The 130291-nt window shown below is 47.2% G+C and overlaps 2 protein-coding genes across 3 annotated transcripts; one reads left to right on the top strand and one right to left on the bottom strand.

Annotated features, from left to right (window-relative positions):
• Positions 1-27726: 27726 nt before the first annotated feature.
• Positions 27727-106092, top strand: USP49 (ubiquitin specific peptidase 49). 2 transcript variants are annotated; one of them, XM_068133391.2, is made up of 12 exons: positions 27727-27970; positions 31069-31131; positions 38038-38205; positions 40281-40332; positions 40434-40961; positions 41159-41587; positions 69675-69998; positions 70179-70361; positions 91137-91335; positions 93424-93532; positions 101073-101278; positions 101437-106092. In XM_068133391.2, exons 5-12 carry the CDS (start codon positions 40563-40565, stop codon positions 102315-102317), a joined length of 2730 nt encoding a protein of 909 aa, XP_067989492.2. In that variant the 5' UTR covers positions 27727-27970; positions 31069-31131; positions 38038-38205; positions 40281-40332; positions 40434-40562; the 3' UTR covers positions 102318-106092. The 2 variants fall into 2 exon arrangements, with proteins under 2 accessions (XP_067989492.2, XP_067989494.2); XM_068133393.2 differs by lacking the exon at positions 70179-70361 and having other exon boundaries at positions 27748-27970.
• On the bottom strand, positions 106076-121083 carry TOMM6 (translocase of outer mitochondrial membrane 6). Its single transcript, XM_078766405.1, has 3 exons — positions 120977-121083; positions 115213-115323; positions 106076-106298 (listed from the first exon to the last, which is right to left on the bottom strand). The coding sequence occupies exons 1-2, from the start codon at positions 121081-121083 to the stop codon at positions 115227-115229; spliced, it is 204 nt and encodes a 67-aa protein (XP_078622531.1). The 3' UTR covers positions 106076-106298; positions 115213-115226.
• Positions 121084-130291: the final 9208 nt, after the last annotated feature.

Genomic DNA, 130291 nt, shown 5'->3' with positions numbered 1-130291 from the left:
CCGGATTATAATCCATCATGCGTATACAGCCGTAATCTTACCATTATAACCACCGGATTATAATCCATCATGCGTATACAGCCGTAATCTTACCATTATAACCACCGGATTATAATCCATCATGCATATACAGCCGTATTCTTACCATTATAACCACCGAATTATAATCCATCATGAGTATACAACCGTAATCTTACCATTATAACCACCGGATTATAATCCATCATGTGTATACAGCCGTAATCTTACCATTATAACCACCGGATTATAATCCATCATGCGTATACAGCCGTAATCTTACCATTATAACCACCAGATTATAATACATCATGAGTATACAGCAGTAATCTTACCATTATAACCACCGGATTATAATCCATCATGCGTATACAGCCGTAATCTTACCATTATAACCACCGGATTATAATCCATCATGCATATACAGCCGTAATCTTACCATTATAACCACCGGATTATAATCCATCATGCATATACAGCCGTAATCTTACCATTATAACCACCGGATTATAATCCATCACGCATATACAGCCGTATTCTTACCATTATAACCACCGAATTATAATCCATCATGAGTATACAACCGTAATCTTACCATTATAACCACCGGATTATAATCCATCATGTGTATACAGCCGTAATCTTACCATTATAACCACTGGATTATAATCCATCATGCGTATACAGCCGTAATCTAACCATTATAACCACCAGATTATAATACATCATGAGTATACAGCCGTAATCTTACCATTATAACCACCAGATTATAATACATCATGAGTATACAGCCGTAATCTTACCATTATAACCACCGGATTATAATCCATCATGCGTATACAGCCGTAATCTTACCATTATAACCACCGGATTATAATCCATCATGCGTATACAGCCGTAATCTTACCATTATAACCACCGGATTATAATCCATCATGCATATACAGCCGTAATCTTACCATTATAACCACCGGATTATAATCCATCATGCATATACAGCCGTAATCTTACCATTATAACCACCGGATTATAATCCATCACACATATACAGCCGTATTCTTACCATTATAACCACCGAATTATAATCCATCATGAGTATACAACCGTAATCTTACCATTATAACCACCGGATTATAATCCATCATGTGTATACAGCCGTAATCTTACCATTATAACCACTGGATTATAATCCATCATGCGTATACAGCCATAATCTAACCATTATAACCACCAGATTATAATACATCATGAGTATACAGCCGTAATCTTACCATTATAACCACCAGATTATAATACATCATGAGTATACAGCCGTAATCTTACCATTATAACCACCGGATTATAATCCATCATGCGTATACAGCCGTAATCTTACCATTATAACCACCAGATTACAATACATCATGAGTATACAACCATTATGTATATCATGAGTATACAAGTATACATTATGTATATCATGAGTATACATGAGTAGCATGAGTATACAAGTATTGGTCAGAAGAAGAGTGGGCATATGTTGTGTGCAAGAGACGAGGTGGAAGGGAACTGGTGTGAGAATGGTGAAGGGTAGGCAGGGACAGAAATACAAGTTTGTGTGGCAAGGGTGCCTGGAGGGCGTGAATGGTGTTGGTGTCCTGTTTTCTGAGGAGTTTGTAGACAGTGTGTGAGTGTGACTAGTATAGAGTGAGTGATAGGTTGATGATGGTGAAAATGATGATTGGAAATCTCTTGGTGAACGTCATCTCGGGATATGCTCCGCAGGTTGGTCGGAGCGATGAAGAAAAGGACAAGTTCTGGTGTGCGATAGAGAAGCTGATGGAAAACGTGAAAGATGAGGAAGTTGTTGTGGTAGGAGTAGACCTGAATGGACATGTGGGAAGGAGTATGGACGGTTTTGAGGGAGTTCATGGGGGTTACGGATATGGTGTGAGAAATGGAGAAGGTGAAAGAATTTTGGAGTTTGCTGATGGAGCTGTTTGTTGATTTGTAATACTCAGTTCCAGAAAGGGGATAATAAGCTTGTTACATACACGTCAGGTGGGTCGACGACAACCGTTGACTACCTGATGGTGCGGAGGCGAGATAGGGGGCACCTCCAGGACACAAAGGTGATCCCGGGGGAGGAGGCTGTTTCACAGCACCGGTTGTATGCGACATAAGGGTGAAAGGTGCGAGGAGAGCTCGGCGGGTGAAGTACCAACCGAGAATGAAGGTGTGGAGGTTGAAAGAGGTGACAGTAAGGCCCCGGTCACACATAGGCAGATATTTTGGCGACTACTAGCGACTGCCGGCGATCAAGATTTTTCGGCGACTACTGGCGATTTCGGGCGGTCAAATATGGTCAGGCGGCGGTATGGCGACTGCAGGCGGCCACATTGCGACGACGCCCTGAGTGGGATGGCGACTGTTGACGATCGACGACGACTGCATTGCGGATGCACGGCGGCAGCGTGGCGACAGTCTGGCGGCTAGATTACGACCGATGGCGGATCGCGGCGACTGCATTGGGGCCGGGTGGCGGTTTACTCCGACGTCCGCAAGACTGCAATCAGACCGCCGGCGATTGGAGACGATTCACACAACTTTTAAAATATTTATTTCTCTATTTTACATTTCACTTTATTCATTTCAATGATGTATGACATGAAGCATAAAGATGTTTGATGTACAATAAGAAAGTTAATAAAGATGTATCATTGTAATGTAATAATCAAACTTTTCTGCAGGGAGAGAGAATGGAAATAAAGTCCAACAAATTATTTCCACTGGTCCCAAGTCCCATAAATAAAGTTTCCAAAGGACCAAAGTCCCAAAAATAAAGTTCCCAAAAGTCCCAAGTCCAAACAATAAAGCCATATCCTTGTCGGCACCACAGGACCTCACTCCACGGAGACCCTCACACCATCCTGTCTTGCCATGGAATCGTGGTATGTCGTAATGCAGTCGCCAGGCAGTCGTATCTCTGTCGCCAATGGCCGTAACTCGGCCGCCACTAGTCCTACTGCTGTCGTCGTCAGTCTCCCATAGCCGCAGGGGAGACGTGGCAGTTCTTCTGTAGTCGATATGCAGCCGCAACAGTGTCGGCCCGTATTCGGGAAGATGCCGCAGGAAGGCCGTATGGCATTCGCATCTCTGCCGTGCTAGCTGGTGGGGCGATTGCGGAAGACTATGAGCGAATGGGTTGCGGCCGCTTTGCGGTCTTATTACGGATACCGACGACAGCATGGCGGTTCCATCACGACAGCATGGCGGATCTTTTTTGAGGACGACTGAGCACGCCGTTTTTAAACATAAAAAAAAATATTTGGCCCCTTTGCGGCTCTTGCCGACTGCAGCCGACCTGGGGAGGATAACCACGACTACAAAAGACCGTCCATTACGGTTTCATTACGATTGTCGGCGGGTGGTGGCGATTTTTCCAGTCGCCAGTAGTCGCCGACAAATCCGCCTATGTGTGACTTAGGCTTAAGGGAGGCATTAAAAGAGGCTGAGTAGGGTAGAGGATGATGTGGTTGAGCTTGAACGTGGTTGGATGTCAATGAAAGATAGTCTATTGGGAGCCGTTGGTGAGGAATGTGGATGGACAAAAGGACCACCGAGGCACTCGGAAACATGGTGGTGGGATGATGAAGTTGGAAAGAGGATTGAAGAGAAGAGGAAGAAGTTCAAGGAGTGGCAGAAGGCGAAGGGTACGGGAGCAGAAACAGCAGAGCATGAAAGTTATAAGGCAGCCAAGAAGGCTGCAAAGAAAGAGGTAGCAAAGGCGCAGGAGGCATGGAGGAGAATGTTTGGAGAACGATTGGATTCGGAAGAGGGTCAGAGAGCGGTATTCAGGATTGCAAAGCAAATAGCGAAAGAGAGGTGTGATGTGATGGGGGTGAGTTGCTTGAAGGATGAAGTGGGACAAATCGTTGTGGACCTAGATGGAATTAAAGGAAGATGGAAAAGATATATGGAAATGCTGTTGAATGCAGAGAATGAATGGGATGGCAACATAGAGAGTAACCCAGTTTTAGGACCGGCAGAGAAGATAACTGAGAAAGAAGTTGAGGAAGCAAAAAAAGCAATGAAGTGTAGAAAAGCGGGAGGGCCGACGGGAGTTGTGGGAGATATGTTGAAGGCAGCAGGAAGTTGGGGTGTGAAGAGAATGACAGAGATCTGTAATCTGGTGGTGAAAGAAGGCCGCATTCCAGTGGCTTGGGAACTGAGTACCCTCGTCCCTCTATACAAGGGGAAAGGTGATCCTCTGGAGTGTGGCTCGTATCGAGCGATAAAGTTATTGGAGCATGGAATGAAGGTATTGGAAAGGGTGTTGGAGAGGAGGATAAGGAAGAAGGTGGAGATAGACGAAATGCAGTTTGGATTTATGCCAGGAAGAGGAACGACAGACGTGCTTTTTATTGTGAGGCAATTGCAGGAGAAGTATATGGAGAAGAGGAAGAAGTTGTTTCTTGGGTTTGTTGATCTGGAGAAAGCATTCGATAGGGTTCCACGTGAAGTAGTCACATGGGCATTGAGGAAGTTAGGAGTGGAGGAATGGTTGATCAGAGTAGTGATGGCAATGTACAAAAGAGAGCGCACAGCTGTAAGGATGAAGGACGAGTACAGTGGTGAGTTTGAGGTGAAGGTGGGAGTGCATCAGGGGTCGGTACTAAGTCCACTACTATTTGTAGCTGTGATGGAGGTGCTGGCTCAGAACGTAAAGGAGGGTTTACCGTGGGAGTTGTTGTATGCAGATGATCTGGTGTTGATTGTGGAAAGTATGGATGGACTGAAGGAAAAGATGAACAAGTGGAAGGAATGTATGGAGACAAAACGTCTGAAGGTGAATATAGGAAAGACGAAGGTGATGGCAAGTGGTAAAGCATGTGGTGAGGTGGAAAGAACTGGGAAGTGGCCGTGTGCTGTGTGCAGGAAGGGTGTCGGAGTGAACTCCATTCAATGTACAATGTGCGCTGAGTGGGTTCATCAAAAATGTAGTGGTCTGAGAGGGTCATTAACCAGTGTGGCAGCTACATTCAAATGTAAGGTGTGCACAGAGGGAGCTGCAGATAGAGGAAATGTTGAGTTGGATCTTGGAGATGGCGTGAAGCTGGAAGGTGTGAAAACATTTTGCTACCTCGGAGACATGCTGAATGGAGAAGGTGGATCAGACTCGGCAACGGTTGCTGGAGTGAGATGTGCATGGAAGAAGTTTCGGGAACTGAGTGGCGTGCTGATGAGGAGGGGAGTGTCGTTGAAGCCGAAGGGAAAGGTGTATGCTGCATGTGTGAGAAGTGTTATGATTTATGGGAGCGAGACATGGGTCATGAATGTAGAGCAGCAACGAAGGCTGGAAAGGGTGGAAATGCGAATGGTTCGGTGGATGTGCGGAGTGTCGTTGAGAGAGAGGAAGACAAATGATGAATTGCGAAAGATGATGGGAATAGAGCCTGTGATTGATGCTGTGAAGAGGAACAGGTTGACATGGCTTGGTCATGTGTTGAGGAAGGATGAAAGTGACTGGTTGAGAAGAATGATGGAAATGAATGTATAGTAAGGGAAACATATGAAAATCTGTTAACTAAATTGTTACCAAAAAATTTCTTCACCAATATGTTTGTAAAGGTGTGTAATAACATGTGTTAAAATGTTGAAGGTCAACTCCTGTGGGAAACCCAGAAAAAAAGCTGTTGAATTGGGGTACCGAAAAATTATTTTCGAGAATTTTTATTTTTTTTAATCGGCCCTTAAGTAACTTATGAGGGGTAAAATAAGGGTTTTTCATGATTCTGAGTTGATTGTTAACATTTATATTTCACCACAGACACTCCTTTGTGGAAAAATAATTTCTAAATATATCTCATTTTCTACTTTGCAGGACATGGAGTCTAGCAATATGGATGAAGACGTTACTCCACCTGTGCTCAATTGCTTCATCTGTGCACGCTCGGATACACCAGCTGAAAGGCTCATACAGGCAACTCCAAAGGGATACTCAACTTTATTGAAACAAGCAGAAACTGTCGAAAATGTTACTGTTGTGGAACGTATGAAGGAGGCTCAAAAGGAAGGAAAACTGAGGTACCACCAGAAGTGTAAAAATGATCTGTACAACAACTTTGTTGCAACCACCAATAAGTCAGCTCAAGCATCAAAGGCAGAGAAAGAGTCATCAAAGTTGAAGAGAAGACGCACTACTTGTGAGTTCAGTTCATCAACTGGCTGCAGTTCTAGAAGATCACAGTCAGTTGACCTCCTGTATAAGGATGTATGCATTCTTTGCAACCAACCAGCCTAGCTCTACAAAAATAATCCAGCACAAGCTAGAAAGAAATACAGAGTGCCAGATAATTTGACTGCAGATACACTGAAGGCAAGCTTGCTGAAGACAGCACGGAGTCGCGGGGATGACTGGGGCACTGAAGTCACTGGACGCCTGGAAGGGATCAACGACTTGGTAGCAGAAGAAACACTGTACCATTTGCGATGCAAACTTATGTTTGCGAGAGGTGACAGTTTGTCCAAGACTGATGAGGAAGGAAAAAGGAAGAGAGGACAGAGGAGTATTGATGAGGAGCGAGAGGCAGTTTTTATTGAATTCTGCGAATGGTTAGACTCAGAATTAGAGCATGGGGTAATGAACATGGACCAAGTCCATGAAAAGCTGCAGGAGTTTGATCAGTTACTAGAGAAGAGCCTTTCTTATTCAAAGCATTGGCTAAAGATAAAACTTCTAGAGAAATACAAAGACACCTTGTATTTCACAACACAGGAAAGAAGGGCAGATGTACTCTGTCTCAAAGATGGCACCGACAATATTCTGCGAGAGCATCATGCTAATCTTGACCATGGAGATGAGAAGACTCAGATCATAAAGACGGCACTCAAGTTCATATCCAATGATATTGCCTTGATTGATTTAGGTCCAAAGTCATACCCCACCACACACAGTATGACTGACATCGATAGTCAGCTGACACTTGTTCCTGCAAGCCTTCAGATGTTCTTGAGACCGATTGTCAAGACAGACGAAAGAGTTGCCATTTGGGGGCAGAATTTTATTAAGGCCTGTCGACCTCGGTCTGGAGTATTGCCACACCAAATGGGGCTTGCCATACAACTTGATCATAGATTTGGGTCAAAATGGATGCTCAACAAGTTCCACCGCCTGGGATACACTGAGTCTTACACGGAGACACAAAACTACAAATACTGCTTCCTTAATAGTAGGAGTGGAGATGATGTTCCAGATACTTCTGGCACTCTTGACACCATTGTGGAGGAAACCGATGAACAGATCAATGATGAGGTTGCGGTTGATGCTGCGCTTGAGGATCAATCAGTGATGACAGCCAAAGTGCCAGCCAGTGAAAGTGAATTGTCAAGTAATGATCAGGTGGTCTTTATGGAGGTTGGGGAAACAAACAATGCAGTCACTCAGTTTGTTGGAGACAATATAGATTTAAACATTGTCTCTATTCACGGAAACACTCCCTTTCACTCAATGGGTTGGATCGAAGTCACCTCTCCGGCACCACCTTTGCCAGATCCACAGACAACAGCAGCTTTCCCCCGGGTGAAGTTGAAGGCACTCGACAAAGCTAAGATCCTGAGAGGAACTGAAGTAAAGATTATTCCATTTACGAACAGGAAACAGATAGGAACGAACGCGATCATGTTTCTCCCCCTCGCTGAGCTTTCCTCCTCCCTGGCTCATGATCAGCCACTCCTCACTCCAGGTGACACACTCTGGGCAGCGGCAGGAGTGATCAAACCAGAGACTCTACCTCCAACAGAGGGTGCAGCTGCACAACATTCACTCCGTGCCTACCTGCAGACCCGGGACTGGATCCTTCTACAGAGCATGTCTCTGAACCCCAGTGACTATGGATGGACAATAGGTGTGCATGGGTATGAGCCAGTTCCAACACTGGACCCCACGGCTCCTGAGGAGCTATTGCAGTTCACGAGCTGTAATTGTCATGGAGATTGCAGCAACCGGCGATGCAGCTGCAAGAAGAATGGGGTCACGTGCATCTCGGCCTGTGGAGTCTGTAATGGCATTACATGCAGAAACTGCAGTCATGATGTTGTTGAGTCTGAAGAAGACATAGACAATGACTGTTGAAACTTCTGACATTGTGAATGAAAAATAACTCTTGAGTATTATATATGTATGTGAAATGGTTAAACTGATGGTTAAACTGCCGAAATCTCGGCTCTCTGCTCACCTTCACTCTTTCATTCCTCTTTTCTCCCGCCTCTGGAACAAACTCCCTCACTCCGTTCAATCCCACTCCTCCCTCCAGGTCTTTAAAACAGCTGTTCACCACCATCTTTTATCTTCCCCCATCCAAAACCTTGATCTTTTCTACCCCCGCTAATTCACCCCAGATCCACCTTGTTTGAAATTCCAACTTCTTTCCTGGAAGTCCTGGCAGTGTCCATATGTTTTATACCTCTCCCACCGCCCCCTTCCCACGCCCCCCCCCCCCAAAGCCCTCGCCCTCTCTCAGATCTCTCGATGTCTCCATGTCTCTCGGCCCCTGCTCTCAAATGTTGTGTTTGTGTCCTTCCCCCTCTCTCCCCATCTTGTCTACCGCTCCCTATGTTATATGTTTTATGTGTCGGTTTGTCTTTCTGTGTGATTAATGTTCGCTCTTTCACGAGCCTCGATCTTGTATCCAAAAAAAAAAAAAAAAAAAGAAAGCTACTTTGTGTGTAAATGTAAAAGTGAAAATATAAATGTTAACAATCAACTCAGAATCATGAAAAACCCTTATTTGACCCCTCATAAGTTACTTAAGGGCCGATTTTAAAAAAAAAAATTCTCGAAAATAATTTTTCGGTACCCTAATTCAACAGCTTTTTTCTGGGTTTCCCACTGGAGTTGAACTTCAACATTTTAACACATGTTATTACACACCTTTACAAACATATTGGTGAAGAAATTTTATGGTAACAATTTCGTTAACAGATTTGTGAAATATCTCATAAAATGCCCTTACTAGTAGAAGGAAGTAGGGGACGGGGAAGACCGAGAAAGACTTGGCTAAAGATGGTGGAAGAAGAAATGCGGGCAAGGGGGTTAACAAGGAGAGATGCAGAAAATAGGGCAAAATGGAGAAGATTGTCATGGGGACCGCAAGGCTAACCCCCGCTATTGCAGGGAAAATGGCCTTAAAATGCATGTTGTTGTTGTTGTTGTTGTTGTTGTTGTATGAGTATACAACCGTAATCTTACCATTATAACCACCAGATTATAATACATCATGAGTATACAACCGTAATCTTACCATTATAACCACCAAATTATAATACATCACGAGTATACAACCGTAATCTTACCATTATAACCACCAGATTATAATTCATCATGAGTATACAACCGTAATCTTACCATTATAACCACCAGATTATAATTAATCATGAGTATTGTTACGGATCGCGGATTAGATGTTATGATGGGCCGAGCGGATGGTCCACCGCGACCTAACAGTTCCCCCGATTCTTCCCCAACTCACCCGATTCCACTCGAACGTTGGCCAAATCGCGCTACGCTAAATCAATGATGGAAAGGACACAACGACTGGGATAAATGAAACGACGCAAGGGGTACAGTTCTCAAGACCTCCGGAGGAGGATATAATTAGTGGTGGAGAAAAGGGGTAGATTACAAGGTAGAGTGAGGTAAAAGACACAGAAGAGATGGGCACTTAGTTACAGTCTTATCTTATCCCTGACAGACCACAGACAAACGGAACAAGACTGACTTACACAGGGATTGATGGCAGGGAAGGACAGGTAGTTCGATAGCACAAGGTGCACCTTGGCTCGGGGGCAGGATCAAGCACGGTCCAAAAGATGCAGGGAGGCCTCACAGCGCTCGGAGGTGGCGTCCTTCTTTTCCAAGCTAAGCGCGCATCTGCCGTCACCTCCCTCTTCCTGCGCATGCTCAGCGGGGAGTCACACGCCCTCGGCTGGTTGGCTCCGCCCCAGATGGGACCGGTCCGCCGCTCCCATTGGGTGCAGGGGTTACCGGGCTCCGCCCTTGACGAGGAGCTGACAGCGAGCCCCTACGTGGTAACCCCGTCGAGCACATGTTCGATGGCGGCTTGTTGGAAAGGCCTGGTGCCCTCCCAACACCCCCTACCAACCAAGCCGGAGTGAGGACGTGCACTCCCCGCGCCGCCGCCGTTGTTGTTGTTGTTGTTGTTGTTGCTGAACCGTGAGGAAGAGCTGCGGGGAGGTATTGGGAGGTCCTAAACTTCCTAACGGTGCCATACAATCACATTCTGGTGCAACGAAGAGTCAGAATTAATGGAAACGAGTCCTTAACTGACATAGACTAAGAATAACTAGCAAGATGTCCTATAGTTGTCTTACATGAGATGCGGTGAACCTGGGCACGACATTTAATGGGGGAAATAGGGGGAGGTCGGGTCTACAGAGTGTTGTTTACAGAAAATGGGACTAGGGAATGGGGGATTGGGGATAGTTGGGAAGTATTGAGGAAATAGGGGAATATTTACAAGCGGATATGGATGGATGCAAATCCCATATCCGCAACATTGCACCCTTCTCTACCTCGGGGCGGCCCGACCCGATAAATTTTTACCTACGTTAGTGTGGCACTCAGATGTAGTTCCCTCTACTATTAACTCAACCCTGAGTGCGACAGTTTTACAGATGTTCACAAATGAGTAAATATGTCCCCCTGCGACGTTGCACCCTTCTCCTAACAGAAACACACCCACAGGATAACCGAATCGCGGAAAGCATCCTCAAACTAAACATACAGCCGGTAGGGAGCATCATTTATACAAGACTACACTGATATTTACACTACGATCCAGGACCTGTTCTTTGAGGAAAACATGCAGATGTTATGCATAGAGAGAGCACGCATGCCAGCATCGATACACCAACCCACGAGTGCCCTGTGGCCCTACGGCCTTTAATAATGTGCAGAGCACCCCTTCCAAGCACCAAAAGCACCACCCCATTATGTACAGTCAGCACCATCCGGTGCACCAATAAAGTGTTCAATAAAAAAAAAACACAATCAAGTGTCCATGGTCACCGGTGGTGTCGCAGCCGGCCGATGTTCTGCCGCTGGTCTTGCCTTCTTGGAGTGCACTTGGCCTTCTGGCTTCTTTAGAAATAAAGAAAGGCGCCAACCGCGTCCATTTCTAAATTGTGGCCGTCAGGGGGGCCAACTAAAAGTGGTTCACCTGTATGGCATAGGTGCCACGTTGACCCAGAGGTCCATCCACGGGTGGTGCTTGCCCGCAAAAGAACTGCGGTCCATTGTGGGCGGCCACAAAAATTGCGGTCCATATGGTGTATCGATCCAGGCAGCAAGCAGCGGAAGTACAGGCCCACAACTGCGGAGCCAGCACCTCTCTCTCCTCTCTCTCTGCCCCAAAGCCAGATCCTCGGAGGTGGGAGACAAAAGAAGACAAGTGAGTAAGGTGGTAAGGGCGCAAAAGTGCACGCAATATAAGGTAATGCACACTGGGGGCACATGGGAACCAGGTGAGACAGGTACGTTCCTACCGTATGCCCCCCCCCCCCACCAGGTAACCTACATTGCCCCTCCCTTACCCCTTACTGTATCCACAAAACAGAACACTACCCATAAACATCTACTTTACACATCAACAAACGTCCCTACTGTCTTCCCCGTTCCTCCCATAAACCAAATTCATCTTCTCTCCCTCCTAACCAATCAAATTTGCCATTTCCAACTCTCATCAAAATTTGCCATCACCAATTCATCATCAGTCCCTCCTAAGGAGGGAGAGATGGAATCACCCCAATGTCTCATCCACGTCGTGATGCGTCTCACAAATCCAACAGCAATTCTCATTTCCTGCAACACAGAACAAAGGAACACAGGTGTGGAGTCATCATCACCACCTCAGGTAAGTGGCTGCGTATGGTGCGACAGGTTCATCAATCCTAACTATTTCCCAAATGACTTTAACAACTTTACATTACTCGGGGTCTTTCCCTGCCAATCCATTGGCCAACTTACACTATGGGTTCTAAAAACCAATTCCCATTGACCAAACTGTGGTGCTTCTCAAGTTGGGGTATCACTCCCCCGATTCAACACTCGGTGCCCCCGCACAATTTCGGTGGCTGGGTCGTGTGACGCTCCCAGCTGGTCCGCCCACCTGCACACCTCCACCACTGTTGTTGCCTACCGAGCTCACCTGCTCCTCACCCTAACCTAACTAACTGGGGAAGGCCCTCTCGCACTCTCACCCCCTCAGTGCCCTCTCTGGCACGGGCTGCCCGATCCACACCCGGGATCCTCAGGCACCCACTGACACTAACGGCTCCCAGAGCCCACCTGCGGCCTCACCTGGCCGACATCTAACAGTGGCGGAGTGCCCAACCATTCACACTCATACTAACAGGCCACACGACCAGCCAATTTCACCACACCAATGCACCCATCCACCATACCATTCTGCATCCGCACCACAAATGCCAATATCCAACCACAATTTACCTATACCTTCTAACTATTCTTTAAACTACCCTCCCCGGGTACTCGTGAAAAGGGGTCCACTCTTCCCCCATCCACACCTTCGCACCATGCACACCACTCCGTAGTTTCCATCCTACTCACTCCACGACCATCCATTCCAATACTCCAGATATTCCACACTACCATTTATTCCATACACCTGTTCCCCATTCACCTGTCGTTGCACACCTGTGCAATCATACCTGGTGCCACCTGCACCCTTCTCTCCCCCAAGCGCATTCGCGCTGATCCACAACACTCACTACTCACCATGACACTCATCCGCAATGCTCTCTCATTCATCACTTGTACACTCACACACACCTCGGAGCATTGCCTCACCGATGCCTCATTTGAAGCTGCTCACCAGCACTTCCATTCACACTGCATCATCTACTCTGTCTACTCCCTTCTAAAACTCGCGCTCCTCCGTCTTCCCTTACACTCAGCGCTCCCACGTCATTATCAAACACTAAGCTACTACGTCCCCACTACAGGTATCAGTCACTATCTAAACCTTAACGTTGCCTAATGTCATCTTCTAGGGCCCTACACACAATATCCTAACCCACCCGGGCTAGTTTTCACTGCCATAAACCCCATAAACTATAGCGCATTTGCCCCCATTTGTGAGGGATGACAGAGTTGCCATCCCACCACATCGGGCATCTCCCACTACCAATTTTGCACATCAAATTTCAACAAATCAAAAATTTGCCAATCACTACCCATCATCTGCCAATCATTACTGCCAATCCTTTGCCAATCATCAAATTTTGTTTTTTTTCCCTAATTTCGGGGCCAAAACACTATCCTCGTCATTACAGTCTACTTACTAATGCCTCTCGGTGCGCCAATTAACTTCTAAAGCTCGGCTTCGTACAGCCGAGCAATGAACGCGGGTTCTTTGGTGCCGGCGGCTGGATACGTCCCGCATTCGGGGCAGGGACGGGGGCTTACCCGGGCCGAGATCCCACGCACCACCTCGGCGTGGAGCCATCCAATGTCCCGATCTCGACCTGCCGGCACGTCTCAACAAAAAGTGGTCGCCATGACGACCCTTCCTATCGGGCTGCCCGTTCCGCCTAGCGGAGCACGGACGCGGCCGTTCGAAACGCAGCCCAGCGTGGATCACGTACGGCGGTCCTTTCGAACCCGCCGTGGCTCGGATCCCCGCTGGTTCTCGCGGCACGCGAAGCCCGGCACGCACCGAGGGCCCGATTCGGCTATAAGTCGCTCTAACCGCTAACCCGGTTACCGTCGATGCCTCACCTGCATGCTTACACGCATACGCTACCCCTTTCTTGCTCATACCTCCAGCTGTTCCCATGCTCCTCGTACCTTTCCTTACACACCTCGGTACTCTCTTTCCGCTCACAGACTTGGTCACACACCTGACCACCGAACACCTTGGCACACATTCGTCGCTCGCACACCTCACCAACACACCTCTTCGCGCCCCTTCCTCGGTCACCTCCTCTGTGACAATTACAGGTGTGCTCTCACTCGCACACCCAACCACGTGCCTCACGACCAACTCAAGTGTGCATTCCCACACACGCTCTACCATTCCAGGTGTGCATCCTTCCATTCCAGGTGTACATCCTCGCTCACCTGTCACATCTAACTCACGCTCCGTGCCACTCTCACTACTCTCACCTCCACTCTCGGTCGCGCACTCACCCTTACTCTCGACAGCGCACTCTTTCCTCATGCACCCGTCCGTTACACTTCTCGCACACACTCTCCCGTTACACCCTCTGTAACACTCACCACAGGTGTACACTCTTCCTTACTTTTGACAGCGCACTCTTTCCCCATGCACCCCAGAGTCGGACTTTCTCACACACCTCCTTTTTCGCACACCAGACCTGTCGCACACTTCACCAACAGCCTCTCACGAACACCCGGGTCCATCTCGACCCCCAAGCTTAATAAATCACCTGGCGCATCATACGCACGACCATATTGGTCACCACTTACACCGGGTCCTCTTTCTCTTCGCTTCTCCATCACCTGCGAATCCCTCATCCGGTTAATGAGCACATCATCACGATCCGAACACAGACTTTGGACCAATTCTTTTACTTCCTCTTTGATCTCTTTCTTATCCCCTCTCCGTCGCTTCTTAATTTCGCTTACCCCTTCTTCCACTTCTTCTAATTTCTGCTTCACCTCTTTTATTTCCCGGTGCGTCTCCTCAAGCTCGTCCTCTAAGGCCACCTTGACCGTTTCTATGTGCGTCCTCACCTGCCGGTCCTTCGTCTCCATTACCTCTGTCACCTCGTCCAACCTCGTTGTCAGTCCCTCACGTACCATCTGACATTGCCTCTGTGTCGCTATCAAGTCATTTTTTAGGTCGTTTTGTGTCGCTTTTAACCCTCCTAATACCGCAGTGTTCCTTTGAACCTGCTCCGTTAGTTCTTTTTGTCCCTCCGTCAGCTGTTCCACTCCCAGCGTCAACTCCTCTATACCACCTTGCAATTTTACAGTCCCCTTTCTCACCTCCTTCTCCATGCGCTCCTTACAGTGCCTCACCTCCTCGCGCACTCCTCCGACCTCCTCACTCACACCTCTTCTGATCTCTTCTCCCATCACTTGCATCTCCTGCCCAGATGCCACCCTCATCTGCTCCATTTCCTCCCTGTGAGCATCCAATTTAGTTTCTACCCCCATTCTGACCCCCTCTATCTGCTGCCCCATTTGTTTAACTTCCCTTTCTGCTTGGTCCCTCATGTCCCTCAATTTGCCTTCCATACTGTTTTCTAACCCCTCTAACCCCTTTTTCATCCCTTCCATTTGATTCTCTTGAGCGGCCATTCTGTTTTCTACCCCCGTTAAACCCTCCTGTATTTCCCCTAATCTATTGTCTAATCCCTCAAATTTGTTGTCTAGTCCCTCAAATTTGTTTCCTAATCCCTCTATTCTACTCCCTAACCCTCCGATCTGGGCCCCCATGTCCTCCCTCAATTTCTCGCTATTGGACCCCATTACCCCCATTTGCTCACTCTGAGCCTCTATACTGTTTTTCAAACCTCCAATTTGGTCTCCCATTTGTCCCATAAGGGCCCTCATTTGCAGGAAAAAAAGGTTCGAATCCACCAACGGCGCTGCTACGGTCGCGGGCGCGGTCGCCGTAGCCATGTGCGAGGCGCCATTTTGCGCGCCCGTAACCTCGTGCGCGAGGATGCCATTTTGCGAACCTGCCGCCCTCACTGCTTCGCTCTCCTCATGTCCCTCAATTTGGTCCTGGATCGACCCTGCCTCACTCTCCTCTACCGGAACCCAGCCGTCTTGATCTGCCATAGCGCGACTTTCAAAATTCGGGTTTTTTTTTTTTGTAAAACAAAACAATTTCCAACTGCTTGTAATTTTGAGCGCGTTAAGCGCGCTTCGGGCCTCGTATCTCACTCCTCGACACCAATTGTTACGGATCGCGGATTAGATGTTATGATGGGCCGAGCGGATGGTCCACCGCGACCTAACAGTTCCCCCGATTCTTCCCCAACTCACCCGATTCCACTCGAACGTTGGCCAAATCGCGCTACGCTAAATCAATGATGGAAAGGACACAACGACTGGGATAAATGAAACGACGCAAGGGGTACAGTTCTCAAGACCTCCGGAGGAGGATATAATTAGTGGTGGAGAAAAGGGGTAGATTACAAGGTAGAGTGAGGTAAAAGACACAGAAGAGATGGGCACTTAGTTACAGTCTTATCTTATCCCCGACAGACCACAGACAAACGGAACAAGACTGACTTACACAGGGATTGATGGCAGGGAAGGACAGGTAGTTCGGTAGCACAAGGTGCACCTTGGCTCGGGGGCAGGATCAAGCACGGTCCAAAAGATGCAGGGAGGCCTCACAGCGCTCGGAGGTGGCGTTCTTCTTTTCCAAGCTCAGTGCGCATCTGCCGTCACCTCCCTCTTCCTGCGCATGCTCAGCGGGGAGTCACACGCCCTCGGCTGGTTGGCTCCGCCCCAGATGGGACCGGTCCGCCGCTCCCATTGGGTGCGGGGGTTACCGGGCTCCGCCCTTGACGAGGAGCTGACAGCGAGCCCCTACGTGGTAACCCCGTCGAGCACATGTTCGATGGCGGCTCGTTGGAAAGGCCTGGTGCCCTCCCAACACCCCCTACCAACCAAGCCGGAGTGAGGACGCGCACTCCCCACGCCGCCGCCGTTGTTGTTGTTGTTGTTGTTGCTGAACCGTGAGGAAGAGCTGCGGGGAGGTATTGGAAGGTCCTAAACTTCCTAACGGTGCCATACAATCACATTCTGGTGCAACGAAGAGTCAGAATTAATGGAAACGAGTCCTTAACTGACATAGACTAAGAATAACTAGCAAGATGTCCTATAGTTGTCTTACATGAGATGCGGTGAACCTGGGCACGACATTTACTGGGGGAAATAGGGGGAGGTCGGGTCTACAGAGTGTTGTTTACAGAAAATGGGACTAGGGAATGGGGGATTGGGGATAGTTGGGAAGTATTGAGGAAATAGGGGAATATTTACAAGCGGATATGGATGGATGCAAATCCCATATCCGCAACAGTATATAACCGTAATCTTACCATTATAACCACCAGATTATAATCCATCATGGTTATACAACCGTAATCTTACCATTATAACCACCAGATTATAATCCATTATGAGTATACAACCGTAATCTTACCATTATGACCACCAGATTATAATCCATCATGAGTATACAACCGTAATCTCACCATTATAACCACCAGATTATAACACATCATGAGTACACAAGTGCAATCTTACCATTATAACCACTAGATTATAATCCATCATGAGTACACAAGTATAATGTTACCTTAATAACCACGCGATTATAACCAATCATGAGTACACAAGTGTAGTTTTACCATTACAATTACTTGATTGTGATCCATCATGAGTCGAGAGGTGTAAACCAGCCACTCCAGTCTCTTCTACATCATCACCTATTGTGAGGTTATTTTTTAATCACTCCAGTCTCTATCACATCATCACCTATTGTGAGGTTATTTTTAATCACTCCAGTCTCTCCCACATCATCCCCTATTGTGAGGTTATTTTTTAATCACTCCAGTCTCTCCCACATCATCCCCTATTGTGAGGTTATTTTTAATCACTCCAGTCTCTCCCACATCATCCCCTATTGTGAGGTTATTTTTTAATCACTCCAGTCTCTCCCACATCATCACCTATTGTGAGGTTATTTTTAAATCACTCCAGTCTCGATCACATCATCACCTATTGTGAGGTTATTTTTAAATCACTCCAGTCTCGATCACATCATCACCTATTGTGAGGTTATTTTTAAATCACTCCAGTCTCGATCACATCATCACCTATTGTGAGGTTATTTTTAATCACTCCAGTCTCGATCACATCATCACCTATTGTGAGGTTGTTTTTAATCACTCCAGTCTCGATCACATCATCACCTATTGTGAGGTTATTTTTTCATCTCTCCAGTCTCGATCACATCATCACCTATTGTAAGGTTATTTTTTCATCTCTCCAGTCTCTTCTACATCATCACCTATTGTGAGGTTATTTTTTAATCACTACAGTCTCTCCCACATCATCCCCTATTGTGAGGTTATTTTTTAATCACTCCAGTCTCTCCCACATCATCCCCTATTGTGAGATTATTTTTTAATCACTCCAGTCTCGATCACATCATCACCTATTGTGAGGTTATTTTTAAATCACTCCAGTCTCGATCACATCATCACCTTTTGTGAGGTTGTTTTTAATCACTCCAGTCTCGATCACATCATCACTTATTGTGAGGTTGTTTTTAAATCACTCCAGTCTCGATCACATCATCACCTTTTGTGATGTTGTTTTTAATCACTCCAGTCTCGATCACATCATCACCTATTGTGAGGTTGTTTTTAATCACTCCAGTCTCGATCACATCATCACCTATTGTGAGGTTGTTTTTAATCACTCCAGTCTCGATCACATCATCACCTATTGTGAGGTTGTTTTTAATCACTCCAGTCTCGATCACATCATCACCTATTGTGAGGTTGTTTTTAATCACTCCAGTCTCTATCACATCATCACCTATTGTGAGGTTGTTTTTAATCACTCCAGTCTCTATCACATCATCACCGATTGTGAGGTTGTTTTTAATCACTCCAGTCTCTATCACATCATCATCTAGTGTGAGGTTGTTTTTAATCACTCCAGTCTCTATCACATCATCATCTAGTGTGAGGTTATTTTTTAATCACTCCAGTCTCGATCACATCATCACCTATTGTGAGGTTGTTTTTAATCACTCCAGTCTCTATCACATCATCACCTATTGTGAGGTTATTTTTTAATCACTCCGGTCTCACATCATCACCGATTGTGATGTTGTTTTTAATCACTCCAGTCTCGATCACATCATCACCTATTGTGAGGTTATTTTTAATCACTCCAGTCTCGATCACATCATCACCTATTGTGAGGTTATTTTTTAATCACTCCGGTCTCACATCATCACCGATTGTGATGTTGTTTTTAATCACTCCAGTCTCGATCACATCATCACCTATTGTGAGGTTGTTTTTAATCACTCCAGTCTCTATCACATCATCACCTATTGTGAGGTTATTTTTTAATCACTCCAGTCTCGATCACATCATCACCTATTGTGATGTTGTTTTTAATCACTCCAGTCTCTATTACATCATCACCTATTGTGAGGTTACTTTTTAATCACTCCAGTCTCTATCACATCATCACCTATTGTGAGGTTATTTTTTAATCACTCCAGTCTCGATCACATCATCACCTTTTGTGAGGTTGTTTTTAATCACTCCAGTCTCGATCACATCATCACCTATTGTGAGGTTGTTTTTAATCACTCCAGTCTCTATCACATCATCACCTATTGTGAGGTTGTTTTTAATCACTCCAGTCTCGATCACATCATCACCTATTGTGAGGTTGTTTTTAATCACTCCAGTCTCTATCACATCATCACCTATTGTGAGGTTATTTTTAATCACTCCAGTCTCGATCACATCATCACCTATTGTGAGGTTGTTTTTAATCACTCCAGTCTCTATCACAACATCACCTATTGTGAGGTTACTTTTAATCACTCCAGTCTCGATCACATCATCACCTATTGTGATGTTGTTTTTAATCACTCCAGTCTCGATCACATCATCACCTTTTGTGAGGTTGTTTTTAATCACTCCAGTCTCGATCACATCATCACCTATTGTGAGGTTGTTTTTAATCACTCCAGTCTCTATCACATCATCACCTATTGTGAGGTTCTTTTTAATCACTCCAGTCTCGATCACATCATCACCTATTGTTAGGTTGTTTTTAATCACTCCAGTCTCTATCACATCATCACCTATTGTGAGGTTATTTTTAATCACTCCAGTCTCGATCACATCATCACCTATTGTGAGGTTGTTTTTAATCACTCCAGTCTCTATCACATCATCACCTATTGTGAGGTTATTTTTTAATCACTCCAGTCTCGATCACATCATCACCTATTGTGAGGTTACTTTTAATCACTCCAGTCTCGATCACATCATCACCTATTGTGATGTTGTTTCTAATCACTCCAGTCTCGATCACATCATCACCTATTGTGAGGTTATTTTTTAATCACTCCAGTCTCGATCACATCATCATCTAGTGTGAGGTTATTTTTTAATCACTCCAGTCTCGATCACATCATCACCTATTGTGATGTTGTTTTTAATCACTCCAGTCTCGATCACATCATCACCTATTGTGAGGTTATTTTTTAATCACTCCAGTCTCGATCACATCATCACCTATTGTGAGGTTACTTTTTAATCACTCCGGTCTCACATCATCACCGATTGTGATGTTGTTTTTAATCACTCCAGTCTCGATCACATCATCACCTATTGTGAGGTTATTTTTAATCACTCCAGTCTCGATCACATCATCACCTATTGTGAGGTTACTTTTTAATCACTCCAGTCTCTATCACATCATCATCTAGTGTGAGGTTATTTTTTAATCATTCCAGTCTCGATCACATCATCACCTTTTGTGAGGTTGTTTTTAATCACTCCAGTCTCGATCACATCATCACCTATTGTGATGTTGTTTTTAATCACTCCAGTCTCGATCACATCATCACCTTTTGTGAGGTTGTTTTTAATCACTCCAGTCTCGATCACATCATCACCTATTGTGAGGTTGTTTTTAATCACTCCAGTCTCTATCACATCATCACCTATTGTGAGGTTCTTTTTAATCACTCCAGTCTCGATCACATCATCACCTATTGTGAGGTTGTTTTTAATCACTCCAGTCTCTATCACATCATCACCTATTGTGAGGTTATTTTTAATCACTCCAGTCTCGATCACATCATCACCTATTGTGAGGTTGTTTTTAATCACTCCAGTCTCTATCACATCATCACCTATTGTGAGGTTATTTTTTAATCACTACAGTCTCGATCACATCATCACCTATTGTGAGGTTATTTTTTAATCACTCCAGTCTCGATCACATCATCACCTATTGTGAGGTTACTTTTAATCACTCCAGTCTCGATCACATCATCACCTATTGTGATGTTGTTTCTAATCACTCCAGTCTCGATCACATCATCACCTATTGTGAGGTTATTTTTTAATCACTCCAGTCTCGATCACATCATCATCTAGTGTGAGGTTATTTTTTAATCACTCCAGTCTCGATCACATCATCACCTATTGTGATGTTGTTTTTAATCACTCCAGTCTCTATCACATCATCACCTATTGTGAGGTTATTTTTTAATCACTACAGTCTCGATCACATCATCACCTATTGTGAGGTTATTTTTTAATCACTCCAGTCTCGATCACATCATCACCTATTGTGAGGTTACTTTTAATCACTCCAGTCTCGATCACATCATCACCTATTGTGAGGTTACTTTTAATCACTCCAGTCTCGATCACATCATCACCTATTGTGATGTTGTTTTTAATCACTCCAGTCTCGATCACATCATCACCTATTGTGAGGTTATTTTTAATCACTCCAGTCTCGATCACATCATCACCTATTGTGAGGTTATTTTTTAATCACTCCGGTCTCACATCATCACCGATTGTGATGTTGTTTTTTAATCACTCCGGTCTCACATCATCACCGATTGTGATGTTGTTTTTAATCACTCCAGTCTCGATCACATCATCACCTATTGTGAGGTTATTTTTAATCACTCCAGTCTCGATCACATCATCACCTATTGTGAGGTTACTTTTTAATCACTCCAGTCTCTATCACAGTATCACATCATCATCTAGTGTGAGGTTATTTTTTAATCATTCCAGTCTCGATCACATCATCACCTTTTGTGAGGTTGTTTTTAATCACTCCAGTCTCGATCACATCATCACCTATTGTGAGGTTGTTTTTAATCACTCCAGTCTCTATCACATCATCACCTATTGTGAGGTTGTTTTTAATCACTCCAGTCTTTATCATATCATCACCTATTGTGAGGTTATTTTTAATCACTCGAGTCTCGATCACATCATCACCTATTGTGATGTTGTTTTTAATCACTCCAGTCTCGATCACATCATCACCTATTGTGAGGTTATTTTTTAATCACTCCAGTCTCGATCACATCATCACCTATTGTGATGTTGTTTTTAATCACTCCAGTCTCGATCACATCATCACCTTTTGTGAGGTTGTTTTTAATCACTCCAGTCTCGATCACATCATCACCTATTGTGAGGTTGTTTTTAATCACTCCAGTCTCTATCACATCATCACCTATTGTGAGGTTCTTTATAATCACTCCAGTCTCGATCACATCATCACCTATTGTGAGGTTGTTTTTAATCACTCCAGTCTCTATCACATCATCACCTATTGTGAGGTTATTTTTAATCACTCCAGTCTCGATCACATCATCACCTATTGTGAGGTTGTTTTTAATCACTCCAGTCTCTATCACATCATCACCTATTGTGAGGTTATTTTTTAATCACTACAGTCTCGATCACATCATCACCTATTGTGAGGTTATTTTTTAATCACTCCAGTCTCGATCACATCATCACCTATTGTGAGGTTACTTTTAATCACTCCAGTCTCGATCACATCATCACCTATTGTGATGTTGTTTCTAATCACTCCAGTCTCGATCACATCATCACCTATTGTGAGGTTATTTTTTAATCACTCCAGTCTCGATCACATCATCATCTAGTGTGAGGTTATTTTTTAATCACTCCAGTCTCGATCACATCATCACCTATTGTGATGTTGTTTTTAATCACTCCAGTCTCGATCACATCATCACCTATTGTGAGGTTATTTTTTAATCACTCCAGTCTCTATCACATCATCATCTAGTATGAGGTTATTTTTTAATCACTCCAGTCTCGATCACATCATCACCTATTGTGAGGTTGTTTTTAATCACTCCAGTCTCTATCACATCATCACCTATTGTGAGGTTATTTTTTAATCACTCCAGTCTCGATCACATCATCACCTATTGTGAGGTTATTTTTTAATCACTCCAGTCTTGATCACATCATCACCTATTGTGAGGTTATTTTTTAATCACTCCAGTCTCGATCACATCATCACCTATTGTGATGTTGTTTCTAATCACTCCAGTCTCGATCACATCATCACCTATTGTGAGGTTATTTTTTAATCACTCCAGTCTCTATTACATCATCACCTATTGTGAGGTTACTTTTTAATCACTCCAGTCTCCATCACATCATCATCTAGTGTGAGGTTATTTTTTAATCACTCCAGTCTCGATCACATCATCACCTTTTGTGAGGTTGTTTTTAATCACTCCAGTCTCGATCACATCATCACCTATTGTGAGGTTGTTTTTAATCACTCCAGTCTCGATCACATCATCACCTATTGTGAGGTTGTTTTTAATCACTCCAGTCTCTATCACATCATCACCTATTGTGAGGTTATTTTGAAACACTCCAGTCTCGATCACATCATCACCTATTGTGAGGTTGTTTTTAATCACTCCAATCTCTCTCACATCATCACCTATTGTGAGGTTGTTTATAATCACTCCAGTCTCGATCACATCATCACCTATTGTGAGGTTGTTTTTAATCACTCCAGTCTCGATCACATCATCACCTATTGTGAGGTTGTTTTAAATCACTCCAGTCTCGATCACATCATCACCGATTGTGATGTTGTTTTTAATCACTCCAGTCTCGATCACATCATCACCTATTGTGAGGTTATTTTTTAATCACGACAGTCTCTATTACATCATCACCTATTGTGAGGTTACTTTTTAATCACTCCAGTCTCTATCACATCATCATCTAGTGTGAGGTTATTTTTTAATCACTCCAGTCTCGATCACATCATCACCTTTTGTGAGGTTGTTTTTAATCACTCCAGTCTCGATCACATCATCACCTATTGTGAGGTTGTTTTTAATCACTCCATTCTCGATCACATCATCACCTATTGTGAGGTTGTTTTTAATCACTCCAGTCTCTATCATATCATCACCTATTGTGAGGTTATTTTTAATCACTCCAGTCTCGATCACATCATCACCTATTGTGAGGTTGTTTTTAATCACTCCAGTCTCGATCACATCATCACCTATTGTGAGGTTGTTTTTAATCACTCCAGTCTCGATCACATCATCACCTATTGTGAGGTTATTTTTAATCACTCCAGTCTCGATCACATCATCACCTATTGTGAGGTTGTTTTTAATCACTCCAGTCTCTATCACATCATCACCTATTGTGAGGTTGTTTTTAATCACTCCAATCTCTCTCACATCATCATCTATTGTGAGGTTGTTTATAATCACTCGAGTCTCGATCACATCATCACCTATTGTGATGTTGTTTTTAATCACTCGAGTCTCGATCACATCATCACCTATTGTGATGTTGTTTTTAATCACTCCATTCTCGATCACATCATCACCTACTGTGAGGTTATTTTTTAATCACTCCAGTCTCGATCACATCATCACCTATTGTGAGGTTATTTTTTATTCACTCCAGTCTCGATCACATCATCACCTATTGTGAGGTTATTTTTTAATCACTCCAGTCTCGATCCCATCATCACCTATTGTGAGGTTGTTTTTAATCACTCCAGTCTCTATTACATCATCACCTATTGTGAGGTTACTTTTTAATCACTCCAGTCTCTATCACATCATCATCTAGTGTGAGGTTATTTTTTAATCACTCCAGTCTCGATCACATCATCACCTTTTGTGAGGTTGTTTTTAATCACTCCAGTCTCGATCACATCATCACCTATTGTGAGGTTATTTTTAATCACTCCAGTCTCGATCACATCATCACCTATTGTGAGGTTATTTTTTAATCACTCCAGTCTCGATCACATCATCACCTATTGTGAGGTTATTTTTTAATCACTCCAGTCTCGATCACATCATCACCTATTGTGATGTTGTTTTTAATCACTCCAGTCTCGATCCCATCATCACCTATTGTGAGGTTATTTTTAATCACTCCAGTCTCTATTACATCATCACCTATTGTGAGGTTACTTTTTAATCACTCCAGTCTCTATCACATCATCATCGAGTGTGAGGTTATTTTTTAATCACTCCAGTCTCGATCACATCATCACCTTTTGTGAGGTTGTTTTTAATCACTCCAGTCTCGATCACATCATCACCTATTGTGAGGTTGTTTTTAATCACTCCAGTCTCTATCACATCATCACCTATTGTGAGGTTGTTTTTAATCACTCCAGTCTCGATCACATCATCACCTATTGTGAGGTTGTTTTTAATCACTCCAGTCTCTATCACATCATCACCTATTGTGAGGTTATTTTTAATCACTCCAGTCTCGATCACATCATCACCTATTGTGAGGTTATTTTTAATCACTCCAGTCTCGATCACATCATCACCTATTGTGAGGTTGTTTATAATCACTCCAGTCTCGATCACATCATCACCTATTGTGAGGTTGTTTTAATCACTCCAGTCTCGATCACATCATCACCTATTGTGAGGTTGTTTTTAATCACTCGAGTCTCGATCACATCATCACCTATTGTGATGATCTTTTCCATCATTCCAATCTCTCCACCATCATCTATCGTGATGATCTTTTCCATCATTCCAATCTCTCCACCATCATCTATCGTGATGATCTTTTCCATCATTCCAATCTCTCCACCATCATCTATCGTGATGATCTTTTCCATCATTCCAATCTCTGCACCATCATCCATCGTGATGATCTTTTCCATCATTCCAATCTCTCCATCATCTATCGTGATGATCTTTTCCATCATTCCAATCTCTCCGTCATCATCTATCGTGATGATCTTTTCCATCATTCCAATCTCTCCATCATCATCCATCGTGATGATCTTCTCCATCATTCCAATCTCTCCACCATCATCTATCGTGATGATCTTTTCCATCATTCCAATATCTCCACCATCATCTATCGTGATGATCTTTTCCATCATTCCAATCTCTCCACCATCATCTATCGTGATGATCTTCTCCATCATTCCAATCTCTCCATCATCATCTATCGTGATGATCTTCTCCATCATTCCAATCTCTCCATCATCATCCATCGTGATGATCTTCTCCATCATTCCAATCTCTCCATCATCCATCGTGATGATCTTCTCCATCATTCCAATCTCTCCATCATCATCCATCGTGATGATCTTCTCCATCATTCCAATCTCTCCATCATCATCCATCGTGATGATCTTTTCCATCATTCCAATCTCTCCACCATCATCTATCGTGATGATCTTTTCCATCATTCCAATCTCTCCATCATCATCCATCGTGATGATCTTCTCCATCATTCCAATCTCTCCACCATCATCTATCGGGATGATCTTTTCCATCATTCCAATCTCTCCATCATCTATCGTGATGATCTTCTCCATCATTCCAATCTCTCCATCATCTATCGTGATGATCTTTTCCATCATTCCAATCCCACCATCATCCATCGTGATGATCTTTTCCATCATTCCAATCTCTCCACCATCATCCATCGTGATGATCTTCTCCATCATTCCAATCTCTCCATCATCATCCATCGTGATGATCTTCTCCATCATTCCAATCTCTCCATCATCATCCGTCGTGATGATCTTTTCCATCATTCCAATCTCTCCATCATCATCCATCGTGATGATCTTCTCCATCATTCCAATCTCTCCATCATCATCCATCGTGATGATCTTCTCCATCATTCCAATCTCTCCATCATCATCTATCATGATGATCTTCTCCATCATTCCAATCTCTCCACCATCATCTATCGTGATGATCTTCTCCATCATTCCAATCTCTCCATCATCATCCATCGTGATGATCTTCTCCATCATTCCAATCTCTCCACCATCATCTATCGTGATGATCTTTTCCATCATTCCAATCCCACCATCATCCATCGTGATGATCTTTTCCATCATTCCAATCTCTCCATCATCATCTATCGTGATGATCTTCTCCATCATTCCAATCTCTCCATCATCATCCATCGTGATGATCTTCTCCATCATTCCAATCTCTCCATCATCATCCATCGTGATGATCTTCTCCATCATTCCAATCTCTCCATCATCATCCGTCGTGATGCTCTTCTCCATCATTCCAATCTCTCCATCATCCATCGTGATGATCTTTTCCATCATTCCAATCTCTCCATCATCTATCGGGATGATCTTTTCCATCATTCCAATCTCTCCATCATCATCTATCGTGATGATCTTTTCCATCATTCCAATCCCACCATCATCCATCGTGATGATCTTTTCCATCATTCCAATCTCTCCATCATCATCCATCGTGATGATCTTCTCCATCATTCCAATCTCTCCTACTACCGGAGAAAGCGGACGCTCTAGTGTTTCACATTCAAAACTCCATTTTGACCTTTGATTTTCATTTTGTATGGAAATGCGCTGCAGAAGAAAGGTCTTTATAAAAGGAAGAAAAACAGAAAAAACTCAATCGCCACTCATCCGCACAAATGCCACAAAACACTTCACTTGGGACCCTTGACAACGGCAGCAACGAGTGGCGCCATTGGCTGTGCCGGCGACCAACCGCGCGCGCCGTCACAGCCGACGTCGCCCATTGGTGCATCTGCGATGACGCGTGCCTTGTGCGCGCATCCGATTGGCTGCGTCCTGCAGACGCGACGCTCCCCTTGCTGACAGAGAGCGCGACGCTAGGCCCGGTCGCCAGCGGTCGCGAAGTGTATTCGTCTGACGGGAGGTTTTTCCCTCGGCCTCGATCTCCAAATCCCGCTCACCCCGTTTTCCTCTCTTTCCCTTCTGCATTCGTTCTTTTGAATCATCGTTTTCATTCCTTTCCGGAAGTGTCCTCCTCACTCGGCCAGACAGCGCTGCCCGGTATAGTCCTTGTGAGCTTTGCCCCCTTTGTGCTTGATCCTCCGTTCAAACTTCCCTTTTGTTATCGGCGATGCTGCTGCTCATGCGCCGTTTGTCTCCGTCCGTCTGGCCCTCGTCCGTGCTGCCCCTCTCATTGTTACTTCGGACAAGCGTTCTTTGTTTATGTTGTCCATGTCTGTCCACGCTTATCCCAATCCGTCGGGAATTGGCGCCGCGGTTCGTGCGGTTCATCCCCGGCGTGTCGACGCCAAACCGCCCATTCCGCGGCCCTCGCCTCACGTTGCCCAAACTAGACCATTCGTCCCTTCATGTGAGGCCTAGTTCCAATGCTCGGAGCCTTCCCGCGGTTTTTTAACCCGGTCTCCTTACCACATACTTGGCGCTTATCCATGGGAAAGTCTTCGTTTGCGTCTGTTTAAAAAATAACTTCCCTTGCAACTAACTTCAAGTCAAGAGGAGCCATTAAGTTCATTAACCCTGAGTCATTATTGCCAACCTATGGTTGTCTGTCCGTGCTCTATCTTTGTAAATGCTGAGAATCAAGCGAGGAAGAACACGAACCATTAAAAAAAAGTCTTTGGTGTGACTCGTCCGGGATTCGAACCACCGACCTGCCGGACGGAGCGGACACTCTCACAACTAGATGGTATTCATGGAATACTTACCCTGCGCAGGCAACTTGTTGCGAGCCAACTCTTCTGTTTTTGAACGTTTTTCTTTCTTTGATCCAATATGGCTGCCAGACCACGTGAGCGATGACATCATAAATTTATATTCCCTAAATAATTGTTGCATAGATCATGCTCAATAAATTTCAAACTGATCAGACGAAGCGTTGTCCCTGTCGAATTATCACGTCATAATTATGGCACCAATGACGTCATCGTTAACAACACCTATTCCCCATATGGAGTTATTTACAATGAGCCACGTTTCAATTTTTTCCATGCAGTGGTTTTGGAGATGTAGAGGTGCAACATTTTTCAGTTTTTCCAAGATTGCACCTGTACCACATTACCTATGATGTCATGATTATCATTAAATATTCTACAGGAGGAGGCACTCCTATGGTGAAAATTCCGTGCCCATCAGACCAACCGTTGCAGAGAAATTTTTGTTTTCTTCATACTGATCAAATCAAGCGTTGTATTTGTCGAATTATGACGTCATAATTAAGACACCGATGACATCACCATCAACTTATCTTATTCCCCATGGTGAGTACTTGACAATGAGCCATGTTTCAATTTTTTTTTCCATTGAGCGGTTTGGGAGACGTAGTGTAACGTTTTTCCAAGATGGTGTCCGTACCACATGACGTATGACGTCATAATTATGAATAAAAAAAATCCACAGGCGGAGGCGCTTCTGTGGTAAAATTTCGTGTAAATCGGACCAACAATTACCAAGAAAATGAATTTTTAAAATGCAGACACGTACACTGCACACGTACACAACTGAATACTTAACCATGCTTTTCGCTTCGCGAGCACGGGGTTATTACACGAACAACTCGAGTTAGGGTAAGACCACCAACCAGTGCAACCCCGAGTCTGGTTAAACCACCAACCAGTGCAACCCCGAGTCTGGCTAAACCCTCTAACCAGTATAACACCGAGTCTGGTTAAACCCTCTAACCAGTACAACACAGAGTCCGCTTAAACCCTCTAACCAGTACAACACAGAGTCCGCTTAAACCCTCTAACCAGTACAACACAGAGTCCGCTTAAACCCTCTAACCAGTACAACACCGAGTCCGGTTAAACCCTCTAACCAGTACAACACCGAGTCCGGTTAAACCCTCTAACCAGTACAACACCTAGTCTGGTTAAACCCTCTAACCAGTACAACACCGAGTCTGGTTAAACCCTCTAACCTGTCCAACACCGAGTCTGGTTAAACCCTCTAACCTGTCCAACACCGAGTCTGGTTAAACCCTCTAACCTGTCCAACACCGAGTCTGGTTAAACCCTCTAACCAGTACAACACCGAGTCTGGTTAAACCCTCTAACCAGTACAACACCGAGTCTGGTTAAACCCTCTAACCAGTACAACACCGAGTCTGGTTAAACCCTCTAACCAGTACAACACCGAGTCTGGTTAAACCCTCTAACCAGTACAACACCGAGTCTGGTTAAACCCTCTAACCAGTACAACACCGAGTCTGGTTAAACCCTCTAACCAGTACAACACCGAGTCTGGTTAAACCCTCTAACCAGTACAACACCGAGTCTGGTTAAACCCTCTAACCAGTACAACACCGAGTCTGGTTAAACCCTCTAACCAGTACAACACCGAGTCTGGTTAAACCCTCTAACCTGTCCAACACCGAGTCTGGTTAAACCCTCTAACCAGTACAACACGGAGTCCGCTTAAACCCTCTAACCAGTACAACACCGAGTCTGGTTAAACCCTCTAACCAGTACAACACCGAGTCTGGTTAAACCCTCTAACCAGTACAACACCGAGTCTGGTTAAACCCTCTAACCAGTACAACACCGAGTCTGGTTAAACCCTCTAACCAGTACAACACCGAGTCTGGTTAAACCCTCTAACCTGGACAACACCGAGTCTGGTTAAACCCTCTAACCAGTTCAAGACCGAGTCTGGTTAAACCCTCTAACCAGTACAACACCGAGTCTGGTTAAACCCTCTAACCAGTACAACACCGAGTCTGGTTAAACCCTCTAACCAGTACAACACCGAGTCTGGTTAAACCCTCTAACCAGTACAACACCGAGTCTGGTTAAACCCTCTAACCAGTACAACACCGAGTCTGGTTAAACCCTCTAACCAGCGTAACACCGATTTTTGGATAATGAGGGAAGAGAGTTTGGATTATTTTTTTCTTTTCACCCGTTTCCAAAACCTTTATGTGTGCAGTTCTTTGGTCTTTCATTGACACACCACCATGGTATAAGTTCTGGTGATGTCTCAGAAACACCGTCTTTCCAGGCATAATGTTTTCAATAGGACGTGAATTCCCACTGGTGTCTGTATCATCTGAGTGTATTTGTAAAATCTCTTGTTAATAACATCAAATAATGTCAAAAGAACCACCCGACATATACACTGACTATTTCCTTTTTATCTTCCAGGTGCAATCGACTTGTGAGAAGCAACCGGTCGCATTTGTTTTTCGAGGATTTGAACAAATATTGGTATGTTTAAACAGACGAGCAAACTGCAGAAAACATTTAAAATCCGCTCTTTATAAAAGTTGCATGAAATGGCGTTGTGTTGTTTTCAAAAAAACGTGCTTTGGAGTACCTGTAGCTGCGCTAACAGGATTACCTGCACCTGTAGCTGCGCTGCAGGAGTACCTGTACCTGTAGCTGCGCTAAGATGGCACGTTATTGGAATTGTCGCATTTCCATAATCAAATTTATATGTTTGAGTTTGCAAAGATTTGCTAAAGTTGCAATTTCTCTTTGATGCATTCTTATTGTTTTACTTTTTTTATGCTTCCACCGACGAAGTCGCTAGGTGTATTATGTTTTTGGGTCGTCTGTCTGTCCATGTGCCTGTGCGTTCATCCGCCCGCTCGTCCTGTGATAAGTTTTTGTTACCGCGATAATTTGAGAACGGCTGAAAGGATCCAAGTCCAACTTGGCAAAGGTATGAATAATGATATACAGATGAACCGATTCGATTTTGGGGTCACAAGGTCAAAGGCCAGAGGTCATGTTAGGTAAAAATCCTGTTACCACAATAACTTGTGAACCAGTGATGGGATTTTGTCCAAGGTTGGTACAAATATGTATTGTGATGCAAAGATGAACTGATTTGATTTTTGGCGTCAACAGGTCAAAGGTTTGATGGTCAAATCAAATATTTGTCAAATGTCAAATCTTGAAATTTTGGTTAACTTGAAAATGTCAAATTTTTGACAAATGTCAAATTTTGTTTGTTGTTCACAAATTGACAAATTGACAAAATGACAAAAAATGACTAAAAGAAAAGCGACAAAAATGTCAAATTCAAAACTTTGACAACAATGTCAAATCTCAACTTGAAAATCCTTTTTGTTTTTTGTCAAAATCAAATGTCAAATCAAATGACTTTTGACCTGTTGATGCCAAAAATCAAATCGGTTCATCTTTGCATCATAATACATATTTGTAATATGTTTTTGTTACCATGATAACTTAAGAATGGCTGGAGGGAACAAAGTCAAACTTGGTACAAGTATGTATAATTGACCCTGGGGTCAAGAGGTTCCCGTTGAAAATCAGATGGTCAGAGGTCAGAATGGTCAGATGGGCAGAAGTTCCCATTGGTAAGAATGTTATTACTGCACTAACTTGTGAATGAGTGATGGGATTTTGACCAAACTTGGTATGAGTACATATTATGATGATAAGATGAACTGATTAGATTTCGGCATCAAAGGTCAGAGTTCATGTCAGGTAAAAATGTGAGACTTGAGATCAGTTGAAGGGATTGAAATCAAACTTGGTACACGTATGTGTAATGATGTAATAATGTGGTAGGAGGCATATCGGTTGATGTCGCGATGTGGAGGTGTGCTGTTCCAGTTTCTTTTTGTATCTCTTTTGAGACCACTCATAATTCATTTGAAGTGTGCTTTTATAAAATTCACTCAGTATAGTTTTGGTCATTTTGAAGAAAAGGCATATTTTTCACAGCACTAAAAAGACCCATGTTGGGCCCCTAGCCTAGCTTGAAATATAAAGGGGCTTTAGGAAAATGCAGAATGATCACTCGTCAGTGTGATCAGGCATGAATTTTTCAGAGGTGTGGCGGATGATGGGGCGAGGAGGGTTGGGGCTGGGGGGGATGAAGGGGGGGAGAGGAAGAGGGCGATTGCACATCTTGGCACAAAATGATTCCAGATATGTATTACATATTTACCTATTTCTGATGCATGTGTCATTCTCTGCATCTCCCTGTTCTTCAGATTGGCATCATTGACAGATGTTAAGGCTGTCATCTATCAGGATATTGTTCAGATTTTGGAAAGAAATAAACTTTATTTGGGATATTGTTCATATTTTGGAAAGAAATTAACTTTATTCAGGATATTGTTCATATTTTGGAAAGAAATTAACTTTATTCAGGATATTGTTCATATTTTGCTAAAGAAGTAATCTTTATTTGGGGTATTCAAATTTTGGAAAGAAATGAACTTTATTTGGGATATTGTTCATATTTTGGAAAGAAATTAACTTTATTCAGGATATTGTTCAAATTTTGGAAAGAAATGAACTTTATTTGGGATATTGTTCATATTTTGGAAAGAAATTAACTTTATTCAGGATATTGTTCAAATTTTGGAAAGAAATTAACTTTATTTGGGATATTGTTCATATTTTGCTAAAGAAGTAATCTTTATTTGGGGTATTCAAATTTTGGAAAGAAATGAACTTTATTTGGGATATTGTTCATATTTTGGAAAGAAATGAACTTTATTTGGGATATTGTTCATATTTTGGAAAGAAATGAACTTTATTTGGGATATTGTTCATATTTTAGAAAGAAATGAACTTTATTTGGGATATTCATATTTTAGAAAGAAATGAACTTTATTTGGGATATTCATATTTTAGAAAGAAATGAACTTTATTTGGGATATTCATATTTTAGAAAGAAATGAACTTTATTTGGGATATTCATATTTTAGAAAGAAATGAACTTTATTTGGGATATTCATATTTTGGAAAGAAATGAACTTTATTTGGGATATTCATATTTTAGAAAGAAATGAACTTTATTTGGGATATTCATATTTTGGAAAGAAATAATCTTTATTTGGGATATTCATATTTTAGAAAGAAATGAACTTTATTTGGGATATTCATATTTTGGAAAGAAATAATCTTTATTTGGGATATTGTTCATATTTTAGAAAGAAATGAACTTTATTTGGGATATTGTTCATATTTTAGAAAGAAATGAACTTTATTTGGGATATTGTTCATATTTTAGAAAGAAATGAACTTTATTTGGGATATTCATATTTTAGAAAGAAATGAACTTTATTTGGGATATTCATATTTTAGAAAGAAATGAACTTTATTTGGGATATTGTTCATATTTTAGAAAGAAATGAACTTTATTTGGGATATTCATATTTTAGAAAGAAATGAACTTTATTTGGGATATTGTTCATATTTTAGAAAGAAATGAACTTTATTTGGGATATTGTTCATATTTTAGAAAGAAATGAACTTTATTTGGGATATTCATATTTTAGAAAGAAATGAACTTTATTTGGGATATTCATATTTTAGAAAGAAATGAACTTTATTTGGGATATTGTTCATATTTTAGAAAGAAATGAACTTTATTTGGGATATTCATATTTTAGAAAGAAATGAACTTTATTTGGGATATTGTTCATATTTTAGAAAGAAATGAACTTTATTTGGGATATTCATATTTTAGAAAGAAATGAACTTTATTTGGGATATTCATATTTTAGAAAGAAATGAACTTTATTTGGGATATTCATATTTTAGAAAGAAATGAACTTTATTTGGGATATTGTTCATATTTTAGAAAGAAATGAACTTTATTTGGGATATTGTTCATATTTTAGAAAGAAATGAACTTTATTTGGGATATTCATATTTTAGAAAGAAATGAACTTTATTTGGGATATTCATATTTTAGAAAGAAATGAACTTTATTTGGGATATTGTTCATATTTTAGAAAGAAATGAACTTTATTTGGGATATTCATATTTTAGAAAGAAATGAACTTTATTTGGGATATTGTTCATATTTTAGAAAGAAATGAACTTTATTTGGGATATTCATATTTTAGAAAGAAATGAACTTTATTTGGGATATTGTTCATATTTTAGAAAGAAATGAACTTTATTTGGGATATTCATATTTTAGAAAGAAATGAACTTTATTTGGGATATTGTTCATATTTTAGAAAGAAATGAACTTTATTTGGGATATTGTTCATATTTTAGAAAGAAATGAACTTTATTTGGGATATTCATATTTTAGAAAGAAATGAACTTTATTTGGGATATTCATATTTTGGAAAGAAATAATCTTTATTTGGCATGTTGTTAAAATTTTGGAAAGAAATAAACTTTATTTGGGATATTGTTCATATTGTTACGGGTGACGGGGCTGAGGACCAGCGTCCCAAATGTCACTCCCAACTAAGTGCGTTACAGGGTGACTAATGTCAGCGACGCAAGGTCCTATCCCCAGCCCGCGAGGCCGAGGCCCGCAAATTGACCGAACGGTCGTTGGAAGCTTGAACTTTTGGCTTGATGCAAGGAGTTTGAACTGCCACACTGGCGGCTCGGGGGAGCTTGCAGCCCGATCCAAAAAATGTCAATCAAACAAAATGAAATACAATCAAACAAAATGAAATTTACTTCAAAGAATGCAAAACGATACAATAAGTATGACGATGGACTTGATGAATAATGACAGACTGAATTAATTAATTAACACAGGCCACATACATGTACATCACACACATGGACTCGCTATCTAACCCAGGGAAGGGAAGGGAATTGAAATAAAACAGGATATATGAGGATTGGAATGGAATGTGGTTCCGGCCCGTTTGAAGAGCGGTTTCATCGATGCTCGTCAGAGCGGGGCTTGGCGGGAACGAGGGTGAATGGACCGGTCGCCACGCTCTGCGATTCCTTTCTCCTTTGATCCTTTTCCTTTCCTCGACCTCCTTCATGCATCACAGAAAATCCCTCAGCTCAGAGAGTTCATCGAGGTCGACTCCTTCATGTAGCACTCGACAAGCCCGATCACAGCATGAAGCATATAGCGTTTTCCACAGAGACCCAAGAAGCGCCTTTTTCCACAGAATATGCTCTTTTCCTTTTTGCCCACCTCCTTCATGCACGATGAATCCTTCAGAAAGTTTGTAAAGATCGAGTCTCTCACACCAACACGCTCACTGAAGCCGTTCACGCTACGAGCAAGCATTCGTTGTTTTTTTTTTTACCCCACCGCCAAGAGCCGCTCTTCTTCTTCCTCCATTTGTGAGAGGGGAAGCGAAGGCAGCATGAGGGAGGGGAAGGAAGTGAAGGCAGTGAATAGAGAGGGGAAGGCAGCGAGAGGGGAAGTGAAGTCGGCCTGAGGGGAAGTGAATGTGGCGGGAGGAGAGGGGGGGAGGCAGTGCCATAGAATGAGGGTTTGGCAAAGGTTGATGATTTGTCAACGGTACACGTCATCCCCTCCTACACCTGGTAATAACTGACTTTCCTTCAAAGTTGTGCTATTCCTCTACCCAACTTGATCCTCTGACCACATTGTTGTGAAAGTTGAAATCTCTCTCGCTGTCGTTGAGAGTTGCCTCGACACCGTAGAGTACGGCAGTTCATGCAAGAAGACTGCAGACATGCCGATTGTCAAGATTCTGCCACGTTCGTTGTGATTTTAGGAACAATGTTGCATCCTGCGGTCATACAAAATGTCCCATCATAATTGGTATATGAAAAAAGATACACCATAACATAATGAGTAAGGAGTGAGATGAGGGTCTTCATTCTGATAGTGATATCAGTTAATCGCCGATATCATCGCTTTCAGGCAAAATAAAGCTCGTACTGTACTTGGAACTTCAAACCAATTGAGCCTTGACTAAAGTCCCAACACTTTCCTCAGTCATAAGAAGCAGTTGTTCCAAAACGACATCAAGGGCTTTATTTTTATGGTTACAACATTTTTACGGTTAGCCAGCTGTTCTTTTTCCTCTTCTTTGTGACGTCAACTAACAAATCCCTCTTGGCAACGAACACTTTTGCTGACTGAAAACAACAGATGGAAACCTCTTTGAATTGAAACCATCTTTGTGACTTAAAAAGAATAGATAGTCGCAATCACTTTACTTCATTCTTTTGTTCAACTGACCATATGACATTGTTCTGAAGGCTTTCTGTAGCCACTTTGTTGTCTCTTGTTCATTCCAAGGATCAGATGCTGGGTTCATTCTTCATCCTTCCATTGTCTAATTGAACACACTGCAAACTTGTTAATAAAGTGTTATTTATTAATTTAGTCATTTATTTAAAAAATCCTTTCATCGGCACGCCGTTAATCCTTTAGAGAAAGAAATTTGTCAAATACCAAGATGTTAGCGTACGGGTAGGTGACTGGCAAAGACTGCAATCTGCCCTCTCACTAAAAGTCTGGTCTTCTATCAGCTCTGCAACCTGTTTGGACCTCACCTGGGAGTCGATGCATAAAATGGCTGCACTCTCTTGCACAAGTTTATTCTATCTCATATGCTGCTGTCCTGTCCATTTTCCATCCGATATTGGTACGATACATCGAGTTTTCGCAGCCATTTTCATAATGCCGTACAATTCGGAAAATAATGTTGATATTTTTGGATCCATTGAAAAAGTATTTGTAAATATGTTCAAGTACAAACGCTGAAAGTTTGATGTTTTTGTAGTGTGTAACACCTATGTTGCTAAGGAGGCCCACTAATAATATCTTTCAGGACATTTGTCAGTTCATGATTAGCTCTAATGATCCAAAGGCGACACCACCAAAGGCTGTTCACCACCATCTCTTATCTTCCCCAATCCAAAACCTTGATCTTTTCTACCCCCGCTAATTTCACCCCCAAATCCACTTTTTAGAGGTGCCGACTTCTTTCCTGGAAGTCCTTGGTGTCCTTGCGTTTTATACCTGTCCTGCCTCCCCCCAGGCCCTCTCCCTCCCACACATCTCCCGATGTCTCTGCTCTCAAATGTTGTGATTGTGGGCTTCCTCCCCTTCTCTCTCCATCTTGTCGACCGCTCCCCTTTTTATATACTTTGTTTCCTTGTTTGTTTGTTTGATTTGTTTGTTTGATAAATGTTAGTTAGCTCTTTCACGAGCCTCGACTCTGTATACAAAAAAAAAAGAAAAAAAAAAAGGCTATCTCTTTTTAAATCTGTTGTTTGCTCATTTATTCATTCGTCGTTTGCTCCTTTATTCATTCTTGCAATCACTGTTTATTCTGGAATTCCGCACATTACAGCAGTGCAGTTTCAAAAACGGTCTTCGTTCTGTGTGATTGCCGGAGTGATCAGAATGAATGGACGTGTGCTGTTTCATAGGTTGCATCCCCATCATGGACAGGCCCACCAGAATGTAGCAGGACGAGTGAAATGCCACACCGGGTTAGCAAGCAGCGAGGCTTTACCTACATACATTCACTGAGCTGCTCTGAGGTTAAAGCAAATCATTTCCTACTGATGCCAATCAAGTACCCAACATTGTGGCAGGTATTAATTTGCAATGTTTGTACATGCACCTCCAATGACACTGCAATATTATATATATATTACAACAACACGTTGCGACATTGAATTGTTTCTGGTGGAAGTGCATTGTCGGGCCTTGAGATTATAAATATAGGTACAGCACTTTGGTGCAGCAAGTGATGACAAAACCTCTTCTCTTAACACCCTGTTGGTTAAGAACCTCAGTATGTTTATAATAAAGCTGTTCAGTCCCATGAACTGATTTTATCACTCGAATGATTTGACTTTTTTCAACTAGAATATAAGACCCGTCGCTTTGCTGACGGGAGTACCAATGTTTGTGTAATTGCAAAGAATAAATAAAAACAGATTTTGTTTATGGGAAAAAACAAAAGGCGGTGTATAGATACCGACCTCGCTATACACTCAAGGAGTGAGTGGGAGGTTGGGTGTTTATCCGATATTCATCTCAGCCTTTTCAAATGTTAAATTGCGAATAATATACAACAACAAACCAAGAGGAAGATCAAAAAGAAAGATAATTTCACTCCCTCCCGCTCTTATTGTCCCCCGTCGCTCAGCGGAGCGAAAGGGGGACCATGGCTTTCCCCTCCGTCCGTGTGTCCGTCCGTCCGTCCGTGCGTGCGGGCGTGCGTGTGCGTGTGGGCGTGCGTGCGTGCGTAAGCGAAGGACCGCATTCGAATTTGGTGTGTGGGTGCAACCCACGTCAAAATCCAAGATGGCCGCCGCCATGTATGTCTGATGCCATGTATGTCTGAACCTTGTGAGCTGCATATCTTGAAAAATAAGCGAAGTACCAACTTCTAATCGGGTGTGTGGGTGTATCTCGGCATAAGGAAGAACGCTATTGAAAATTGGGTCGCCACGTCAAAATCCAAGATGGCCGCCACCATATATATGTCTGAAACTTGTGAGCGAAATATCTCGAAAAATAAGCGAAGTACCAACGTCTAATCTGGTGTGTGGGTGTATCTAGGCACAAGCAAGAACGCTGTTTAAAATCGGGTCGCCACGTCAAAAGCCAAGATGGCCGCCGCCATGTATGTCTCAAACTTGTGAGATGAATATCTTGAAAAATAAGCAAAGTACCAACGTCTAATTTGGTGTGTGGGTGTATCTCGGCATAAGGAAGAACGCTATTGAAAATTGGGTCGCCACGTCAAAATCCAAGATGGCCGCCACCATATATATGTCTGAACCTTGTGAGCGAAATATCTTGAAAAATAAGCGAAGTACCAACTTCTAATCTGGTGTGTGGGTGTATCTAGGCACAAGCAAGAACGCTATTGTAAATTGGGTGGCCACGTCAAATTCCAATATAGCCACCTCCATGTATGTCTGAACCTTGTGAGCGAAATATCATATCATAGCATGTTTTCTGCGTCTTAAACTTTGTCAACTCACATCACTTCACCGACGGGGGACCTAGGCGTAACGCTTGTTTCTTTTGATCAAACTGGCTGGGGTACGTATTAGGCATGGGCCATGACAGGAAACAAACTGAGGTCCCCTCGTCTCTGCCTTTGTGTAATTGCTTTAACAAAAACTGGCCTTTCCGTTTTCTTGGCATAGCTTGTGATGGCTAATCTATGGAGCAAGAACAAAAAAGGTTTCCTGTGAGATCCTGGCCTCATGCAAGGATAACCAGCGTCACAAGTTGGCGTTTGCAGTTCCACCACGTGTGCCCATGTATCTATATATGTATATACTTCCGCTGAACTTGGGGACGACTAAGAAGACCTTTTTTGGTCGAAAGCTTGTCGAAAATTAAAGATCGACCGTCCTGAAGCTACGTCCGCGTCTGATTTAATCTCCCGATTATTTATTTAATACAAATGAGACGCCCTGCTCATACTGTGGAGTTTCTACTATTTCTCACAGTTATATATATATAATTTATTTTTTTTTTTTTCGTTTTGAATCACCAACCTTGCTGGGAGTTTCCTAAATCCACTGTCACTGGTTTCATTGAAATTCGTTAATCCGACACAACAGACAGACAGAGACACGCACGGCTCCTTTTATAATATAGATAGATTATCTGCTTTATTTATTTTTGTTTGTTTTTTCTCCAGATTTTTTTGTGAACATTTGTGGGTGATGGCCTGTGAGGGCCTGTAGTGCTTGGTAAGTATTGTGGTATCGGTATTATCAATATATTTTCCTGTCTGATATTCTTTGCAAATGCTCTTTTGTTTCTCCATTGATTATGGTCTGTCATTTTTCAGGTGAGAATATTACTCTGAAGTTACTGGGCCCAGCACGGCGGGTCCCTTGCCCTCCCCCCTTTATATTCTTTGTTGGGGGGAGGGGCTGGGGTGGGGAAGACAAGGAAGTGCATACAACTGTGAGTTGTGATGGAGCGCTGTAGGCATGTGTCACGGCTGAAACTTCCTGCAAATCACTCGGTACTGTATCCGGAACGCTGGTGCTGTGACGGTTGTGGAGACCGTGACTCGCCTTGGGCCTGTCTTGCCTGTTCCGGTGTCGGATGTGGGCGTGATGTTGGAGACCATGCTGGTGAACATGCACGTCACACCGGTCATCCTCTGGCCATGGATCTAGTTGAGCGCTGTGCTTTCTGCTTCCTCTGTGGAGAATATGTGCTGAATGACAACACCATGGGGGATTTAAAACTGTTAAGAGGAGCGCTGGGTGCTGCCAGTGGCCAGTTTGGTGAGGGGCCAGCCACAAGGGCTGCTGGACGTGTGCGGCGAGGGGTCGCATTTATGGCTGAAGCTGGCAATTTCTGGCAGGTAACATCTATCTCCAGATACATTTTCTGTCTGATATGGAGATCCTTATTCATAGTGGATCAGCCATCAGGCCTTTGCTTTATGAAACAAGTGATTTTGTAAATCTGTACATTTTGAATGGGTTTTTTCCTTGTGCTGCTAAATGTGTGTATGTATGATCAGGCCCAACATAACCCTTTTCCCCTTGTGTGGTGTAGAACGGAAGTTGTGCTGTTAATGGTGGAATGCTGGTGGCAGTGCGGTACTGGCGCTTGGCTCTGCTTCGTCGTGCATTTGCCATGTGGCTTGCCGAAACACCGGGAGGACTGCGGCGCTTGGAGGAAGAACGAAAGGAGCGTGAAGCGGATCTGCGGCGTGAAGAGTCTCGACGAAGACGTGCAGCACTCAAGCAGCGATTTTGCGATGAGATGGTACACATGTCACCACGCAAGAGCCCACGGTTGAGTTCACACAAGGCCGGTGTGGTTGGTGGCAGTACAGCAACGACATGGCGACGTAGGGGTTCCAAGAAAGATAGAGGAGTTGCTGTGCAGCGACACAGCAGAGCAACAGCATCACTGTTAACACCTGGAATTACTGGCCTTAGAAATCTTGGAAATACCTGCTATATGAACTCCATCCTGCAGGTACTATACTCCAGGCTAACAATTTTTAAATGGGTGTTTTAACCAAAGGAGACGGTTTAACCAAATTTAGTGTGTGTTTGTGTCAGTGTGTTTTTAAACTGACATCATTAAGGGCAATGCAACTTGACCGTGTAAAGCCTACTTGTCTACTCTTCGTGAAAGATGCCCATTTCCTCTGCTTGCAACAGAATGCCGACCTCTCCAGGATTGGTTCCGAGGCCACAAAAATGTGCAGGAGTTGTTGCGAGTGCTCTGTTGCTCTGCCAAGAGTATCGGCCTCAATCTGCTATATTTGCAGAGAATCGGTTGTATTAAGGTCGAGTGCATTTCACATTTCTGAATTTATTATGAAAAGAAAAACAAAATATAACAAGAAAAAGAGCAATCAGAGATTGCAAACCCTCGCCAGGATGTATTTTCAGTGGTTTTTAAGGCTTTTGTGTTAAAACAAATATGGCGGCCGAACCACGTGACCGATGACGTCATCATTATTTTTTTTCTAAACTAATTTATTCCTCGATTATGCTCAATAAATTTCATCTTCATTGGATGAAGTTTTGTACCTGTCAAATTATGACGTCATAATGGAGGCACCTATGACATCATCATTAACATATTTTATTCCCCATGAAGAGTTCTTTACAATGAGCCATGTCTCATTTTTTTCTATTCAGCGCTTTTCGAGATATAGAGGTGCAAAGTTTTTCGATTTTTCCAAGATGGCGGCCGAACCACGTGACCTGTGACATCATAATTATCATTTAAAAATTCTGCAGGTGGAGTTGCACCTATGGTGAAAATTTCCTGTCAATCGGACCAACGGTTGCAGAGAATATCATATTTATTCTGTGCGGACAAACAAACAAACAGACAGACAAATGAAAAATCGGTCAGAGACTGAGGACTTGCTGGAATGTACTTTTTTATCAGCCATTTTGGATCAAAATGGCGGGAAATCTATACATGTATATACGCTAAACAATGGAAGGTAACTGAGTAAGTGTATGCATATCTCTTGTTGCTTCAGAGTTATTGTGGTTTAAAATACAGTGGAACCTTGACTTACGAGTTTAATTCGTTCCGTGACCGAGCTCGTAACTCAAATTGCTCGTATCTCAAATCAAATTTCCCCATTGAAATGCATTGAAATGCTATTAATCCGTTCCAGCCCGCCAAAAACCACACCAATTTTTTTTAAAATATACAGTATATATAAAAATATCTCGCGCTTTATATTATATTTCACCTGTATGCAGCATACAAGTTGGCAGGATGGCCTGGACTGGAGGTACGCACACTTGACTCTAAAGTCTAAACTGTCCAGCCTGGGTTTGAATCCCGACCCAGCTATAACCTGTCATGGGTGAATCACAGGCAGGGTGATTCATCAATGTGTGTACCGCTAAACTGGGCGCCCCGTTTGCGTCCCATTAGTTGTTGGATGTTAAGGATCTCACCGTGTTTTCCACAAAGAGAAGGCGAGCTATCGCCGGCACTCTGAACAAGTTGTGGCCTGGCATGGCATGAACATGAAAACATGAACATGAACATGAAATGTTCGACATGAACATGAAATTTTCCGAAATAACCAAAATGCGAAAACTAAAATGCATCGCTATACGACAGAGATACGTACTGTACTTGAACGGCAAGATAACCACGTGACCAGAACCTACCTGGCGGCGTAAACTCGAAATAACCAAAATGCGAAAACTAAAATGCATCGCTATACGACAGAGATACGTACTGTACTTGAACGGCAAGATAACCACGTGACCAGAACCTACCTGGCGGCGTGAACTCGAAATAACCAAAATGCGAAAAAAAAAATGCAGCGCTATACGACAGAGATACGTACTTGAACGGCAAGATAACCACGTGACCGGGTGGCGAAAGCTCGTAACTCGGATCTCGGCTCGCATCTCAAAGCAATAAACTGCCGGAGCGACGGCTCGTATCTCGAAAAACTCGTAAGTTGGGGCACTCGTAAGTCAAGGTTCCACTGTATATTGTTACGGATCTCGGGGGTCGGCGCTCTCCTTAGCAAGGGGGGGGGGGAGGGGGTTAATCCCCTTGTCTTTTTAGCTGGCCGTCCCGAGTCCTGGGGGTTATAATGTCCTTCCCGGCGCGGCGTTAGATAGGGTTTGTTAGACCTAGGGGTTCACTACTACCTAAGTACCAACGCCGGCCGGAAACGAGGGAATAACTCCCGCTCGAACCACGGATATGTTGGAAAATGCCGAGCAGTTAGCAATCCGCGATCCGAGCTGTTAACAATGAGACTAAACCCGATTCTGAGCAGTTCCTAATCATGCCACAGGTACTCAATTGAGAAAAGACGAAAGCGAAGGGATTAAGACGAAACCAGAAAGAACAGGTTAATTTATTACAAACAAAAAGAGGAAAGGAAAGAATGTACAAGAAAGGAAGAAGAAGAAGCAGGAGACAGGGCAGTCTTTAAGCAGTCTTATTCTATACCCCAGACAAACATACACACTCACACGGGGATTGTAGCTGGTAGGTGGTCAGGTAGAGGGTCCGGTGATGGGGTCCAGGCTCCAGGTGAGGCTCCAGTCCAGGCTCCGGTTCAGCGGGCGAAAACCCGGCAGGCAGCTCCGCGTATCTTGGAAACGTGACCGGACCTTACATATAGCGGGGGGGGGGGGGGGGGGGGGGGGGCGAGGGGAGGCTGTTGTCCCGTTACGTGTGCGCTCATGGACAATAATAATAATAATAATGCATTTATTTTATATAGCGCTTTTCAGGGAGCCCAAAGACGCTTTGACAGAGTGCAAAACATAAAAACAATTGCAAAAAAGAAGAATCAATAGGGAAATATTCAAAGCACAAAGGAGGGAGAAGGAGAGGAGATAGTCAGGGGTTAGATGCTGTGGGTTAAATGTTCAATGCAGTGTTGAACAGGTGGGTCTTGAGTGATGTTTTGAATGTGGTGAGTGAGGAGGAGTCTCTGATGGTGTGAGGTAGTGAGTTCCAGAGGGTGGGAGCAGCGATGGAGAAGGCCATGTCCCCCCAGGATCTAAATTTGGTCTGGATGGGGGGGGGGGGGGGGGTCAGGAGGTTGGTACCAGCAGAGCGGAGGTTGTGGGTGGGAGTGTGTCTGGAGAGGAGGTCAGCCAGGTAGGATGGGGCCAGGTTATGGAGGGCTTTGTAGGTCAAGAGGAGGATTTTGTACTGGATTCTCTGGGAGATGGGGAGCCAGTGAAGCTTGTAAAGGACGGGGGTGATGTGGTCACGGGTCCGGGAATGGGTGAGTAGACGGGCAGCGGAGTTCTGAATGTATTGGAGTTTATTGGTGATTGTTGAGGCTGAACCATAAAGGAGGCTATTGCAGTAGTCCAGACGGGAAGTGATGAAGGCATGGATGAGGGTTTCTGCAGCCACGGAGGAGAGGGATTGACGGAGACGGGCGATGTTTTTCAGGTGAAAGAAGGCTGTCTTTGTGATCTGTTTAGTGTATTTGTCGAAGGAGAGGGTTTGGTCAAAGATGATGCCAAGATTCCGGATGTGAGGGGAGGTGGATACTGGGATACCATCGATGTTGAGGGCAAAGTTATGGGTGGATTTTATGAGCGTTTTTGGGCCAATGATGATTATTTCAGATTTATAACAGTTAAGTTTGAGGAAGTTGATTTGAAGCCAGGATTTTATTTCAGTGATGCAGTTTGTCAGGATAGAGTGGGTGGCGGTGGAGACAGACTTGGTGGAGATGAAAAGCTGGATGTCATCGGCGAAGCAGTGGAATTGGAGACCATGACGGTGGATTAAGTGACCGAGGGGGGACAGGTAAAGGATGAAGAGGAGGGGGCCAAGAACTGAACCTTGGGGGACACCTTGGGGGATGGGAGCAGTGGGGGATTTGCAGTTATTGATGGAGATGAACTGGCGTCTGTCAGAGAGGTACGATTTAATCCAAGAGAGGGCAGTGCTGGTAATGTTAAAGGTGGTTTCAAGTCGGGTGAGGAGGATGGTGTGATCGATGGTGTCAAAGGCGGCGCTGAGGTCGAGGAGGATGAGAATGTTGAGGTTGCCAGCGTCAGAGGAGAGGAGAAGGTCGTTGGTGATTTTGAGGAGAGCAGTTTCAGTACTGTGGTTGGAGCGGAATCCGGATTGGAATGTGTCATACAGGTTATTGGCAGAGAGGTGATGTTTGAGTTGAGTGGCTACAGCGCGTTCCAAAACTTTTGACAGAAAGGGTAGGTTGGAGATGGGTCTGAAGTTATTTAGCGTGTCAGGGTTTAGTCCAGGTTTTTTCAGAATGGGGGTAACAGCAGCAATTTGGAGGGACAGTGGGACGATGCCTGTAGACAGGGAGGAGTTTATTGTTGCAATGATAAGTGGAGAGAGAGCAGGAAGGGAGGCCTTGACAAAGCCGGAGGGGATGGGGTCAAGAGTGCAGGTGGCAGTTTTCATTCCTATGAGGAGTTCAGAGAGGTCAGTAGGGGAGACTGGGGAGAATTGAGACAGGGGATGGCAGGATAAGGGGGGGCAGGTGGTTTGAGGGGGAGCGGGTGCGGCGGTGGTCAAGCTGTTGTAGATGTTTTCAATTTTGCGTTGGAAGAATGAAAGGAAGGAGATGCAGTTGTCTCTTGTGAATGACTGGGTGGTGGTGTTCAGGGGGCTGAGGAGTTTGTTTATTGTGGAGAAGAGTGCTTTTGGGTTTCCGGAGCCAGAGTGGATAATTTGAGAGTAGAAGGCGGAGCAGGCGCGGGAGAGGGCATCTTTATCGTGTTGTAGGTGGCCCTTGTAGGCCTGGGAGTGAACTGTGAGACCTGTTTTATTGCGGAGTCTTTCAAGTTGGCGAGCACGAGTTTTCATCAGGCGGAGTTCAGGGGTAAACCAGGGAGCAGAATGGGTGAAATAAACTGTTTTGGTTTTTATAGGCGCAAGTTGGTCAAGGCAGGAGGAGAGAGTGTGGTTGTAGTAGTCAGTGAGGTCAGAAGGGGTGTGGAGGTCAACGAAGGGAGAAGTGGACATTTTTTCAGAGAGGGTGGATGAGAATGAGGTAGGTGAAAGAGCGTTTAGCTTACGGAAGTTGATAGTGCGATAATGCCTTGGTGCTGGGGTGGGGATGTTGATGGTCAGAGTGATGGCTCGGTGGTCAGAGAGAGTGAGGTCGGAGCCAGAGAGATGGTGCAAAATTAGTCCAGTAGAGCAGACAAGGTCCAAAATGTGACCACGGTTATGGGTAGGAAAGTTGACATGTTGAGTGAGGTTAAAGCAGGTGAGTAAATCAGTGAAGTCAGTGGTTATCGTGGAGTCAGTGGAGTCCATGTGGATATTGAAATCACCAAGGAGGAGGATTGAGGGGGAGAGGGAACATAGCTGGGTCAGAAAGTAGGAGAAGTCAGACAGGAATGATGGGTGTGGTTTGGGAGGGCGGTAGACAACAGCCATGACTGACTGTGTGTGACCAGAGAGTTTAAAAGCCAGGTGTTCAAATGATGGAGCAGTAGCGATGGAGATGAGGCTGGTCCTGATGTCTTGTCGGTGAATAACGGCAATTCCACCACCTCGGCCCTCCGAGCGTGGTTTATTGATGTAAGAATATCCATTGGGTGTGGTGAGGTTGAGTGCGAAGTAGTCCAGAGGTTGTTGCCAGGTCTCAGTGAGACAGAGAAAGTCCAGTTTATTTTCCAGGATGTAGTCGTTCAGGATGAGGCATTTGTTGTTGAGGGACCGGGTATTGAACAGGGTGAGCTTGATGTTGTTTTGTACGGCGGGTATGAATTCAGGTGATTTGGCCATGGTTCGCAGACACGAGGTGCGATTGTGTGCGTTCTTGTGACCAGGTGCGTTGGGACGATGAGTGGGAGTGCGCTGAGCCGACCAGAGGACGGGGGATGGAGTGACCTGATTGTAAATAAACAAACTTACGACCGGAGCCACGGTGAATGTACCTGGGTCGACGCAGGAGTCCATTTGATTTGATTGCAGAGATGCATGATGGGGTGGAGCGGGTATTAAGCAGGAGAAGCCTTGCGGTGGAGTACCGCAGAGCCATGCCAGCAGGAGCGAAGGGACGAGCACGAGGCCAAGGTTGAGGAGGCGAAACAATCGTCACAACCCACGGGAGTGGGCCCGAGGAAACAGCGAAGGAGCCGAGCAGGTGAAGCCAGGAGCAGAGCCGGGACCATGCAGAGGGCAGACAGGAGCGAAGAGACGAGCACGAGGCCAAGGTTGAGGAGGCAAAGCGGCAAATGCAGCGGCAAACGACCGCCGCCGCTAATCAAGATCACGGCGGCAAACCGCCATCACCGCCGCTGCAAACAATGGGCACAACCCACGAGAGCGGGCCCGAGGAAACAGCGAAGGAGCCGAGCAGGTGAAGCCAGGAGCAGCAGAGCAGAGCCGGGACCATGCAGAGGGCAGACTCAATGGCCAAAAATCCGCCACGACCACCAGAAAAGCAAGATACAGACAATGGTCCAGTCAGAGAAGCGGCGAGCAAGTGATGCCAGCGTCCTCTCACGACCGGACCGGAAGCGGTTTTTGACGGACAAGTCCGTTAATAAGCGTGTCTCCAACCAAACTCGTGCGCATTTCCCAATCAGACTCGTATATCCGCGTCTCCAACCAAACTCGTGCACATTTCCCAATCAGACTCGTATAAGCGCGTCTCCAATCCGAGTCCTTTTTACCGCCAACCTTCCACTCGAGTGCTGCCGTATCTCTCTCTTCAAGCAACCAGCGCTCCCGACAAGTTTTCGTTTGCTGGTGTGGGCTTCCGACCACGCCTTTGACGGCTGGTTGACAGGCCACACCTTCTTCTTGGCGGTCCGCCCCCTTTTTCCTCGGGCCTGAGCGCTTGGTTTATGGCGGCGCTTGAGCGAACGCGAAGGCACCGGCTAGGGGCGCGTAATGGCGTCGCTTGGAGAGGGAGGTCGCAAAATGGACGGAATGGGCCTAATCTTATTTGATTGATGCAATGCAGATTCAACTATTGGAAACACGGCCTTATCTAAAACACATAATAATGAAATAACTAAAGTTCTGTGGTGGCCTACATGTTGCTTGTGGACTAACTGGGAGTTAAAGGACTAACCTTTAACCTTTTAATAATGGGATATTTACAAGTAATTATTTACAAGTGAGGGTTCTAAAACTGCAACACTGCACCCCCCCCCCCCCTTTTTCCAGGCTCGGCCCGAGCTGAAACAAAAGGGACTATCTTTTAAATTAATGTGACACTTAGGTGTGGTTACCCTCTACTTTTAACCTCACCCTGAGTGCGACAGTTTTAACACTAGATATGTCCCACCTGCTGCGTTGCTTCCTACCTAACTGACTCACGCCCACAATTAACCGAATTACGGAATGGTCTTCAAACTACACATTTAGCCGGTGGGGAGCATGTTATTTACAGTACACTACTAATAATTTACACTACAACCCAGGACCTGTCTTTTGTGGGAAAAGAGAAGATGTTTTGAGAAGGGGAAAATGCCATTGCCATGCACTGCACCGATGCACCATACCATATGCACCCATATGCACCAATAAAGAAATGCACCATAAAAGAGAAAAAAATGCACCAAAAGCACAAAACTTGAAAATGCACAAAAACAAACATTTAAAAATATTAATCAATGATGTCTTCTTGCTTCTCTGCTCTGCTGGTCCGCTGTTTCTGGCTGTCTTCTTGCTTGATGTTATTTATTTAATAAAAAGGGCACACACCGTGTCTGCTTTTTTATTATTTGTATGGCCAGCAGGGCCAACTCAGGTGGTCCACCGCTGGGCATAGATGCCACTTTAAACAGTGGTCCGCAAGCCAGATACTGCTGACAACAATGGTCGGTCCCAGCAGAGGTGCCAGGCCACAGAACGTGTGGTCCATAAGTGGTGCCAGGCCACAGAACGTGTGGTCCATAAGTGGTGCAAGGCCACAGAACGTGTGGTCCATATGGTGCATCAGTGCAGGCAGGAGGCAGCAAGGGTGCGGGCGCACAATCCGCGGCACCTGCACACTCCCCTCGGGCACAAACGAACATGGTCCATGAGTGGGGAAGGAAGGACTAGCGGATCAGCGGGCATGGGCGCAAGGGTACACATCAAAACAAAGTAATGCGATATGAAGGGCGCGGGAGAGCGAGCTAAGAAAGCTCGTCCCTACTCGTTCGTCACCCCCCATGTCACCTACGCTACCCTTGCCCCTACCCCGTATTTACACAATTTACAACTTTACAAATTCATCGCTAACGTGCCCCCCATATCTCCCCTAATCCAAATTCGTCATCAATCCCTCCTAAAGAGGAAGAGATGGAATATCAAACAATGTCTCACCCACGTCAAGATGCGTCTTTCATTCCAAACATTTGCAAAAACTGGTGTGGAGTCTTATCACCCAGGTGAGTGGATGTGGATGGTGCGAAGAGATTTTCTCCTATCTATCTTCTAAATGACATTAATACTTTACACTACCCGGCGTCTTACCCTGCCAATCCATTGGCCATCATTACACTATGCGGTTCTAAAAACCAATTCCCATTGACCAAACTGTGGCGCTCTCCAATTTGGGGTCTCACTCCCCCGATTTTTCTCCCTGTGCCCTCGCACAATTTCGGGGCTGGGTCGTGTGGCTCACTAGCAGGTCCGCTCACCTGCACACCTCCGCCACTGTAGTTGCCACCCGAGCTTACCTAGCTCCTCACCCTAACCTGGTGAAGGCTCTCAGGCTCCCTTACCCCACTAATGCCCCCTCTGGCATCGGTCTACCTGGGTCCTCTCTCGGGATCCACGGGCCCCACTGAACTCTACTACCTGGCTCCCAGAGCCTACCTGCGGCCTCAACTGGCCGACAGACTACCAGTGGCAGAGTGCCCATTTAACCATTCTAACTAACAGGCCACACGCCCAGCCATTTCACTTTACTCATGCACCAAACCAAGCAATACCTTGCTACTTTCAGCACCACAGATGTCAATATCCAACCAAATTTACCTACTCCCTCTACCTACTTTTAAACTACCCTCCCCGGGTATTCGTGAAGGGGTCCATCCTTCCCCCATCCACTCCTTCGCACCATACACTCCACTCCACGTATTCCACACTCCATTTACGCCACACCATTCGTTCACTTTTACACGCACACACATCCTTCCCGAGCATCGCCTCATTTGCTAACCAGCACTATAAGGACTTCCATACGCAATGCCTCATTTTATCACGCTCACCACAAAGATTCTCATACACACAGCATCATTTAACTACCTGCTTTTCCCCTAAAACTTGTGCTTCCCCGTCATCCCTTATTACGACTGCACCTCCCACGTCATTATCAACCAACTACTCTACTCTACGTCCCCACTACAGGTACAATGTCACTACTTAAATCTCGGTCACCTATAGTCATTTCTAGATCCCTATGCATTATCCTAACCCTCCCGGGCTAGTTTGTACTGCCACCCCATAAACCTATAGCTCCTTCGCCCAAAGTGAGGGATGGTAGGATTACAATCCCTCCACACCGGGCATCATTTCCAATCACTACCGCCAATCGTCCATTACACAATGAGCCTCTTCGGTGCGTCAATGCATTTTTTTTACTGCTCGGCTTCGAAAAACCGAGCCATGTGTGCGGATGGTCAGTCTCCTGCAGGTTGGGGCCGTCCGGCATTCGGATTCAGGGGAGGTGGTTTTGTCAGGCCAAGGTTCCAGGCACCATCTTTCCGCAGGGCTTTGCGCTCCCATGCGCGATTGCCCGGCCTTCCCCAGCCAGAGCGCCGCCACCACAAGGGGGCGCCGCTCCGAACCCTCCTACCTCCCCTCGAACCGGGCCGGTCGCCTTGCAAAACGCGGCACCGACCGTACAGGGCGGAGCCCGGCCCGAATCGTGCACGGCGCTCCTTGCAGGAGCGACGCGGCAACGATCGCCGCCGGCCCCCGCAGCACACAAAGCGCACCACGCTCCGAGAGCTCGCGTCGGCTATACGTCAGCCTAACCGCTGCCCCGGTCAGCGTCGATGCTCGACTCGCCTGCTCACACCACGCGTTCCATTTCTTACTCGCACATTCGGGCGTCTCCATACACTCCATGCATTCCTCTTGCGCACATTCTTGCCCATCCATTCTACCATTCGCACACTCTGTTACACACTTCGTTACACACCTTTCTTCCCTGCACTCCTCGCGTGCACTCACCCTCGTTACGTAATCCGTAACCACCATGGGTGTGCACTCTGTTGCACACCCACTCATCGCACACCTACCCACGGGTGTACAATCTCCTGTCGCACACCCAATCACGCGCTCTGGTGTGCACTCCCGCACACTCTCTGTGTCGCACACACACACTCCACTCTCTCTCTGTGTCGCATTCATCACACATACACTCCGATGTGCACTCGCTCACGCACTCGGTATCACACTCGCGCCCCGGCGCCGTCCGCACACGCGCGCCATTTCCATTCACACAGCGCACCACGGACCTCCTATGAGCGCCCGGGTGACGTCTGGATCCCAAGCGCGTGAAAAATCCTCCCGCGCCAAACACTTTTGCACCACATCGTTTCGCGCCATATACAGCCCGGCTTACCTTCGGGATCCTCTTCTCCATACGCACCTGCAAATCTTTATAAGGATTAGCAAGTACGTCATCACGATGCGAATACAGACTTTGCATGCATTCCATCTCAATCTCCGATATATCCTCCATACCTGCCGTCTCTCCAACCCCAATTTCCACTATCACCATTACCTTCTCTTTGTCCTCGACGCGCCGGCACATATGAATTTGCCCTGTCCAATTTGGCGGCCGTCGGGTTTTTCACACCCCGAGTCGCGATTTCTATCCCGGTCCACCCGGCTGTGCCTTGCTCAACTTCGCTCAACCCGCGCTCCTCTAGCCATGTTACCTCGTCGCGTACAAATGCGACCTCCTCGCTCGCCCTGCGGGCAATTTCCCTCGCAAATTCCTTTGTCTCATACCTGGCTTGCCCCCTCGCTAGCCCCTCGTTAATTTATTTCATTTGGTCATCCACGTCCTCCAATTGACCCCCTAATTTGTGCCCTAATCCCCCCCAATTTATTTTCTAACCCCCCAATTTGACTTCCCAATTGCTCCCCCATTCTATGTTCCAAATTACTCAACCCGTCTCTCAATCCCCCCATTTGGTTCCCCATCCCTTCAATTTTACTACTCTGAGCATCCATTTTATTTTCCATCTGCTTATTATTCTTTGCCATCTCCATTTGTATGACTGCCTGTAGCTGCCTCATGAGGTCCTGCAGATCCATCCCTCTCGCTTGCGCAGCGGGCGCGGCCCTCGTCGCCATGTGCGAGGCGCCGCCATTTTGTGCGCCTGCAACCCCCACGACCGCACCTTCCTCATTTTCCTCCTCCACTTCTCCCACTTCTTCCCTGGGGTCCTGGGTTGACTCTAACCCTTCCTCTACCCCCTCATTTCCCCCCACCGGCATCCGATTGCCTTGGTTATCCATGGCACGATTGAACTTGGGTGTTAAAGAAAATTTCGGCTGCTCATAATGTTTTGACCAAATTTTGTCAGATATAAAAAATTTGGTTCGGGTCCAAATCCCGCTCCCAGACACCAATTGTTACGGCCAATAGCACAATTGGTGTCCAAAATTTGGTCGACTAAATTTAGTCCCGGGTTCCAAATCCCACTCCTGACACCAATTATTACGGATCTCGGGGGTCGGCGCTCCCCTTATCAAGGGGGGGGGGGGGTTAATCCCCTTGTCTTTTTAGCTGGCCATCCCGAGTCCTGGGGGTTATAACGTCCTTCCCGGCGCGGCGTTAGATAGGGTTTGTTAGGCCTAGGGGTTCACTACTACCTACGTACCAACGCCGGCCGGAAACGAGGGAATAGCTCCCGCTCGAACCACAGATATGTTGGAAAATGCCGAGCGGTTAGCAATCCGCGATCCGAGCTGTTAACAATGAGACTAATCCCGATTCTGAGCGGTTCCTAATCGTGCCACAGGTACTCAATTGAGAAAAGACGAAAGCGAAGGGATTAAGACGAAACCAGAAAGAACAGGTGAATTTATTACAAACAAAAAGAGGAAAGGAAAGAATGTACAAGAAAGGAAGAAGAAGAAGAAGCAAGACACAGGGCAGTCTTAAAGCAGTCTTATTCTATACCCCAGACAAACATACACACTCACACGGGGATTGTAGCTGGTAGGTGGTCAGGTAGAGGGTCCGGTGATGGGGTCCAGGCTCCGGTTCAGCGGGCGAAAACCCGTCAGGCAGCTCCGCGTATCTTGGAAACGCGACCGGACCTTACATATAGCGGGGGGGGAGGCTGGTGTCCCGTACGTGTGCGCTCCTGGACAAGTCCGTTAATAAGCGCGTCTCCAACCAAACTCGTGCGCATTTCCCAATCAGACTCGTGTAAGCGCGTGTCCAACCAAACTCGTGCGCATTTCCGAATCAGACTCGTATAAGCGCGTCTCCAACCCGAGTCCTTTTTACCGCCAACCTTCCACTCGAGTGCTGCCGTATCGCTCTCTTCAAGCAACCAGCGCTCCCGACAAGTAGTCCCTCAAAGGGCTTTGCGTTCGTGCTTATATAACGCGCCACGCGATCACTACGCGGACCTCAAGGCCATGCCTGTCGGTGATGTTACATCAGCCCTGGTTGGCTGGTGAGGGCTTCCGGCCACGCCTTTGACAGCTGGTTGACAGGCCACACCTCCTTCTTGGCGTTCCGCCCCCTTTTTCCTCGGGCCTGACCGCATGGTTTATGGCGGCGCTTGAGCGAACGCTAAGGCACCGACTGTCGGGGCGCATAATGGCGTCGCTTGGAGAGGGAGGTCGCAAAATGGACGGAATGGGCCTAATCTTATTTGATTGACGCAACGCAGATTCAACTATTGGAAACACGGCCTTATCTAAAACACATAATAATGAAATAACTAAAGTTCTATGGTGGCCTACGTGTTGCTTGTGGATTAACTAGGGTTGCAACCTTTAACCTTTTAATAATGGGATGTTTACAATTAATTATTTACAAGTGAGGGTTCTAAAACCGCAACAATAGTGTTGTGGATATGAGAATGTTTTTTTATTTTGTTGTTGTTGTAAAAGGTTGTTGTAAAAGGTTGTTGTAAAATATCACCCCTCCTCCCTCCGTTGTGGTTGTATAAAGGTCAAAGGGCGTTCCCGTAGTTAGTCCATAGAAAAACATACATGTAGGTCACGATATATCTTTTCTTTTGATAGTTATCTCTTATTCTGTGTTTTAGGATAAGGCTGTGTCTCCCATTAATTAAAAGTACTCCATTGCACCAGTGAAAGAGAATAGACCCCCTTTCCTTCCCATCCCCAAAAATCTCCCTTTCCCTCCCCTCCAATAACCGCCATTGACCACGAGGCTCGAGTCAGGGAAGAAAGGCGTGTCTCCACCTCGTCAGAGGGGAGGAGGGGCGTGCCCGCCCGTCGTCATCCAGGGCGGAGCCCGAGGGTCGCGCGACCAACCAGGGCCGAGGTGAGCACCCCGATGGGCGTGTCCTGAACGCCGGCGGCTTAACCGCCGGAGGCGCTATAAAAAGGCGCGCACGGAAGTAAAAGGAGAGGTGGTTGGACAGTTGGTTGGTTGCACAGAGTTGGTTGCGCAGAGTTGGCTGCGCAGGGTTGGTTGCACCGTTGGTCAGAGTTGGTTGCACAGAGTTGGTTGCGGTGAGGAGTCGGTGGTCAGAGTGAGGGACCAAGAAAGAGTGGAGGGTTTGGACCAGACGAGTGGGACAAGGCCTGGCAAGGCAAATGGAGGCGGCAGCAGCAGCGACACCCGGCAGCCGCTTGGGGCCTGGGCGGCGGTTTGGAGCAGGGCCGAAAAGGAACGGCGGCTGCTAAACGCGCCGATCGTGCTGCATGACCCCCCCTTGGACCTCCCTCTCCCTCCAGCCATCCACATCCTGCGATTCCTGCAATTCCCCGCGTGAGTCAGTCTTTTGTTTGTTCTGTCCTGGGATAAGTTAAGCCTGTAGATAAGCTAGTATTTGCACTGTGTCACCTGCGTCTTATGTGTTGTAAATAAACTTGATTGCTCCTTTTTGCTTGTGTGTGTAAATAATAAACCCCATTACTCGTCTGTACGTCTTCTCGTTTTAATTCCTTTTCCTCTTACATTGCGTCGCTTTTGTCTTTTCCCTCATTGAGCAGCTAGGGTGCGATACGGCCAAAGTTCTGGGTGAATCGGGTGAGTTTTGTTAGGTCGCGGTTTTACACCACCGCTCGGTCTATAACATCCAAACCGCGATCTATAACAATTGGTAGTCAGGAGATGGGATTCGAACCTGGGGCTAAATTTATTTAGCCCAAATTTTGGACACCAATTGTGTTAGTACTATAACAATTGGTGTCTGGGAGTGAGATTCGGGGCCCGAACCAAATTTTTAAAACATCTAGAAAAAAAATTTTGGTCAAAATTACGAGCTGCCGAACGTTGTTTTTTTTAAATCAAAACCCGAATTTTGAAATCGCGCCATGGCTGTTCAAGGCGACGGGATGCCGGTGGGAGAGATAGACGGGGTAGAATCGACCCAGGACTTAGGAAAAAAAATGGTGGAGGAGAGTAAAGAAGGTGTGGTTGAGGGTGTATCAGGTGCACAAAATGGCGGCCTCGCGCACGTGGTTGAGGGGGCAGCTGCGGCCGCACCCTTTGTACTACCAACGATGGTCCAAATGCAAGCCTTCATGGCGCAATTCGCCGAGATGCTGAGAATAGACGGGGACCAATTGATGAAAAAAATGGATGCTCATAGTGAGCGGTTGAGTAACCAAATTGAAGCAACAACGAACGGAATGAGGGCCGATAGAGAGGCACGGGAGCAGAGGGACAGAGACCGCAAGTTGGGCGAAAGGGTCCCAGGGGTGCACGAGGAGGTAACGCGAGTCGAAAAGCGCTGGTTGAGCGAAGCGGAGGAAAGCACGGGTACAATGACGGGGGTAGAAATCGCGACACGGGGTTTGGAAAAGCCGGCGACCGATGAGGTAGAGGGAATTTTATTAAAGCCAACGGTCGTCGAGGAGAATAAAGAAAAAGCAGTGGCGGGAATTGAAATTGAAGAGATGACGGAGGTAGCCCGGGAATTGCAGGGAGAGATGGATTATGTACAAAGTCCCTGCTCAAATCATGATGATGTACTCGCTAACCCGAATGGAAGTTTGCAGGTTCGCGTGGAGAAAAGGATCCCCCAGGTGAGTCGTGCTGTTGTGTATTGTGCGGGGAGATTTTGTAAGAGGATGTTTAGCGACAAAAGAATTTTCGCGCGCTTGGGATCGAGGAAGCACCCGGGCGTTGGTGAGGGGTCCCGAGTGAGTGGAAATGGCACGCGTGGGAGGAAAAAGTGTGCGTCGGCGAGTGGGTGTGTTATAAAGTGTGGGAGTGAAACCGAGTGCGAGCGAGAATGCACGTCGGTGTGTACGGGGTGTGACACAGGGAGTGAGAGCAATGCGGAGTGCACGCCCATGGTGAGTGTTACGGAGGACGTAACGGAGGAGAGGTGTGGACCGAAGTGTGCGCAAGAGGTGTGGTGTGTAACAGAGAGAGCGTTGGTGGAATGTACGGACGGCGTTGGAACGCCAGGTTTTGTGAGGGTGAAAGGGGTAGCGTATGCTTGTAAGCATGCAAGTGAAGCATCGATGGTAACCGGTTTAGTGGTTAGAGCGACGGATAGCCGATGCGAGCACTCGGTGCGAGGGGTGCTTGGTTGGGTGCGAGGCCCGGCGTCGATCGAAGCTGCGTCGTTTCTCTTCGAAGCGTCGTTGCCGATTCGGGCTTGGCCCCGCCCCGCACGGTCGAGTCCGGGCTTTGTCGGGCGAGGCGACCGGTCCGGTTCGAGGGCGAGTGGGAGGAAGCGGAACGGTGCCCCCTCGTGGGGACGGGGTTCCGACCGGGGGAGATGGAGCCATCGGGCCCGGGACCGCAAGGTGCCGCGCCGAGATGGTGCGTGGAATCTCGGTCCAACCAAACCACCTCCCTTGAACCGAAAGCCGGACGGATTCAACCTGCAGGCAACCAAACCACCCGAATTCATTGCTCGGCTTTGCGAAGCCGAGTTTAATGATGTCATGGCGCACCGAGAGGATGTAATAAGTAGACGGGTGATAGTGATAGTGATTTAAAACGAAATTTAGAAAAGTGAATGGAATTGGCAGTAAATGGAAAATTTTTGAATTGTTGGATTTGGACGAACAAAATTGATAGTGAGAGATGCCCCGCTGTGGTGGGATGGCAACTCTGTCATCCCTCACAAGGTGGGGGCAAAGGAGCACTAGCTTAGGGGGTGTATGGCAGTGGAAAACTAGCCCGGGTGGGTTAGGATATGGTGTGTAGGGATCTAGCGAAGATTGACATTAGGTGACGTTAAGTTTAGTTAGTGACTGATACCTGTAGTGGGGACGCAGGTAGATTAGTATGGATGATAATGACGTGGGAGCGCAATAGTTTAAAGGGACGACTGGGAAGCGCAAGTTTCAGAGGGGAGAAGTTAGCTGAGATGATGCCGTGTGTGTGAGGATTGAACAGGTGAGAATGGAACAGGTGTGATTGCACAGGTGTGCAACTGAACAGGTGTGTGGAGCAGTGTATGAGTGAGTGATGGTGATGTGTGTTGCATTGACCAACTGGTCCAGAAAGAGGAGGAGGGTGCAGGTGGCACCAGGTGAGATTGCACAGGTGTGCAACGACAGGTGAATGAAAGACAGGTGCATGGAATAAATGGTATGGAGTATTGGAATGGATGGTCGTGGAGTGAGTATGGTGGAAATTGTGGAGTGGAGTGGATGGTGCGAAGGTGTGAATGGGGGAAGAGTGGACCCCCATCACGGATACCCGGGGCGGGTAGTGTAAGTGTTAGGTAGAGGGTACAGGTAAATTGTGGTTTGGATATTGGCATCTGTGGGGCGGGTGAAAGAATGGTCTGTGGATGGGTGCATTAGTGTTGTGGAAATGGCTGGGCGTGTAGCCTGTTAGTGTGTGTAGTTGTTTGAGCACTCCACCACTGTGAGGATGTCGGCCAGGTGAGGCCGCAGGTGGGCTCTGGGAGCCGGTAGTAGTTGTTGTGGATGGGGCCCGAGGATCCGGAGGACGGACCCGGGTAGCCCAGTGCCAGAGGGCACCATGGGGTGACAGAGCCAGGAGAGGGGCTGCCCCCAGTTAGATAGGTTAGGGTGAGGAGCTAGGTAAGCTCGGGTGGCAACTACAGTGGTGGAGGTGTGCAGGTGGGTAGACCTGTTGGGAGAGCTACACGTCGCGGCCCAGAAATTGTGCGAGGGCACCGGGAGATGAATCGGGGGAGTGAGACCCCAAATTGAAAAGCACCACAGTTTGGCCAATGGGAATTGGTTTTTAGAACCCATAGTGTAAGAGGGCCAATGGTTTGGCCGGAGAAAGACCCCGGGTAGTGTAAAGTGTGTTAAAGTCATTTAGAAAATAGTTAGGATGAAGGATCTCCTCGCACCATCTGCATCCACTCACCTGAGGTGACAGGTACTCCACACCATGCCATGTTTTGATTATTTTTTATGATGCAAATGTTTGGATTGTGAGACGCATCATGACGTGGGTGTGACATTGTGCGTAATTCCATCTCTTCCTCCTTATGAGGATTGATGATGAATTGATGATGGCAAATTTTTGAAGTAGAGGGATTGTGGTGACGAATTTGGTATAGGGGAAATATGGGGAAGACGTGACAGTAGTGACGAATTGGTAATGTGTAGGTTTTGTACATATGGGGTAAGGGCAAGGGTGGGCTAGGTAACAGGGGGGTGACGTACGGTAGGGACGAGCTTTCTCACTTCGCCCTCCGTACGCATTTCGCCTTGCATTGCCTTATTGATGTGTACCCTTGTGACCTTACCCCTCGCTCAATTGTCTTTCTTTTGTCTCCCACATGACCTGTGCGCCGTTGGGCGCCGAGGGGAGCGTGCGTGGGTCGGCCATTGTGCGCCCGAAATTCCCAGAACCAGCTGTCTGCATCGATGCACCACATTATGGACCACATGCCTGTGGCCGAGCACCACTTATAGACCCCATGGGTTGGGGCATGGCCCCTCTGCTGGAACCGGCCATGAGGGCCCGAAATCTTGCTGGCGGACCTTGGCCACAGGGCACCGATGCCCCACAGGTGAACCACACTAGTCGGCCCTGTGGGCCATAAATAAAATAAATAAGGACACATTGGGCACACTTTATTGCAAATAGGCCGCCAGTAAGCAAAGCAAAAGAGAATGACAACATCTGGAAGACAAATAATAATAACCAGCAGAGGGAGCCGAAGAGCAAGAGACACCTGCAGGGTTAGGGGTTGTTTGGTTATTTTTATTCATGAACAGTGATGACTGTGCACCGATTGGTGCTTGAGGGTGCTTTGGTGCGTTTTTGGGTGCTTTAATGGTGCATTGATGCAGAGCAGACTGTCTCCCCCCCAGAAAGAACAATTACAGGTCCTGGGTTAGTTTTGTAAATAAAAATAGCGTCAGTGTATAGTTTGAAGACCATTCCGCAATTCGGTTAACTGTGGGCGTAAGTCTGTTAGGCAGGGTGCAATGGAGCAGCGGGACACATTTATTTATGTTTTAAAACTGTCGCACTCAGGGTCAGGTTAAAAGTAGAGGGAACTACACCTACGTGCCACACTAAGGTAAAAGTAATAGGCCCGGGACGTGCCTAAGGGGAGGAGGGTGCAGTGTTGTGGATATGAGAATGTTTTTTTATTTTGTTGTTGTTGTAAAAGGTTGTTGTAAAAGGTTGTTGTAAAATATCACCCCTACTCCCTCCGTTGTGGTTGTATAAAGGTCAAAGGGCGTTCCCGTAGTTAGTCCATAGAAAAACATACATGTAGGTCACGATATATCTTTTCTTTTGATAGTTATCTCTTATTCTGTGTTTTAGGATAAGGCTGTGTCTCCCATTAATTAAAAGTACTCCATTGCACCAGTGAAAGAGAATAGACCCCCTTTCCTTCCCATCCCCAAAAATCTCCCTTTCCCTCCCCTCCAATAACCGCCATTGACCACGAGGCTCGAGTCAGGGAAGAAAGGCGTGTCTCCACCTCGTCAGAGGGGAGGAGGGGCGTGCCCGCCCGTCGTCATCCAGGGCGGAGCCCGAGGGTCGCGCGACCAACCAGGGCCGAGGTGAGCACCCCGATGGGCGTGTCCTGAACGCCGGCGGCTTAACCGCCGGAGGCGCTATAAAAAGGCGCGCACGGAAGTAAAAGGAGAGGTGGTTGGACAGTTGGTTGGTTGCACAGAGTTGGTTGCGCAGAGTTGGCTGCGCAGGGTTGGTTGCACCGTTGGTCAGAGTTGGTTGCACAGAGTTGGTTGCGGTGAGGAGTCGGTGGTCAGAGTGAGGGACCAAGAAAGAGTGGAGGGTTTGGACCAGACGAGTGGGACAAGGCCTGGCAAGGCAAATGGAGGCGGCAGCAGCAGCGACACCCGGCAGCCGCTTGGGGCCTGGGCGGCGGTTTGGAGCAGGGCCGAAAAGGAACGGCGGCTGCTAAACGCGCCGATCGTGCTGCATGACCCCCCCTTGGACCTCCCTCTCCCTCCAGCCATCCACATCCTGCGATTCCTGCAATTCCCCGCGTGAGTCAGTCTTTTGTTTGTTCTGTCCTGGGATAAGTTAAGCCTGTAGATAAGCTAGTATTTGCACTGTGTCACCTGCGTCTTATGTGTTGTAAATAAACTTGATTGCTCCTTTTTGCTTGTGTGTGTAAATAATAAACCCCATTACTCGTCTGTACGTCTTCTCGTTTTAATTCCTTTTCCTCTTACATTGCGTCGCTTTTGTCTTTTCCCTCATTGAGCAGCTAGGGTGCGATACGGCCAAAGTTCTGGGTGAATCGGGTGAGTTTTGTTAGGTCGCGGTTTTACACCACCGCTCGGTCTATAACATCCAAACCGCGATCTATAACAATATTTTCAATGAAAACTTGGCCCCTTGACCTTTGACCCCAAAAATCATTAAAACTAAGCATTTTTGACCATTTTATGCCATATGTTATTTTTCGGGAATTGAATAATGAACATTTTGGTGTTGGTTATAAGGGAATCGGATAATGTTTGACAGAGCTATTAGTAAAAAAACAATTTTTGACCTTGAGTTTGACCTTTCAAGGTCACCCAACGTCAAAGGTCATGGTGCCAAATGAAATGTCATATGTGACTTCCTATATGTCAGTAACAGTAAGTGTATGCATATCTCTTGTACTTTTGGAGTTATAGTGGTTTGAAATATATTTTAAATGAAAACTCGACCCCCCTGATTTCATGTTTTAGGTGACCTTGAACTTGACCTTGGGCCTAGAGAGTTAAAAATTGGGCACAGTCTATTCGGGGGCAAGGCAAATATGTGTGTAAAGTATGGCGATGCTATGTGTAACGATGTAGATGTAGTACTGTGCACAAACAGACAGACAAACAGACAGACAGACAGACCAACTAGAAATCGGTCAGAGACCGAGGACTTGCTGGAGTGTACTTTTTTATCGGCCATTTTGGATCAAAATGGTGGGAAATCTATATCTATACATGTATACTCTTGAAATCTATACATGTATACTCTTGTCAGCGGTGTATAACTAGCAGCATAGCCAGCATAGCTATTTGGGTGGTGTAGAAGTTAACAGATCACTGTCTCCATCAATCTTGCCAAGGCCGTAACACCTATCGGCTCAAAATCCTTTTAACTGTTGACTTGGTAGTTTTTACAATGAAGGAAACACGTATCGGGAGCACATACGACATGGCGATTGTGAATGTGACAGCTCTGAGGCGTGTTTCGCTTCGCATCGCAGTGACGGCGATGTGTAACTGCAATGTGTAACCGCGTGAGCATCCGTTGCCTAGTAACCAATGACATTTTCCACGATTTTCACGTTTTGGGTGACCTTGAGCTTGACCTTGGGCCTCGAGAGTTAAAAATTGGGTACAGTCTATTCCAGGGCAAGGAAAATATGTGTGTAAAGTATGGCGATGCTATGTGCAACGATGTAGACGTAGTACTGCGCACAAACAGATAGACAGACGGACGGACAGACAAACCAACCAACCAACCAACCAACATACTTGCCGGAATTTTTTCAGGCAAGTAACAAACGGACTCAAATGCAATACCCTCTCCTCTGGCGAGGATAATTATATTGATTTAGCCAATAGTGTAGCTTATTTAAGCTCCATGGTCAGCTAAATGCATGTTTAAGAAAGATTTGTGCAAGACCTGAAGATACTGTAAGATACTGAAGATACTGCAAAAATCATGAAGATGTCACCTGTGTTAACCTTGACCCACAAACTTGCATCAATACCACCACGCATTGAGGCGATTCATCAGTGTGGATTCGCACATTTGATTATTTGGCAAGTAACACGTTTGCATGACGTTCACGTGTGAAAGGAACAACGTACACTGATGCACGTCCCAGGCATTCCTCAGGCATTAACATAATTTCATGCATTTTGAGATGTGATGTTTGAAATTTAATTTTAAAACACACAATAGGTTTTTATTGTTTTGTTTTTGATGGTTGAGATGTGGATATCTGTACTAAACCATCCGAGTAATCCAGACTCAAGTGTATGAGTACTGTGCGGAAATCCCTTGCGTGTATCACAAGAAACGGTGTTGCGACCTCAGCAGCTTTCAGTGAATCCTGAGCGATTCTCTCATTGAGGACACATGTCCCACTCATCATTGATTTATTTGGGTGATTGAAGTTATTTGATGTTAAATCTTGTGACGCACACTTTGTTGTTTCGTATGCAGCCTGTGGCTGCTGGTTTGCATCATTTCTCTTGAAGCGCGTGTGTGCTGCTGATGCAGTGCCCCAATTACCAGTGAGCTGGTTCTCAATTTGCCGACCTTGGAAGGATGACAGGCTGAGTCGACCCCACCTGACATTAATTAAACGATCGACAGGGATTAAAACTCAGGATCGTAGGATCCCAAGCCAGCACCCTAACAGTTAAGCCAACACCACGCTGTCTGTACACTTTAATGCGAAGTAGCTCTCAGGAGATTCCCTGTTAATACATGTCGATGTACAGAAAGACTTGAAACGTGTACATACATCTCTCGCTTTTTGCTGGAGTGTCTTGTGCAACCTTCAATATTCTACAGTTTACATTTAAGATCGGAACATTTCACATGACCCCTCCTTGGAGATATCTTAACATTTTCCAACCATGAAGGAATGGTGCTGCACCAATGATACTTGGCACAGATGCTAGTCCCTTTCTCTGGTATTTCCGGTAGTGTTGCACATTTCCCCATTGGTGTGAGTTTCCTGATACAGATGAAAACAAGGCATGTTTCTTTCTCTGAAACTTTTTGATTTATAACCCCTCATATGTAAAACCCCGGTGTGTCCCGGTGTGTACCCCGGTTTAGAATAGGTACACCGTATCCCTGTGTGTCGTAAGAGGTGACTAAAAGGGTTGGCGTCAGGAAGGGCATCCGGCCATAAAAACATTGCCTCAGAAAGAGAACCATGACAATTACGACTACATATGGGCAGGGTACAGCCCGAAGTACCCCGTGGGGGACCCCACCCCCTCTCGTCAAAACTCAAGGTGGGGAACCCGATCGAAGCAAGGGTGGAAATCATTCCATTTATGACGACGAAACGTCTGATGCCTGACGTGGAGATCGGTTTCTGAGATTTGGGACATGGAATGTAGGGACAATGACAAGGAGATCAGGAGAAGTGGTGGAAGTATTGGTCAGAAGAAGAGTGGACATATGTTGTGTGCAGGAGACGAGATGGAAGGGAAGTGGTGTGAGAATGGTGAAGGGTAGGCAGGGACAGAAATACAAGTTTGTGTGGCAAGGGTGCCTGGAGGGCGTGAATGGTGTTGGTGTCCTGTTTTCTGAGGAGTTTGTAGACAGTGTGGTGAATGTGACTAGAGTGAGTGAAAGGTTGATGATGGTGAAAATGATGATTGGAAAGCTCTTGGTGAACATCATCTTGGGATACGCTCCACAGGTTGGTCGGAGCGATGAAGAGAAGGACAAGTTCTGGTGTGCTATAGAGAAGCTGATGGAAAACGTGAAAGATGAGGAAGTTGTTATGGTCGGAGGAGACCTAAATGGACATGTGGGAAGGAGTATGGACGGTTTTGAGGGAATTCATGGGGGTTACGGATATGGTGTGAGAAATGGAGAAGGTGAAAGGATTTTGGAGTTTGCTGATGGAGCTGATTTGTTGATTTGTAATACTCAGTTCCAGAAAGAGGATAATAAGCTTGTTACATACACGTCAGGTGGGTCGACGACAACCGTTGACTACCTGCTGGTGCGTAGGCGAGATAGGGGGCACCTCCGGGACACAAAGGTGATCCTGGGGGAGGAGGCTGTTTCACAGCACCACTTGGTTGTCTGCGACATAAGGGTGAAAGGTGCAAGGAGAGCTCGGCGGGTGAAGTACCAACCGAGAATGAAGGTGTGGAGGTTGAAAGAGGTGACGGTGAGGGAGGCATTAAACGAGAGGCTGAGTATGGTGGAGGATGATGTGGTTGAGCTTGAAAGTGGTTGGATGTCAATGAAAGATAGTCTGTTGGGAGCCATTGTTGAGGTATGTGGATGGACAAAAGGACCACCGAGGCACTCGGAAACATGGTGGTGGGATGATGAAGTTGGAAAGAAGATTGACGAGAAGAGGAAGAAGTTCAAGGAGTGGCAGAAGGCGAAGGGTACGGGGGCAGAAAAGGCAGAGCTTGAAAGTTATAAGGCAGCCAAGAAGGCTGCAAAGAAAGAGGTAGCAAAGGCACAGGAGGCATGGAGGAAAATGTTTGGAGAACGCTTGGATTCGGAAGAGGGTCAGAGAGCGGTATTCAGGATTGCAAAGCAGATAGCGAAAGAGGTGTGATGTGATGGGGGGTGAGTTGCTTGAAGGATGAAGTGGGACAAATCGTTGTGGACCCAGATGGAATTAAAGGAATGATGGAAGAGATATATGGAAATACTGTTGAATGCAGAGAATGAATGGGATGGCAACATAGAGAGTAACCCATTTTTAGGACGGCAGAGAAGGTAACCGAGAAGGAAGTTGAGGAAGCGATAAAAGCAATGAAGAGTAGAAAAGTGGGAGGGCCGACGGGAGTTGTGGGAGATATGTTGAAGGCAGCGGGAAATTTGGGTGTGAAGAGAATGACAGAGATCTGCAATCTGGTGGTGAAAGAAGGCCGCATTCCATTGGATTGGGAACTGAGTACCCTCGTCCCTCTATACAAGGGGAAAGGTGACCCTCTGGACTGTGGCTCGTATCGAGCGATAAAGTTATTGGAGCATGGAATGAAGGTATTGGAAAGGGTGGTGGAGAGGAGGATAAGGAAGAAAGTGAAGATTGACGAAATGCAGTTTGGATTTATGCCAGGAAGAGGAACGACAGACGTGCTTTTTATTGTGAGGCAATTGCAGGAGAAGTATATGGAGAAGAGGAAGAAGTTGTTTCTTGGGTTTGTTGATCTGGAGAAAGCATTCGATAGGGTTCCACGTGAAGTAGTGATATGGGCATTGAGGAAGTTAGGAGTGGAGGAATGGTTGATCAGAGTAGTGATGGCAATGTACAAAAGAGCGCGCATAGCTGTAAGGACGAAGGACGGGAACAGTGGTGAGTTTGAGGTGAAGGTGGGAGTGCATCAGGGGTCGGTACTAACTCCACTACTATTTGTAGCTGTGATGGAGGTGCTGGCTCAGAACGTAAAGGAGAGTTTACCATGGGAGTTGTATGCAGATGATCTGGTTTTGATTGCAGAAAGTATGGATGGACTGAAGGAGAAGATGAACAAGTGGAAGGAATGTATGGAGACAAAAGGTCTGAAGGTGAATATCGGAAAAACGAAGGTGATGGCAAGTGGTAAAGCATGTGGTGAGGTGGAAAAAACTGGGAAGTGTCCGTGTGCTGTGTGCAGGAATGGTGTCGGAGTGGATTCCATTCAATGTACAATGTGCGCTGAGTGGGTTCATCAAAAATGTAGTGGTCTGAGAGGGTCATTAACCAGTGTGGCAGCTACATTCAAGTGTAAGGTGTGCACAGAGGGAGCTGCAGATGTGGGAAATATTGAGTTGGATCTTGGAGATGGCGTGAAGCTGGAAGGTGTGAAAACATTTTGTTACCTTGGAGACATGCTGAATGGATAAGGTGGATCAGACTCGGCAACGGTTGCTCGAGTGAGATGTGCATGGAAGAAGTTTCGGGAACTGAGTGGCGTGCTGACGAAGAGGGGAGTGTCATTGAAGCTGAAGGGAAAGGTGTATGCTGCATGTGTGATAAGTGTTATGATTTATGGGAGTGAGACATGGGTAATGAACGTAGAGCAGCCACGAAGGCTGGAAAGGGTGGAAATGCGAATGGTTCGGTGGATGTGCGGAGTATCGTTGAGAGAGAGGAAGACAAATGATGAATTGCGAAAGATGATGGGAATAGAGCCTGTGATTGATGCTGTGAAGAGGAACAGGTTGAGATGGTTTGGTCATGTGTTGAGGAAGGATGAAAGTGACTGGTTGAGAAGAGTGATGGAAATGAATGTAGAAGGAAGTAGAGGACGGGGAAGACCGAGAAAGACTTGGCTAAAGATGGTCAAAGAAGAAATGCGGGCAAGGAGGTTAACAAGGGGAGATGCAGAAAATAGGGCAAAATGGAGAACATTGTCATGGGGACCGCAAGGCTAAACCCCGCTCTTGCAGGGAAAATGGCCTTAAAATGCATGTTGTGTTGTGTGTTGTATGTAAAACATTACATATAAAACAGTATGTGCTTCATGACTGGGCAATAAGGGCTGCTCTACACTTTGATATCATATTGTTCATGATAAAAGTTGTGGTGTTGGAGATTTATTACTAGATGTAGCAGGAATGTTATTTTTCTATGAACTAATAACCTGTCATGCCTAATATTTAATGTATAACCTGCCATTGAAAAAATCAACGGGCCGAGACGCTTTGATAATTTTGCATATTATTATATAGATAACCATGCAATTTTGTGGATTATTATATAGAGGAGGAAGAAAAGAAGACAGAAGAATCTCTGCATGAAAACATTCATAAGGCAAACTGCTGGAGGACAGAGTAACTTGAAAACTGGATAAAATGTTTTCCCCTTTTTAAGGCCATTTTCCCTGCTAGAGCAGGGGGTTAGTCTTGTGGGCCACATGAGAATCATCATGGTCCCCTTTTTGAGGCAATGTTTTTATGGCCGGTTGCCCTTCCTGACGCCAACCCTTTAGTCACCTCTTACGACACGCAGGGATATGGTGTACCTATTCTAAACCGGGGTGCACACCGGCAAACTTGAAAACTGGATGTTATTGCTAAATGATAAACCAAATTTCCTGGAAGTTGTACAACTTGTCCGGGAGAAAAAAAACACTCCCATGCCGCTCTCCTAAGGAGCGGGTGTTTCGTCTAGATTGTAGTGGATCACCGCAGACATTTTCAGACGATGTAGATCATAGTAGATCATCGCAGCAGTTTTCAGTCAATTATTGACTACGACGAGCCTGGTGTTGGGCTAGCGGCTAGGGTGCCAGCTTAGGATCCTAGGATCCTGGGTTCGAATCCCGGTCGATCGCTGAATTAACGCCAGGGGGGTTGACTCAGCCTGTCATCCTTCGGAGGTCGGCTAATTGAGTACCAGTTCACTGGTAATTCCCTGCTTGTCGTAAAAGGCGACAAAAAGGGTTGGCGGCAGGAAGGGCATCCGGCCGTAAAACATTGCTTCAAAAAGGGGACCCAAAAACAACAACAACCACGGTCCCCGAAAAAGGCCAACCCCCGCTTTGCGGGGAAAAATGGCCTCTAAAGGTGTTTTTATTTTATTTTATTGACTACGACGACTACGACATGAAAATCGAAATATCGTGCTCTGTAGCGAGCGGGGCCCCCGGCTTGCCAGGGCGGAAGGCAGCGGGGAGGGAGGTTAGTTTGGTTGACCATGCACTTTTTGCATATTGTTATATTGATATATGTTGTCCATCACCTGTATGTGTGTGTATATGTATAGACATACACAGAAAGTATTCACACCCTTTGACTTTGGTCACATTTTGTTGTCACAGCCTGAATGTAAAATTGATTAAATTGACATTTGTTGTCACTGATCTACACATAATACCCCATAATGTCAAAGTGGAATATTATTTTTCAAAAGTTTTACAAAATAATGAAAAATTAAATACAGGAATATCTAATTTACATAAGTATTCAACCCCCTTGAGTCAATAACTTGAAGAAGCACCCTTTGTAGATCATAGTAGATCATAAACAATATAAAATACCGGGGGCAGTCAGCACCGCAAGGAAGGGAATCTGCATGGGTGGTGGACTGGGTCTGTGTTGTGCTTCCCCGGAACGGCAGAGGGACTTGCAGGAGAACCGGCCGCAAGAAGTACCTCGCATTGGGACTTCGAGGAGCGTGTCTCCGCGCCAGTTTGTGCGTTTCCCGCGTGGTGGTTTGGAGGCGACGAATGCCAAGCCCCTCGTTGAGACCAGAGCTAATTGCCGGCCGGCAGAAACATTATTTATTGTTACTTTGGTTTTCCCCTTGTTTGAGTGGAGACGTCTCAAATTAGGAAATCGTTTTTACCTCGCATTCATTTTTATTGCTTCACGTTCATTTAAATAAATTCATTATTTGTTGCATTTTACTTTTGTGTCGTGTTCGTTTACTCGTTTGTGGGTCGAGGAATAAAACCCTGCAGCGGCCGTCCGATCAGATAAGGCTTCGGGGCTTTCCCGCGCCGCGCAGGAGAAAAGATAATCCCGCCAAGTGTGTGTATATATATATATATCGAAATATCGATGTATCTCCTCCTGTCAAATCAGGAGGAGATATATATATATACACACACGAGCCTCGACTTTGTGTGTGTGTGTGTGTGTATATATATATTTATGAAAAGTGGCTACACACTTTCTTTTAGTCTTGATTATATCTTATCATGGCAGGTAAATTTCTATAAAACATTGGTTTGATATGTGAATAAAGAGTTTCACTTCTTGACAACTGTGTTACACTTTATTATACCTTAGTGGATTTTGAAACACATATATATATTTTTTTAATTTTGCAAACTTGTTGTTTCCTCCTCGCAGGTTCTTAGTCACCTGCAGAAGTTTCGTGAAAGTTTCTTGGCACTGGACATGGGTTCTGACTCTGGAAACCAGAACCATACGCCAGCCCCACCTCCTCCATCCCCACTGCCATCAATCCCACCTTCATTGGCTCGTTCGGGCCTGTTTGGAAGCCCAACTGCACGGAGCTTGCGCCTGCTGCAGTCGGCAGTTGGCTGTCAAGGACACTTATCGCTTTGCCGGGAGTTGCACACACTTTTCCGAGTCATGTGGTCTGGAAAATGGGCACTTGTCTCCCCCTTCGCCATGCTGCACTCTGTCTGGAAACTTATCCCGTCTTTTAAGGTGCTGCACCTTAGCATGTTTAACTTTACTTTTGGTAAATGTAGTTTCTTGGTGAACATATAGTTTAATGTTTAACCACATGACTCTTTCTGATTAAGTGCATTTAAGAATTATCTATTTGGATACCCCAGACACAGTGTTTGTGATTTGCTACTGCTTTGTGCTGTACTCATTGTGCAGGGTTATGGGCAGCAGGATGCACAAGAGTTTCTTTGCGAACTGTTAGATCGTGTGCAGAGAGAGCTTGAGGCTGCTGGCGGTTGGGGTGGTTCACCAATGCTCATGCCTCTGTCTCACCGTACCCTGCTCAGGCACGTACTGCAGGTTGTCAACACCATCTTCCAAGGGCAACTGCTTAGTCAGGTAAATCAGCATGAGGGATGGGAGAGTAAATGGAGAGAAATCAAGTTAAGTGCATAAGGGACAAGCAAGCGCGTGTTGTCATGACCTTTGAAGCTTTGGCCAATCCATTATGGTCTGAGGCCCCATTTTCAAAAACTTCTGAGCAGTTACGCCTCCTTACCCACTTTTTGGGGGAACGAGTCACAAGACAGCAGATTTGTCAAGCCAAACCCAATAAGTAGCTTGTGCAGCAAACACCTGGTACAGCAGGCAATAGTCCCAGCATGCTGTGAAGGGGCAGTTGGGGGTGGGGTGAGGTTGTGGGGGGGGGGGGGGGGGGGAATAACATGGCCAAATGGAAGGGGCACAACGTCGGCAGGACAGGGCTTGGCCTTTCTCGCCTTTCAACTTCCTCCATTGGACGACTGCGTGAATGTTTTGCCTGCACTGATTGGAATGTATTCCAGGAAGATGAGGACGTTAACATTGATAGGTGTTCAGGGGTTGTCCTCGATTATTTAAAGTTCTGTGAGGATATGTGCATTCTGACTGAGGAAGTGATCACATATACAAATGAAGAGCCATGGTTTGGCAGCACCCTGAGGAACAAACCTGGAGCAAGGAATGAGGCATTCAGGAGCAACAACGCAAGTGCTTTCAAGAAAGCCAAGCACGATTTCCACAAAGCTGTTCAAGTGGCGAAACAAGCAGAAGCTGGAGGTTAATTTGTTGACCAGTAATTCAAAAGAAGTGTTTAAAGCAATCCAGTAGATATCTCCCTACAAACCAAAGTCCAAACCTGTTCTGTCAGATGATACCACTTTGGCCAACCAATTGAACCAGTTCCACAGTCGTTTTGATCACCAGAGCTCTTCACGCAAGACAAGTTGTGATGTCGATCGTCCTCCTTTTACGATCACCGTATCTGATACACAAGGCATATGCTTTCAAGGTTGTACATGAGAAAAACCCCTCGACCTAACGACATCACCTCACAATTGCTCAGGCTGTGTGCTGACGTATTGTCTGGTATTCTAACTTTCCTATTGAATTGGTCTCTTTGTGTTTGTCAAATCAATTTAAAAGACTTAAAAGCCACAAATTTTAAAGAAATCAATCGTACCTGTTGCAAAGTGATGTCTAGTTAGTTGCCTGAATGACTACAGGCCGGTGGCACTTACATCAAGTATTATGAAGACATTTGAACTTCTTGTGCTCAGTTATTTAAATTCTGTTCTTCCTGTATCGTTAGACTCTTTTCACTTCGCTTACCGTGTGAATCGTTCTGTCGATGATGTGGTTTCCCTCACTCTCCATCATGTTTTATAACATCTTGATAAACCTTGCTCCACCTACAGTCACGTGAAAAAGTAAGTACACCCCATGTAAAGTTTTGACTTTTTCAACATATTTCAACATACAGCTATTTGATCTTCATTTCAACAATATTGACAGATAAAGGTGATATAATATAACAAATATCATGAAACATTTACATTTGGTAGTCCATTGTATAACTTAAATAAACATAAATGCAAATTTCTCTTGCAGAAAAAGTAAGTCCACCCCTACATTTATCACTACTTCAAATACCTAAAATTAGAATCAGGTGCACTAGCTCAGGTGCAAATGATTAGAACATCGTTAGAGAGGATCTTGGAGGAACCTGTCTTATTTAAACCTCAGACATTTAGTTTGGTTTGCTCTTTGTTGTTGAAGTGTGCGGCGTCACCATGCCTCGATCAGAAGAGCTCTCTGAGGCCTTCAGAAAGAAGGTTATGGATGCATACGAGTCTAGAAAGGGATTTAAAACGATCTCCAAAGTCTCCAAACAATTTGAAATCAATCATTCGACTGTCCGGAAGATCATCTACAAGTGGAGAAGATTCCAAACAACTGCCAACTTGTTCAGGCCAGGCCGCCCCCAGCAAGTTCAGCCCGAGAGCAGACCGCAAGATGCTGAAAGAAGTCTCCAAGAGCCCCAGAATGTCATCATGGGACCTTCAGGTAGCTCTTGCCACTGTTGATGTCAAAGTGCATGAGTCTACCATTATAAAGAGGCTGCACAAATTTGATCTACATGGGAGGTGTGCCAGGAGGAGACCTTTGCTGTCCAGAAAGAACATCAGGGCAAGACTGAAATTTGCCAATGAACACCGAGGCAAAGACCAGCACTTCTGGAACAATGTGCTCTGGACAGATGAGTCAAAGGTAGAGCTATTTGGGCACAGTACCAGAAGACATGTTTGGTGAAAACCAAAGACAGCATTTGACCACAAGAACCTGATACTAACTGCAAAGCATGGTGGTGGAAATATGGTTTGGGGCAGCTTTGCTGCATCAGGGCCTGGGCAGCTCACCATCATATAATCCACAATGAATTCTTCATTGTACCAGAGTGTGCTTGAGGATAATGTGAGGCCATCTGTCGGAGTGTTGAAGCTCAACCTAAGGTAGACCTTGCAACATGACAATGACCCGAAACATACCAGTAAATCCACCAAGGAATGGCTGAAAAGAAAGAAATGGAAGGTTCTGGAATGGCCAAGTCAAAGCCGGATCTAAATCCCATCGAGATGTTGTGGGGGGCTTTGAAATGAGCTGTGCATGCAAGAAACCCCTCAAACCGCACAGCTGAAAGAATTCTGCATGGAGGAGTGGGCAAAAATTTCTCCCAGTCGATGTCAGAGACTGGTAGACAGTTATAAGAAACGCCTACTTGAGGTTGTTTCTGCCAAAGGGGGCAATACCACCTATTAGAGCCAAGGGTGTACTTACTTTTTCCATGTGCGAAATTTGCATTTATGTTTATTTAAATTATACAATGGACTACAAAATGTAAATGTTTCATGATATTTGTTATATTATATCACCTTTATCTATCAATATTGTTGAAATGAAGATCAAATAGCTGTATGTTGACATATGTTGAAAAAGTCAAAACTTTACATGGGGTGTACTTACTTTTTCACGTGACTGTATGCTACACTTTTAAATTGATTTTCGTTCTGCTTTTAATACTATTTTACCGTTAAAATAGCATATGAAATTGCTTGCTCTTGGTCTTGAATAGTTATTTGTACAAATGGATTTTTGATTTTTTTCAATCTGAAGTCGTGAGAGGAGGATCTCAATTTTCAAGTCCAATCGCATTGTGAATACTGGTACTTCTCACATATGTGTAGTAAACCCTTAATAGTATTGTCTTTTTACCAATGATTGTGTGCCATCTCTTGAAAATTGCCTGATTGTAAGGTTTGCATGTGACGCAACCTTTGCGAGACTCATCAACAGTGAGGAAGGTAATTATCGCCAGCAGGTCAAAATTCTTGTGCGTGGTGCTCAGACAACAACTTAGAGCTCAACATGAACAAAACGAATAAACTAGAACGACACTCGGTAGAACGCATACACTATCTTCAGAAAGTATTCACACCCATTGACTTTTTTCACATTTTGTTGTTACAGCCTGAATTTGAAATGAATGAAATTGTGATTTTTTTTTTTGTCACTGATCAGCATATAATACACCATAATGTCAAAGTGGAATTTATTTTTCGAAATTTTTTGCAAAATGATTAAATATGAAATACAGAAATATCTAATTTACACAAGTATTCAACCCCCTAAGTCAATACTTCGTAGAAGCACCGTTGGCAGCGATTACAGCTTCGAGTTTTCTTGGGTATGTCTGTATCAGTTTTGCACATCTGGATTTGGGGAGTTTCTCCCATTCTTCTTTGCAGATTTGCTCAAGCTCTGTCAAGTTGGATGGGGAGCATCGGTGAACAGCAAGCTTCAAGACTTTCCACAGATTCTCAATGGGATTCAAATCTGGGCTTTGGCTGGGCCACTCAAGGACTTTCACGTTCTTGTTCTGAAACCATTCCAGTGTTGCTTTGTCTGTATGCTTGGGGTCATTGTTCTGTTGGAACGTACATCTTTGCCACAGTCTAAGGTCTTTTGTACTCTCAAGCAGGTTCTCCTCAAGGATTTGCCTGTATTTCGCTCCATTTATTGTTTCCACTATTCTTACAAGTCTTCCAGTCCCTGCCGCTGAAAAGCATCCCCATAGCATGATGCTGCCACCACCATGCTTCACGGTAGGGATGGTGTTAGATGGGTGATGAGCTTTGATCGGTTCATCAGATCACAGAATATTTTGCCTCATGCTTTGTCTTTCACGTGCCTTTGTGCAAATTCCAGGCATGCTGTCGTATCTTTTTCTCACGAGTGGCTGCTGTCTGACCACTCTCCCATAAAGCCTATATTTGTGAAGTGCTGCGGAGACTGCTGTAATTCCAGCAGGTTCTCCCACGTCAGCTAAGTAACTCTGTAGTTCTGTCAGAGTGGTCATTGTCACCTCGCTGATGAAGGTCTTTCTTACCCGGTTGCACAGTTTGGTGGGCAGGTCAGCCCTAGGAAGAGTCTGGGTAGTTCCATATTGTTTCCATTTCCTAATGATGGAGCTCATTGTGCTTTGGGAACTTTCAACACTCGAGAAATTGTTTCTTTTCCTCCTCACAATTCTATCTCCGAGTTATACGGACAGTACCTTGGACTTCTGACCACCACAGAGTCAGCAGCCGCAGTGTTAGTGGCAGGGGCAGGGGCAGAGGCAGAGGCAAAGGCAGCTGCAGCCGCAGCCACAGAGGCAGAGGCAGAGGCAGAGGCAGAGGCAGAGGCAGAGGCAGAGACAGCCGCGGATGCAGAGACAGCCGCCGAGGCAGAGACAGCCGCAGAGGCAGAGGCAGAGACAGCCGCAGAGGCAGAGACAGCCGCAGCCGCAGAGGCAGAGACAGCCGCAGCCGCAGAGGCAGAGACAGCCGCAGAGGCAGAGACAGCCGCAGAGGCAGAGACAGCCGCAGAGGCAGAGACAGCCGCAGAGGCAGAGACAGCCGCAGAGGCAGAGACAGCCGCAGAGGCAGAGACAGCCGCAGAGGCAGAGGCAGCGGCAGAGACAGCCGCAGAGGCAGAGCGAGCCGCAGAGGCAGAGCGAGCCGCAGAGGCAGAGCGAGCCGCAGAGGCAGAGCGAGCCGCAGAGGCAGAGCGAGCCGCAGAGGCAGAGCGAGTCCCAGAGGCACAGACAGCCGCAGAGGCAGAGGCACAGACAGCCGCAGAGGCAGAGGCACAGACAGCCGCAGAGGCAGAGGCAGAGACAGCCGCCGAGGCAGAGACAGCCGCAGAGGCGGAGGCAGAGACAGCCGCAGAGGCAGAGACAGAGACAGCCGCAGAGGCAGTGGCAGAGACAGCCGCAGAGGCAGAGGCAGAGGCAGAGACAGCCGCAGAGGCAGAGGCCGAGACAGCCGCAGAGGCAGAGGCCGAGACAGCCGCAGAGGCAGAGGCCGAGACAGCCGCTGAGGCAGAGGCCGAGACAGCCGCTGAGGCAGAGGCCGAGACAGCCGCAGAGGCAGAGGCCGAGACAGCCGCAGAGGCAGAGGCCGAGACAGCCGCAGAGGCAGAGGCCGAGACAGCCGCAGAGGCAGAGGCCGAGACAGCCGCAGAGGCAGAGGCCGAGACAGCCGCAGAGGCAGAGGCCGAGACAGCCGCAGAGGCAGAGGCCGAGACAGCCGCAGAGGCCGAGACAGCCGCAGAGGCAGAGACAGCCGCGGAGGCAGAGACAGCCGCGGAGGCAGAGACAGCCGCAGATGCAGAGACAGCCGCAGAGGAAGAGGCAGAGACAGCCGCAGAGGAAGAGGCAGAGACAGCCGCAGAGGCAGAGGCAGAGACAGCCGCAGAGGCAGAGACAGCCGCAGAGACAGCCGCAGAGACAGCCGCAGAGACAGCCGCAGAGACAGCCGCAGAGACAGCTGCAGAGACAGAGACATCCGCAGAGGCAGAGCGAGCCGCAGAGGCACAGGCAGAGGCAGAGGCACAGACAGCCGTAGAGGCAGAGGCACAGACAGCCGCAGAGGCACAGACAGCCGCAGAGGCACAGACAGCCGCAGAGGCAGAGGCAGAGGCAGAGGCAGAGACAGCCGCAGAGGCAGAGGCAGAGACAGCCGCAGAGGCAGAGGCAGAGGCAGAGGCAGAGGCAGAGGCAGCGGCAGAGGCAGCGGCAGAGGCAGAGGCAGAGGCAGAGGCAGAGACAGCCGCAGAGGCAGAGGCAGAGACAGCCGCAGAGGCAGTGGCAGAGACAGCCGCAGAGGCAGAGGCAGAGACAGCCGCAGAGGCAGAGGCAGAGACAGCCGCAGAGGCAGAGGCAGAGACAGCCGCAGAGGCAGAGGCAGAGACAGCCGCAGAGGCAGAGGCCGAGACAGCCGCAGAGGCAGAGGCAGCCGCAGAGGCAGAGACAGAGACAGCCGCAGAGGCAGAGACAGCCGCAACCGCAGAGGCAGAGGCAGAGGCAGAGACAGCGGCAGAGGCAGAGGCAGAGACAGCGGCAGAGGCAGAGGCGGTCGCAGAGGCAGAGACGGCCGCAGAGGCAGAGACGGCCGCAGAGGCAGAGACGGCCGCAGAGGCAGCCGCAGAGGCAGAGACAGCCGCAGAGGCAGAGACGGCCGCAGAGGCAGCCGCAGAGACGGCCGCAGAGGCAGAGACGGCCGCAGAGGCAGAGACGGCCGCAGAGGCAGAGACGGCCGCAGAGCCAGAGACTGCCGCAGAGGCAGAGACGGCCGCAGAGGCAGAGACGGCCGCAGAGGCAGAGACGGCCGCAGAGGCAGAGACGGCCGCAGAGGCAGAGACGGCCGCAGAGGCAGAGACGGCCGCAGAGGCAGAGACGGCCGCAGAGCCAGAGGCAGAGGCAGAGGCAGAGACGGCCGCAGAGGCAGAGACGGCCGCAGAGGCAGAGACGGCCGCAGAGGCAGAGACGGCCGCAGAGGCAGAGGCAGAGGCGGCCGCAGAGGCAGAGGCGGCCGCAGAGGCAGAGGCGGCCGCAGAGGCAGAGACGGCCGCAGAGGCAGAGGCGGCCGCAGAGGCCGAGACAGCCGCCGAGGCCGAGACAGCCGCAGAGGCCGAGACAGCCGCAGAGGCCGAGACAGCCGCAGAGGCCGAGACAGCCGCAGAGGCAGAGGCCGAGACAGCCGCAGAGGCAGAGGCCGAGACAGCCGCAGAGGCAGAGGCCGAGACAGCCGCAGAGGCAGAGGCCGAGACAGCCGCAGAGGCAGAGGCCGAGACAGCCGCAGAGGCAGAGGCCGTGACAGCCGCAGAGGCAGAGGCCGAGACAGCCGCAGAGGCAGAGGCCGAGACAGCCGCAGAGGCAGAGGCCGAGACAGCCGCAGAGGCAGAGGCCGAGACAGCCGCAGAGGCAGAGGCCGAGACAGCCGCAGAGGCAGAGGCCGAGACAGCCGCAGAGGCCGAGACAGCCGCAGAGGCAGCGGCAGCGGCAGAGGCCGAGACAGCCGCAGAGGCAGCGGCAGAGGCCGAGACAGCCGCAGAGGCAGCGGCAGAGGCCGAGACAGCCGCAGAGGCAGAGGCAGAGGCCGAGACAGCCGCAGAGGCAGAGGCAGAGGCCGAGACAGCCGCAGAGGCAGAGGCAGAGGCCGAGACAGCCGCAGAGGCAGAGTCAGAGGCCGAGACAGCCGCAGAGGCAGAGGCAGAGGCCGAGACAGCCGCAGAGGCAGAGGCAGAGGCCGAGACAGCCGCAGAGGCAGAGGCAGAGGCCGAGACAGCCGCAGGGGCAGGGGCCGAGACAGCCGCAGGGGCAGGGGCCGAGACAGCCGCAGGGGCAGGGGCCGAGACAGCCGCAGGGGCAGGGGCCGAGACAGCCGCAGGGGCAGGGGCCGAGACAGCCGCAGGGGCAGGGGCCGAGACAGCCGCAGGGGCAGGGGCCGAGACAGCCGCAGGGGCAGGGGCCGAGACAGCCGCAGGGGCAGGGGCCGAGACAGCCGCAGGGGCAGGGGCCGAGACAGCCGCAGGGGCAGGGGCCGAGACAGCCGCAGGGGCAGGGGCCGAGACAGCCGCAGGGGCAGGGGCCGAGACAGGGGCAGGGGCCGAGACAGCCGCAGGGGCAGGGGCCGAGACAGCCACAGGGGCAGGGGCCGAGACAGCCGCAGGGGCAGGGGCCGAGACAGCCGCAGGGGCAGCGGCCGAGACAGCCGCAGGGGCAGGGGCCGAGACAGCCGCAGGGGCAGGGGCCGAGACAGCCGCAGGGGCAGGGGCCGAGACAGCCGCAGGGGCAGGGGCCGAGACAGCCGCAGGGGCAGGGGCCGAGACAGCCGCAGGGGCAGGGGCCGAGACAGCCGCAGGGGCAGGGGCCGAGACAGCCGCAGGGGCAGGGGCCGAGACAGCCGCAGGGGCAGGGGCCGAGACAGCCGCAGGGGCAGGGGCCGAGACAGCCGCAGGGGCAGGGGCCGAGACAGCCGCAGGGGCAGAGGCCGAGACAGCCGCAGGGGCAGGGGCCGAGACAGCCGCAGGGGCAGGGGCCGAGACAGCCGCAGGGGCAGGGGCCGAGACAGCCGCAGAGGCAGAGGCCGAGACAGCCGCAGAGGCAGAGGCCGAGACAGCCGCAGCGGCAGAGGCCGAGACAGCCGCAGAGGCAGCGGCAGTGGCAGAGGCCGAGACAGCCGCAGAGGCAGCGGCAGCGGCAGAGGCCGAGACAGCCGCAGAGGCAGCGGCAGAGGCCGAGACAGCCGCAGAGGCAGCGGCAGAGGCCGAGACAGCCGCAGAGGCAGAGGCAGAGGCCGAGACAGCCGCAGAGGCAGAGTCAGAGGCCGAGACAGCCGCAGAGGCAGAGGCAGAGGCCGAGACAGCCGCAGAGGCAGAGGCAGAGGCCGAGACAGCCGCAGAGGCAGAGGCAGAGGCCGAGACAGCCGCAGGGGCAGGGGCCGAGACAGCCGCAGGGGCAGGGGCCGAGACAGCCGCAGGGGCAGGGGCCGAGACAGCCGCAGGGGCAGGGGCCGAGACAGCCGCAGGGGCAGGGGCCGAGACAGCCGCAGGGGCAGGGGCCGAGACAGCCGCAGGGGCAGGGGCCGAGACAGCCGCAGGGGCAGGGGCCGAGACAGCCGCAGGGGCAGGGGCCGAGACAGCCGCAGGGGCAGGGGCCGAGACAGCCGCAGGGGCAGGGGCCGAGACAGCCGCAGGGGCAGGGGCCGAGACAGGGGCAGGGGCCGAGACAGCCGCAGGGGCAGGGGCCGAGACAGCCACAGGGGCAGGGGCCGAGACAGCCGCAGGGGCAGGGGCCGAGACAGCCGCAGGGGCAGCGGCCGAGACAGCCGCAGGGGCAGGGGCCGAGACAGCCGCAGGGGCAGGGGCCGAGACAGCCGCAGGGGCAGGGGCCGAGACAGCCGCAGGGGCAGGGGCCGAGACAGCCGCAGGGGCAGGGGCCGAGACAGCCGCAGGGGCAGGGGCCGAGACAGCCGCAGGGGCAGGGGCCGAGACAGCCGCAGGGGCAGGGGCCGAGACAGCCGCAGGGGCAGGGGCCGAGACAGCCGCAGGGGCAGGGGCCGAGACAGCCGCAGGGGCAGAGGCCGAGACAGCCGCAGGGGCAGAGGCCGAGACAGCCGCAGGGGCAGAGGCCGAGACAGCCGCCGGGGCAGAGGCCGAGACAGCCGCAGGGGCAGAGGCCGAGACAGCCGCAGGGGCAGAGGCCGAGACAGCCGCAGGGGCAGAGGCCGAGACAGCCGCAGGGGCAGAGGCCGAGACAGCCACAGGGGCAGAGGCCGAGACAGCCGCAGGGGCAGAGGCCGAGAGAGCCGCAGGGGCAGAGGCAGCCGGGGCAGAGGCAGAGGCAGAGGCAGAGGCAGCCGCAGGGGCAGAGGCAGAGGCAGAGGCAGAGGCAGAGACAGCCGCAGGGGCAGAGGCAGAGGCAGAGGCAGAGGCAGAGACAGCCGCAGGGGCAGAGGCAGAGGCAGAGGCAGAGACAGCCGCAGGGGCAGAGGCAGTGGCAGAGACAGCCGCAGAGGCAGAGGCAGAGACAGCCGCAGGGGCAGAGGCAGAGGCAGAGACAGCCGCAGGGGCAGAGGCAGAGGCAGAGACAGCCGCAGGGGCAGAGGCAGAGGCAGAGGCAGAGGCAGAGGCAGCGACAACCGCAGGGGCAGAGGCAGAGGCAGAGGCAGCGACAGCGACAGCCGCAGGGGCAGAGGCAGAGGCAGCGACAGCCGCAGGGGCAGAGGCCGAGACAGCCGCAGGGGCAGAGGCGGGGACAGCCGCAGCCGCAGGGCAGAGGCCGGGACAGCCGCAGGGGCAGAGGCGGGGACAGCCGCAGCCGCAGGGGCAGAGGCGGGGACAGCCGCAGCCGCAGGGGCAGAGGCCGGGACAGCCGCAGCCGCAGGGGCAGAGGCCGGGACAGCCGCAGCCGCAGGGGCAGAGGCCGGGACAGCCACAGCCGCAGGGGCAGAGGCCGGGACAGCCGCAGCCGCAGGGTCAGAGGCCGGGACATCCGCAGCCGCAGGGGCAGAGGCCGGGACAGCCGCAGCCGCAGGGGCAGAGGCCGGGACAGCCGCAGCCGCAGGGGCAGAGGCCGGGACAGCCGCAGCCGCAGGGGCAGAGGCCGGGACAGCCGCAGCCGCAGGGGCAGAGGCCGGGACAGCCGCAGGGGCAGAGGCCGGGACAGCCGCAGGGGCAAAGGCCGGCGCAGAGGCAGAGACAGCCGCAGAGGCAGAGGCCGATGCAGCCGCAGAGGCAGAGACAGACGCAGCCGCAGAGGCAGCCACAGAGGCAGAGGCAGAGGCAGAGGCAGCCGCAGAGGCAGCCGCAGCCACAGAGGCAGCCGCAGCCACAGAGGCAGCCGCAGCCACAGAGGCAGCCGCAGAGGCAGAGGCAGCCGTAGAGTCAGCGGCAGCCGTAGAGTCAGCGGCAGCCGTAGAGTCAGCGGCAGCCGTAGAGGCAGCCGCAGAGGCAGAGGCAGAGGCAGCCGCAGAGGCAGAGGCAGCCGCAGAGGCAGAGGCAGCCGCAGAGGCAGCCGCAGAGGCAGAGGCAGCCGCAGAGGCAGAGGCAGAGGCAGAGGCAGCCGCAGAGGCAGAGGCAGCTGCAGAGGCAGCTGCAGAGGCAGCCGCAGAGGCAGCCGTAGAGGCAGAGGCAGCCGCAGAGGCAGAGGCAGCCGCAGAGGCAGAGGAAGCCGCAGAGGCAGAGGCAGCCGCAGAGGCAGAGACAGCCACAGAGGCAGAGGCAGAGACAGACACAGAGGCAGAGGCAGAGGCAGAGACAGCCACAGAGGCAGAGGCAGAGGCAGAGACAGCCACAGAGGCAGAGGCAGAGGCAGAGACAGCCACAGAGGCAGAGGCAGAGACAGCCACAGAGGCAGAGGCAGAGACATCCACAGAGGCAGAGGCAGAGACAGCCACAGAGGCAGAGGCAGAGACAGCCACAGAGGCAGAGGCAGAGACAGCCACAGAGGCAGAGGCAGAGACAGCCACAGAGGCAGAGGCAGAGACAGCCACAGAGGCAGAGGCAGAGACAGCCACAGAGGCAGAGGCAGAGACAGCCACAGAGGCAGAGACAGCCACAGAGGCAGAGGCAGAGACAGCCACAGAGGCAGAGGCAGAGGCAGAGACAGCCACAGAGGCAGAGGCAGAGACAGCCACAGAGGCAGAGGCAGAGACAGCCACAGAGGCAGAGGCAGAGACAGCCACAGAGGCAGAGGCAGAGACAGCCACAGAGGCAGAGGCAGAGACAGCCACAGAGGCAGAGGCAGAGACAGCCACAGAGGCAGAGGCAGAGACAGCCACAGAGGCAGAGGCAGAGACAGCCACAGAGGCAGAGGCAGAGACAGCCACAGAGGCAGAGGCAGAGACAGCCACAGAGGCAGAGGCAGAGGCAGAGACAGCCACAGAGGCAGAGGCAGAGACAGCCACAGAGGCAGAGGCAGAGACAGCCACAGAGGCAGAGACAGCCACAGAGGCAGAGGCAGAGGCAGAGGAAGAGGAAGAGGCAGAGGCAGAGGCAGAAGAAGAGGCAGAGGCAGCCACAGAGGCAGAGGCAGCGGCAGAGGCAGAGACAGAGGCAGAGACAGAGGCAGCCGCAGAGACAGAGGCAGCTGCAGAGACAGAGGCAGAGACAGCCACAGAGGCAGAGACAGCCACAGAGGCAGAGACAGCCACAGAGGCAGAGACAGCCACAGAGGCAGAGACAGCCACAGAGGCAGAGACAGCCACAGAGGCAGAGACAGCCACAGAGGCAGAGACAGCCACAGAGGCAGAGACAGCCGCAGAGGCAGAGACAGCCACAGAGGCAGAGACAGCCACAGAGGCAGAGGCAGAGACAGCCACAGAGGCAGAGGCAGAGGCAGAGGCAGAGACAGCCACAGAGGCAGAGGCAGAGACAGCCACAGAGGCAGAGGCAGAGGCAGAGACAGCCACAGAGGCAGAGGCAGAGGGAGAGACAGAGGCAGCCGCAGAGGCAGAGGGAGAGACAGCCACAGAGGGAGAGACAGCCACAGAGGCAGAGACAGCCACAGAGGCAGAGACAGCCACAGCCACAGAGGCAGAGGCAGAGACAGCCACAGGCAGAGGCAGAGACAGCCACAGAGGCAGAGGCAGAGACAGCCACAGAGGCAGAGACAGCCACAGAGGCAGAGACAGCCACAGAGGCAGAGGAAGAGGCAGAGACAGCCACAGAGGCAGAGGCAGAGACAGCCACAGAGGCAGAGGCAGAGGCAGAGACAGCCACAGAGGCAGAGGCAGAGGCAGAGACAGCCACAGAGGCAGAGGCAGAGGCAGAGACAGCCACAGAGGCAGAGGCAGAGGCAGAGGCAGAGACAGCCACAGAGGCAGAGGGAGAGACAGCCACAGAGGCAGAGGCAGAGGCAGAGGCAGAGACAGCCACAGAGGCAGAGGCAGAGGCAGAGGCAGAGACAGCCACAGAGGCAGAGGCAGAGACAGCCACAGAGGCAGAGGCAGAGACAGCCACAGAGGCAGAGGCAGAGACAGCCACAGAGGCAGAGGCAGAGACAGCCACAGAGGCAGAGGCAGAGACAGCCACGGAGGCAGAGGCAGAGACAGCCACAGAGGCAGAGGCAGAGACAGCCACAGAGGCAGAGGCAGAGACAGCCACAGAGGCAGAGGCAGAGGCAGCCACAGAGGCAGAGGCAGAGACAGCCACAGAGGCAGAGGCAGAGACAGCCACAGAGGCAGAGGCAGAGGCAGAGACAGCCACAGAGGCAGAGGCAGAGACAGCCACAGAGGCAGAGGCAGAGACAGCCACAGAGGCAGAGGCAGAGACAGCCACAGAGGCAGAGGCAGAGACAGCCACAGAGGCAGAGGCAGAGACAGCCACAGAGGCAGAGGCAGAGACAGCCACAGAGGCAGAGGCAGAGACAGCCACAGAGGCAGAGGCAGAGACAGCCACAGAGGCAGAGGCAGACAGAGGCAGAGGCAGAGGCAGAGACAGCCACAGAGGCAGAGACAGCCACAGAGGCAGAGACAGCCACAGAGGCAGAGACAGCCACAGAGGCAGAGACAGCCACAGAGGCAGAGGCAGAGACAGCCACAGAGGCAGAGGCAGAGACAGCCACAGAGGCAGAGGCAGAGACAGCCACAGAGGCAGAGGCAGAGACAGCCACAGAGGCAGAGGCAGAGACAGCCACAGAGGCAGAGGCAGAGACAGCCACAGAGGCAGAGGCAGAGACAGCCACAGAGGCAGAGGCAGAGACAGCCACAGAGGCAGAGGCAGAGACAGCCACAGAGGCAGAGGCAGAGACAGGCACAGAGGCAGAGGCAGAGACAGCCACAGAGGCAGAGACAGCCACAGAGGCAGAGACAGCCACAGAGGCAGAGGCAGAGACAGCCACAGAGGCAGAGGCAGAGACAGCCACAGAGGCAGAGGCAGAGACAGCCACAGAGGCAGAGGCAGAGGCAGAGACAGCCACAGAGGCAGAGGCAGAGGCAGAGACAGCCACAGAGGCAGAGGCAGAGGCAGAGACAGCCACAGAGGCAGAGGCAGAGGCAGAGACAGCCACAGAGGCAGAGGCAGAGGCAGAGACAGCCACAGAGGCAGAGGCAGAGGCAGAGACAGCCACAGAGGCAGAGGCAGAGGCAGAGACAGCCACAGAGGCAGAGACAGCCACAGAGGCAGAGGCAGAGACAGCCACAGAGGCAGAGGCAGAGACAGCCACAGAGGCAGAGGCAGAGGCAGAGGCAGAGACAGCCACAGAGGCAGAGGCAGAGACAGCCACAGAGGCAGAGGCAGAGACAGTCACAGAGGCAGAGGCAGAGACAGCCACAGAGGCAGAGGCAGAGGCAGAGACAGCCACAGAGGCAGAGACAGCCACAGAGGCAGAGACAGCCACAGAGGCAGAGACAGCCACAGAGGCAGAGGCAGAGACAGCCACAGAGGCAGAGGCAGAGACAGCCACAGAGGCAGAGACAGCCACAGAGGCAGAGGCAGAGACAGCCACAGAGGCAGAGGCAGAGACAGCCACAGAGGCAGAGGCAGAGACAGCCACAGAGGCAGAGGCAGAGACAGCCACAGAGGCAGAGACAGCCACAGAGGCAGAGACAGCCACAGAGGCAGAGACAGCCACAGAGGCAGAGACAGCCACAGAGGCAGAGACAGCCACAGAGGCAGAGGCAGAGACAGCCACAGAGGCAGAGGCAGAGACAGCCACAGAGGCAGAGGCAGAGACAGCCACAGAGGCAGAGGCAGAGACAGGCACAGAGGCAGAGGCAGAGACAGCCACAGAGGCAGAGGCAGAGACAGGCACAGAGGCAGAGACAGGCACAGAGGCAGAGACAGGCACAGAGGCAGAGGCAGAGACAGCCACAGAGGCAGAGACAGCCACAGAGGCAGAGACAGCCACAGAGGCAGAGGCAGAGACAGCCACAGAGGCAGAGGCAGAGACAGCCACAGAGGCAGAGGCAGAGACAGCCACAGAGGCAGAGGCAGAGGCAGAGGCAGAGACAGCCACAGAGGCAGAGGCAGAGGCAGAGACAGCCACAGAGGCAGAGGCAGAGGCAGAGACAGCCACAGAGGCAGAGGCAGAGGCAGAGACAGCCACAGAGGCAGAGGCAGAGGCAGAGACAGCCACAGAGGCAGAGACAGCCACAGAGGCAGAGGCAGAGACAGCCACAGAGGCAGAGGCAGAGACAGCCACAGAGGCAGAGGCAGAGACAGCCACAGAGGCAGAGGCAGAGACAGCCACAGAGGCAGAGGCAGAGACAGCCACAGAGGCAGAGGCAGAGACAGCCACAGAGGCAGAGGCAGAGACAGCCACAGAGGCAGAGGCAGAGACAGCCACAGAGGCAGAGGCAGAGACAGCCACAGAGGCAGAGGCAGAGACAGCCACAGAGGCAGAGGCAGAGACAGCCACAGAGGCAGAGGCAGAGACAGCCACAGAGGCAGAGGCAGAGACAGCCACAGAGGCAGAGGCAGAGACAGCCACAGAGGCAGAGGCAGAGACAGCCACAGAGGCAGAGGCAGAGACAGCCACAGAGGCAGAGGCAGAGACAGCCACAGAGGCAGAGGCAGAGACAGCCACAGAGGCAGAGGCAGAGACAGCCACAGAGGCAGAGGCAGAGACAGCCACAGAGGCAGAGGCAGAGACAGCCACAGAGGCAGAGGCAGAGACAGCCACAGAGGCAGAGGCAGAGGCAGAGGCAGAGGCAGAGACAGCCACAGCCACAGAGGCAGAGGCAGAGGCAGAGGCAGAGGCAGAGACAGCCACAGCCACAGCCACAGAGGCAGAGACAGCCACAGAGGCAGAGACAGCCACAGAGGCAGAGACAGCCACAGAGGCAGAGACAGCCACAGAGGCAGAGACAGCCACAGCCACAGCCACAGAGGCAGAGACAGCCACAGAGGCAGAGGCAGCCACAGAGGCAGAGACAGCCACAGAGGCAGAGACAGCCACAGCCACAGCCACAGAGGCAGAGACAGCCACAGAGGCAGAGACAGCCACAGAGGCAGAGACAGCCACAGAGGCAGAGACAGCCACAGAGGCAGAGACAGCCACAGAGGCAGAGACAGCCACAGAGGCAGAGACAGCCACAGAGGCAGAGACAGCCACAGAGGCAGAGACAGCCACAGAGGCAGAGACAGCCACAGAGGCAGAGACAGGCACAGAGACAGAGGCAGAGACAGGCACAGAGGCAGAGACAGCCACAGAGGCAGAGACAGAGGCAGAGACAGGCACAGAGACAGGCACAGCCACAGAGGCAGAGACAGCCACAGAGGCAGAGAGAGCCACAGAGGCAGAGACAGCCACAGAGGCAGAGACAGCCACAGAGGCAGAGACAGCCACAGAGGCAGAGACAGCCACAGAGGCAGAGACAGCCACAGAGGCAGAGACAGGCACAGAGGCAGAGACAGGCACAGAGGCAGAGACAGGCACAGAGGCAGAGACAGCCACAGAGGCAGAGGCAGAAACAGCCACAGAGGCAGAGGCAGAGGCAGAGACAGCCACAGAGGCAGAGGCAGAGACAGCCACAGAGGCAGAGGCAGAGACAGCCACAGAGGCAGAGGCAGAGACAGCCACAGAGGCAGAGGCAGAGACAGCCGCAGAGGCAGAGGCAGAGACAGCCGCAGAGGCAGAGGCAGAGACAGCCGTAGAGGCAGAGACAGCCGCAGAGGCAGAGGCAGAGACAGCCGCAGAGACAGCCGCAGCCGCAGAGACAGCCGCAGCCCGAGCTGACAGCCGCAGAGAGCCGTAGAGACAGCGACAGCCGTAGAGGCAGAGGCAGCCACCGAGAGAGCCGCAGAGGCAGCCGCAGAGGCAGAGAGACACTCAGAGAGAAACTCAGAGAAACACTAAAATCAGGAAGTACGAGGGTTGGGTTAGGAAGGGTTAATGGGGGTGATAAAGGTCATGGGTCCAAATGAGAGATGGCCATACCTGGCGGTGCCCTGTCTGGTTTAAAGCCTTCAGCCTCAAGGGATGAGTGGGGAAAATGCGGCCTCTGAAAGGTAGTTTCTTCGACGGGAGAAGTGAGGAACAAAGGAGTTGAGGTGTGCAATCAGCCTGAATTTTTGTAAGCCCAACCAGGGAGGGAAGTGGAAGAATGTGGACATCCTGAAGTTGCTGGAGAGCGTCGGAGGATTGAGAGAGCAGAGGAAGAAATATTGGAGAAGAGGAGGTTGAATAAAAACAAACCAGAGAGCACCAACCTAAAATGAGAGCAACAGACCATGTGTTTTGGCTTTGTCGTGGGCGATTGCAATGATGTTGAGCATTAGATTCCACAGAATATTGGAGAGACGGATGCGATGTTGTGGCCCCAACCCGTATGGAGAGCATTAGTCCAGGGTTCGCAATTTTCGAAAAAAACATTGTTTCACAATTTAAACATGCTGTTTCCCTGCTGTAATCACAGTGCAGATTTTCGAGTTCATAAAACGTTATAATAAGTCAATTGTCTGTTTCTTGTCTCTCTCTCTCTGTGTCTCTCTCTCTCTCTCTCTCTCTCTCTCTCTCTCTCTGTCTCTGTCTCTGTCTGTGTGTCTCTCTGTCTGTGTGTCTCTCTGTCTGTGTGTCTCTCTGTCTGTGTGTCTCTCTGTCTGTGTGTCTCTCTGTCTGTGTGTCTCTCTGTCTGTGTGTCTCTCTGTCTGTGTGTCTCTCTGTCTGTGTGTCTCTCTGTCTGTGTGTCTCTCTGTCTGTGTGTCTCTCTGTCTGTGTGTCTCTCTGTCTGTGTGTGTCTCTGTCTGTGTGTGTCTCTGTCTGTGTGTCTCTGTCTGTGTGTCTCTCTGTCTGTGTGTCTCTCTGTCTGTGTGTCTCTCTGTCTGTCTCTCTCTGTCTGTCTCTCTCTGTCTGTCTGTCTCTGTCTGTCTGTCACTCGGTCTCTCTCTCTGTCTGTCTGTCTCTCTCTCTGTCTTTCTCTCTGTCTGTCTGTCTCTCTGTCTGTCTGTCTCTCTGTCTGTCTGTCTCTGTCTGTCTCTCTCTCTCTGTCTGTCTCTCTGTCTGTCTCTCTATCTGTCTTTCTCTCTGTCTGTCTCTCTCCCTCTTTTGATTCATGTTGAACAATTGATACAAAATTAACCATGAATGGCTACTTGATGACTGAGCATCAGTGAATACAGTACTGTATGTACCGACGCCAACATTTGATTGCTTCAAGTAGAATGCCTTAATAGTATTCCCATATTTCACATGGAATATCTTTCACCATTAGATCAGAAAGTTTTACAATTTAAACTCAGAAAGTCACTGAATCAGAATCAGATGAAACTAGAAGGGCACTCGGTAGAGCGCATACCTCCGCCAGGCTGAACAGTTTATGGTTTCTATCCCACTGATAGGCCGAAAAACAATAATGTCCATCATAAATGTCCATCATTTGAGTTTCATCCACCGGAACCTTCTGCTGTGATTCAGAATCCGAGAGTTCATCCTCCTGCTCCTGTAGCACGAGAGTAGGTGGCTGCTGGGACTGTTCTTGTTGGGATTATTTTGCATTGTTGGGGACTTGTGGTCCAGATGTGGTACCTTTGGCTGAGAAAAATAACAATAATGTACAGCCTTTCCAGCGAATATTGATTCACTTCACATCCATCTGATGAGATCTGCCTGAGATCATTCAAAGTATCATCCAACAAACAGGTTCCATTGGGCAGTTTTAACCCGGTTCATGCAAGAGAACTCCCTTTTACAGGACGCAGTGGATGGACCGAGTCAGGAGCATCTGAACCAAAACAAGTACGTGACTCAGATGCTGTGGATTCTCTATGATCAAGTCACTATAAATCCAGTAGATTCCCTCCTTTGTGGGCTGCCATCCAGATTTCCAGATCAGACCACTCATCTGGAATTTCTGTCATTTCTTACTCATCCAGAATAGCTGCAAAGTGCTCAAGGAGACTTTGAATTTCCTTAACACCATAGACTGCCATCGCCTCTCAAGCATGTGGCAACTTGGAGATGTCATCAATGGTTCCTTGTTGAAGATGGTCAAATCATTTTCTAGGTACATCCCTGTATCTTCAATTATCGTCTTACGACAGGGAGTCTGGTTACACACACAGGGAGTCTGGTTCAGCTCTTCTGCTGCCAAACTAGAAGATCGGGCAAGTCCTTCTTGCTTTGTGAGCGAAACCTCTTTGTAGATCAGACTATCGTCACCTGGAATTAATTAATTACACCCAGTAAATAAAAGTGAAGCACTAGGTTGACCAACACGTATGCAATTTATTTTATTATGCTGTAACAGGACATGGTCTGGCAGCCATATTTGTAGGTCACATGGTCTGGCAACCATTGTTTTTTTTTGAAGAATAAACCTTTAAAAATCCTCTTCTCCAGAACGGCTTGACATATCGAGGGGAAACTGCATACGTTCCCCAAAACTTGAGGAGATCAGGGTGCTCACAAAAAATTCATAGGTCACATGGTCTGGCAGTTATATTGGATTGAACAAAAATCTTAAACCTCTTAATTAATCGACGTGAAGCTTCACAAGTATGGTCTAGTAATCATGCATGCGGAATATTGGTTTAAAATTTCATCCTGATCAGTCGCTTGGTTTGGCAGCCATATTTTAAACATTCTTTTGAATGTTAGTTTTTTTAAAATTTTTAAAATAAGGTTTACTTGGCTGTGTGTGAATGGGTTTGAGGGAAGAGGAGTAGCAGCTGTGACTCATATCCTATGCAGGTTTCTCCTGATGACTTCATATTTGCTCAATGCTTATTTGGGTTGCTTCTGATGACCCCAATGCAGTATTTGGTGTTCCATTTGATTTGAATTTATTTATTTAATCCCATTCTGAATCCAATTGAATAAAAATGACGTCACAGGTCAGGTGTCCGATCAAAGCGGGGTTGTATCAAAGCAGGGCGTCTTGGTTTTCGGTCATAAGTGCCTGCAGTTAAAAATTGCCACGTCTAGTTATCATTGTCGTTAGTTCACCTGGAACATAGTTCCGGGGAGCTTATGCGATGGCGCATAGTCAGTCCGTAAACACTTGCAACTTCTTTTCAGAAACCGCTGATGGGATTGTGACGAATCTTGGTACAAATTATATTTGGCATGTTGTGACTAAAGTTTGTTCATCGAACCCTACCGGGGTAAAAGTGGATCCACGTTTTTTCCCCCAAAATAGGAATTTGCTTTTTCCTCTGAAACTACAAACACTATTTCGATGAAACTTGACCATAACCTTCATCACCCATGATGTACCGAAGTTTGAATACTCGTGTCCACGGACCAATGAACAAACGGGATTCCTTTATCGTCTATGCCTTATTGGGCCCAACCACACTACGGTAGAGCAGCCAGAGGTAAGTCACAAGACAGAAGAAATACCGGCGCTCTTCCTGGTCAAATACAGCAGGACTGGAAGGCACAGTCCAGGCTTGTTCGGTAGAGAATGGCCACCTTGTCCCGCATGTCTGGGTATGAGGAGAGGAGAGGGCGTGGCTCCAGCCGAACAGCATTGGGCAGAATAGCACAGCTTTCTCCAGACTGATTCCAGATGACTCCTCCCTCTGTCTATTGCCCCCACTTTTTATTGCCTCATACTCGTTCGTCGCCGAAGGACGCCTCCCCCTCCCCTTTCACTCACCATTGAATGAGCGGCCCGGTCCATGGTCGGAGCACTGCCCCAGGTTGTTGCATAACGCTAAAGTGGGATGGTGGAGTGCAGCAACATTTCCCACCTGGAACAGTGCTGACGACCTGTCAAAATGCGAAAAAGAATATAGACTGATTTACAAAGAGCAGAGCATAAAACGAATGATCACAGGGTGGGTGGTTTTTAGAGACACACATTAGAGGGGTGGATGTCATCTATATCACTTTAAGGCATTCATTAAGAAACGAATTAAAATATACTAAACAATATTGAGCTCCAGGACTCATTTCCACAACAGAGTCGTGGTTTATTGAAAATGTCAATTGCACAATGTGTCTGTATCGTTGCATGATGTGTGGTGCTTGTCCTCCACCATACACATGGTTTTTCCCATGTCCTCTCTGTCCTGGCTTGTACACAGGTGACTTGCCTTTCCTGCCGTCGTAAGTCCGACACCGTGGAGCCATTTTGGGATCTGTCGTTGGATTTTCCGGAGCGGTACCACTTGTCGAGACGACCCTCTCCCTCGCACACTGCCTGCACACTTCTGGAAATGCTCGCCAAGTTTACCGAGACCGAGGCCCTTGAAGGCCGCATTTACGCGTGCAGCCGTTGCAGTGGTGAGATAACAGGAGTTTAATTTGTGACATTTTCATTCCTCCTCAAGAAAGCTGGGAAGAAGGCATGATTTGAACGGGATGTTCCATTTTAGACAAATGTCGAGGGAGGTGATTATGGATCTGAAGTTGGGGTTTGTTATCAAGTATAAGTAACAATCACTTTTATTGTAATATTTTACAAGTAATCAGTGCAAATATTCAGTGTTATTTGGAGTAAATATTCAGTGTTATTTTGAGTAAATATTCAATGTTATTGTGTGTAAATATTGTGTTATTTTGAGTAAATATTCAGTGTTATTTTGAGTAATCAGTGTTATTTTGAGTAATTAATCAGTTATTCTGAGTAAATAATCGGTGTCATTTTGAGTAAATATCCAGTGTTATTTTGAGTAAATATCCAGTGTTATTTTGTGTATATATTCAGTGTTATTTTGAGTAATGAATCAGTTCTTTTGAGTAAATATTCAGTTATTTTGAGTAAATATTCAGTGTTATTTTGAGTAATTAATCAGTGTTATTTTGAGTAATTAATCAGTGTTATTTTGAGTAAATAATCGGTGTGATTTTGAGTAAATATTCAGTGTTATTTTGAGTAAATATCCAGTGTTATTTTGTGTTTATATTCAGTTATTTTGAGTCATGAATCAGTTCTTTTGAGTAAATATTCAGTCATTTTGAGTAAATATCCAGTGTTATTTTGAGTAAATATCCAGTGTTATTTTGTGTATATATTCAGTGTTATTTTGAGTAATGAATCAGTTCTTTTGAGTAAATATTCAGTTATTTTGAGTAAATATTCAGTGTTATTTTGAGTAATTAATCAGTGTTATTTTGAGTAATTAATCAGTGTTATTTTGAGTAAATAATCGGTGTGATTTTGAGTAAATATCCAGTGTTATTTTGAGTAAATATCCAGTGTTATTTTGTGTATATATTCAGTTATTTTGAGTCATGAATCAGTTCTTTTGAGTAAATATTCAGTCATTTTGAGTAAATATTCAGTTATTTTGAGTAAATATTCAGTGTTAGTTTGAGTAATTAATCAGTTATTTTGAGTAAATATTCAGTGTTATTTTGAGTAAATAATTGGTGTTATTTTGAGTAAATAATCGGTTATTTTGAGTAAATATTCAGTGTTATTTTGAATAAATAATTGGTGTTATTTTGAGTAAATAATCGGTTATTTTGAGTAAATAATCTGATTAACTACTAAAAATAACTCCGATTATTTACTCAAAATAACAATGATTAACTACTAAAAATAACTCCGATTATTTACTCAAAATAACAATGATTAACTACTAAAAATAACTCCGTGTTATTTTGAGTAAATAATCGGTGTTATTTTGAGTAAATATTCAGTGTTCTTTTGAGTAAATATCCAGTGTTATTTTAAGTAATTAATCAGTTATTTTGAGCAAATAATCGGTGTTATTGTGAGTAAATATTCATTATTATTTTGAGTAATTAATCAGTTATTTTGAGTAAATAATTGGTGTTATTTTGAGTAAATAATCTGTGTTCTTTTGAGTAAATATTTAGTGTTATTTTGTGTACATATTGAGTGGTATTTTGAGTAAATATTCAGTTATTTTGATTAAATTTTCAGTTATTTTGAGTAAATATTCAGTGTTATTTTGAGTAAATAATTGCTGTTATTTTGAGTAATTAATGAGTGTTATTTTGAGTAAATCGGTGTTATTTTGAGTAAATTGGTGTCATTTTGAGTGAATCGGTGTTATTTTGAGTAAATCGGGTATTTTGAGTAAATCAGTGTTATTTTGAGTAAATGGTGTTATTTTGAGTAAGTAATCGGTGTTATTTTGAGTAATTGAGTTATTTTTGTTAATAATCAGTTATTTTGTGTAAATAATCGGTGTTATTTTGAGTAAATATGTGTTATTTTGAGTTAATAATCAGTGTTATTTTGAGTAAATAATCGGTGTTATTTTGAGTAAATCGGTGTTATTTTGAGTAAATAATCGGTGTTATTTTGAGTAATTAATGAGTGTTATTTTGGTTAATAAATCAGTGTTATTTTGAGTAAATATTCAGTGTTCCCAAACTCTTTTTTTCTCATTTTAAAAGGAAAGAGACACAACACAAATTTGAAACCTTTGCTGCTGACTGAAGCAAAGAAACAGTTGTTGCTGTGCAGACTACCCCAAGTGCTGCGGCTACATCTCAAGCGATTTCGGTAAAGCTCATGCTGCAGGTCGATGGGTCATGTTACAAGTAGATGGGCTCATGTTACAGGTAGATGGTCTCATGTTACAGGTAGATAGATGGTCTCATGTTACAGGTAGATAGATGGTCTCGTGTTACAGGTAGATGGGTTCATGCTGCAGGTAGATTGGCTGTTACAGGTAAATGGACTCATGTTACAGGTTGATAGGCTTATGTTACAGGTTGATAGGCTAATGTTACAGCTAGATGGGCTCATGTTACATGTGGAAGGGTCATGTTACAGGTTTATGGTCTCATGTTAGATGGATGGGCTCATGTTACAGGTAGATGGGCTCATGCTGCAGGTAGATGGGCTCATGTTACAGGTAGAAGAAGTGCTGGTATGACGGGATGCTTATTGTGGAGGTGGTCTTGTTGCTAAATTGAGTGAGAAAATGGCTCGTGTGTTTACGGTAACACTTTTAGTAAATGCTTTAATATATAAATACTGTAGTGAATCCCATACGATTCGCTTGCAGATGAACAATCACAACGCCTCGCTCGCTCTCACGGCCTATTTTCTTCCTTCCACATACTCCCTGATCCACCCACAAGCCCGATTGCCAACCAGACCACCTCACACAACATACAATCACGTGAAAAAGTAAGTACACCCCATGTAGAGTTTTGACTTTTTCAACATATTTCAACATACAGCTATTTGATCTTCATTTCAACAATATTGATAGATAAAGGTGATATAATATCACAAATATCATGAAACATTTACATTTTGTAGTCCATTGTATAATTTAAATAAACATAAATGCAAATTTCGCATGTGGAAAAAGTCCAGAAGATCATTTACAAGTGGAGAAGATTCCAAACAACTGCCAACTTGTTCAGGCCAGGCCGACCCAGCAAGTTCAGTCCGAGAGCAGACCGAAAGATGCTGAAAGAAGTCTCTAAGAACCCCAGAATGTCATCACGGGACCGACAGGTAGCTCTTGCCACTGTTGATGTCAAAGTGCACGAGTCTATCATTAGAAAGAGGCTGCACAAATTTGATGTACAAGGGGAGGTGTGCCAAGAGGAAACCTTTGCTGTCCAGAAAGAACATCAGGGCAAGACTAAAGTTTGCCAATGAACACCTCGGCAAAGACCAGCACTTCTGGAACAATGTGCTCTGGACAGATGAGTCAATGGTAGAGCTATTTGGCCACAGTACCAGAAGACATGTTTGGCGAAAACCAAAGACAGCATTTGAACACAAGAACCTGATACCAACTGCAAAGCATGGTGGTGGAAATATTATGGTTTGCGGCAGCTTTTCTGCATCAGGGCCTGGGCAGCTCACCATCATAGAATCCACTATGAATTCTTCATTGTACCAGAGGGTGCTTGAGGATAATGTGAGGCCATATGTTGGAAAGTTGAAGCTCAACCGAAGGTGGACCTTGCAACATGACAATGACCCTAAACATACCAGTAAATCCACCAAGGAATGGATGAAAAGAAAGAAATGGAGGGTTCTGGAATGGCCAAGTCAAAGCCCGGATCTAAATCCCATCGAGATGTTGTGGGGGGATTTTAAACGAGCTGTGCATGCAAGAAACCCCTCGAACATCGCACAGCTGAAAGAATTCTGCATGGAGGAGTGGGCAAAAATTTCTCCCAGTCGATGTCAGAGACTGGTAGAGAGTTATAAGAAACGCCTACTTGAGGTTGTTTCTGCCAAAGGGGGCAATACCACCTATTGGAACCAAGGGTGTACTTACTTTTTCCACATGCGAAATTTGCATTTATGTTTATTTAAATTATACAATGGACTACAAAATGTAAATGTTTCATGATATTTGTTATGTTATATCACCATTATCTATCAATATTGTTGAAATGAAGATCAAATAGCTGTATGTTGAAATATGTTGAAAAAGTCAAAACTTTACATGGGGTGTACTTACTTTTTCACGTGACTGTACGATCCACCTGCATGCCCGATTGCCAACCAACCCTCCTCATACGACAAATCTATTGGTGAATCGTAGCATCACATCGATCACATCAGTACATCATCAAAGGTTAAAAATGACTCGCGTTGTATTGTAGACAGTGACAGTGGATGAAATACCACAAGGGTTTAAATTCCGCACTCCCTGCTTTATGGGCTAAGCAAAAGAGCATTTCACCGATTAGTAATATACACACAGGTTAAATTGATAAAATGTTCTTTGTAACCCTCATTAGTAACCCCTAGTGGAAAACCATGTTTGTCTCTTTTTATCTATATAAACAATCCAGCACGTCTTCCATGACATATGATGCCCTTAATGATATCGATGTACACAAACGTCTTTGTCTTTGCTGATAAAATGATGCCGTAATGTAAAGGAATGGAGGGAGACAAGTGTTTGATTGGGAAGGATGGTCCGCCATCTTGTTATTTTGGAGTTATGAACGTTGTTTCCCTTTCACATGTGTGGCAAAAAGTTGGAGTCTTGTAAAACAAAGCTTGCAATGCATCGACGTGCTTACAAATGCCTTGTCCCTCTCTGAAAGATCCAAGCAATGTGTGCCATTTTCAGAAATCTTTCCGTTACCTGCAATGATTTCTCTACCCCCATGACGCCGATTTAAACCCTAACCCTCTTACTCGAAAGTTGATGTTTTTGTTCCTCTGTTCTCTTCTTATTCGTTCATGTCATCGCTTGTTGCCCATTAGTTTGGTGCCTTTGTGTTCTCTGTCACCCCATTTTTCATATGGCTGGCAGAATGGTCTTGGCCTTCGAAGTATGTGCACGCGCGCTCGCCTCTTCATCGGCTACCCTGAGTTTGAAACCTAACCTAGTTATAACCGATCATCCGGGTGTTGGCTTAGCGGTTCGGGTGCCAGCTTGGGATCCTAGGATCCTGGGTTCGAATCCCGGTCGATCGCTGAATTAACGCCAGGGGGGTTGACTCAGCCTGTCATCCCTCCGAGGTCGGCAAATTGAGTAGCAGCTTGCTGGGATGAATGATCACGGTGAGTACCCCGATTTAGAATAGGTACACCGTATCCCTGCACATGGTGTTGGTGTCCTGTTTTCTGAGGAGTTTGTAGACAGTGTGGTGAGTGTGACGAGAGTGAGTGATAGGTTGATGATGGTGAAAATGATGATTGGAAAGCTCTTGGTGAACGTCATCTCGGGATATGCTCCGCAGGTTGGTCGGAGCGATGAAGAGAAGGACAAGTTCTGGTGTGCGATAGAGAAGCTGATGGAAAACGTGAAAGATGAGGAAGTTGTTGTGGTAGGAGGAGACCTAAAGTGGACATGTGGGAAGGAGTATGGATGGTTTTGACGGAGTTCATGGGGGTTACGGATATGGTGTGAGAAATGGAGAAGGTGAAAGGATTTTGGAGTTTGCTGATGGAGCTGATTTGTTGATTTGTAATACTCAGTTCCAGAAAGAGGATAATAAGCTTGTTACATACACGTCAGGTGGGTCGACGACAACCGTTGACTACCTGATGGTGCGTAGGCGAGATAGGGGGCACCTCCGAGACACAAAGGTGATCCCGGGGGAGGAGGCTGTTTCGCAGCACCACTTGGTTGTCTGCGACGTAAGGGTGAAAGGTGCGAGGAGAGCTCGGCGGGTGAAGTACCAACCGAGAATGAAGGTGTGGAGGTTGAAAGAGGTGACAGTAAGGGAGGCATTAAAAGAGAGGCTGAGTAGGGTCGGGGATGATGTGGTTGAGCTTGAAAGTGGTTGGATGTCAATGAAAGCTAGTCTGTTGGGAGCCGTTGGTGAGGTATGTGGATGGACAAAAGGACCACCGAGGCACTCGGAAACATGGTGGTGGGATGATGAAGTTGGAAAGAGGATTGAGGAGAAGAGGAAGAAGTTCAAGGAGTGGCAGAAGGCGAAGGGTACGGGAGCAGAAACAGCAGAGCATGAAAGTTATAAGGCAGCCAGGAAGGCTGCAAAGAAAGAGGTAGCAAAGGCGCAGGAGGCATGTCGGAAAATGTTCGGAGAACGCTTGGATTCGGAAGAGGGTCAGAAAGCAGTATTCAGGATTGCAAAGCAGATAGCGAAAGAGAGGTGTGATGTGATGGGGGTGAGCTGCTTGAAGGATGAAGTGGGACAAATCGTTGTCGACCCAGATGGAATTAAAGGAAGATGGAAAAGATATATGGAAATGCTGTTGAATACAGAGAATGAATGGGATGGCAACATAGAGAGTAACCCAGTTTTAGGACCGGCAGAGAAGATAACTGAGAAGGAAGTTGAGGAAGCGATAAAAGCAATGAAGGGTAGAAAAGCGGGAGGGCCGACGGGAGTTGTGGGAGATATGTTGAAGGCAGCAGGAAGTTGGGGTGGGAAGAGAATGACAGAGATCTGTAATCTTGTGGTGAAAGAAGGCCGCATTCCAGTGGGTTGGGAACCGAGTACCCTCGTCCCTCTATACAAGGGGAAAGGTGACCCTCTGGAGTGTGGCTCGTACCGAGCGATAAAGTTATTGGAGCATGGAATGAAGGTATTGGAAAGGGTGTTGGAGAGGAGGATAAGGAAGAAAGTGAAGATCGACAAAATGCAGTTTGGATTTATGCCAGGAAGAGGAACGACAGACGCGCTTTTCATTGTAAGGCAGTTGCAGGAGAAGTACATGGAGAAGAGGAAGAAGTTGTTTCTTGGGTTTGTTGATCTGGAGAAAGCATTCGATCGGGTTCCACGCAAAGTATTGACATGGGCATTGAGGAAGTTAGGAGTGGAGGAATGGTTGATCAGAGTAGTGATGGCAATGTACAAAAGAGCACGCACAGCTGTAAGGACGAAGGACGGGAACAGTGGTGAGTTTGAGGTGAAGGTGGGAGTGCATCAGGGGTCGGTACTAAGTCCACTACTATTTGTAGCTGTGATGGAGGTGCTGGCTCAGAACGTAAAGGAGGGTTTACCGTGGGAGTTGTTGTATGCAGATGATCTGGTGTTGATTGCGGAAAGTATGGATGGACTGAAGGAAAAGATGAACACGTGGAAGGAATGTATGGAGACAAAAGGTCTGAAGGTGAATATCGGAAAGACGAAGGTGATGGCAAGTAGTAAAGCATGTGGTGAGGTGGAAAGAAGTGGGAAGTGGCCCTGTGCTGTGTGTAGGAAGGGTGTCGGAGTGAACTCCATTCAGTGTACAATGTGCGCTGAGTGGGTTCATCAAAAATGTAGTGGTCTGAGAGGGTCATTAACCAGTGTGGCAGCTACATTCAAATGTAAGGTGTGCACAGAGGGAGCTGCAGATGGAGGAAATGTTGAGTTGGATCTTGGAGACGGCGTGAAGCTGGAAGGTGTGAAAACATTTTGCTACCTCGGAGACATGCTGAATGGAGAAGGTGGATCAGACTCGGCAACGGTTGCTCGAGTGAGATGTGCATGGAAGAAGTTTCGGGAATTGAGTGGCGTGCTGATGATGAGGGGAGTGTCGTTGAAGCTGAAGGGAAAGGTGTATGCTGCATGTGTGAGAAGTGTTATGATTTATGGGAGCGAGACATGGGTAATGAACGTAGAGCAGCAACGAAGGTTGGAAAGGGTGGAAATGCGAATGGTTCGACGGATGTGCGGAGTATCGTTGAGAGAGAGGAAGACAAATTATGAATTGCGAAAGATGATGGGAATAGAGCCTGTGATTGATGCTGTGAAGAGGAACAGGTTGAGATGGTTTGGTCACGTGTTGAGGAAGGATGAAAGTGACTGGTTGAGAAGAGTGATGGAAATGAATGTAGAAGTAGAAGACTGGGAAGACCGAGAAAGACTTGGCTAAAGATGATGGAAGAAGAAATGCGGGCAAGGGGGTTAACAAGGAGAGATGCAGAAAATAGGGCAAAATGGAGAAGATTGTCATGGGGACCGCAAGGCTAACCCCCGCTCTAGCAGGGAAAATGGCCTTTAAAATGCATGTTGTTGTGTTGTTGTATCCCTGCACATCGTAAGAGGCGATTAAGGGTTGGCGTCAGCAAGGGCATCCGGCCATAAAAAACATTGCCTCAAACAGGGAACCATGATTGTCATGGGGCCCGCAAGGCTAACCCCCCACTCTAGCGGGGAAAAATTGCCTAAAAACGATCATTCATTCCTGGTGTTTCACGGACTGGGTGATTCATTAATGTGTGCCGTCCCTCAGATAGACGTTAAACTGTCGTCTTGTCTACCGACATTAGTTGATCCCATATTGTCCTTCGTGAAGAGGAGACAAGCTATCGCCGGCACCATGAAGAAATTCCTGCCATGACTTCCTGTGTTGGAGTGGCAATCCATTCAGGTTTGTAAACGTAGCCAAGAAACTGCTGCAGCTGAACCGTCGCCCGGTGTGCAGCAAGGTATTTGTAATTATAGATTGTTTAATATACAGTGTTCTGATAGAATGCTGCAAAGGTAGCACACCTACTTTCACATGGTAAGTGCACGACCTGAGTTTGATTTGTGGCCTTACTAAACTGTCGGATTGGTGTTTAACAGGCAGCGTATGGTACCTCAACAGGTACCTCACCATTCCTCAGGTGAATGTTGAGCCGTTTGTTCGTCTGCTTGCATTAATTGGTCGACATTAAATCCCCGAATATGTTTTTCCACAAAGAGTAGGTAGTAGAAGTTGAGTTATTGCTGGTACCCTGAACAAACTCTGGTACCCTGAACAATCTCCTGGTACCCTGAACAAACTCCTGGTACCTTGAACAAACTCCTGGTACCCTGAACAAACTCCTGGTACCCTGACCAAACTCCTGGTACCCTGAACAAACTCCTGGTACCCTGAACAAACTCTGGTACCCTGAACAAACTCTGGTACCCTGAACAAACTGCTGGTTCCCTTGAGCAAACTCCTGGTACCTTGAACAAACTCTGGTACCCTGAACAAACTGCTGGTACCCTGAACAAACTCCTGGTACCCTGAACAAACTCCTGGTACCCTGAACAAACTCTGGTACCCTGAACAAACTGCTGGTTCCCTTGAGCAAACTCCTGGTACCCTGAACAAACTCTTGGTACCCTGAACAAACTCCTGGTACCCTGACCAAACTCCTGGTACCCTGAACAAACTCCTGGTACCTTGAACAAACTCCTGGTACCCTGACCAAACTCCTGGTACCCTGAACAAACTCCTGGTACCTTGAACAAACTCCTGGTACCTTGAACAAACTCCTGGTACCTTGAACAAACTCCTGGTACCTTGAACAAACTCCTGGTACCCTGAACAAACTCCTGGTACCCTGAACAAACTCCGGGTACCCTGAACAAACTCCTGGTACCCTGAACAAACACTTGGTACCTTGAACAAACTCCTGGTACCTTGAACAAACTCCTGGTACCCTGAACAAACTCCCGGTACCCTGAACAAACTCCCGGTACCCTGAACAAACTCCTGTCATTTTCAGTCAAATGTTAGGCCTAGCCTGACATTTCCTGAAAGACTTGGGCCAACAACCATTCTCAGGCAAACTCACATGGTGGAAGTATTTGAATCCAAGGCGTACCTTTGCGACTAAGTAGCAGTGAATGCATTTACATCTAAAATGTGTATCTTTGTACCATTTCCTTTTGGGCAGGTGGTCTGGACGCAACCATCGAGAGAAGATTGGTGTACATGTGCTTTTCGATACCCAGTTGAACATGCGCTCTTACTGTACACGAGCTGGCAAGCGGCATCTACCAAGCGATAGTTTTGTGTACGACCTCTCTGCCGTCGTGCAGCACCATGGCAGGGGATTTGGTTCTGGTCATTACACTTCCTATGTGTACAACACTGAGGGTGGTATTTATTGCTGCACTCATATTCCACACTCTCCTTACTCCTTTTTATTTATTTATTCACCACCGCACTCACAGATCATTTGTTGAGCAACAAAACATTTCATCACCGTTTATTTGCCGATCAGAATGCGATTCGTAGCACGTGCATGTTGTGTGCAGAATTCTGGGTACACTGCAACGATTCGGAACTGAGCGTGTGCAGCGTGGAGGACGTGTGCCGAGCCCAGGCCTACATCCTTTTCTACTCGCAGCGGGGTCCGCCGGACAACCGTTCGCCCATTGCGGTCGGCGATGCCGGCGGCATTCCGTTGGTTCTTGCCGACAGACCTAATCCTGCCGACACCGTGATTTGTGATCGATCGGAATCTACAATGGACTTTGACGGCGCGAGTCAAAATATGGCTCCCCTTGCTCCTCGGCCTCCACCCCCATCGTTGCAGCTCCCTCACACTGCGGTGGTAGCCCAGAAAGAGGGAGACGAGGTGAGTACGACCCCTGTACATGGGCGAGGCGGTGCCCCCGCCGTGGTTCCTCAGGTCGGTGGAGCCGAGGCAGGTTGGAGGGCCGATATCGGTGCGGCTTCACCGCTCCCTGGTGAGGAATCGAGCGAGCTTGGTGGGGATGAACCGGCTGTGTCACCAGCAGCTATGGTAATTACCTTTGACCATTCACCTTGTCATTTTCCTACCTGTCCTATGGCTGGTGATCCTGGTACACCTGTGACGTCATCAGTAACGCCACAAACAGAGTCTCAAATACCAGTATCAAACTCCAAACCTCAAGAACAAACCCAGCTACCGGTTCTTTATGAACGTCATCCTCCTGAACCTTGTTCACAATCTCTCCAGGAAGCTCCCAAATCATCCAGCCCAGATATAGTGCGCACACCTTGCTCCAATGGGCCAATGGAATCCGTCGAGACATCGACGTCCAACGTTACGACCAGTATGGGTCCGTGTCTCCTCTCGGAACGCTCCAATTCCACACCAACCCTTCCTCTTGGACTTGTGGAACCATCAAAGCCTGACCTGGCATTTTAGATATGGTTTTAATTTTTGTCCTTTTTACTGTTTTTGCCAGGTATTTGACATTTGAAAAGAAACTTTGATTAGCTCTCCGAGCATAAAGCCTTCGTATGACATCCCGGCCTGTGGATCCCGATGAAATGGATGTCTACACGACAGGGATCTGGTTTAGGAACCTAACTACTGAGCAAGTTCGTTTGAAGCAAAAAGACACCAATGCAAAAAAGATGGCCTTTTTTTCTACAATATACGTTTAAATACTTTAGGTTGTTTTTACTAAACGCTGCCTTTTTTCAAAACTCAGGCAGATTTTGAAGCAAACAAAAAACCATGGAAACCAGCTGACCTCTGATCTTTTAAGGCTGAAACTCAGTTTTCCAGCTTAGTGGATTATTTTCCGGATACGTACGTACCCGCCTAGCATGTGGTAAAATGCGCCGTTCATTGTTAAATGGCTTAACTCAGGTTTTTGGATTTACTGTTTGTTATTGTTCCCTTGGAAATCTGTTTAGCATTCTAAATGCATGCTCGTGTGAAGAGGAACTTTGGGATTGAGAAATGGAATGTTGCCATCCTTGTGGCAGTAGCTGAGGTTGTTCGAGTCTTTAAGATGCATTTTTAATATAATGACCACGGTGTACGTCGTTTCCCTTAAACCGCCGCCCGCACCTGATGCGGTGTGACCGCTCGACACGGTGAACGCGCAGCAAACGTCGAGCGAGCGACTGGTAGTCAGGGAACAAATGTGAAAATATCAAGTCGATTTTAGAAATTGTGCCAAAAGTGATTTTGTGCTTTTCAATGTTAAACGGAATGCTGCCGAGCAAATTTGACTTGTTGCCCAATTTGTTTTTTCACATCTCTCCACATCATCAAGATGGTGCCAAAATTTGGCAGTTTATGTTCCCCTTGTGCATGTTTCCAATCGAAATCGAAATTTAATTTTGCTAATATTTATCAGTTTGGCTCAAAAGTTTTATATGAACTCATCTGCAGGATTATATTTGAGCCTTAACGAGGGGAGGGCACTTGTTGGGGTTGGGGAAATGGGTTGGAGGGTAATGGTGAACAATGTATGTGTTGTACCATGTGTCTTAAACAAATTTCAGTGTAGTTTGAAATTTGCAGCCATGTAAAGTGTTTCCTTGAAGCAGATGATTATACTGGATACATTCGCTCTTTTTGGACTTTCACCCAAAATACCTCCAGCCATACACAGAGATGGAGCGATATACACTACATGACCTCAAGTATGCGGACATCCTGTCTAATTAGTGGATTCGGCTGTTTCAGTCACACCCATTGCTGACAGCTATATATATAATCAAGTTCACAGCCATGCAATCTCCATAGACAAACATTGGCAGTAGAATGGGCCTTACTGAAGAGCTCAGTGACTTTCAACGTGGCACCGTCATAGGATGCCACCTTTCCAACAAGTCAGTTCATCAGATTTCTGCCCTGCTAGAGCTGCCCTGGTCAACTGTAAGTGCTGTTATTGTGAAGTGGAAACGTCTAGGAGCAACAACAGCTGAGCCGAGAAGTGGTGGGCCACACAAGGTCACAGAACGGGACCGCCGAGTGCTGAAGCACGTAAAAATCGTCTGTCCTCAGTTGCAACACTCATTACCGAGTTGCAAATTGCCTCTGGAAGCAATATCAGCACAATAACTGTTCATCGGGAGCTTCATGAAATGGGTTTCCATGGCCGAGCAGCTGCACACAAGCCGAAGATCACCATGCGCAATGCCAAGCATTGGCTGGAGTGGTGTAAAGCTCGCCACCATTGGACTCTGGAACGGTGGAAACATGTTCTCTGGGGTGATGAATCATGCTTCACCACCTGGCAGTCGGACGGGCAAATCTGGGTTTGGCGGATGCCAGGAGAACGCTACCTGCCCGAATGCATAGTGCCAACTGTAAAGTTTGGTGGTGGAGGAATAATGGTCTGAGGCTGTTTTTCATGGTTGGGAATTTGCTGTTTTTCATGGACCAACTCCATATTAATGCCCATGATTTTGGAATGAGATGTTTGATGTTCAGGTGTCCACATACTTTTGGTCATGTAGTGTATTTGCCCGTTATGCAAGGCCGATGACATAATTGGGGGACGTTAGGGTTAGGAAACGACAACTTCTCCCTACTTTAGGCACACCAATTCCACCACAAAGGAAGGAAGGAAGGGCTTCCAGCATTTGCATTTGGAGGGTGGGCAAAATTTGCATTTGCATTGCTTCCAGCATCCGATCAATCCAGCATTTGTTTGGAAATCATCAAAGACACCTTGTCCAACAATCCCTGCCACCACACATTATTATTAGAAGAAGAAGAATGACATCAAGCTGAAGCCAGTCTTTTGCATGTACCCTCAGCCTCCAGAAGCAATCTTGCAATTTTAAAATTGTAACTAAGACATAACTGGAATGACACTGACGGCACGACGTCGACCAATATGCCTTCACCCACAATATTAGATCTTTATAATACTTGTACCAAGTTTGTTTAAATCCCTTAGCTGTTCACAAGTTATCACATTTTTGATGGATGGACGGACGGACGACGGACCAACCTCAAAACTTCATCAATGTCAACAGAGGCATAAAAATCATTCCTGTGGTTGCCGAAAAAGTGGTCTTGTATGGTTGCGGAGAATATTGTGTGCACAAGAAAGAAGAACCGTTGACCATTGAAGAGGACTTTGACGAATGATGATAGTTTGACTTTGGGCGTCACATTCCGTATGTTAGGATATGACACTTGATTGTAAATATCAGCGGAAAAACTAAAGTGAAGGTGCTATGGTTTGTGCACTTTGTGTCATATAACTTGGAGAAAACATGATAATGGGGAAATTGTGTGACGTCATCAAAATGATCTCACCAATGGTCCATGGGTTGGAACATTTTCAATGTGCATCTAAAAAACCCACTCAACCTCGGCACCAACAACGTAGCTTGGCGACACAAACATCGTTATTTCAATTCCTGAAAAAGACTATTGGGAATTGTCCCACCCATTGCATTTTGGGTGAAGTTTTTGATGAAAAGAAAAAATCACATTACTGAAAAAAAAAAAAGTTTTTTTTTCAGGCAACAAGCCAAATGTGTTCAATAACATGTGGTGAACTCTTCCTTAAATATGAAAACTCACTTTTGGCAAAATTTTATAAAGTAGATTACATATGCTCCCTGACTATAGATGCCGATGCTCGATTGTTTGCTGCGGGAAGCTTTGCTGCCATGGCTACGACATCAAAAGGGCGACTCAGTGCAAGAACATCACAAACGTCATCGTGTAACATCAGACTCGTGACATTGCTCTTGCGTACAGGTGAGCAGTTCCTTTTCCCCCAGCATTGGGGGGAGTGAGTCATGAAGTAAGAGGATGCTGCCCACCTTTCGGTGCTCGAGGATTCGGTAGTGCAATTGTGGTTGTGTCTGGTGTTGTGTTCAGATTAAAAGTAGAGGATAGTTTATGGTGAGTTGAGTGAAAAGATTAAGATGAGCAAAATGGTTAGGGGTAGAACTGGTACAACAAATGAAGGAAATACAAAGGTTTTGATAATGTGATGGTTAGGAGTGCAGCTGCATGTGTTGGCAAAGAGTGTCCAGGTGTGACCTAGCCCAGCGGCGAGCCGTCCGTCGCTCACCTGCAGCCGGGATTCGGAAATGTTGGAGGAAGAAGAGGGTGAAAAAAAACAACTGAATGTCAGAGGCTTGAATAAAAGCCATGCTTGGTTTAACTTTACCTTGACAGAAATAATTTTTGAAATAAACCATTTTCAGGTTTGGCACTTGTTCCATGTACACACAACCTGACTTTATTTCACTTTTAAAACAGGTAGACACCAAACAAAATGGCAAACCCACTGATTGCTTCTTTTTTTTTTGTATAACAAAGTTGCTGTCAGAACCTAATGGATCCAAATAAATACATCATGGACAGCGTAGAGCCAGGTGGACGGAGGAATGGAGATGTCATCTTGCAAGTCTGCACCTGCAGAAAAACAGGAAGTATCGACTTGATATCACTGACGTCATATGAAGCAAGGCCTAACATCCTCCAAGGATTCCAATGCAATTCCATTTATGAACAGAAACGATCGGAGGTTCATTATACACACAGCACATGTGGTTACAGCAAATGCTTAACAATTGCAGGAGCATCAGCATCACACATGTATACCTGACTCAAACAGGTAAGAGTTGATTGGGAGGGGAAAGGGAAACGCACCAAGTATCTCATCAACACGAGGGGGTCGTCGGCCGTGCCCGCTCTCGCATCAACACGAGGGGGTCGTCGGCCGTGCCCGCTCTCGCATCAACACGAGGGGGTCGTCGGCCGTGCCCGCTCTCGCATCAACACGAGGGGGTCGTCGGCCGTGCCCGCTCTCGCATCAACACGAGGGGGGCGTCGGCCGTGCCCGCTCTCGCATCAACACGAGGGGGTCGTCGGCCGTGCCCGCTCTCCGATCAACACGAGGGGGGCGTCGGCCGTGCCCGCTCTCCGATCAACACGAGGGGGTCGTCGGCCGTGCCCGCTCTCCGATCAACACGAGGGGGTCGTCGGCCGTGCCCGCTCTCCGATCAACACGAGGGGGTCGTCGGCCATGCTTTTGTGCTATTCTTTGTGTGTCGAATCATAAGTTTTCTTTTATGACTTCATAATTATTTGATTTTGGGATCAAGAGGTCAAAGTCTGTAACATGTCGATAACTTGAGGATGGCTGAAGGGATCTAATTCAAACTAGGTACAGCTATGTATAATGATGTAAAGATTAGGATTAGGAATTATTATTAGGATTACATTAGGAATGGATTAGGTTTTCGGGTCAATATGTCAAATGTCAGACTGTTGGCAGACAGGTAAAAATTCTGTTACCGAGCTAACTTGTGAATCAGTCATTGGATTTTGCCCAAACTTGGTATAATTATATATTATGATGCAACGACGAACTGATTATATTTGGCATCAAAGGTAGTGATTGTGATTTTGATGAGGTCATGTCAGGTAAAAATGTGATACTTGAGAACAGCTAAATGTATTTAAATCACTCGGTACAAGTATGTATCAATTGTATCATGATGTAATAATGTGGGTGGAGGCATATCGATCCAAGACATCACGAAGTCGTGATGTCATAGTGTGTCGTTCTTGTTTCAAGCACGTATTTCCCTTCCTTAAAAAAAAATTTTTTTTTTTTACTTCCTCCACCTCCACCTAGAGGTTCACCTCCTCGAGGTGATTCCACCTAGAGATTCCTCCACCTCGAGGTGGTTATGTTTTCACCCCTGTCTGTTTCTGTGTGTATGAACAGGATATCTCAAAATGTTATGGACGGATTCATACGAAACTTGATGGACTGCTTGGGTGTGTGACACGGACGAATTGTTTCGATTTTGGTGAAGATTCAAATCAGCTAATTTTTTTAAAAGTGATTCCTCACTATTCAGTGATTGGGCCAAAATGTCATTTCAAAAAGAGTAAACTGTTCAGCCTGTGGGAGGTATGGACCCTACCGAGTGTCGTTCTAGTGTTTTTAATCAATTCATCCTCCCCAATCCTCATATACAATATATAATTGTAGATTGACTATTATTCCTTGAAAATAGAGGGGGGAAACCACATGTACAAGAGGTTTGTGGTAAAACACCGATACGTATGGATTGATGGATTTAATTGCATGTGGATTTTGAAGTGGTTAAACCGATTGGACGATGATCCACTTACTGCCTCACGCACGCTCCCACATGGAATGTCTCCATGTTAAAAACCCACAATTCACGAATTACTAACCCAAGTGATTGTCATTAACTCACACTTACCAATATTATACAACCGTTATTATAAAACTCAACTTCATTTCCTTTTACAAAACAATGCAGTAGTGTATTTAACATATCCTTTGTTTTCACACACCATTCGATAAGGTGGTGTAGTTTTGCTCAAACAATCGTTCAAGGTAGCTGCAGTAAACGTACTCCATGTTGGAGGATATGAAGCACGATATGGAAATCCAAAGGGATCCGTTTCATGAGCATTCAAATCAAATTTTGTTTCAGGTATTAAACAGTTCTTTTGTCGGTCACATGACGATATCATACGTCATTCACACAATTTATCTCGATATCTAGCCACACTCGCTAATTGAATCTTCTTTCCATGCACACTCAACATTTGGAAATCCTAATAATTAGTCCAGTCAATCAACAGTTTAACCTCAAATAAATTGAAAAAATAACTGTCTTGTCCGTGGCCGATAAAGACCGGTCTCGGACGGATTAGCCGATCGAGCTTAACACTCCGAGGCATTCAGTCAAAAGTGACGGAGTTCTTTACATGCGTGGGAAAGGAGAATGACGAACTTACCTTCACGGGTCCCACCGCATGTCCTCGAACCTGCGATAATTAATTCAACCCAACACGGATGTAAAATGTATAAAAATACCGACTTTATTGAAGAAATACCGGTAGCAAAATAACACACGACAAAACTAAGATACCTAAATGGGACGTCCCCATACAGACTCGTATACCACACAAAGGGAACAATAAAAGTGAAAATAAATGTGTGTGTGTGATTTAGGTACTTAGCTCTGAGCTTCTCTTGAACCACCTCGGGAATCGTTAACCACCCTCCTCCCCCACGTCCTTGGCGGGAACAGCACAGGCCTCCGTGCACAGCAGTTCGCTCGCAGGAAATGCAGGCCTCGGTCCGCAGTTCGTTTCTCCTCACGATCACGATGATGATGTCGGAACACGACCGTTCACCACCAAACCCCACAGCCAAGAGTTCGTCAACTTCAACCATTCGTTTAGCTTGTCCCACCGCAAGAGCTTATTGGCGACCATTCACTTTCAGATCCACAAGCCGAGAGAGAGAGAGAGTTATACGCCTTCCACCAACACCAGGACCCGAGAGAGGAAAAACGTCGGCCCTCCAACTCCTTTGTACTCGAGGCTCTCACGTCATCCGACGCTGTCCGTGCCTGCTCCTCTCAGCCAGTCCCTCTCTTCATTGCTCGACAAATCTCACCAAATCGCTGCTCTCTGGGGCGTGGCCTCCCGGACCTGCCTGCTTGCTGTTATCACACGTCGGTGGTATCATCGTTGGTGCTCAAAGTCCTGTTTCCAGTTAGCTTTTATTTAGGGTCATTAATGTGTGATGTCTTAGCTTGTGTGTGTCCTGCATTGTCATAAGGAATAGAGGAAAAATAACAGAGGTAGTTACATACAGGGCATTCATCACCCATAATCCCTAACTAATTAACAAAACCCCACTCCTCGTCATGGGGACAATGATACACTTACACGACATATGGTCTACCAGATCCCTACCTATGTACAGGGGGGCTATTCTTCATCGCGACATACGGAGCATGGTGATCTACACACTTGTGGTGATCTACACACTTGTGTTTTTTTTTTTTTTTTTTTTTTTTTTTTTTTTGTTTTGTTTTGTTTTGTTTTGTATACTGAATCGAGGCTCATGAAAGAGCTAACATAATTATACTCCACAAACAAATCGACCAGACAAACAAAATACACAGACAAGACGGGGAGAAAAGGGGAAGCACACAAACACAACATCCGAGAGCAGGGAGATGTGTGGAAGGGAGAGGGCCTGGGGGGAGGAGGCATGGGAAGGGGGGGGGGGGGGGGGGAGGGAGAAGTATAAAGCACAAGGACACCAAGGACTTCCAGGACAGAAGTTGGTATTTCAAAAAGGGGAATTGGGGTGAAATTAGCGGGGGTAGAAAAGATCAAGGTTTTGGATGGGGGAAGATAAGAGATGGTGGTGAACAGCTGTTTTAAAGACTTGGAGGGTGGAGTGGGATTGAAGAGAGTGAGGGAGTTTGTTCCAGAAGCGGGAGAAAAGAGGAATGAAGGAGTGAAGGTGAGCAGAGAGTCTTGATTTTGGCAGTTTAACCAAAAGAGGGTTGCAGGCAGATCTTGTGCGACCTGTAGGAATATTTGCGGGACAGAGCCCAGAGAGAGCTGGGGGGGCAAGGCCAGAGAGGAGTCGGTAGAAGACGGAAAGACCACCAACCTGCCTGCGGTGAGTGAGTGTGAGGCCCTTGGAGTTAGCTTCATCGCGGGAGATTCCAATGATTCTGAATGCTTTGGTTTCAACAGCGCGAAGGCGAGCTAGGTGTGAGGCAGGAGCACCAGCCCAGAGGGGAGAGCAGTATTCCATTGAGCTGCGGATGAAAGCCTTGTATGTGGTGCGGAGCTCAGGTGTGCCAAGGAAGGACTTCGCACGACGGAGGATGCCCAGTCGGCGACTGGCTTTGGAGGCCAGATTTGAAATGTGTTTTTTCCAGGAAAGATCATGGCAGATAGTGAGACCCAAAAGCTTGAGTGACAGAACTTCTTGGAGAGGATTATTCAGAAAGTGGATGGGAGGGTTGTCCAGTCGGTCTTTTCGGAGAGACATCGTAAGAGTGTGAGATTTGTCAGGATTGAAAGACATGTTCCACTTGTTTGCCCAGTCTGTGATTTTGTCAAGGTCTGCAGAGAGTGAGGAGGCTGCAGACTGCCGATCTGAGGGATGAAGAATGGAGCGACAGAGAGTAGAGTCGTCAGCAAAGAGATAGAGAGGATTTTCAAGAGAGTCAGAGAGATCATTGATGAAGACCAGAAAAAGCACAGGGCCCAGAACACTGCCTTGGGGAACTCCAGCCTGAACAGGAAGAGGAGATGAGAGAAACCCATTCAGGGCCACACGTTGACTACGACTAGAGAGGAGGTCCGCCAGCCATGCGTGGAGATTTCCATGGATTCCAAAAGAGGAGAGTTTGGTGAGCAGAGCGGGGTGCCAGACTGTATCGAAGGCACGTGATATGTCAAGGGAGACTGCTCTAATTTCCTGTTTGGCATTGAGGACCTCCATCCATTGTTGAGAAAGCAGAAGCAGCATGTCCAGAGTGGAGTGTCCAGGTCTGAAACCAAATTGATGATCAGAGATCAAGCCATTGGAGAAGAGGAAAGATTTCATATCTGAAGCAATGATGGATTCCATGACCTTGCTGATAATTGGGAGAAGGCTGATTGGTCTGTAGTTTCTGGGATCTGTTTTTGCACCTTTTTTGTGCAAAGCGGTGATGTTGGCAGATTTCCAAGCAGATGGAAGATGACCTTGAGCAAAAGAGAGGGTGAAGAGAACAGAGAGAGGGAGTGAAAGAGCGGAAGAACATGATTTTAGGACCCGTGGGCTGATGCCGTCAGGTCCAGTTGCAGAATCAGAGTCGAGGGTTGACAGACACTTTTCCACCTTGTCAGGAGGAAAGGACACAGAGTCCAGGAGCAGCTGGATACGACTGGGTATGGTGGGTACAGAGAGGGATGGGTTTGGGACACAAGATTTAGAGGCAAACACAGAGTTGAGGCATTCGGCTTTTTCACGTGCGGAGTCAGCCGTGTGGCCATTTAAGGTGAGGGAGGGGATGGAGGGGGAACAAACACCAGAAACAGATTTTACCAGACGCCACCAGGATTTGGAAGAGGGAGACAGATAAGAGAGTTCGGTCCTGAGGACGGGGAGATATTGTTTCCTGGCTCTCCTGAGGGTGGACACACACTTGTTTCGGGCTTTGTGAAAGGAAATGAGATTTCCTTCCGTTGGATTTGCTTTCCAGGAGACGAAAGCAAGTTGTTTCTGGGCAATAGCGTCACCACAAGATTCCGTGTACCATGGACGGGAGGAAGGGTATGACAACTGAAGACGAGAAGGGATAAAACTGTGCATGAGAGAGAGCAATTTACTTTGGAAGAATTCCCAGGATGAGTTGATGTCAGAGGCAGTAGAGATGGGAGACCAGTCCAGATGATTGATGGCTGCTTGAAGACCGTGCCAGTTGGCCTGAGTGAAATGCCAGACTCGTCGACGCTGAGGAGGCTCTCTGAAAATGGTCAGAGAGATGTCCACTTTAACAAGCACATGATCAGAAGAGCCGATTGGAGCAGAAGAAGAGCAGCAGACATTTTCAGGGAAGTTAGTCATAACCAAGTCCAGAAGAGAAGATTCTCCATTGACTGAGATCCGGGTTGGGAAATTGACAGATTGTGTCAGTCCCAGTGAGTCACAGAAGTCCTTTGCTGAAGAGCCATGGCTGGTGAGAGAGGTACCCACCCCCAGCCAACTGGCATGGTGACAGTTGAAATCACCACATATGAGGAAGAGAGAGTTAGGATGAGTCGACAGAAGTTGGTCCGTATTATCAGACAGCGAGATGTAGATGGAGTGATCACTGTTTGGTGGACGGTACAACACACATATGAACAAGAGGTGGGAGCGAAGGGGAAGCCGTAGCCAAAGGTATTCCTGGGGGTGAGGTGGAGAGAGGGCAGTGCAGGGCGAGTGAGGAAGAGAGTTTTTTTATAAAGATAGCAACCCCACCTCCAGAACGAGGCTCAGGTCTATCATACCGGAGGAGGGAGTAACCTGGGAGAGATACCAAGGAATCAGAGATCATGAAGGAGGAAGGTTTCTGTTAAGCAGATCACGTCTGGTTTGTCAGAAGCAACCTGTATGGAGAGATCAGTTAAGTTTGAGCGAAGGCCCCGGATGTTTGAGGTCCATACTGTTAAGGAAGAGGAAAGGGGAGCATCGGATACAGAACAGGGGGGGGGGGGGGGGGGGGGGAGTGGTAGGGCAGGATGTGGAAGAGGAGGAAGAGGTAGGGAGAGCTGTTGCAGGTGTGTCAGAGATTACAGAATAGCTTGGAGAAAGGGAAGAATGGGGCGGACAAAAGGTTTGATGGTGTTTGGGTGAGGCGCAGTGAGGTGTTATTTGAGGAGGGGGAAGAGTGAGACAAAAGGTTGAGGAAGATGAAGGTGAAAGTTGGAAGGGGGAAGAACGCTTTGAGGAGGAGGGGTGAGAGGGGAGTCTAGGAGGGGAGGAGTGAGGGAGAGTCTCGGAGGGGAGGGGTGTGGGGGGAGTTTAGGAGGGAAGGGGCAGGGGGGGAGATTTGAAAAGGATGGGTGTTTGGGAAGATTTGGGGGGGAGGGGCAAGGGGGAAGATTTGGGGGGGAGGGGCAAGGGGGAAGATTTGACAGAGATGGGTGATGGGGAAGATTTGGAGGGGAGGGGTGAGATTGGATTCTGAAAAGTGTACGATTTATGGGAAACGAACATTTATTGCAAAATGAGTTTCTTGAGACATTCGAGTCAAAAATACGTTTGAGGACGCTGAAGGGTGGGTGGAGTTCTGGAGAGTTTAGGGAATGAATGAAAAATGCACTGTAAGAGATGGAATTTTTTTTTTGAATGAATAGAATTGGTGAGCAAGTCGAAAGCATCCTTTTATAGAAATAGAAAAAAGTGTTATAGAATATGACATAATAATAAAGTTCTTCAGGAGACAGATGAAACATGTATTAACAACTTGATCACGTGATCTCGAACAACGTGGTCGAAGAACGAAAGAACAAATAACGAAGAACGAAAGCGCAAAAGAACGAAGAACGAAAGAACAAATAAGAACGTACAAGCAGATAAGAACAGGGAAGGGAAAATTTTTTTTTTTATTTTTTGAGATTTTAAAACAAGGGAGTATGGGTGAAAAGACCGTGAAAAACAGAGACCGACAGTAGTTGCAGCGCGATCGAAGAACCGCTGAGGCAAAAAACAAAAGCCTCAAGCCAAGGTCTGAGGACACGGTAGCCTACTACTACTAGCACTACACTAGGCCTCAGAATACACGATACGAAAAAAACCTACGATTCTGTACACAGGTATGAAAAACCAACACCGAGAAACCTATTAAAGTCACCCCAATAGGTACATACACCGAAAGAAAGATAAAGATACGCCAAAAACACAAATGTGAAAGATCACTTAGCTTCGAAAAGACGTGACCACTTCTACCTGGACTAAGGTAATCATCCCCCCCCCCCCCCCCCCCCCCCACAAACATAACAATATACTAACCCATGCACAAGAAGTGAAAAGCAGGGTTAAACAATTGGTTCATGTCTGTCTGTCTGTCTTACACTTTATGATCAAGACACAGCTTATGTAAATTTGAATGCTATGCAGTGAAACCTGCATAGAAAGAACGCTCAAGATAAATGGAAGCTAGAACAACACTCTTCGACGTCACGGTGTCGACCGATATGCCTCCCCCCACATTATAACATCATTATAATACTTGTACCAAGTTTGATTTAAATCCATTCAGCTATTCTCAAGTTATCACATTTTTACCTGAAATGACCTCTGACCTTTGATCTGTTGATGCCATAATCCAATAAGTTCATCTTTGCATCATATATACTGACACCAAGTCAGTTCAAAATCCCATCACTTGTTCACAACTTGGCACGACAACATTTTTTTTTTTTTTAACTTAACATGACTTTTGACCTCTTGACCCCAAAATTTTACCTTATTCATGTTCACATCATCATACATACCTGTACCAAGTCTTAATTTAAATCCCTTCAGCTGTTCACAAGTTATCACATTTTTACCTGACATGACCTTTGACCTCTTGATCCCATAATCTATTCAGTTAATCTTTACATCATTATAACATATAAAGTTTGACTTTGTTCCTTCAGCGTTCTTAAGTTATCACAGTAATGAAAACCTATCATGGATGAACAACCCAAAAACATAATGCCGCCGGCAAATTCGTCGATGAAGGCATAAAAAATCTCATGAAAACCTGTCACCATTTTGGAATTTTAAAGTATTTTTTACTTTCACAAATCCATCCTTAAATACAACACGAGGTGTTTTTAAATAATAAGCGATGATCTTCCACAAGCCGTGCTCTTCCTGTGAAATAAATTAATGCAGACTCAAATTGACATTTCACACATTCCCTTAAAGATCAACTTGTCCAACGCATCGCTCAATATATGTATGACACCTGGCCCTTTCATGCTATCATAGATAACTCACCTGTAGCCATGTCATTATGAGGGTGGAGCTGGTGCCAGCAGGTCTACGTCAGACAGGTTTCGAGCAACCCACACACCAACAGTGAACAACGCGATGTTTACCAGTAGGTTCCTGAAACAAACAAACAAACAAAAAAATCAACAATACCAACAACCTGAACTAAAAATGTCAACATCACCAACAACCTGAACTAAAAATAATGAACAATACCATCAACCTGAACTAAAAATAATCAACAATACCATCAACCTGAACTAAAAATAATCAACAATACCATCAACCCGAACTAAAAATAATCAACATTAACAACAGCCTGAACTAAAAATAATCAACAATACCATCAACCTGAACTAAAAATAATCAACAATACCATCAACCCGAACTAAAAATAATCAACATTAACAGCCTGAACTAAAAATAATCAACAATACCATCAACCCGAACTAAAAATAATCAACAATACCATCAACCCGAACTAAAAATAATCAACAATACCATCAACCTGAACTAAAAATAATCAACAATACCATCAACCCAAACTAAAAATAATCAACATTAACAACAGCCTGAACTAAAAATAATCAACAATACCATCAACCCGAACTAAAAATAATCAACAATACCACCAACCTGAACTAAAAAAAATCAACATTAACAACAGCCTGAACTAAAAATAATCAACAATACCAACAACCTGAACTAAAAATAATCAACAATACCAACAACCTGAACTAAAAATAATCAACAATACCAACAACCTGAACTAAAAATAATCAACATTAACAACAACCTGAACTAAAAATATCAACATTAACAACAACCTGAACTAAAAATAATCAACATTAACAACAACCTGAACTAAAAATAATCAACATTAACAACAACCTGAAATAAGAATCATCAACATTACCAACAACCTGAACTAAAAATAATCAACATTAACAACAACCTGAACTAAAAATAATCAACATTAACAACAACCTGAACTAAAAATAATCAACAATACCAACAACCTGAACTAAAAATAATCAACATTAACAACAACCTGAACGAAAAATAATCAACAATACCATCAACCAGAAATAAAAATAATCAACAATACCAACAACCTGAACTAAAAATAATCAACATTAACAACAACCAGAAATAAAAATAATCAACATTAACAACAACCTGAACTAAAAATAATCAACAATACCATCAACCTGTACTAAAAATAATCAACATTAACAACCTGAACTAAAAATAATCAACATTAACAACAACCTGAAATAAGAATCATCAACATTACCAACAACCTGAAATAAAAAGTCTGCTTAGGTTACCTGACGGACCACCCAAAAGCCCGCTTAGTTGGCCCGGCAGACCACCAAAAAGTCTGTTTAGGTGGCTCGGCAGACCACCAAAAAGTCCGCTTTGTTGGTCCGGCAGACCACCCAAAAGTCTGCTTTGTTGGCCCAGCAGACCACCCAAAAAGCCCTCTTAGCTGGCCAGCAGACAACCAAAACGTCTGCTTTGTTGGCCCAGCAGACAACCAAAAAGCCCTCTTAACTGGCCAGCAGACAACCCAAAAGTCTGCTTTGTTGGCCCAGCAGACAACCAAAAAGTCTTTGTTGGCCCAGTGGACCACCCAAAACCCCGCTTAGTTGGCCCAGCAGACAACCAAAAAGTCTGTTTAGGTGGCTCGGCAGACCACCAAAAAGTCTGTCTAGGTGGTTCCGGAGACCACCAAAAAGTCCTCAAAGTTGGCCCGGCAGACCACCCAAAAGTCTGTTTAGGTGGCTCGGCAGACCACCAAAAAGTCTGTTTAGGTGGTCCGGCAGACCACCAAAAAGTCTGTTTAGGTGGCCCGGCAGACCACCAAAACAGATAATTAAGCATGACCCCTGCCAATGTGTGTATATATATGGGGCAGTCAATAAGTAACGGGGGTTCGTAGATGTCTGCTGTGAAATTAACAATTTCCTTTGGAGTGTGTGAATGAATGAATGAATGAATGATCGTTTTAAGGCCATTTTCCCCGCTGGAGCGGGGGTTAGCCTTGCGGGCCCCATGACAATCATGGTTCCCTGTTTGAGGCAATGTTTTTTTATAGCCGGATGCCCTTCCTGACGCCAACCCTTGGTCACGCTCTTCGATGCGAGGGATACGGTGTACCTATTCTAAACCGGGGTACACACCGGGGTCACCGGTGTGTACTTTTGGAGTGTGTATTGGTAGAAACAGGAATTAAGTATAAATATTCATTGAGCATATGTCGCAATGGATGCAGCTGGTGACCTCGACAACCTTGTTCCATTCTATAAGCTAAGATTTCCAATCCATACTCATTGCACCTCCGAAGTACTGCTCGGGATTGAAGGTGATATTATGAAAGCTCAACTGGGAAACGGGTTTAGGCATGTTTTGGGCCTACCACCTGATGGAAGATCACCAAAGTTCTTTCCATAAGAACAGAACACCTCCAAGCACCTATCCCTCTACACATTGTTTCTTCAGCTCCGTCCTCCCCCTCCTCCCACTCTATACTCCCCACAGCTTTGCTTTCAGCAATTTCCCACAGCATTTCATTCTGGTTTCCCATTCGATGATCAATAGATCAGTAGTTTCAGCTTCACTTTTCACCATTAGTTTCGCTTTGAGATATCAGTTTAGACTTGTCATTGCAACTTGTGATGTGATGTGAATATTGCACAGAAAAGTTCATCAAAACCGATTTTGGCAGGAATTTTTTTCAAATTTTCTAAGGGGTCTAAAGTGTTTTTAGGGTCATAAAGGGGACTGAATGAATGAATGAATCAAGGCTTTTAAAAGGGCCAAATGGGGTCTAAAGGTATCTATGGATGAAAGAGAAAAAGGGGACAAAAGTGTGCAAATGATCTTAAGTTGTCCAAAGTGTCTTAACAGTGTCGAAGAAGGTGTACATGTCTCAAAAGGGTCGAAATGGGTATGAAGGGCTCTGAAGGGTGTAAAGGTCCAAGAGGTGTAGAGGGTTTAAGGGGTCGGTCTAAAGGTGTCTAAGGGGTGTAAAGGATCAAAAGGGGTTGAAGCAGTTTAAGGGGTTTAAAATGGGTGTAAAGAGTTTAAATCTAAGGGATCTAAGGGGTGTAAAGGGTCTAAAGGATGTAAAGGAGTGAAGCTGTAGTGATTAAATTAACTCGTGAGTGCAACACGGCAATAACGGGCCAAATGATCTCCTTATCAAGGAACAAACCCTATTAAGGTACACCGTGGTTAAAGCTTCGTTGATTAACCTTGGGAGTTCAAAGCAGTATGATCACAAACAAAGAGCAAAACAACTCACCTGGTTGTGATGTGATTGTTGGAGGGTTCACCTGTTGGCATGTGGTGGTTTGTAGATGGTGTCACATGGGTCATTTTTTGTACAAACTATTTTTTCGTCTTTGAGAGTTATCTTGTTAGGTGAGCAGTAAAATTACCTTTAAATCTATGTACAGGTTGTCCTTGTACTATTTTCGGTTTTTGAATAATTAGTGAATTTCAGAGGTCATGTGACTCCTTCTTTGCCGAACTTACCGATCATGGTAACGTCTTAATGTAGTTGTTTTTCACATATGATAACATATTTGATGATCGGAGGTCACAATCTCACTAATTATATCGGTATCCGTGTTGAAATCCGAGAAAAATTGGGCTTTATATAAAGATTTGTATATGTGGATCAACCCTTGGAGATCATGGCGACAGGTGGCGGCTCGGATGGTTTTAAGTTATGAATTGTGAGAAAATAACTGTTTTAAAACCCCTATTTATGTGCAGGGTAGTAAAAGATGTTATCCGAGAAAGTTTCGTGCCGATTAAACTTGGGAACTCAAGAAGAGTAGGTTCACAAACAAACGCACAGTTCGTATGTATATGTATATGTGTATGTGTATGTATATGTGTATGTATATTATGTGTATGTATATTATGTGTATGTATATGTGTATATGTATATGTGTATGTATATGTATATGTGTATGTATATGTGTATGTGTATGTATATGTATATTATGTGTATGTATATGTATATGTGTATGTATATGTATATGTATATGTATATGTGTATGTATATGTATATATGTTTGTATATGTATATGTGTATGTATATGTATATGTGTATGTATATGTATATGTGTATGTATATATGTATGTGTATGTATATGTATATGTATATGTATATGTATATGTGTATGTATATCTGGGCTTTATGGCAAGGTGGCCAGACGGAAGCCTCTCCTCAGTAAAAGACACATTAAAGCCGCTTGGAGTTTGCAAAAAAGCACATAAAGGACTCTCAGACTGTGAGAAACAAGATTCTGTGGTCTGATGAAACCAAGATTGAACTGTAGGCTTCCGTCTGGCCACTCTGCCATAAAGCCCAGATCGGTGGAGTGTTGCAGTGATCGTTGTCCTTCTGGAAGTTTCTCCCATCTCCACACAGGATCTCTGGAGCTCAGCCAGAGTGACCATCGGGTTCTTGGTCACCTCTCTTACCAAGGCCCTCTCCCCCGATTGCTCAGTTTGGCCGTGCGGCCCCAGCTCTAGGAAGAGTCCTGGTTGTTCCAAACTTCTTCCATATAAGAATTATGGAGGCCACTGTGCTCTTGGGAACCTTCAATGCAGCAGAGATTTTTGTTGGCTTCCCCAGATCTGTGCCTCGACACAATCCTGTCTCTGAGCTCTGCAGGCAGTTCCTTCGACCTCATGGCTTGGTTTTTGCTCTGATATGCATCGTCACCTGTAAGACCTTATGTAGACAGGTGTGTGCCTCTCCAAATCATGTCCAATCAATGGAATTTACCACTTCCTGACATCGCAGCAAAGTTTGGTGTTTCCATCGGCGAAGCGACGTCTCTTGTTAGTATTAGCTTGTTAGCAGACAACCCACAAGTTGTATTCCAGTTCATCGTAATCGATGGCATCTCACGGATTTGTCCAAGGTTAACGATTATCGTTCAGCAACATAAAAAACCCAAAACCCGTGAATAATATAAATAATTAAGGATATCACTAATAAACAATCGATATCTATCTATAATTCCAGCAATCTCTGTGTGTGTGTGTGTGTGTGTGTCTGTCTGTGTGTTTGTTTGTCTGTGACCGCTGTTTCTCGACAACCACGGGTCCGATATACTTGAAACTTGCCAGGTATATTGCTGGGGACCCGAGGATGTGCCTTTTCAAGGTTTCATATTAATCGGACAATTACTTACCGAGCGATGTCCAAAAAACGATTCAACCAATCAGAGAGCAGCGAACTAGCGCGTGTGCCGAACGTGGCGGACACACTCTGCCTCGGATGGCACATTTGAGAGCGTATTCATTTATTTCACGTTTGCAAACTATGTTGGCGCTATGTTGGCGTTAAACGATGTTTTAAAACTAATAAAAACGAATTTGCGATTCATTCGCTTTCCTGCGCGTTTGTGTACGCGATGGCGATTTCTTTACCAAACTCCGGAAGCCGTTCGCTTTGGACCGAACCATTTCATGTAAATAGAGGGGGGGGTTCTGTGGTCGTTGCGAATGGACCAAACCATTCATGTAAATAGAGGGGGGGGATTGTCACTGTACTCGCAAGCCGTTCGCCGTTCGCTTTGGCGTTGCGAATGGACCAAACCATTTCATGTAAATAGAGGGGGGGGATATAATTTTAGATAGATATATAGTACGGGCATATATATAGTACGGGCATGCCCTAGTAATAAACCAAAGCACGAAAGCACAAACCGAGGCCTAGGCCGCACCGTCGCGCTCCTACCTGCGGAAGTCGTTCTTGTTTGTAATGAAGGCAAACACACATCTCGCGTTATAAACGATTCCCTTTGATTTCTTCACATTGCGGGGATTACCCGTAACCGCCTTCATGGTCCAACTTGATCACAGGTTTTTAATGGATCCGACGAGAAGCCTCACGCCGACACTCAGGAGTCAGGGCACCGGCACCGTCGCAGAGTCGAACACGTGACACTCCAATGTGGGCGGGGTCAATGCGTGGTTGGACGGGTATGCCAATCTCGAGATTTAGTCTTTTTGGATTGAATGTGTCTGAATATACGATAAATACAACCGTTTACCCAAGATGAGGTAACTTGGCCCTCCATACTTGGGCTCTATTAACAATCTATGTGTTTATCTCTTTAATGGCATCGACAACGCTCCATATACACCACGAACTAAAACAACACGTGCACACAGCGAGTCACGTGATACATTGCTCTACATACATAACGAACTAAAACAACACGTGCACACAGCGAGTCACGTGATACATTGCTCTACATACATAACGAACTAAAACAACACGTGCACACAGCGAGTCACGTGATACATTGCTCTACATACACCACGAACTAAAACAACACGTGCACACAGCGAGTCACGTGATACATTGCTCTACATACACCACGAACTAAAACAACACGTGGACACAGCAAGTCACGTGATACATTGCTCTACATACATAACGAACTAAAACAACACGTGCACACAGCGAGTCACGTGATACATTGCTCTACATACACCACGAACTAAAACAACACGTGCACACAGCGAGTCACGTGATACACTGCTCTACATACACCACGAACTAAAACAACACGTGGACACAGCAAGTCACGTGATACATTGCTCTACATACATAACGAACTAAAACAACACGTGGACACAGCAAGTCACGTGATACATTGCTCTACATACACCACGAACTAAAACAACACGTGGACACAGCGAGTCACGTGATACATTGCTCTACATACATAACGAACTAAACCAACACGTGTACACAGCGAGTCACGTGATACACTGACGACATACACCACGAACAAAAACAACACGTGGACAGCGAGTCACGTGATACTGTGGTGCTCGGCACACACGTTAAACAAAGGTAGGCCACAATGCTTTGGGTTAACTCGAGCTCTTTATTCGTTGCTCACTCGTCAGCACTGCCGTGCTCGGGGCTGCGAGCCCGCGTGTATATCTGGAGGCCACGCCTCACCTGGGGCGTGGCCGACACCCACTGGTGCGCGGAATTATGTCACTGCGCCAGCGAGCCATCGTGTCCGCCACACGCGCCCCCCCTGAATTCCCGCGCACCTGAAGGGTCAGTTTGCGTGGCAACCGGATGACCTGGCTGAAGCGCCCTCTGGCAGCATCTGGGATGGGTGCAGGGCAGGGGGGTGGCGTGACGGCGGGGTTGGGCGGTGCCTGGGGCCCGCCCGCCGGGGGGCGGCCCGACGCGGGGGCAGAGCCGCTGGCGGGGGGTGGTCCAAGTCGAGGTGGGCCGGCTTGAGGCGGTCCACAGAGACGCGGTCAGGAGTACCGCCGATGTCCAGGGTGAAATGCTTCGCCCCGGTCTCCAGCACGCGGAAAGGCCCGTCGTACGGGGGCCGCAGCGGTGTCCGGTGGGCGTCGTGGCGGACGAACACGTACTCCGCCGTGCGAAGCTCCGGGGCGACGTGCGTTGGCGGGCAACCGTGGTGCGCCGTCGGCACCGGGGCGAACCTCCGGGCGGTCTCCTGCAGGGCGGAGCGCTGCTGCGCCGCGGACCATGGTGCCGTGGAGTCGGGGAAGAACTCGCCCGGCACCCGCAGCGGTTGGCCGAAGACCAACTCCGCCGTGGATGTGCGCAGGTCGTCCTTGGGCGCCGTCCTGAGGCCCAGCAGGACCCAGGGGAGCCTGTCGACCCAGCCGCCGTCGGGGAGGCTGGCCCGGAGCGCGGCCTTCATGGCGCGATGGAAACGCTCGCACAGGCCATTGGCCTGGGGGTGGTAGGCCGTGGTGCGGTGCAGCTGGACGCCGAGCCCCCGTGCTACCGCCCCCCAGAGCTCCGAGGTGAACTGGGGGCCGCGGTCGGACGAGATGTCCAAGGGGGTGCCGAACCGGGCAACCCAAGTGGCGATGAACGCCTGCGCGACGTCCGCCGCCGTCGTTGCTGCCAAAGGCACGGCCTCCGGCCACCGGTTGGTGCGGTCCACCATGGTGAGGACATGGGTGAAACCCCGCGAGGGGGGCAGAGGTCCCACCAAGTCCACGTGAACGTGGTCGAACCGACGTTCGGGCACCGTAAACGAGGCCAGCGGGGCCTGGGTGTGGCGGTGAACCTTCGCGCGCTGGCACGCGAGGCACATCCTGGCCCAATCGCGGACGGCCTTCCGGAGGCCATGCCAGACGAACTTGTCGGTGACCAGCTTCTGGGAGGCCTTCGTGCCCGGGTGGGACAGGTCGTGGATGGCGTCAAAAACCCGGCGCTGCCAGCTAGCGGGCACGATGGGGCAAGGCCGGCCGAGGGAGACGTCACACAAGAGGGCCGCGCCGTGCCGTCGAATGGTACCTCGGTGATGCGGAGGCCCGTGACGGCGGTCTGAAAAGCCTGGACGGCGGGGTCGGCGGACTGGTCTGCCGCCATCCAGGCATAGTCGATCCCGAGGTGGACCGCGTTGGTGACGGACCGGGAAAGGCAATCCGCCACTGGGTTGTCCTTCCCCGCGACGTGCCGGATGTCCGTCGTGTACTCGGACACGGCCGAGAGGTGACGCTGCTGCCGGGCCGACCACGGCTCGGCGACCTTGGCCATCGCGAAGACCAGGGGCTTGTGGTTGACGAAGGCCGCGAACGTGCGGCCCTCGAGCAGATGGCGGAAGTGCCGGTCCGCCAGGTGGAGCCCGAGCAGCTCGCGGTCGAAGGAACTGTACTGCCGTTCGTGCGGGCGGAGCTGCCGGCTAAAAAACGCCAGCGGCTGCCAAGCTCCCTTCATCCATTGCTCATGCACCGCGCCCACCGCGTAGTCCGACGCGTCGGTGGTGAGTGCGATCGGTGCATCGGGTGCAGGGTGCGTGAGCATGGTGGCGTTAGCCAAGGCGAGCTTCGCGCCCACGAACGCCGCGTCCATCGGCTCGGTCCAGGCAACGTCGCCTTTGCCCGGCTTCCCCCGGAGGGCCTCGTGCAGGGGGCGCAGGAGCTGGGCGATGCGGGGCAGGAAACGGTGATAAAAGTTCACCATGCCCAGGAACTCCTGGAGCCCCTTGATCGTGCGGGGGCGCGGAAAACCCCTGACCGCCTCCACCTTGGCCGGTAAGGGGATGGCCCCGTGCCTCGTGATGCGGTGCCCCAAAAAGTCGATTTCGGTGACGCCGAACCGGCACTTGGCGGGGTTGATTATCAGGCCATGCCTGCCCAGGTGTTCGAAGAGCGTGCGGAGATGGCGGAGGTGCTCCTCACGGGACGCGCTCGCAACGAGGATGTCGTCCAGGTAGACGTACACAAAGTCCAAGTCGCGGAAGACGCTGTCCATAAGCCGCTGGAACGCCTGGGCCGCATTCTTCAACCCGAAGGGCATCCGCAGAAACTCAAAGAGGCCGAATGGTGTGATGACGGCCGTCTTCGGTATGTCCTCCGGCCTGACGGGGACCTGGTGGTATCCTCGGATGAGGTTCACCTTGGAGAAGAGGGACATTTTCGCCAACCGGGCGGAAAGGTCCTGGATGTGAGGGACCGGGTAGCGGTCGGGGTGGTAGCATCGTTGAGGCGGCGGTAGTCTCCGCATGGCCGCCACCCGCTGCCGGGCTTGGGCACAATGTACAGCGGCGATGCCCATGCGCTGTTGGAGCGCCGGACGATGCCCAGTCGCTCCAGCGTGGCGAACTCCTCCTGCACCATGGCGAGCTTCACCGGGTCGAGGCGGCGCACCTGGGCGTAGACCGGTGGCCCGACGGTGGGGATGTGATGCTCCACCCCGTGCTTGACGGCCACCGCCGAGAAAGTGGGCCGCGTGAGGGCCGGGAAACTGGCGAGGAGGCGGGTGAACTGCCGAGCAAAAACCACTTTCCACACTCGTACTGGCATTGAAAACCACTTATCGCACTTGTGTTAGTTTTGCAAAACCACTTTCATATTTGTTTTAGTGCTGCAAAACCACTTTCCGCACTTGCGTTGGTGCTGCAAAACCACTTTTCGAACTTGTGTTAGTGTTGCAAAACCATTTTCCGCACTTGTGCTGGTGCAGGAAACCACTTTTACACTTGTATTAGTGTGGAAAAAACACTTTTTGCACTTGTGATAGTGTTGAAAAACCACTTTTCGCACTTGTGTTAGTGTTGAAAAACCACTTTTCGCACTTGTGTTCATGTTGAAAAATCACTTTTCACACTTGTGTTGGTGCAGGAAACCACTTTTGCACTTGTATTAGTGTGGAAAAAACACTTTTTGCACTTGTGATAGTGTTGAAAAACCACTTTTCGCACTTGTGTTAGTGTTGAAAAACCACTTTTCGCACTTGTGTTGGTGCAGGAAACCACTTTTGCACTTGTATTAGTGTGGAAAAAACACTTTTCGCACTTGTGTTAGTGTTGAAAAACCACTTTTCGCACTTGTGTTGGTGCAGGAAACCACTTTTGCACTTGTATTAGTGTGGAAAAAACACGTTTTGCACTTGTGATATTGTTGAAAAACCACTTTTCGCACTTGTGTTAGTGTTGAAAAACCACTTTTCGCACTTGTGTTGGTGCAGGAAACTACATTTGCACTTGTATTAGTGTGGAAAAAACCACTTTTCGCACTTGTGTTAGTGTTGAAAAACCACTTTTCGCACTTGTGTTAGTGTTGAAAAACCACTTTTCGCACTTGTGTTGGTGCAGGAAACCACTTCTGCACTTGTATTAGTGTGGAAAAAACACTTTTTGCACTTGTGATAGTGTTGAAAAACCACTTTTCGCACTTGTGTTAGTGTTGAAAAACCACTTTTCGCACTTGTGTTAGTGTTGAAAAACCACTTTTCGCACTTGTGTTAGTGTTGAAAAACCACTTTTCGCACTTGTGTTGGTGCAGGAAACCACTTTTGCACTTTTATTAGTGTGGAAAAAACACTTTTTGCACTTGTGATAGTGTTGAAAAACCACTTTTCGCACTTGTGTTAGTGTTGAAAAACCACTTTCCGCACTTGTGTTAGTGTTGAAAAACCACTTTTCGCACTTGTGTTGGTGCAGGAAACCACTTTTGCACTTGTATTAGTGTGGAAAAAACACTTTTCGCACTTGTGTTAGTGTTGAAAAACCACTTTTCGCGCTTGTGTTAGTGTTGAAAAACTTTGCGCACTTGTGTTGGTGCAGGAAACCACTTTTTCACTTGTATTAGTGTGGAAAAAACACTTTTTGCACTTGTGATAGTGTTGAAAAACCACTTTTCGCACTTGTGTTACTGTTGAAAAACCACTTTTCGCACTTGTGTTAGTGTTGAAAAACCACTTTTCGCACTTGTGTTAGTGTTGAAAACCACTTTTCGCACTTATGTTGGTGCAGGAAACCACTTTTGCACTTGTATTAGTGTGGAAAAAACACTTTTCGCACTTGTGTTAGTGTTGAAAAGCCACTTTTCGCACTTGTGTTAGTGTTGAAAAACCACTTTTCGCACTTGTGTTAGGGTTGAAAAACCACTTTTCGCACTTGTGTTGGTGCAGGAAACCACTTTTGCACTTGTAATAGTGTGGAAAAAACACTTTTTGCACTTGTGATAGTGTTGAAAAACCACTTTTTGCACTTGTGTTAGTGTTGCAAAACCACTTTTTGCACTTGTGTTGGTGCAGGAAACCACTTTTGCACTTGTATTAGTGTGGAAAAAACACTTTTTGCACTTGTGATAGTGTTGAAAAACCACTTTTCGCACTTGTGTTAGTGTTGAAAAACCACTTTTCGCACTTGTGTTAGTGTTGAAAAACCACTTTTCGCACTTGTGTTGGTGCAGGAAACCACTTTTGCACTTGTATTAGTGTGGAAAAAACAATTTTTACACTTGTGATAGTGTTGAAAAACCACTTTTCGCACTTGTGTTAGTGTTGAAAAACCACTTTTCGCACTTGTGTTAGTGTTGAAAAACCACTTTTCGCACTTGTATTGGTGCAGGAAACCACTTTTGCACTTGTATTAGTGTGGAAAAAACACTTTTTGCACTTGTGATAGTGATAGTGCGGGAGCCCAGAAACATTTGTTTCACATCTCGAGTACAAAAGGTTTGAGGCCTGGAATATATGCATCTATGATAGGAGACCCCAAAAAGGCAATTCTTAAGTTCTGCAATTCTGCACAGCAACCAGGGGGCGCCACCAAAGACCCCTAAATGTGACTCTTAATTCACAATTTGAGTACATCTTTCAAACTTGTCTTAAAATGTTCTCTATAGGAGTGGAAATCAGAATTCCCAATTCTTAAGTTTTCAATTTGTGTATTAGGTCGCTTAAGAACGACCTAATTAATGCTAATTAACACTAATTAGCATTTTTAATTCACAATTTGAGTACATCCATGAAACATATGGCAATGTATTCCTTAGGTCATCCTAAATCAAGATCAGTCATTCTTAAGTATCCATTTCATGTATTAACCCACTTAAGAATGCACACTGACAAAAAGGAGAAACATAGATTGTATACAAACACAATGTTTTATTTTTTTATAAACTACACAAAAATGTACTTAGCATGCATGAATTATGCTTCAAAATCAGATCATAGTAAGTCATGTAGTAAATTGGCGTCCTGGTTCTACCGCCCATCAACAATTAAATCTCAAATCTCGGAACAAAAAACAATTTTTAATGTTAATTTTATAAAAATTAATACCTAATGTCTAACTTTTACTCTATTAGCGATATTGCTGTTTTATCTCTGACTATCGCTTATAAACTATTTAACATGTTTAAGCTAATTACCCTGAACTAAAAACAAATTTTAATGTATGTAAAAACTCAACTAACTATATCAACGAAAAATTATTGAATTTATCTCAAACATCAACATGATTGTATATATGTTGTTTTATCCAACATTCCTAACATTATTTTGCTTAAAATTTCAAAAACATTACAAATTCCCTGTCAGGATGCTTTGGATATGTACCGTACTGAATATAATCGTATGAACAGGTTTGGTCGATTGTAAACCTACACATCACCATCATCACCATCTCCTTCAACGTCCTCTTCATCAGAAGATGACTGCGCTAGGACCTCATCATCGTCAGCATCAGCTAATTCTTCATCATCTGGAACGAGCGACTCCGGAAGTTGGTCTCCCTCAAACCAGATGGGTTTATATTGATCTCCCACTAGTTCCCATCCGTCATCCTCTGATGGGTGTTGCTGGATGATTGGCTGGTCAGCATTGGCCCACATTCTTGAAACAAGCGATACACGCTTTATGTGGGCAGCAACCTCTCTTTCGCATGGAGGAATACTACTGGCATCAGTCACTTGGGTATATGCTTCATACGCGGCTGTGCATGCTTTGAAGACGTCCGAGTCTAGAGCAGACTGAAGCTGCTCCCACGTGGTCAGTTGAATGCTGCTTATCAATGCTTCTGTTTCTTCTCTGTGTGGGTAAGAGTCTAAGAAGGATGAGAAGTGTAGCATCTCAAGAGCAAGGGCTAGTATGGGGTGCAATCTCTTGCACCTGTTGAAATGTTTCCCCGTCAAAAATCCGTTTAAGGATCCGGTTGCAAGTACCTCAGATTCAGTCAGCATTTCTGGTCCTCCAGAGTTGGACAGGAGTTTCCCAATAGCCTTGAAGAAAGCCATTTCGATGTGGAATGGGCCTAACATTATGAAAATGTTATCAAATTTCGGTTTCTCAGTCACTTGTATTTGAAGTGCCGGCTTGGCTGCGCCCAGATCATAACTGACTATTCCGTATTTCTGTCCCGTCTCATTAGCACACCTCTGCGTGATGAGGAGAGTCTCCTGCACGACCTCTAGGCTGGTGATAGGCTGGCGTAAGTTTGGCATATATAGAAACTCTTGTTTTGGAAGGTGGTCACTGCAAATGCTTGCATTAAACCCAACCCACATAATAGGCAATACATCATTGCCAATGGCATGGCTCATCATCCACACGAGGTCCAGGTGGCGAGCCTTGTTGCTAACATCTGGAAGGCTGTAGACTGCAGTGTTTTTGTAACTGAACTTCGTCATATTTGGTATCTTCCTATATGGCTGGAGTGCAGTATCTGTACTCTCAAGGGTTCTCTTCCTTTTGCCTGTCTTTACTTGCCGAGCACTAGTTGAGGTTGAAACTGCCATGACAGCAGATGCTTCACGTTCTTCATCAGGTGCTGGCAATTTTGGTACAGAATACCCATGGTATCGTGCAGCGAATTGGCTCCAGACATGGTTTGAGTCATCTCATCGAAATTGTCGAAGGCTAATCCGACTGGTTTACCTACGACTGTTCCTTTTGGACAAGCAAGCTTCTGTTCTTGAATGGATTCAGCTGTGGCAGTTTCAACTTCTTCCAATGTGTTGTAGCTTAAACAGTGACCAAACCTGTTCAGGACCTGAACTATTTTTTTACTGCCAGTGACCGACTTAACACTCATACCAAGAGCTACATGTTTTGCAGGTTTTGCGCGACCCCGTTGTACAATGAACAAGGCATCCTGACTAGACGAATTTGCGCGGCGCTTTACTGACTCTGTATATCGCTCTGGTTTTAGCCCTCCGTACAAAATATTGAAAAAATCTACTACAAGTTTTGGGGGTGACGAGTCCCCGTTTCTTAAATCCTCCAATGTCGGACATTCAGGAAGGTCGACCTTTTCAACCTTGAGCAACTGGTTGCGCAAAAGCAATGCTGCTTTGGCGATTGTTCTCTCATCAGTAGATGTGTAATCATATACAACACGAATTGCATCATCTGCGGTTTCTGCATTATATAAGATGTTTCCAAGCCTTTTCCCAAGTGAACTCTGTATCTTTATGCGCGCTTTGAAGTGACTCATCAATGTCCTAGAGAGGCTGAAGGCGCTTCCCCTGGGCGTTTCTGCGGATGCCGAACAAATATCAAGATAACGTTCATATACAGAATTAAGAAGTTCAGGTCTGTTGTCTATTATTACAGATTGCTCAATGTATGCAAAAATGTCCAACACACTGGTCTCAGAAGGCGTTTTTGTTTCACGTGTGTCCTTTTGGGAAACTCGATTGGCTGACAACAAATACGCACTTTTACATGAATGATGGTAGTGGGCCTCCTTGGCAATTAAATCCGTATCAACTACTTTTGGAATAACCTTACTGTCATTTAATGTCT

Source organism: Myxine glutinosa, chromosome 12 (assembly GCF_964187855.1).
Source record: "Myxine glutinosa chromosome 12, kmMyxGlut1.1, whole genome shotgun sequence".
Classification (NCBI taxonomy): Eukaryota; Metazoa; Chordata; class Myxini; order Myxiniformes; family Myxinidae; genus Myxine; species Myxine glutinosa.
This window is presented reverse-complemented; position numbering and strand designations above follow the sequence as displayed.

Bases quoted from the DNA above. Each gene is read 5' to 3' on its own strand.
- USP49 (XM_068133391.2), top strand. From the start codon at position 40,563: ATGGAGCGCTGTAGGCATGTGTCACGGCTGAAACTTCCTGCAAATCAC. The intron at 40,962-41,158 runs GTAACATCTATC...TGTGTGGTGTAG, and splicing joins AAGCTGGCAATTTCTGGCAG to AACGGAAGTTGTGCTGTTAA. The intron at 69,999-70,178 runs GTGCTGCACCTT...CTCATTGTGCAG, and splicing joins AACTTATCCCGTCTTTTAAG to GGTTATGGGCAGCAGGATGC.
- TOMM6 (XM_078766405.1), bottom strand. From the start codon at position 121,083: ATGAAGGCGGTTACGGGTAATCCCCGCAATGTGAAGAAATCAAAGGGA. The intron at 115,324-120,976 runs GTAGGAGCGCGA...TGTTTGTTTCAG, and splicing joins AACAAGAACGACTTCCGCAG to GAACCTACTGGTAAACATCG.